General features: G+C 38.1%; 1 protein-coding gene and 1 non-coding gene across 3 annotated transcripts; both read left to right on the top strand.

Annotated features, from left to right (window-relative positions):
- Positions 1-12,895: 12,895 nt before the first annotated feature.
- Positions 12,896-13,031, top strand: LOC121100855. Its single transcript, XR_005832642.1, has one exon. It is a non-coding gene; the product is annotated as a small nucleolar RNA SNORA42/SNORA80 family (small nucleolar RNA).
- A 53,958-nt stretch (positions 13,032-66,989) lies between these two features.
- Positions 66,990-138,824, top strand: GPBP1 (GC-rich promoter binding protein 1). Of its 2 annotated transcripts, XM_008691398.2 has the most exons (13): positions 66,990-67,128; positions 68,374-69,346; positions 97,132-97,251; positions 109,074-109,197; positions 109,329-109,552; positions 113,877-113,943; positions 115,006-115,065; positions 122,782-122,966; positions 123,554-123,694; positions 125,076-125,243; positions 125,686-125,873; positions 132,633-132,735; positions 137,873-138,824. In XM_008691398.2, exons 3-13 carry the CDS (start codon positions 97,189-97,191, stop codon positions 138,029-138,031), a joined length of 1,482 nt encoding a protein of 493 aa, XP_008689620.1. In that variant the 5' UTR covers positions 66,990-67,128; positions 68,374-69,346; positions 97,132-97,188; the 3' UTR covers positions 138,032-138,824. The 2 variants fall into 2 exon arrangements, with proteins under 2 accessions (XP_008689620.1, XP_008689621.1); XM_008691399.2 differs by lacking the exon at positions 115,006-115,065 and having other exon boundaries at positions 66,992-67,128.
- The last annotated feature ends 5,355 nt before the right edge of the window (positions 138,825-144,179 follow it).

Genomic DNA, 144,179 nt, shown 5'->3' with positions numbered 1-144,179 from the left:
GAATGGACTTCTGCAAGCCAATCAATCAGTGCCAGCCCCACACGTCTGAAAGCCAGTCAGTCAGGAGCACTCCCACTCCATGTGACGCTCTAGGAAAAGGATTCCACTGTCAAATAAATGTGGTAAAAGGCTACATACTCGATTTCCTTTTCAGAGGTTCACAGTGGCTCTATCCTGGATCCAGTTCCCTAGGAAACAGATTGAAATGGAGATTTGTGTGCAGGTAGTGTACTTGGGTTGCCTTTGGAAACACCACCTATAAGGGACTGAGGGAAGGAAAACTGGGCAGAAGGAGAAGTTTCACTACCATGGACTGGCCATCGAGCCCATGGCTGCTGCCACAGGGAGCTTTGGAGCTGGGATACCCGGTCAGAGTTGTTAAGCATTGGGGCAAGAGGAGCCAGGCTTCTCTAGTCATTGGATGCAGGCTGTGCCAAGGATGAAGGGCATAACCATGGCCAATTCATCTCTCTTCTGCCAGGACATCTCTCAGGGAGGGACAGAGCTGTGAGCCATCAGCACTCAGCTGTTCTGATCCCTCAGCTGGGAGAATGAGTACTTTGGTTCTAAAGGGGGAACCTGGGCTGGGTGGCATAATGAAGTATCTACTACAGCTCAACTATTCTGACACCAATTGAGTGTCCCACAGTTAGAATCCAATCCAATACTAATGAGCTGGAGTTAGTAAAGACCCCACAATTTAAAGTCCTCCTCAAGACTGTCTCCCCTTCAGACACCAGGGGCAAATCTCAGGGACTACATGCACTTCTGACTGACTATAAACTTAGGAGTTCCCACGATCCCTTCAGTTTCAATAATTTGCTAGAACAACTCACAGAACTCACTAAGCATGCTATGCTTATGATTATAATTTTATTATCAAAGATATAACTCAGGAAGAGCCAAACGGAAGAGACACACAGGGTAAGGTAGAGGGTGGGTGGGTGAGGCACTTCCATGCCCTCTCCTTACAGTACATTAGTGTGTTCATGGACCAGGAGGCTCTACTGACCCTCCCAGTTGTTGCTGGGGTTTCATTACATAGGCGTGATGGCTTAAAGCAGTGGCCATGTGATCGAACTTAATCTCTAGCCCCCTCTCCCCTCCTCGGAGGTCAGATGCCTGAAATTTCCAACTCTCTAATAACATGCTTGGTCTTTCTGATGATCATTCCGCCCCCATCCTGAGGCCAGCTGGGTACCATCCCCCCCTCCCCCATTATGTCATTAGCATAACCAAGATACTCCTACAAGTCAGGAAATTCCAAAGGTTGATGAAGCTCTGCACCAGGACTGGGGACGAAGACCAGATATTCTGTATTATACCATAGTTAGCATATTAATAAGTCTGGGATAGTCTGTACTTTAAAAAAATGATTTTACTTGTTTAACCTGGTATTTCCTCAATTTACTTGGCCATGAAGCCCTATTTTATGGACCCTATGTTTTCCCACACGCACACCTATTAGCACACTTGGGAAACACACTTTGGGGAGCACTACTCAAACATTTATTTCTCTGAGCTCCATTGCTGCATTTCCAAAGGTTTGATGGCTGAACAAATTACATATTTTGTGCGGCCTAGTACAAAACCAAAGTGTGGAGTTCCTCGTTCAAAAATTAGTAGGAGCAGGGGCGCCTGGGTGGCACAGCGGTTAAGCGTCTGCCTTCGGCTCAGGGCGTGACCCAGCGTTGTGGGATCGAGCCCCACATCAGGCTCCTCCGCTATGAGCCTGCTTCTTCCTCTCCCACTCCCCCTGCTTGTGTTCCCTCTCGCTGGCTGTCTCTATCTCTGTCGAATAAATAAATAAAATCTTAAAAAAAAAAATTAGTAGGAGCAGAGGTGCCTGGGTGGCTCAGTCATTTAAGCATCTGCCTTCAGCTCAGGTCATTATCTCCCAGTCCTGGGATCGAGCTCTGAGTCAGGCTTCCTGTTCAGTGGGGAGTTTGCTTCTCTCTCTCTGCTCCTCCCCCTGCTTGTGCTTACACACACACCCCGAAAATAAACAAAAAGTCTTCAAAAAGATAATCAGGAGCAGCATTAGCTGAGCATCAAGGCAATCATGGGGCCCTTCTGAGCACAGGGCTCTGTGTGACAGCACAGGTTACACACCTATGAAGCTGATCCTACCTAATGGACTCTTTCCTACTGTTGTCTGTTTCAGTAAATGGCAACATTGACCCAGTTCCATGGGTTATCATTATTGACTTTTCCTTCCCTCATCTTGAAATCTCCCACTTAAATATCTCTCAGACTTGTCCACACCTCTTTATCCCCACTGCCCACCTCCCTAACTCAGGCTATCATCACTGCTCACCCAAGACTGCTTTGGCCTCCCACCACTCACACTGCCTCTTATCTCACTCCTCCACAATGTCAGCCAGGATAATCATTCTAAAAGTGGGTGCCTGGCTGGCTCAGTAAGTAAAACATGTGATTCTTGATCTTGGGGTTTTGAGTTAGAGACCCACGTTGGGCAGAGAGATTATTTAAAAACAAACAAACAAACATGTGGATCTCATCACAATCCTCCCCCCACCTTCCCTGCTCCACCTTCCCTGCTTACAACAACCTCAATGATACTCCTTGCTTTGGGGAAAAGTTCTAACACTGTAACATGGCTTAAAGCCCCTTTCTGATGAGGTCCAGGCTTACTTGTAAAGTTTCAACTCACTACTCCTCTTCGTCTCCTGGTGGCCATTCTTTCTCCTCTGTCCTTGTCAGGAATAGAGCCAGACTTCATTTAAAAACAAAACAAAATAAAACAAAACAAAGCACCAACAGGGGCGCCTGGTTGGCTCAGTCAGTTAAGCATCTGCCTTCGGCTCAGGTCCTGTGGAATTGAGCCCTGCATTGGGCTCCCTGTTCAGCGGGGAGCCTGCTTCTCCCTCTCCTTCTGTGCTCTCTCTCTCTCAAGCAAATAAATAAAATCTTTAAAAACAAAACAAAACCCGGGACAAGTTGCATAAGAAGATATCAAGGGGAAAAACAGGACCAGCCTTTGAGCTGGGCCTGACCCCTATGCCGCCCAGCACGGACTTGCCTGTGCAGCGCAGGGGCCGTCTCCTGCTGGGCCATGTAGTTGGGCAGCACAGCCTCGTGGCTAAAAGCAGAGCTCCTCGAACCACACCGTCAAGACTCTTACTGCTTTTCTGCCTCAGTTTCCTCATCGGTAAAACTGAGGATAATAAAACCATCTACCTTAAACTGAGGATTAGATGAGTTCGTGTATGTGAAACACAGGACATCGCTGGGTAAGCAGTAAGCATTACATAAGTATTATCAACAGAGCTCAGATTCGTTTCTGCTTCTTCCCTCTCCTGTCAACCAACTACCCGCTATCCTTTCTCGTGCTCATTCTTTCTGCTCACTGATGGCTTTGGCTTACTCATAGCTTCCACTCTCTCATGGCATCTGCATATTGTTTCTTTCTGTGTGTTTGGCTTCTACAATTTTCCAACTGCTCAGCTACCTCTTGAAACTTGCCAAATTCCCCACAATAGAGATTCTGATTGGTCCACAGAAATCACTGCAATCTCTCTGAGACAACTTATTGCAGACCCGAATCAAGAGCACTGCCCCCCCCCCGGGGGGGCTGCTCCCCTCTGTGAAGGTTCAGGGAAGGAACTCCTCAGAGGAACCTGCGGGTAAAGCTAGCATTGTGGGCAATGGTCCATGCCATGTACATGTGCTCACTCAGGCTTAAAGCTTGGTGCTATCTTGGGACGCCTGGGTGGCTCAGTCTGTTAAGCATCTGCCTTTAGCTCACGACATGATCCCAGGGTCTTGGGATCAAGCTCCCCATTGGGCTCTCTGCTCAGCGGGGAGCCTGCTTCTCCCTCTCCCCCCACACCCTACTCATGCTTTCTCTTGCTATCTCTCTCTCTCTCTCAAATAAATAAATAAATAAATAAATAAATAAATAAATAAAATATTTAAAACATTTTTCCAACTTAAATAGAGAAGAAGGATATCCATATAACTGCTGACTATAGTTATTTCTGTATTTTCCATGTTTTTAAAACAATTATCTTATTTGGTGATTGGCACTAAAAGAGTAATTGTGAAAAAGTCAGACAATTCCGTATCCCTCTAAAAATCTCATTGAAAACATCATGTTGGCATAGGATCTATCATAGGTGCAGCTGCAGTAATAGAATGTACATATGCTTCTTTTTTCTTTTACACCATATTGACAAAATAAGATTCATGATTTATTAAAATACATACGTGAAATGTAAAAACACCCATATATGCTATATAAAACATAAAACAGAAATGAAAGTTCATAAATTCATTCCAAATCTAAATACCCAGGGATAATTAAACAGCAAGTTTAGCACTCCACTGTGTTTCTTTCTTTCCTGTACTTTCCTGCCCAAAATCTTATTATGAAAAAAACTCAAAAGTATAGAAAAGTTTAAAGGATTGTCCAGAGACCATCCATACACACACAGTTTATTCATCCATTCGGTCTGTTGATGGACACTTGGGACCTTTCTATTTTGGGCTACTATGAGTAAAACTGCTATAAATATTGTAGTACAACTCTCTTTGTAGATAAATGATTTTATTTTGTTCTCTTAATGGTTCTCTTGATGAACAAACAGAAGTTTTTAATTTTGATGAAGTCTGATTTGTGAACTTTTTAAATGGTTAATACATTTGTGTCCTAGTTATGAATGTTTTTACCTACCTTAATTCCATAATTATATTGTCTTATGTGTTTTTCTGTAAGTACAATAGTTTAATCTTTGACATTTAAATCTATGATTTAATCTCAAATTATTATTTGTGCATGTTATAAGATGAAGCATATTACTACGGTCTTTTTATTTCATGTCAATATTAAATTGTTCCAATACCATTCATTGAAAAAAGTCATCCTTTTCCCAATGAATTGCATTGGTGGCTTTGTTGTACATGAAGTAACCATATAAGCATAGGTCTATTTCTGGACTCATTGATCTATTTGTCTGTCCTTATGCCAATAGCAAAGTGTCTTAATTACTCTTTTAGACTGCTTTAGATTAATTCTTGACATCTGGTAAAAAAGTCCTTCAAATCCATTCTTCCTCAAGATTGACTATCACAGACCTTTTAATTTTTTCCACATAATTTTTTTAAATCAGCTCATGAGTTTCAATTTTTAAAAATCTGCTAAGATTTTTATGAAATTACATTAAATTTATAGATCATTTTGGGGAAACTAAACATCTTAGCAATATCAAGTCTTCCAATTCCTGAAATGATATATATCTCTCCATTTAATTAAGTCTTTCACTTCTTTTGGCAATATTTTGTAGTTCTCATTGTAGAAGTCTTACATATCTTTGAATTCATTCTGGAGAATCTGATGCCATTCTGTGCTCTTATAAATGCAGTTTTAACATTTTTATTTTCTAGTTGATTGTTGCTAATACGTAAAATATATTTCCTATTGATCTTGTATCTACATACCATTGCTAAGTTCAACTTACTATTCTAGAAACTTAACTGTAGACTGAACTGGATTTTCTAACTATAAAATCAAATCACTTATGAATAAAATGAGTTTTATTTCTTCTTTTCCAATTGTATGCCTTTTATTTCCTTTTATTGTATTATTGCACTGGCTAGGTTCCTCAGTACAATGTGAATAGAAGTGATAAGAATAGATACAATTGCCTTGTTCCCAACTTAGTGGAGAAGCATTCAATAGTTCACCATTCAGGTGACATTAACTGTTGTTATTATTGGTGTTTTGGGTGTGCTCCTTACCAAATTGATGAAGTTCCCTTCCTAGTTTTCCTTGAATAACCATAAGCTTCTTTCAATTTCTTTGATTCTTGTATTTGTATCCCTTCTCTTGTGCCAAAAATACTGGTCCCTAATCATGTGAAGATAATTATTTATTTTTTTATGCTATGATGTAGATGAAATAGTTTCAAAATTATGGTCTCAATGCCAAAGTTGCTACTAGGTAAAGGGCAGGATTTGCCTTTTTTTATTTTTAACTCTTATATCGCTCTAAGACTATACAGGCAGAGTCCTATCTTATAAAGACAATTGAAATATTTTTTATCACCAATCTGATACACAGTTAGATTGAACCGTGTCACTTTACTTTCAATTTTGGAGGGTTTTTTTTTTTCAGGTAGACTATCATAACATCTGGAAAGAAGGGCAATTGTGCCTCTTCCTTTTCCCTTTTGAATCTTCTAATTGTTTTCCACCAAGTGCTTATGTAGGTTAAAATCTCATAGAGTTAATTTGTTGTGAAGAGCAAGAGTGTATACAGTGTTTCCCCAGTGATATCTAGCTTTAGATGGGACTATGTGTATCTTATACAAGTTCTCTCTCCTCCATATTTCCCTAAGTATAATCCTAAATCTGACCTTCATTACCTCTTTCTCTGCCTTAATCTTCTTTCCACTCTATCTACCCTTCGTGGCTGATACATTGTTCAAATCACTTCTGTGGTTGTGCCATTTCTGTGTATATTCTGTAAAATGCAAACACCTTTGCTTGGCATGTGAGACCTTCTGCATAAGGTGTAGTTGTTACAAGTATTAACAAGAGTAAATGGATTGGGATTGGGTTTTTGAGAGAGTATAGGTGTGATGCAAAAGCAGAGATAAGGGAGGGGTGCCTGGGTGGCTCAGTCAGTTCAGTGTGTGCCTTCAACTCAGGTTATGATCCTGGGGTCCTAGGATCGAGCCCCATGTCATCGGGCTCCCTGCTCAGTAGGGAGTCTGCTTGTCTCTCTCCTTCTTGCTCTGCTCCCCCCTCCCCCTGCCGCTTGTGCTCTCTCACTTGCTCTCTCTCTCTCTCAAGAAAATAAATAAAATCTTGAAAAAAAAAAGCAGAGATAAGGGAAATCAGAGTGGTACATAGCTCTGTATAGCAGGAGACATCAGATCCCCAGGGGCATGAGTTGGAGAAGAATAATCCAGGGTTAAGACTGTGATGGTCAGAGAACAGAGGCAAAGCTGGGAACTGTAACCCTTGTTTGAGAGAGAAGGACCTCTTTGAAAACCTTAAGTCCTTTCCCACTGATATTAATAAAGCACAATTACCTGGCTCCAATTTACCTTTCCCATCTTCTTTCACAATTTTACTCTTGACAAAATTCATCAGACTTAACTTTCTATACCATTTCTGTACCTGGGATTTCAAATTAGGTTTGTTTTGCATCTGACACTTCAAGTTGGTCTTCTGCAGCCATGAGTCAAATATCTGCTGGCCACAGACACCAAGATCCCTACAAAACTCACACACAAAACAAGAGATTTGACCTTGTTCCAACTATTCCCTCTGCTCAAGGAGCATTTCTTGATCCCTACTCCAAGAATTAATCCCTGGCTCCTCCAAATTTACACATGACTTTACCTGTGCTTCTCTACCTCAATTCCTACCTTCTGCTATGCTTATGAAGTAAAGACTTATCCTCTGAATAAACATCCTCAAGTAACCCAGACTGATCCATCTTTGAATTCCAGTAACTTCTAGATTGATGTCCTGATCCATGGTAATAAATAATCATGAATGATTGTGGTCTGATCATTACAGAAAATACTGGGCTCTTCTTTTGCTGTTCTTTTATTAATAGAACCTAATCTTGCACTTACTTTCTACTATTGGTAAACTATTAAGTAACACAAACTTAAAATCAGCAAAACCCTTTGCTTTGGGGCACCTGGCTGGCTCAGTTGGTGAAGCACGTGACTCTTGATCATGGGGTTGTGAGTTCAAGCCCCATGCTGGGTGTGGAGATTACTTAAAAATAAAATCTTTAAAAAAAAAGAACAAAAACCTTCACTTTTTTTTTTTTAAGATTTTATTTATTTATTTGACAGACAGAGAGACAGCCAGCGAGAGAGAGAACACAAGCAGGGGGAGTGGGAGAGGAAGAGGCAGGCTCCCAGCAAGCAGGGAGCCCAATGCGGGGCTCGATCCCAGAACGCCAAGATCATGCCCTGACCCAAAGGAAAACGCTTAATGACTGAGCCACCCAGGCGCCCCAACCTTCGCTTTTTTAAAGCAGGTTCTAAGTCAAAGGAGACCTAGCATAGAAAAGAACCTGCTGACCTTTACAATTTAAGTAGATTTATTAATCCAGAACAAATTCTATCTTGTAAGACTCTATCATGTAGTCTGTGGAGGTCTTGATTCTACTATTCAACCTGTAATCCATTCCTCCAGCTTTTAGTCATCCGTCTATTTGGTAAGCATCTCTTCTATGTCTTCATGAAGGTGGATAATAGAAATATGACTATTTCATGAATCCTCATAAAACTACCAAAAAAACCCCAAACCTGTTCAAGCCAACAAGGGTTGATTAATCAGAGATATTTGACCACGGTTAATAATTAGCTAAGAATTGAACCCACATAATCCATTGTATTATTTTTCCACATCACATTTCCTAGACTCATCCAGATGAATATCGTGATTGTCTTTGTCACATGTCTCATTAAACCAAGAAATAACTATCAATAGCTTCCCTCTCTTCTACCAATCTCCTGTAAGGAAGAAAATGAGTTTACTTTGGCATGCCAGGCTCCTGATGAACCCAAGCTGGAGCCTACTGCCATATAAAAGGATTCCGTTTTGTTTAACAAAGCCCAGCATTCACACTCACCTGGCTCTTCCCTTGTCTCAGGGAAGGTATTACTCCTACAGGCACAGTACAACTTGGTGACTCACTCTGGGGAGGGAGTTTACTCTTGACAGCTAATCACAATCTGGCAGCATGACAGTAAAGTAAACCAAACTGACATAACTGAACTTCCTAGACTGCCCAACACTGAGAAATTCAGGGAGAAGGGTTGAATCTCACTCCTATTGTTTCCCAGTACCCGTACGTAGTTCCCAGAACTTCATAACACAAGACCAGCCCTTAAATAAGGTTACCTTCTCTGTTCACTATTTAATCACCAGTTCTTACTGAGGAAAAGTTCACTATCACTTGTGTAATATTCATTCCTAAGGTGTTCCTAAAATACAGGTCTTTATGGCATAGCTTTTGATAATATATTTCTCTGCCAGGAATTATTTTAGTAGATGGTAGCCAATAAATACTTGATTTTATTTCTTGCCTGACCTAAGTCCATTAGTTTTTGGGGTTGGGGGGTATTACATTTCAATTTGGAAATAGATTTTATCTATTCTGATTAAAAAGGTAATTTTTGAAAACATAATTATAATAGATCTGAGTATTCCCTAGCTCTCAGCTCTCCTTCCAGGCAGAGTTCATATTTCTATTAATTAATTTTTGCATATCGGAGGAATCTTTTTATTTAGGGCACATCGTACATTCCAATAACTTTCTAGAAACTCTAGGTTAAATTGGATTCTGTCCTTGCCGTCTATACTTTCTATAAGGAAATATAATATAAAATAATCCTATTTAATAACAGTTTTTGGGTGGGGCATGAAAAAGGAACAGAAATAAAGCTTGTAAGTAAAACTGAGTTTCTGTTAGGATCATTTCCAATACAAAATGGCATTTAACTAGCAGATCCTGGCATAACGTTTTCAACTTCCAAATGAAATACTTAAGAAGAAAGAAAATGAATACCAAGATCAAAAGAAAAAACTGATAATTAACCTATGGGCGGAAGCAAGGGGAAAACTCCACCAAGTGTAAGTCAGATGGAAACGGGAAAAGTTTAATCAATTGCTCCCTTCTCCTATGCCACTGCGGAAAATAGCAGCACTCGTGGGCCAGAACTCAGGCAGTAAAACCCTTCCTCTTGTCCTGAGTGAAGAAATAAAAGACCACAGGCAGTCTTCTGCCACGTGGTTTGATGAAGCCTTCTCTCCTGTCCTCCCTTCCTTCTGTTTCTAAAAACATTCAAATTCTGGGCAACCCTCTTGGGCTCCCCCCCCTTTGGGAGCTTTGTACTCTCAATAAACCTTGCTTTTGCCGCCCCCCCCCCAAAATAAATAAAAATAAACATTCGAATTCCATGATAAAAACTAAGCAGGAACTGGGGCAATCCTGGAGGTGTCATCGTCTCATGTGTAAACACAGTAGAGACACCAAGACAGGGAAAGCTATGAAAATAGAAGGTCTGGCAATCATAATTTTTCACAGAGCCCACCAGTCAGAGGGTGATAGAGATTGGGGGAAGGAAAAGACACATTCTCAGGCCAGGGGAGTCTCACTAGATGAAAACTCGCAAGAGGCTGGGAATGGGCTAGGAGCTGCCCGGCAGTTCAGCTATGGACCTGCGAAGGGAACACGCACGCTGAAACCCAAGGGCAGTAGTATGCCGGTGAATAGACTCTGACTACCCCACCACTACCACCACCATCCCTCCCCCATTCTGTAAGTATGTGCAAATTTCCATGGTGTTCACACTGCATCTCAGCCGTCAACATCACTGAACCACAGGCTAGGAAGAGAAGCACACAACCCTGAGTTGGAATAAGGTGGATCCATCACATGCCTTGGCAAGCACTAGATGTGGATGGATTTCTCTTCATTCTCGAATGAGGAAAGAGGAGCCTGTGAGAACAATGCTTCAGGGCAGAGGAAGGAGAAGAATGGTAATCACAGCCAGCCGGAATGGAGCACTGATTATTCTAAGTACTTTATACTTTACGAGAAACGTCTCATTTAATCTTCACAGCAACTCTATGCAGTAGGAGGTATTATCTTAATTTTAAGACAACAATCTCAAGTTTCGTGAGGTAAAGTAATATTCGCCCTGCTCATGCAGCTATGAAGTGGCAGATTTGGTCTTTGGACTGCTGAGTGGCAAAGCCGATACACTTAAACTCCAAGCTAAGCACAAAATAAACCTGCAATAAATGTCCTGATTTCTTGACTCATTATGATAAACTATTCATCTTCCTTATTAATTATTGTCGTTTTCACTTTGTTCTCTTCTGAATTAATGAGAGATTTAGATCCAGGACCTTTCAATTGCTCTTTCCTAATTTAGAATGACAAGAAGCCTCTGGGGGGAGGATTTTTTGTGGGTGGGGTGGGGTATGGGGTTGTAGGTGGGGTGGGAAATACTCAGAGAACAGGCGAACACGTGCCAGAATGCAACAGATAGAGTAGAGGCTGGGACCGATATTCCCAAACAAAACCAGCCAGTCGTCTACCAACATTTCAGTATTCTCCTAAATTCATGCCAGTCTTTTTCTTTGCTATCTTTCATCAGTGTTAACAGCCATATGGATTAGTCACCCACACTCTAGCTTCATGGTGACTTGATGCCTACAATGACCTTTATCCCATAACAGCTACCTCCTCCCATAGCCACACCTGGAGATCTTTGCACATCTACGTGCTCCACCTCTGATATATTGAATTCTAGTAAATTGCTCACTGACCACAACTTTCTAGCTCTCCCATATCTTACTCCTTCACCTGATCCTCAATCTAGTCAAGCCCCCAGGGACTGCCTCCTGAGTTTCCCACTAACTTTCCTACCCTTCCATCTTCTCTCCTTTTTTAACTCAGCCTAGAACCCGTGTTATCTGTTCAATCATTGTCTCATCAATGATCTCAGCACCTTTGCCCCTTTGCCTCCCATTATCCCTGTCTTCATCCATCCCTCCTCTCAGCCCTTGAATGCAAGTTGCTGAGAAAATCATGCAAATTCTCTAACCTCAGCTTATTCTTCCTCATAGCCCCACAGTCCTTTGGTAAATGCTTTATCATATTTTTCTCCTATTCCTCACAGAAGCTATTCCAACTATTACCACTTTCCTTGATTCCCCTGCCCTACAGATGTCTCTTGAACCTCAGAAGACCTTGACCATATTTCACAAATGCATTCTGCTGGAGGAGCTCTGCATACCTTGGAGCATCAGGACACTGCAGAGCCCACAGTCCATAAGCCCTTTTAGCAGGAACTTCAGTACCTCTTTATTGAAGACTCCATATTCCTGAATTGTCTGAAAGCCCTAGGGAATTACACAGTCTGCCTTCCACACCCAAGTAGAGATGGCTCTGGAGTTTGATCAGAACCCACTTCTTCCTGGCACATGTATTATTGACATGAAACTCCACTGCTGCCACCTCTCCTCCTGATGATCCTACAGGGGCTGTGTGGAATATTTAAGAGAGGGAAACTTTCCTCACACAGTATTAATCTCTTCCAAGCCTTCCCACTCTTAGGTACTCCAAGTTACAGACCTAAAGCAGAGAAAGTAGAAAAATGCTCTAGTCAGCCTTGATCAAATTGAATTCCAGATTGTACCAGAGATGCCATATGTTTCAATAACAGGAATCTTGGGCAGATGAGATGTTGATACAGACATTTTAAGGTTTCAAAACTCTGAGCTGGCCATTGCAGCTTGTTACAGAGATAAAGATCAAAGATGGACTCCATTAACCAGTCAGGTGTGTTGAGGACACTAAAAATGTAAACATTAGCCAGGTTGGGGTGAAGGTCCCTTCTTGACGGATTATGTTTCTTATCATGATGAAATTGATTTCTGGCAAATGTGCACTTAAGAAGTTCCACAGGTACATCTTGATTTTTAACTACAATGGTTTATTGCTATATTACCCTTAATTTTGAGACAATGATGCTTATCTTACTTATTTTGAGAAATTTTATTTCTTCATTGTTTGTTACAGGACGTTCAATTCGAATTTCTTCATCAACATTGTAACTGATCTTATTGCAATTAATTCAAACAAGCATAAAGGGATTGTCAGATCCTCTTGGAGTCAGGAAAAATACATCTATGTTCTTCTTTTCGTGGTTGTGGTTGTAAAATAAGCTGTGATTATATCAGAATCTTTTTTCCTGTATTTACTGTGAAAAAACATCAACCTACACAAAAGTAAAGTGAGCAATAAACTGCCATGTGCCCATCATCCTGATTGGACAATCATCAGGAAGTTGTCACAATTGTAGAAATGCTTTTAAAGGCTAGTGCAAGTGCACAGTGATGGATTGATGGCGAGCCTTTCTCTGTGGGCCTCTCATAGTGTACCCATGCCAGAGGAGCGTGCAGCCCTGAGCCACTGCCCAGCCTCCTCACTGGTGGGCTGCGAGCACTGAAGGGGGCTCAGGGTTAAAAAAAAAAAAAAGAAGAAGAAGAAGCCAATACACACATTTAGCTGTATATTTAGCAGTGCAAACTGGTCCTCTGAGCAGCTACCTCTCAGGTCCAAGGGCACTACAGCTCAGGCATCTACCACTGCGCAGTGACAGAGCTATTCTCTCCCCAGGGCACACCTCAGGGTGACTATTAGTACTTCAAATTTGAACTTTTCTTTATTTTTATGCTTCATTGGTTCTGTGGGTTTTTGAGCTTTTTTTAAGATTTATTTATTTCATTTGAGGCCAGGGGGGTGGGGCAGATGGAGAGAGAGAGTCCTAAGCAGACTCCTCTGACTGCAGAGCCGGGGCCAGAGGTGGGGCTCCATCTCATGACCTTGCGATCAGGACCTGAACCCAAACCAAGAGTCAGAAGCTTAACCGACTGCACCACCCAAGCACCTCAGTTCTGTGAGGTTTTAAAAATTACTACATAAATAGTACGCACACATTGTATTCCATCAAACACTACGTGGGAGTTATTACCATTTTTTTCTTTTTTGAAAGAGCTCAGTCTCTTCTTAACTCTGAGGTGACTGCTGTTCACATGAACAGGTTGATTTGAATCATTCAAAGCTTTTCTTCAAATCCACACAATTATGTGCAAACATATGCTGCTAGTTCGTAAGGGCTTGTCTCTTAGCTCCAGACTACTCTCTGTTTTGTGATGGTGGGATTGTAACTGTTAGGACCCTGGTTGTTTCCGGTGTGCGACTGACTGGATGAGGTTCACTTACATTGCCTGGAAAGGATTTTCACTCCTGCAGCTGCATCTGTGGCCCCAGGCAGTGGCTGAGTAAGGCTTGAAGTTTTCTTCAACAATTGCAGAACCAGATTCATCACACCCTCTCACTTACAGATCTTCAAGTTCTCTTTTAGTTATCTAGTTACCCCATTCTAGTTAACGGATTGATACCTAGTTCATTGTTATTTTATATTTAGCTTTCTCCATTTCGAAAATCTGATACAATTTCTCTCCTCCTCCTAGTAATGGGCACAGAAATATTCATATGTTGGAATTTTTTCATTCTTCTTATTTACATATGTACTTTTTACAATAAATGGGATAATGCCCATTACTTTGCAACTTGCACTTTTCACTTACTGTTTCATGGACAGCATTTCCAGGTCAGTATATATAACTCTAATTTTCTCAATAGCTGCATAATATTCCATCATATGGACAGACTGTAATTTATCCTACCATTCTGTTGATGGATGTACAAGTCAAGTCCTAATTTTTTGCTACTACAAAAATTGCTTCAATAAACATTCTTGTTCATATATCCTTTATACTAATACATTTGTTTCTATTAAAAATTACTAATAGTGGGATTGCTATGTCAAAGAATGAGGCATTTATATTTGTGTGACACCATGCATACTGAATTGAACTGGTCATACTCCTCAGTTTATGACTATATCATGGATTCCCCTCTAGAGCCTCCAGAAAGAACACAGGCCGGCCAACGCCTTGATTTAATCCACAAGACCCATTTCAGATTTGTGACTTTCAGAACTATAAGATATTAGATCTGGTTGTTCTCAGCTGCTAAGTTTGTGGTAGTTTTCTTTTCTTTTCTTTTCTTTTCTTTTCTTTTCTTTTCTTTTCTTTTCTTTTCTTTTCTTTTTAAGATTTTATTTATTTATTTGACAGAGAGAGACAGCCAGCGAGAGAGGGAGCACAAGCAGGGGTAGTGGAAGAGGAAGAAGTAGGCTCCTAGCAGAGCAGGGAGCCCAATGCGGGGCTCGATCCTGGGACCCCGGGATCACGCCCTGGGCTGAAGGCAGATGCTTAACGACTGAGCCACCCAGATGCCCCATGTTTGTAGTAGTTTGTTACAGTAGGAATAGGAAACTAATACACTGTTCTTATTAAGTTTAGGTATTAATGTTATATATTACCTCAAAAAGTTCAATAGCTTCCCACTCATCTAATCCCACTACTTATTTTTTCTGAGTCAACTTGATAAGATAGATGTTACTAGATTGTTGTCCAAAGTATGAAATTCATGTTTCTCCAACAATGCATGAAACATTTCCCACTAATTCCCATAAGTAAAGAATACTATTGATTCTTTTAATGTTTAATGTTTCACTCATCACATGAGTGAAAACTGATATCTTATTGTTGTTTAATTTGCATTTCACTATCAGTAAATCAAAACACTTTTTTTGTTGGTTATTTGGATTTATGATGTTTTACGAATGTTCCCAAATTTATTATTTTTTCATTTATTTATGCTATCTTCTTGCTACAAAATATTTTTTATTTATATATGTTTACCTTTTCTGTTGCTGTTTTTAGGTTTCCAGGCTTGGTTAAAGTCCCTCATGCCCTTCAAAGGCTCATGTAAACTCCTACATTTTCTTACGAGATTTTATTTTTACAATTATGCCTTTAATCCAACCAGAATTTATTTTTTTAGATATTATAAAATATAGAATTCATTCTAGTTTCTTCCCAATTACAACAACAGTATTTATTAAATAATTCAGCTTTTCCTCAGTGAACTTAATTATCACCTTTGCCATGTATTAAATTTTAATTTATACTGTAACTATTCCTAATTTTTTAAGTTTTGTTCCTTCACTGGTACAATTTGGATTCAATTTTATATTAGCTTTATAATGTATTCCAATATTGAGTAGGTGAATTTTCCCACACAGTTGTTCTCTCTCTCTCTCTTAATGCTTTTCGTGGTTATTTCCTTATATTTATTCTTTGATACAAATTTTAAGATCCAATTTTTAATTGGATTTTTTTTTCTTTTAGAAAAAAATTGTACTGAATTAAATTTACAAAATAATTTTAGGAAATTTTAGGAAATTTGACATTTAACGATACATTATCTATTGAGGAAATCTTTTCATTTGTTTCATTATGACTTATATTTTTAAAAATTGCTTTGCCAGGGGTGCCTGGGTGACTCAGTTAGTTAAGCATCTACCTTCAGCTCAGGTCATGATCCCAGGGTCCTGGGATCGAGCCCTGCATCAGGCTCCCTGCTCGGTGGAGCACCTGCTTCTCCCTCTTTCTCTCCTCCACAAGCACTCTGCTTGTGCTCTTTCTCTCTCTCTCACTCACTCTTGCTCTATCTCAAATAAATAAATAAATCTTTAAAAAAATTGCCTTGCCAAATTTCATTTACTAGCATTTTATTTAAAATTTCTGAACCTACAAACTGAAATTACTCTATTGTTTTGCTTTTTTGTGTTTGTATGAGTATGCTGGATTTGTAAAACTATTGTGAAGAGTTTCATGTTTTCATGTATTCCAGAATAGTTTGGGAAGCATAGGAATTATCTGTGATTTGAAAGTTAGAGAGAATTTAGCTGTAATATTGTCCAGACTTATTGCTCTTTTCATTATTTAAAAGCAATCTTATTATGAAAAATTTCAAATATATACCCAAGTAGAGAAAATAGTATAATGAATCCTATGTACCTTTCACCCAGCTTTGACAATTATCATAAGAATTTTCCATTCTTGTTTCATTCATCTTTCCACTTTTATTTTGCTGGAATATTTTAAAGCAAATCTCAGGGGAGGAGGTGGCTGTGTGGTTAAGGTGGATGGATTGTTAAAGCAAATCTCAGATTTCTTATTTCATCTGTAAGTAGCTCACTCTGTTTCTCTAACAGATAAGGTCTTTTTTTTTTTTTAACATAACCACCTCATCATACCTAAGAAAAAATTTCCCTGACTGTTTAAAAAGTATCATTTTTGGGCCCCTGGTTGGTTCAGTTGGTTAAGCATCTGCCCTCGGCTCAGGCCCTGGGATTGAGCCCCACATCAGGCTCTCTGCTCAGCGGGGAGTCTGCTTCTCCCTCTCTCTGCCCCTCCATCTGCTTGTTCTCTCTCTCATGTGAGCACACACTCTCAAATAAATAAATAAAACCTTAAAAAGATATCCTTTTACTTCTGTTTGTTTGAATCAGAATCCAACCAACATCCAGCACATTGCTTTTTTGTTGTTCTGTCTCTCGAGTCTCTGTTCATTTATAAAAGTTCTCTCTTATCTCCTCCCACTCTACCCTCCCCATGTCACTTATTTGTTGAAAAATCAGATTGTTTGCCCTACAGTATATTCTAGATCTGGATTTGGTTAGTTGTTTCCCTGTAGTGTCACTTAACTTCTTCCTCTTTCCCTTTTTTCTTCTCTTTTTTTTTTTTTAATAGACTGAAAGTTAAAGTCTTGATTTTCTTTAAGTTGAATTATTTTGGGGGTGCCTGGGTGGCTCAGTCAGTTAAGCGTCTGACTCTTGGTTTCCACTCAGGTCGTGATCTGGTGGTTGTGAGACAGAGCCCCTTGTCGGGCTCCACACTCAGCAGGGAGTCTGCTTGAGATTCTCTCTCCCTCTGCCCCTCCTGCTCAGGCTCACTCTCTCTCTAAAAATAAATAAATAAACCGTGAAAAAAATAAGTTAAATTACTTTTTTGTTGAGGATTCTTCATAGATGGTGTGGTATACGTCATACTGCACTATGTCATGCTTGCCCTTAAGGTCTGATTGTCCCACTTATAATGATACTGAGATTGATGGTTGAATTCAGGTATTACCAGGCTAATCCAGTCATTATAAAGTTCACCATAAGCCTTTCACCTAATAATTTTAGCAGCCATTAATAAACTTTCCTTATAACCATTGTTTCATGAGGATTTATTAAAATGGGTGATTTTTTTCTACCATTCTTTCTGCCTTTGCTAGCTGAAATGCCTCAACAAAGAAGAATCTTCCCTTATCAGCTATTTAGTTACACTGAAATACAGCTGCTTTCCTTTTATAAATAGTAGATTTAACTTCCCCAATATTTTCAATGATATTGACAATTGGGGTTTTAAAAAACTTTTAGTCATTTATATTTCCTTAGAAAACATTTCTTCCCTCTAGATTTTCACTTTACTACCATAGAACGCACTAAGCATTCTTGTATGATTCTTTTGACATCTATAGTATCTTCTTTTCCTTTTTTTTAAAAAATATTTTATTGATTTATTTGGCAGGGATGGGGGCAAGCAAGGGGAGCAAGAGAAGGAGGAGTAAGCTCCCCATTGAGCAGGAAGCTTGATGTGGGGCTCCATCCCAGGACCCTGAGATCATGACCTGAGCAGAAGTCAGATACTTAATGGACTGAGCACCCAGGTGCCCCCATATCTCCTTTTTCAAACCTAAAATATATATGGGGGGGGCACCTATGTCTGTGTATTACCTAAGGTGTTTGTATATTATTTATATTTACAAAAAAACAGTTTTAGGTTTTATTTATCCTTCTGACTTTCCCTTCTATGAATCACTTCCTAAGTGATTCCAAGTACTCATGACTGTTTCACATTTAGAGAGGGTCAGCGGTTGGGGGTAGTTTCTTAAGTAATTTATATTCCAAATTACCTTACTGTTACATTTCTCACCCCTCATTTGCATATGCTCACCTCACACCAGATGCCCACTGCACCCTCAGTGTACCTCGATCACAGCATGCTCCCCACTATTTCATAACTTTAATTGCTATGCCATCCCATCTCTACATCTCTATCCCCATTTCTTCGCCAGCCAAATAATCAATAAGGGACCAGTCATTTCTTGTTTTGTTTTTATTTGCTTTTGTATTCTCAGAACCTAACACAGTGCCTAATAGGCACTCTACAAATGGTTATAGAATGAGTGAATGAATGAATGTCTGTGAAAAGCTGTTCACATATGGTAAGAATTTCCAGGTGTTAAAATTGATATGCAGTAGCATCTGTGGTGGTTTCTTTATTCATGTTTGTCCTTTAAAGAGAATATTAACTTCATCTGAAGAAATTGAGAGAAGTACTCCATGGCTATCGAATATTACATTAGGCAGTATTAAATTACCCTGTTTGGTTTTGGTGCTGCATGTGATGAAAACCCACTTTGATCTGACTGTAGCCCTATTCCTTTTGATTATCCTTAGATCAAATTATATAAGATTCCCAGTTACAGCCATAAACGTGAATGATGGAATTACCATATGAATGGGTTTGAATTCCACATTAATATTAACTTTAAAGAAAATTATGTAGTTTACCTTCTAAACAGAAGAAAAGCTTCTATTGAAGTTGGAAACTGTGTATACTTACAAATGAAAGAACCAGAAAACTAGCCTTAAAGAGAAAGTTAAAGTAGATAGTATTGATTATCTTCAGGTAATTCACCACTCTCGTTATGGATAGAATTTAATTTATACAATCACTTTGAATAAAATGAGGACAGGCAAATATTATTAGGAAGATCACATTCCTTTTAGTCAACCATTTTTGCAATAAAAGGTTTCCAGGATTCTCCAATGTTTTCCTTTGTGGTTGACATAACATCAAGGATTATATAACTATGTAGCAGAACCTCAAACTTGTCAGAAAGGTTAAAATCAACAACACAGGAAACAATAGGTATTGGCTAGGACACAGAGAAAAAGGAACCCTCCCGCACTGTTGGTGGGAATGCAAACTGGTGCAGCCACTCTGGAAAACAGTATGGAGATTCCTCAAAAAGTTAAAAACAGAGCTACCCTAGGATCCAGCAACCCCACTACTGGGAATTTACCCAAAGAATACAAAAACACAAATTCAAAGGGTTAGATGTACTCATATGTTTATAGCAGCATTATTTACAATAGCCAAGATATGGAAGCAGCCCAAGTATTCATTGATAGATGAATGGATGAAGAAGATGTGGTGTATATATACAGTGGAATATTATTCAGCTTGAAAAAAGAATGAAATCTTGCCATTTGCAATGACATGGATGGAACTAGAGAGTATAATGGTAAGCGAAATAAGTTAGAAAGACAAGTACCATACGATTTCACTCATATGTGGAGTTTAAGAAACAAAGCAAGTGAGCAAAAAGAAAAAAGAGAGAGAGACAAATCAAGAAACGACTCTTAATTATAGAGAATGACCTGATGGTTACCAGTGGGGAGGTGGTTGGTGGGGGAGGGTTAAATAGGTGATGGGGATTAAGGAGGGCATTTGTTGTGATGAGCACTGGGTGATATATGGAATTGTTGAATCACTATATTGTGCATCTGAAACTAATATAACACTGTATATCAACTAACTAGAATTAAAATAAATACTTCAAAAAAAAAGTATGTAGCAGGCTAGCTGGATTGCCTGAAAGAAAAGAGCCTACAAGCTAATCGTGGTTGAAGGACATCAACAAGTAGGACATTAACAAGTAGGACATCAGTGGTAGGGACAATTCCTGGAGGCCCTTGGCTCCCGAGGAACAGTGTGGCCCAGTCATGGAGAAGCACTTGTAACTTGTGTTTAAGGGAGTTGTAAGGACCTGCCAAAGGCTACCCGGGGAGACCAGTGGGGTATGGCAAGGTTCTCCAGACTAACACAAACCCAAGTTTCCAAGGGGCATCAAGAACAGAATAACACAAAGATGAAGGGACTGAGTTGTGATGAGACTGAGAAGGGGGAGTTTCTGGTGTCTGCCTGGTCTTCAGATTGTACTCTGGGAACTAACTCAGTGAAATGGAAGAGGTTGACTCGTGGAGAAAAAGACTACCCTTTTTCTTCACTTCTTCCCTCCCTCTTCTCCTTCCTCTCATCTCTCTATCCTCTCTTTCCCTCTTCTCTCTCACACTTGCTGTCTGTTTTTCTCTGGATTATTGGAAAGTAGAAATAAAAGCAAGACAAACCCCTATTATTCAAATAATCTTTTCCTACAGGCTATCTTTCTGTGAACAAAGGCCATAGCTGTAAAGAACCAGACATTCCCTTATAAACCTCATTTCTGAAAATCTATTCATCGTTTTTTAATTCATTCATTTGTTCATCATTCATCATTCAACATTTATTGAGCCTATAATGTTCTGGGTATCCAATTTATCTTCCAGATTGATTATTTTCAGTTCTTTTTTTTTTTTAAGCCATGCAAGCCTTTTTTCGAGTAAAAGATCACTGATGCTCCATATGGAACATATAAAAGCTGCACTGAGTGAATTGGGGAGAGGACACAGAACTTGGCCAACAACTCATACGCTGCCTTGTCCAGCAGCCCCTGAAAGATTCTGTGAAGCACAGCATACATACCACTGTCCTATAATGATCACTTTTGGAGGATGCTAGTGAACTAACACGTTTAGTTGAAAACTGAAAGAGAGCAAAGGATTAATCATTACTCCTGTATTTCCTATACACTGTACCTCAGAATAACCAACTATTTGATGAACAAGTTTCTCTTTATGGAATTACAGATAGAAAGAATGAATAATATTGAATTCAAATATTACCATCTTAGAATGCCTAAAGAATTAACAGATCTAGTCAGCGATCATCAATCGATGTTAATATCACAAAGAACAACAACCAGACTTTCTGTCCCACCTAATAGAAGAATACACAGCACCATTCATGAAGTTGTTTTGGGAAAAAATCCAGTGTAAATCTCGTTAATCATTAGATCTCATTTACAGAAAATTTGAAGGACTTCTGTTCTCTGCTTTTCCTGAAGCTGGCACCCCACATCAATACCTCTGCCCGATTTCAGGTGTTCTAGCCCTAGCTCAGCGATGTGGGCAGAACAATTGATGTATTAAGTGGACAATTTGTTTATCTTTGAATTTCCAGACAGAATCCTCTCTCATCTTCACTTCCTCACTCTCCATTGGATTCTCCTCTTCGGCATTTAAACGTGCAATTAGTTCCCACTGAGTTCAGTATTACTAAACTGGATGGACGTCAGTCTTTATCTTACTTGACTTTCAGTTTTGTGTCTGTTATAGATCCTCTCTTCCACTGCTAGTATGATATTACACTCTCCTGCTGGTTTCCAAGTCTCCCTAGTCAGGGTTTCTCATTCTCTTCTGCCAAATCATCTTTACATGTTAGACATTTTTAAAGGTTCAGTTCTGCTTTCTCTTTCTCCTCATTCTGCTATCTTTCTCTTTCTCTCTTTCTCTTCTTCCCATTTCATCATACCGCTACCTTCAATTATTCACACTTCTTCAATGATTTATATGCTAAAAACTCCCCAATTTATATTTCCAGCCCAGGCCTCTCTGATTGTTTTAAAACATGCCTGTCAATCCTTTGACAATCCTTTCATCAAAGATGGAGTCTAATTCCTTTTTGCATAAATATAGTCTGGCTTTATGACTCTCAACAAATAGAATGTGTGTAACAGAATATGTTTGTTGGCAGTGATGCTGCGCGACCTCTGGGGCAAATTAGAAGAGGTGACCCAGCTTCCTCATGGTTCTCTCTCTCAGGATGCATGCTCTAGAGCCCTGAACCATCACATAAGAACTCTGGTACCTGAAGCTGCCTGGAGAGACAGAGCAGAGATCACACTGAGATAGAGAGAGATGTCCAAGGTGCTTTAGCTATTCCAGACTCAGAGTCTTCCCAACCCAGTGTCAGGCATGTGAGTGAAGTCTTCTAGATGACACCAGTTCTAGCCATCATTGACTGTGACCTCATGACAGACCCAAGCCAGAACACTTCAGTCAATTCATTTCAGATTTCTAAACCAAAGAAACAGTGAAAAGTAATAAATGACTCTTAGTGTACATAGCCATTAAGTTTTGGGGGATTTGATACATAGCAATAGATATTTAGAATATCCTCTGACTTCCACACAGACAGCTTCGAATTCAGGAACATCACCCCCAAATATCCTACTCTGGCAAATTGACTATTTTGAGCTAAAGGAACTGCAGATGCAGGAAGGGCTCTCTGACCTCCCCTTTCCTACCTAAAAACAGTCCATAAAATCTCCCATGAGAAAGGTGCCCTCCCTGTACAGGAAGAAAAGAACATTCTTAATCACCGGAAATTGAGAATTGATGCTGAAACAGATCTATACAAATAAACCTACTAAAATAACCCTTATCTTCCACTAGTGTCCCACCCCCATATCTCTTAGTTGCTTCTCCATAATTTACTGCCCCTAACCCAAGCCCCTTTGCCTCATCATTTCTTCTCAAATGTATTATTTCTTTATTTAAAAGGTATATAAACTTTTTGCTCTGATCACTTTTCTGGGTCTTCATTTCCTTATAAGCTTTCCACGTACATGTAAAATTCTAATGAAACTTACATGCTTTTCTATTTATTCTGCTTTAAGTCAGCTTAATTCTAAGGCCCACCCAGAGATTCTAAGAGAGTAGAGGAAAAATTTTTCTTCCCCTCTGTCTGGCCCTATTGTTTTTCAATTTTTTCCTCTTGTTGAGTAGTTCATTATCTTCATACATAACCCAACTCCTATTCTCATAAACTTAGCTTCATGTTTGATTTTTCCTCAAACAGTACTTCCCTCAATCTTTTCATATTTCTTATCTGCCTTGCTTTTCCTAGAATTCTTATTTGGTAGCATCCCAGGCATTCGTGCAATATTAAAAAAAAAAAAAATTCCTGGGACGCCTGGGTGGCTTAGTCAGTTAAGTGTCTGCCTTCAGCTCGGGTCATGATCCCAGGGTCTTGGGATCCAGCCCCGCATTGGGCTCTCTGCTCAGTGGGCTCCTTGCTCCACCAGAAGCCTCTTCTCCCTCTTCCTCTCCCCCCTGCTTATTCTCTCTCTTCCTCTCTCTCTCAAATAAATAAACAAAACTTTTTTTAAAAATTCCCCAGGTGTAGCCAAGGCAGACAACCTATGAAAGAGATTGACTCTTACTCACATATGCATAAATTGGAATGCAGATCCAAGTGTTCCATGACTGAAGTAGAAGAACAACTAAGACCATTAAACTTTGACATGAGTTGTTAATGAAAGCAAAAATTTCCTTTCCTAGACATTAAAAGAATTAGATTCACAACAAATTAGGCATCTAAGTAGTAAAGATACAGTAACTTCTAAAGCTAGGATAAGGGTCTGAGTGGCCAATGGTCTGTAAAGAATCTAATTTTAAAGGCTGATATAGACTTGGAAATATTAGAAATATTTGTGCTCAAAGCAAATTTCTGTATATACCCTGCCTATTCCAACCAAGGGATAAATGACACATTTTTTCTGGACTTGATTTCTCTTGGCCTTGATCTGCACTGGGAATGGAAAGAGTGGGATGAACCAAGAGAATCTTTATGAAACTAAAGGAAAGGGAGGAGGAGAAGAGGGTCGGTAGGACTAGGAATGTCTGGTCTTCCCCAAGAGGGGAGGAAATGAGACGGATGACAGACAAGTTAAAAGAGGTTGTGCCCTAGATGGGTTCAAATGGAATTTCCTTTGGGGGGCTTCCATCAACACACTTCTATCTCAGAAGGAAGAGCTGTCTGCCTAGTCTTGTGAGAAATGTTGGTCATGAATGGTAATAAATAGAAAAATGCTATTGATGTTTAACATCCAACTATACAGCTCCATATAGCTCCAAACTATGGTTTGATAATTCTCTGATAAGAAAATACAATAACTGATGCTTTTTGAGGGAGAGGGAGAGGGAGAGGAAGAGAGAGATGTTCATGAGAGACAGAGGGAGGAATCCTTCATAAATTCCACAAGACAAAATATTAATGGGGTGCCTGGCTGGCTGTCAGTAGGGCATGTAACTCTTGATCTCAGGTTTGTGAGTTCAAGCCCCACGTTGGTTGTAGAGATTACTTTTTAAAAAAATTAATGAAATGAAAGACCAGGTTCAATGTCATCTACACTGCAACATATTAGAACATAAAATAAATCAGTAATTCAGCCCCCAGATATTTTAACACAATGAATAACTCACCAAAGCAATGCATGTTTAATAGAAAGGGCCCAAAGTGAAGCACTACAGTGATGTAGAATGAACATGAACAGCTTCTGATACTAGGCACATTAAGTGTAAGGTGTTTAGGGGAAAACAGCTCTCTGTTTTTGACAAGTACCACATCTGAGATGACATCTGAATAATATGTTTAGCCTCGATAATACATTTTCAGAAGGAATGTGTTATTCTGGATACAAATTTTCAAATAGCAAACAGCACTTCTTATTGTCACCTCCCATTATCTGTCTTTCATCACCTATTTAGCCAGCTGTGCTGCTATGTAGGCAAAAGCAAACATGTAACAGATGCTCTGAGAACTTAAACCATGAGGTGTTTTCAAACATGGCTAGCTACCTTGGTTAGAGATGAAAGGTGTCGGCACTGGAAAACAGACTACTTTACCTATTAAGAGTAACAGATAACAGAATAAAATTCATTACCTCCTAGCTCTGTGATCTTGGGCTAAGTTATTTAAACTTTCCAAGACTTAGTCTTCTCTTCTTCCTGGGATGGGTATGATGATTAAACAAGATAATCCACTTAACAACAAACATATCGGGAACAGGGTAAACGTTCAATCGATGTTAGCAATTCATTATTTCATTTTTATCAAATTGCATATGTAAGAGCTTTAGAGAGTAAGGAAATGGTTTGAAGGAAGCAAGTTGGTTTGGTGCAGTACTGCAGCTGATGCTGCTGCTTCGTGGCAAAAAACCAGACAAATAAAACAAAACAAAAAACAACTGTATGAGTGGAGCTCCAAAACTCTCACCTAAGCTTGAAGTGGAGAAGTTCAACTTTTATCCTCTATATATTGAAGTTCTATGTAAAGTTTCAATAAAAAAAAATAAATACTACTATTTCTTTTTTGTAATGATTTTAATTATTTATTTGAGAGAGAGAGAGCAGGAGGAGGAGCAGAGGGAGAGGGACAAGCAGACACCACACTGAGGGCAGAGCCAACATGGGGCTCAATCCCAGGACCCTGAGATCATGTCCTGAGCCAAAAATAAATAAATACAGTAGATACAGGTGCCCCAATACTACTACTTCTTAAATAATTTACAATCATTGATAGTGGATAGAGCCTCTGATTTCAAATCCATACATTACATGTCTATGATAAAACTCTTAGAAAACTAGAGATAATAAAGAACTTACATAATATGACAAATACTATTACAAAAAAATCTACAGCAGCAATATACTTAATATAAAATGTTGACAGACTTAACCCTAAGATAAAAATGAGAACGGGATGTCTGCCTTTCATTCAGTATTGTACCACCCAGTGCAATAAAGCAAGAAAAAGAAAAAAAGGTATAAAGATTGGAAATGAAATAATGTATGTCATTAACTTCAAGTAATATGATTTTAAATATAAATATCCAAAATAGTTTACAGATAACTGTATTTAATGAGTTTATTAAAACTGATGGGTGCAAAGACAATATATGAAACTCAATTCTATTTCTTTTTTTTTTTAAAGATTTTATTTATTTATTTAGGGAGAGAAAGTGCAAGCTGGGGGAGGGGCTGACAGGGGAGGGAGAGAATTCCCAGCAGACTCCATGCTGAGCACAGAGCCTGGTGCAGGGCTCAATCCCATGAGCCTGAGATCATGACCTGAGCTGGAACCCACACTCAACCGACTGAGCCACTCAGACACCCCACTCAATTCTATTTCTATATCCCAGCAACAAATAGAATATAAGTTTTTAAAAAGACACAATTTTCAATACTTTCAAAAATATCAAATACATGGTCGTAAATATAGCAAGCAAGATGTTAGTGGGATACATTTTTAAAACCTGAAATGTAGAGATACAACATGTTCTTGGATTAGAAGACTCAATGTTGAAAGAATGTCAGTTCTTTCTAAATTGACTTCCAGTTCAACGTGATTTCATTAAAAATTGCAACAGAAATTTTGTGAGTTGAGAAGATGATAGTAAAATTTAAATGAAAATGCAAACAGCTAAGAATAATAAAAAACCATTGAAGAAGAATATAAAGTAGGAGGACTTGCTGTACTGATATCGAGGATTGTTATGACAACAAAGACTATAAGGTATCAGTGCAAGAACAGAAAATTGCAGAGTCCAAAAAAGACCCATATGCATTTGACACTTGCTTTACATTAAAGGTAGCAATGTAGAGAAGGGGAGGAAAGACAGTTTTTCCAATGTTGGGTATCCTTATAGGAAAAAACAAAACTGACCCCCACCTCACACAATACACAAAAATTATTTCCAGATAGATTTCGGTTCTAAATGTAAAAGGCAAAACAGTGAAGTTTCTAGATAGTAACTTAGGAAATTATCTTTATAATTCTCACATTCTCCCTCCCAGATCCTATATAGGAAACCAACTCCAGGAGACAAATGATCAACTCATTTACATTAACATGTAAATTCTAGGGATTGGATGTACCATTAGAGGCCGTATGTTCCAGTTCCTCATCATGATGCATAAAAAGACTGATAACAGTTTAGCTGTTAGCATTTCCAGGCCCTTAACTGGATTATGGAGTAAATTTCCTACTATGGAAGTTAAGTGCCAGACTGCTAGGCTGAGGAGGACATTTAAGTCCCTTGCAATCATATCTCTGAGTTCGGGTTGTGCCTGAATTATTTCACTTTGAAGGAGGTATTTTGCCTGGAGTTTGGGCCATGTAATAGTGGAGGATCCTAAATCCTCAGAAGTTGTTTTGAGGAGCGAGGGGATATGACTCATCACCTAGGGTAGGGTGACCAACTGTCTTAATTTACCTGGGACTGGGATGGTGGTGTCAGGACAGTCCCTCTTGACTCGGGACTGGAATCACCTAAATGCTCAATGTCTGGTCAGTGATGCTGACTGCTGACTGGGAACTTAGTTGGAATTATCAACTGAAATACCTATACATGAACTGTCCATGTGGCTGCTGGGGAATCCTCACCACGTGGCAGCTGAGTTCCAAGAATAAACATCCCAAGAGAACAAGGCATAAGTGTGTCACCTTTTATGGGCTAACCTTGGATGTCACATAGCATCACCCAGTCACCCAGATTCAAGGAAGAGAACCCTAAATACCACGTCTCCATGAGAAAACTATCAAAGGCACATTGTAAGAAGAGTGGGTAGGATGAGAGATATTGTTGTGACCATTTCTGGAACATACAATCTGTCACAGTTTTATACAGAGCCTACTGAGATACCCCAAGGACTTGAGCATATAGGTGATAGGTGGGGAGTGGTAGGGACAGCAAAAGAAAATCATCCTTTTAGGTGCTTCTCATTATCTCATGCATCTCATGGGTTAAGTTCTATCCTGTGAGTTTTAGGTTTTTATTTTTTTTTTTTTATTTTTTTTTTTTTTTTAAAGATTTTATTTATTTATTTGACAGAGATAGAGACAGGCAGCGAGAGAGGGAACACAAGCAGGGGGAGTGGGAGAGGAAGAAGCAGGCTCATAGCAGAAGAGCCTGATGTGGGGCTCGATCCCAGATCGCCGGGATCACGCCCTGAGCCGAAGGCAGGCGCTTAACCGCTGTGCCACCCAGGCGCCCCCGAGTTTTAGGTTTTTAAATATGGACTGGATTTCTAGAAAATTATGGTAAAGAGTGAGAGCAATGTGGCTGACAAGACCATCTGTTCACAGTTCAGGTGTGCTTTATAACTTTGGTGACACTATATAAATGCGGAGTAGATGCTGGCCACCTAATGTGGTAATAAGATGACTATCAGCTAAGGTTTAGAATTCTGTCTCCTTCCACTGGCATCTCCAGTGTTGCATCTTATGACATTGGTCAAGTCACTTTTGTGTCTCAGGGGCCTCATTTTTGAAATAAGCAATTTATTTTGATAACAATACTTGACCTATTCATTTGACAGCTATGTGAATCAAACAAGATAAGTGTGAGAGGGGTGCCCGGGCAGCTCAGTCGGCTAAGTGTTTGATTTCGGCTCAGGTCATGGTCCCAGGGTCCTGGGATAGAGCACAGCATCGGGCTCCTTGCTCAGCAGAGTCTGCTTCTCTCTCCCCCCTCTCCCCCCGCCCCCGCTGTGCTCTCTCACTCCCGCTCAAATAAATAAAATCTTGGAAAAAAAGGTAAGTACGAGAAACGCTGTGGAAGCATAAAGCTTTATAATATTATATAAATGCATCAAGTTTAATATGTGCTGTCTTTAAGAAGGCTAAGTATAGAAGCAAAGACAGGAACAGCTTTGGATGGGAAGGCAGTGTAGATGACCTCTGAGGCTCTATCAGATCTGTAATAAAGACCTTGAACCAAACAAATTACTTATACCTGACTTACTGAATTAAAACATTTTTGACCAACTGAGGACCAACTAACAATTAGATGACAAAACTATGTTTAATATTAGCATTGATACAGTAAACCTATAGATCAACTGAAGTCCAAGTATACTCATTATTTTTGGAAAATAAAAGAGAAGAAGCATAGTTCTCATCATTTTTATAGATCCAGAGCTTAACAAACTTTTAAACTTATTCTCATTTTATTTAACCAATATTCCACTCCACTGAACTTCATGAGGCAGAAAATGGACCATATTGTAGAAAAGGCTATTGGGAAACTGAAAATTGAAAAGTAATGATCATAAGCCCCTATGGAAAGTGGTTGTAAAAAAACTGAATGAAAAATGAGTAACACTAAAAAGGAAGTTAAATTTCCCAAATTAATAATGAGTTTAGTAAGGAAGTCACAGACTGAAGGGACGATAATAACCACCTTGATGGATAGTGAATTTGACTGCATTTCTGTTTCTAAGACAGCAAGTTTGTGAACAGCTTACAATGGTATGAAAAGTAAATTGAAAGGCACAGTAAGTTAATCAATGCTTCTTTTATGATTGCTGAGCTAGGGAAATTGCTGGACCAGAAAGAGAAATGCTCTGGGTCTCAGCTTCCAGTAGAGGGTCTGAGGCCTTCTCACCTGGCTTTTCTTCTTGGGTTGATTCAATCCCTCCCAAAGTTTCAAATGATCACTCTTACATGGGTGTGAGCCCTTCTATCACAAACTTGATCCACTCTCTGAGCCCAGACTCACATCACTACCGGCCTACTAATTATAGGGCAACCTACTGTCCCATTTTGCTTAGGAATGAGGGGATTTCCGGGATGCAGACTTTCAGTGCTCTAACTGGGCAGGGCCCAAGGACACTGGGACAGGTTACACCTTACTACTGAATAACTCTCCCTGATCATTCCTGAGGTGACTTACACTCAGCATATCCAGAAGTCACTGACCATCTTCCCCCTCAACACAGTTCCTCACAATATTCTCTCCAGCAGTACCCAGTACCCTGTCTGTGCTGACTACTGTGTTAGAAATCTTGGAGTCATCACAGACCTTTCCTCCTCACCTATCTCCCACACAAAATTAATCAAGTCCTCTGTGTGCTTCTTTTGAAAGTGATGTCTCTTCATTTGGTTTAACTTCCTCATCATTTCTTATGTGGACTATTGTAAAGGCCTCCTGTTATAAAATGAAATGATATTTAAATATTCACCCCCTAACATATGTCTCATTACTTATATTATTTGGACTCTGTATTCATGCTTCTTCATTAACAAAAAATATTAGTATACCTTAGTATCAATAAAGGACTGAGGAAATGCTTCAGAGTAATAGGACATGATAGAATCCTAGATGGGGTGGGAGAGTTGTTATAAAGTATGATATTAGGACAATCAGTGAAAACTGAATATGGAGTATATATTAGATAATAGTATTTTATCAATATTAAATTTCTTGAGTTAGGTCATCACTCAGTAGTTAGGTGTCTGTTTTTTTTCTTAAGATTTACATGCTGTAGGGATGACAAGACATGATCTTGGCAACTTTCATATTTTTAGCAAACCATTTTTGAAAAATAAAAAATAAGAAGGGGATAAAATAAAAAGTAAAAAAGATATTTAGGTGTGTGTAAGCACTTGGCAACATTATTGAAACAAAACATTAACTAATCACAGGCTAGCCCACATCAGGCAGTGGTCCCATTTACAGCAGATGTGATGAAGATATCAGGTCCAGTGTGAGGTCAACATAAGTTGTAAAGCCAAAAGCTTCCTGGAAGGCCATTTATAGTCTTAAGAGGAGGTTAGGGGTCCCATGAGCCAAGGTTCTATAGATAAACAATGGGATTTGCCAAGTATGTGCTAACCAAAGTAAAGCTTGGAGGGAGTCTAATAAAGACAGAAGCAACAAATGTTGTCTACTGCAATCCAGCCTTCCACTTTCTGATTTTTTACATCTCTGACATTAAAAAGTGAAGTCTCGAAAGGGTAAATCTATAGTATCGGGTCAACTGGCATATGTCTTAGAGAAACCAGATCAGACATGACCTTGCTGATAATGTCACCTCTGAGTCATTGAACCAGTGACTAGAAATCAGGTAACAGTTGGGCAGTGAGGTTGGTCCCTGAGAAGAGCACCTGTTACATGAATTTGAGGCTCCTAACAGCTTTCTGCACAGTCAGCTCCCAATGTGTGGGTTAGGAATGACAATGTGATGCTCTTACACTGCATCTGAGTTTCAAAGCCAGGGTGGTATTTCTCCGAAACCCAAATTCTTAGCCTAAATGTTCTGCTGCCACACCCATACCTTGAACAACCTGGCACTGTACTTTTGTCCCACATCCAACTTCTATGCCTACTATTCCTGCAAACATGGTCACCTGTCCAACACTTAACCCATAATGCCCTCTTATGCCTCCCTATCTTTGCTCATGTGTTGCTTCTGCTCAGATGACCCTTGTCCCCTAGGCATGCAAGAAACCTCACCTTGCTTCAAGTTTATAACAAATGTCTGCTCTTTAAAATCTTTAGTGAGGGGTGCCAGGATGGCTCAATTGGTTGAACAACCAACTCTTGATTTTTAGTCAGATCATGATTTCAAGGTCATGGGATTGAGCCCCACATTGGGCTTCTCACTCAGCGGGGAGTCTGCTTCTCTCCCTCTCCCTCTGCCCCTGCCCCCACTCATATGCTCGCTCTCTCTAAAATAAATAAATAGATCTTTAATAAACAAATAAAATCTTTAGTGAGATCTTTTCTAATTCCTCCAAGCAGAGGTTGGCTTTCTCACAAAAGACTTTATACAGACTTCTACTATAATTTTTATTTTTGATTTTGTTTTATTGTTACTTTTTGGGGGGGAGTGAGGGAGGAGGGGCAGAGGGAGAAGGAAAGGGATAATCTCAAGCAGGCTCCATGCTCAGCATGGAGCCCCACGTGGGGCTCTCTCTCACACCCCTGAGATCATAACTGGAGCCAAAATCAAGAGTCGGATGCTTAACTGACTGAGTCACCCAGGTGCCCCTTATTGTTACTTTTTATGCCTGTCTCCCTTGATTACTTCTTCAAGGCCCAAACTGGGTTATATCAATTATTTTCCTTCCATATAGTCCACCATTTCAATTCCTCTTCAGTAAGCATCTTTAATCCCTCATAGCTTTGTCCTTATACCATACCAGCCTTCCAGTGTCTTGTCCTGCCCACTCCCAACAGCCACACCAACCATTTTTTTATTGTTGTTGTTCCCTTCTTATCGAAGTCTTGTGCTTAACTAGCTACTGACCCCCATACACTTAGACTGAGAGACGAGTAGTAATACCATGGGTTGAATGCTCACATGTATCAGGGGCATCCTTAGGATGGTACATTTTCCTTTTGCATCACTCAGCCTGATTGTTCTTTCAGCTGACTGGCCATTGTACCAGGTGTCTGCAATGCTTACTATTTAGGTTGGTCTGAAACACATATCCGTCTCCCTGCTTATTATAGCAGATTGAATATTTTGTGTGTGGAATTGGAGTCCCTTGGTCAGATGAGGCTGTAAACGAGGTCAGGGATTCAAATACAAGTGGAGACAGGAGCGGGGCACCGGGGTAGCTCAGTCAGTTAAACATCTGACAATTGATTTCAAATCAGGTAATGGTCTCAGGGTTTTGGGATCGAGCCCCATGGTGGGATCTGCACTCAGCTCTTTCTCTCTCTCAAATAAATAAACTAAATCTTAAAAAAAAAAAAAAGAAGCAATTGTTTTGTTAGTGTGGTAATGGCATTGGAGTTTGTTTTTACAAAATTGACCTTATATATTAGTGATACATATCAAAAAATTTACAAATGAATTTATATGATATCTGAAATTTGCTTTAAAACAATTCAAAGAAAAGAAAAAAAGGAAATTAGAATATCTGGCAAAATGTGAGCAATCGTTCAATTTGGGGTAATGGGAGGTTTTATTATATTCTTTTTATTCTTATGCATTTGAAAATTGTCATAATAAAAAGATTTTTATGATAAATTGTTCAACCAAAAAAATATATTAATGAAATTTGGGATTAAAGCTGACTACATTTTAATAACTGAAAGTCACCATTAGGCTGGGAAATCTACCCAAGATATCCCTGGAGGAGACAAAAGCAAGATTCAACACTACCACCGCCAACAACAAAATTCAGTGACTGGAGAATAAAACAATTTCCTTTTTATGCCCCTCCCTCCGTCCTCTCCTGTCTTCCCCTTCACCTCCCCCAAAAGAGTGGATGCAGTAAAACAAGTTAAAATGCTACTCCTGTCATCCGGTGAAGGGGCAGCCTGGCCTGGGTAAGTGGCTGTAGAGATGGATTAAGAAGGGTTTGAGTTAGGCGCCTGTATGGCTCAATTGGTTAAGCATCTGTCTTCGGCTCAGGTCTTGATCCCGGGGTCCTGGGATTGAGTCCCACAATAGGATGTAGGGAAACCTACAAGGATAGTGCAGTGATCTACTGTGGTGGCAGACTGGATGCTAGCTTCCTCAAGTGTAGAGATTTGAGGAGAAGGAGCATAAATGGGAACCAAGGGGGAGAGTCATGTAGAGTTGGCCTGCTTTAGAGACATGGCCTTCAGTGAGGAACACAGCCAGCGCAAAGACAGCTCACAGAGAGGGAGCAGGGGGAGCCAATATCCTGACCTACACTTATTCCTCTGTCCTCTGCAGAGATAACCAGGGCGGAAGCCCAGTGTGAGACAGGCACACAGCCCTTGCTACTGGGCCTTGAGTGGGGCAAAGCATGAATTGTGAGGGGCAAACACAAAGCGTCCAGCCCAGGCTTCAATTTTTGTGCATGAGGTTCCCCATGATCTGAACACCGCCTACCTGTCTAGCCTCTTCTCTAGCCTCACTCCTATAAAATGGGGGTATCAGGAGATAACAGTGTCCAATTCATAACCACTAATCATATGAGAATCAAATGAGTGAACCTGTGTAAAGCATTCAGTTTGCATAGTGCTTGGCAATAGTAAGCCCTCAAAAATATTATGAGAAAGCCTTTCTGGACATAGTTCTCTCTCTCTCTGAATGTTTTTTTCTTCCCGGGTACTCTAGGAACCATTTTTTTTTTCTATTGTTATGTTTTGCTTTGGTTGCCTGAAAGAGTAGGTTTTCAATAAATACTTGTTCAGTGACTTAACTCTCACTATCTGTGCCAGGTGTTTTAACCTGCATCATCTCAATGATTACAACAACCTTATTAGGTAGATATCATCCCTCTTTTATGAGGCTATTTGAGGCTCAGCAATCTTCCAACTTGCCCAAAGCAGACGAGACTCAGGCCTGTTTTACTCTAAAACCCATGTTCTTTGCACAGTGGCCTCATGCAAGAAGGGTTTTCTGCATCGAATGAACACTGGCTGATGGAGTGTCACCCTGACACTCACTCCACTGTGAATCCCCAAAAATGGGTCTCTGATCACCAGGAACCAGGTGACCATATGACTCTTACCTGCCAACAGGCTTTTTGGTCATAGAGTCTCTGCCTGAATCACCTTTGTGTCCCCACAGGACACCCTATTTCTTGGGTGCTAATCAATGTCTGTTGACTTAATTAATACAATAAACAACAGGCCATCTTTTGCTCTTGCTGACCCTCCTTCCAATGTACTTTTGTTCCCTGTGGGGTTGGGCCACTTAGCTTCCAATTCACAGTCTAGAAGGGCTCTGCCTAAGATTCACTAAGCAATTTCATTGTCAGGCTTTGTTCTAGATGCTTTACATGTAATAAACCATTTACTCGTCATGACAAATCTAAGGGATAGGAATTATCCTTATTCCTATTTTAAGTTTCAGGAATCTGAATCTCAGAAGAGTTGAGTGAACTTGTTCAAGGTCACACAGATAGAGAGAAAGCCAGGATTTTGAATCCAAGCAGTCTGATCCAGAAACCCGTACCCTCAAATATTAATAATGAAGAGCTTATAATTTTCCAATTGACCACCCTGCCCTTTTCTGTTCTTTCCACCTCTTGTAGTTCTGTGACATTCGGCACTTCCCTGCACACCGGGAGCCTAAGGGGCATCTTCACGTTGTCTCTGCTGTTACAAGTGACAGTTAAGAGCAAAACAAAGTGAACCCTTCTTTCCAGAATCTTTGTTGCCTACCTACTTGACATAGATGAGTCTCACTTCCTTATCTCTGTCAGGCACATTTAGAGATGAAGGGGCTGAAAGGGAGTTCAGTTCAGCTTTTTATTTTTTATTTTTTCCGCACAGAACACATTTGGCCTGGATGCTCCTAGTAATAAACCCAAACCCAAAACTTCATGGCAAAGAGCTGTTGATTAAAGAAGACTGAAAAGAGAGATATAAAGCAAGCAGCGCAAAAGCTACAGTGGTCTGCAAATCTCTGCTGGGCACAATGTTAATTTTATTGAAACAATCACTAGTAGAAGCTATTTAATGTGACCAAAATAGTAATAAATTCAATTTTAAATTCATGACACCAATTTATGTTCTTTTAAAATGTAGTAATTACTATTTTTCCACCCTACACATTATTCTTCCCCCCATTATTCTTTCACTGAATTTATTTTTTTTTAAGATTTTTTTTTTTTAAGTAATCTCTACACCCCTCCTGGGACTTGAACTCACAACCCTGAGATCAAGAGTCACATGCTCTATCAACTATACTGGCCAGGCAACACTCACTGAATTTATATTACAAAATAAACACAGTTAATGTGAATTTGATACTTGTGCTATCTGTATGAACAGCAATAAATTTTCAAGAAAACAGTAGTTAATTAATATGAAACACTTTTCCAGATTGTGTTTCTTTTCTTTTTTTTTACTTTAAATTCAATTAATTAACATATAATGTATTATTTGTTTCAGGGGTACAGGTCTGTGATTCATCAGTCTTATTTAATACCCAGTGCTCATTATATCACGTGCCTTCCCCAATGCCCATCACCCAGTTACCCCGACCCTCCCACCCTCCTCCCCTCCAGCAACCCTCAGTTTATTTCCTGTGATTAATAGTCACTTATGGTTTGTCTCCCTCTCTGGTTTCATCTTGTTTCATTTTTTCCAGGTTGTGTTTCTTAGAAATAGACTCTGCAACAGCAGTTAGCCTGTGACTTCATTAGAGAATGAATGCTCTTAAAACCAACACCTGAGGAGAGAGGTGTGAAAGCAGGATTAGGAAGTCGAGCTGAGAGGCAGGCCCAACAAAGGACTCAGCTAGCCTTACAAGGTTGTCCTGAAGACAGAGGACCCTTCAGAACTGTCCTGAGTTGAGGAGAGGGAACCAGGCCTTTACAGCCCCACATTTGTTAGTCATTAGCTGCAGGCCAGCCCTGAAGAGACAGGTGACCTTAGGTAACGAATTTTCTTGAAACACAGACAACCACCAAAGACAGCTGACACCCGAGGTGTGACTTCTCATAGCCTCTCCTCCCAGTTGCAGGGTCAGGTCTTCATTCCTGAAAGGGGATCTAGGTGTTGTGTGACAATGTTCAACATAGAAACTAGTTAAATGTAACTCCCTGCTTGGTTTTCAGAGGCTAAGAAAAGTCACGTCACTGAATCTCCTAAGCAACAACACTTTTCACCAGTCATAAGCAGTCAGTTGTCTTTTTTTCAGCCGTATGCTGAGACCATGGCAGAAGCAACGATTCTAAGAAGAGGTTCCGTAAAGCAGAGAGAAACATACATACAACTAAGTGCAATACAAGAGCACTCTGGCAAGAGCCACAGCACAAGCAAGGCAAAGTGCTTTTGAGAACACAAGGGGGAAGATGGATTCTGACTAGAATTCTGACTACAGTTCCAGGAGAGGGAACCAAGTAAGCAAAGCACAAGGGGAATATGAGGGCACATAAAGGGAATGGATTGTAGTTCGGCATTTCTGGCTCTAGCATTGAAGAGCATGGAGGGATTGAGTTCAGTTAGCATGTAGGGGACTGAAGTGGAGAAGAGGTTGTAAGATAGGACATATGCCTGATTACAGAAGTTGTAGATGCCTATAGCTGTGTAACAGGCATGAATCTCAGTCCACAGACTCACACCTAAAAGATACGTTGCAACCAATTACTTCTTACGAATGAATTTAATTATTTCTACGAGTCCCATCCTGCTGGGCTGATAAAAAATGAACCTCAGTCACTCCTTGAGTTTCCCCTCAGGATATGCCAAAAAGGAGGCTCTAAGACAGTCAAAGAAGCAGGGGTGGTGTAGGGTCCTCTGGTCACGGCCATCTCTACACACAGGCCCTGGTGGAGCTGGCCCTTGTTCCTGTCCATATAACTCATTCCAGTCCAGTGGCTCTGTGTAGTCATTATGTCACACTCAAGACATGGGACTTTGCAGATGTTTTTATTTCGGTCCACATAGTGGCATTCAGACATGTGAATGAATTGCAACACGCAGCATCAGAAGATTTATCCTACAACATCCAGATTTATTCTTTTTTTAAATTGAGAGATATGGTAACTCTAGGTCTACATTCTCCTCTGACATCTCTAGGCCAGAACTAAGTAACCTACCTGGCCCTGAAGGCACTTGAATTTGCAATCCTGCCCTACATACACCATGTAGTTATTCCCCTTGGAAGGCTTGCTGCATTTTCTGAATACTATCCAGGAGCACCATGAGGTTCTCCACTGCTCAAAAATACCAGAGTTCTTCTATGGGATTGGTTGATCTTTGGGACATAAAGACAGGAAGTCTGACAAGCTTATGGTTTTGCACTGTTGCAGGGACAAAGAGCTGGCTACCTGCGTGAATGAGGGAAGAACAGGGGAAAAGAAGGGTAGAAATTTGAAACTAATATCTCAAAATATCATCAGCTGCATATATTAAAGAGTTTGGACATTTTTTTTTTTTTTTGGAGATAATGGTTTCTGCTCATGATGTGCACTCTCCCAACTTTTTTTGGATGATAAAAATGTTTAGAACTGTTTAGATGACCCCAATTTTGCTGGCAGCATCAAATTCCCATAGTCAGAGACCAGTTTAGTGTATGCCTCCTGGGCTTCTTCAGGCCTGACCAGGGTGTTCACTTCAGCCACATCAATGTCATGCAGCTTTTTCAAAGAGTGCTTGATCTGAGGATTGTTGGCCTTGGCATCTACAGTAAAAACCAATGTGCTGGGGCGTCTGGGTGGCACAGCGGTTGGGCGTCTGCCTTCGGCTCAGGGAGTGATCCTGGCGTTCCGGGATCGAGCCCCACATCAGGCTCCTCCGCTATGAGCCTGCTTCTTCCTCTCCCACTCCTCCTGCTTGTGTTCCCTCTCTCGCTGGCTGTCTCTATCTCTGTCGAATAAATAAATAAATAAATAAATAAAATCTTTAAAAAAAAAAACCAATGTGCTGTTGTTCTCCATCTTCTTTATGGTCAGCGAGAACTTGATGATGGGATTGCGGTCTAATTTATTCTTCGGTCCTTAGGTTTTCTTTGGAATTGCAGTGCATAATACCATGGGAAGGCAGGTAACTCTGGGGCCTTTTGGGAGCTGTGGCTGCCTATCACCATGGCCTTCTTAACCTTCAAAGCCTTCGCTCTTGCTTTGATATCATGAGGGGCATGGTTCTCCTTTGCCTACGATGTCATCTCTGTATAAAGGTCATACCTCATTTTCATTTCCATTTATGATGACTGACGATCCTTGCTATGGTTATAAGAAATGCCCAGTGAGGGGCCCCTAGGTGCTGCAGTCAGTTAAGCAACCAACACTTGGTTTTGGCTCAGGTCATGATCTCAGAGTCTTGAGATCAAGCCAGTGTCAGGCTCCGAGCTCAGCGAGGAGTCTGCTAAAGTTTCTCTCTCCCCTTTCCCTCTACCCCTCCCTGCACTCACTCTCTTTCTCTCTCAAATAAATTAATCTTTAAAAAATAAAGAAAGAAAAAAAGAAAGAAAGAAATGCCTAGTGAGACAGAGACAAGTCACATGGAGAAGGGTGACAGAAAATAGCAGAGCTTTGCTGTGTACCACAATCTAGAGTTGAGTCTTCAAGTTAAAAAAACTCCACCTTTTAAAATATACCAACCTAGAGAATCAGCTTCTCATTGTCCAGGAAATCAACAAAAAGCTGAAACCAGTATCCCGAAGATATTAATTTATGATGAAAAACATAACTGCCAAATGGAGAAGCCATTAATATTGCCTGGTCAGAGTATTCTGTATCTTGAAAAAATATATACATGGGTAAAACCAGAAGGTAAGTGGTTAATGTGGAATTAGGGCCTGGGAAATTAGATGGTTTTAATATCTATTGTAATCAAAATGACAGATATACCTATCTATGTAAGAAAGATACCCATATGTATGAAAGACAAACACACCTGTATATAAAAGAGAGGTCCACCTGTCAACACTATGGGGATCTTCTCTGTGGCTAGCTAGTGTGCCCTCATTGCTGCTAGATAGAGAGACATGGTACCAACTTTAGTCTGTGGGAAAGCAGAATAATGGCCCCCCCAATGATGTTATATGTCATATTCTGTTATATTCTGGGGAGAGGGGGAATTAAAGATAACAGATGGAATTCAGTTGCTAATCAACTGACCTTAAAATACAGAGATTATCCTGGATTATCTCAGTGGGCCCCATGTTGTTGTAATATACCACATTTTGTTTATCCATTCACCTGATGATGGACACTTGGCTGTAACCACCTTTTGGCTACTGTGAATAGTGGCTATTGTGAATAATGCTGCCATGAACATGTGTGTACAAATATCTTTCAAGTTCCTGCTTTCAATCCTTTTGGGTATATACCCAGAAGTAGAATCACATGGTCATTCTATTTTTAATTTTTTGATGAACTACCACATTGTTTTCCATAGTGGCTACACTTTACATTCCCACCAACAGTGCACAAAAATTCCAATTTATCCACATCCTCACCAAGACTTGTTTTCTGCTTTTCAGATAGTAGTCATCCTAATGGGTGTGAAGTGATATCACAGTGTGGTTTTGGTTTGCATTTTACTAACAGTTAGTGATGTTAAGCGTCTCTTCATGTCCTTGTCGGCCATTTGTAGATCTTTGGAGAAATGTCTGTTCAAGTCCTTCACCCATTTTTAAATCGTTTTTAGTTGTTTTTTTGTTATTGTTGAGTTGTAGAACTTTTTTTTCTTAATATATTCTGGATATTAGTCCCTTATAGGATCTATGATTTGCAAATATTTTATCCCATCCCATAGGTTCCTGGGGGCTTGGGTTTTTTTTTTGTTTGTTTGTTTGTTTTTGTTTTTAAGTTCAGCTTGAAAGACATATTTATATCATCTGCCTGGTCCCTTTGGGCATTTGAATTTCTGACCCTTAGCTGATACTTTCTTAGACACAGCATTTAACATGCCTCCCTGAGTTAACACAAGCCTCCTTGATTAGATTTTAGATATTTTCCACATTCTTCAGTTAGTATTTGAAGACAATTTCTTTGTATCATTTGTACAAGCGGTTGAACTCATCTGTAAAATTTTGAATCTACCTAATTTCATTGCTCATTAACTTTAATTTGGGGAGTACCTTGCTATGATCCCTCTGCATATGTGATTTTAGCTTCATTGATCTTATTCTATCAGTTATTTTTACAGGTGAGCCTTGAACAACATGGGTTTGAACTGCACCGGTCCACTTACACAAGGATTTTTTTCCATAAATACAGTATAGTACTGTAAATATATTTTTTCTTCTTTGTGATTTTCATAGTAATATTTTTTCTCTAGCTTACTTTTTGAAAATACAGTATGTAATACATATATAACCAACTATGTTATCAGTAAGGCTTCTGGTCAGCGATTGTATTAATTGTTAAGTTTTGGGGAAGTCAAAGTTATACATGGATTTTTAAGTGCACAGCGTGGAGAAAAGGGTATTGGTGCATTTAACCTGTGCGTTGTTCATGGTCAACTGTATTTTGTTCTAATTTTTAAGCACAATACTTTCATCTTAATCTTTGTTTCCTAAAAGAGAGAGACAGAATTTTGAAATCTGCAGTTTCAGTAATACCGGAAAATTGCTTGGTTAAATTTATTACTTTTCCATATTTTAAAATTATAAGCAGTTACTTCTTCTGGAAGCAAAGTTAACTGCACAATGGGAAAGAGAGGCCATGAACTTTGAGATGTTCTTGATGCTATCATTTCTCCTTTGAAGACATGTTTCTATGATATCTGTGGAAGGCACAAATACAACTCATATAGCACCTAGCCAAAAAGATACAGATTTTAAGAACAACGGGGAAGGGGGTGGCAAAAACAATTTAAAAAACCAGTAAACAATGGACATTAAAGAGGGCATGGGATGTAAGGAGCACTGGGTATTACATAAGACTGACAAATCACTGACCTCTCCCTCTGAAACGAATAATACACTCTATGTTAATTAATTGAATTTAAATAAAAAGAGAAAACAGTAAACAAAGCAACAAAATTAAAAGAACATTGTTTCTGGGTCTTGTGAGAGATGAAAGAGGTGATTCTTTTAATTGTCATAAAAAAGCACACAAACCTCTTCAGTTGCCAAAATGGAGTCTACAGAGCTAAATTCTGTATTTAGCATCTCAAGCAGACCTATTTTTTTTCCTTTAGAAAAGACCCTAAGGAACATTCTGGATGCCATCACATCGCCTGTATTCCAGGTTGGATTAAAACAAAGGTCTTGAAGACCCCAAAGATCTTACTCAGGTCTCTAGTAAATGAATGTTTTTTATCATTTATTTATTACCTTTCATATTAGACCTCAGTTGTAGAAAATTTAGTTGATCATACCTCTCAGTTCATTGCTTAATATTGAGACCAGCTATGTAATGTTGATTACTGGTTTATTTTAGTTTCTTTTAAATGCTATCCCTAAAAAAACCCCATAAAAAAAAAAAACAAAAAAACCCACCTCTATCCCTAATCCCATTTTCCTTTCCCCCACTCTAATATGTTTGGTACATGTTATAAAATATGCTTATGTTCTTATAAAGTATGTAGTTTTATATTCCATGTCTATGTGTTTTAATTTACATAAATGATATATGTTATGTATTCTGCTCTAGTCCTTTCTTTCCTCCTCAGCATTAGTTTTTTATGATCTACCCATATTGCTCTGTGTGTGTGTGTGTGTGTGTGTGTGTGTGTGTGTATAAAATTGCTTGTACCTGCATAACATTCTGTATCCACCACATTTTATGTACCCATCCCTAGTGTGCCTCTGGCTCTCAATTACCGAAAACACTGCAATGAATATCATTGTATAACTCTCCTTCAGATCCGTGCAAGAATTTCTCTGGTATATGTAGGCTTTGAGATAAGTGAGTTTGAGGCACACACTACCTCATTTTCACTGAATTCTTTTTTTTTTTTTTTTAGATTTTATTTATTTGTCACAGAGAGAGACAGAATGTGTACAAGCAGGGGGAGCAGCAGGCAGGCAGAGGGAGAAGCAAGCTCCCCGCTCAGCAGGGAGCCTGATGTGGAACTCGATCCCAGGACCCTGGGATCATGACCTAAGCAGAAGGCAGACACTCAACTGACTAAGCCACCCAGGCATCCCCATTTTCACTGAATTCTGCCAGATTGCTTTCTAGAATACCTATATCAGTTTATACTACTTCCCCATATTCTTGCCAAACTAATGTGTGTCATCCTTTCTAAATTTTGCCAATCTGATGAGTGTAAAATTTTGTATCATTTTTGCTTTAATTTTTTATTTATCTACCTACTGGTGAGGTTGAGTACCTCTTCATTATTTGTTAGCCCTCTGGTCTTCCCTTACTTCAAATTTCCTATTCATATCTTTTATTTAGTTTTCTATTCAGTTTCCAATTTTATTCCTAGTGATTTGCAGGAGCCCTTTGTAAATTCTAGTTTAAATGTCCTGTAAATTTGAGTTATTGCTAATATCTTCTCTTAGTCAGTCATCTGTCTCCTAAGTTTGTAATTTATTGACTAGGAATCCTTAAATTTCATGCAGTTGCAATAACCATTTTTCATCTTACGTTTGTATTTTTGGGTCTTGCTTACCAAGCTTTCCGTCTGGTTCATAAAGATAGTCTGTATTTTCTATTACCTTAGTAGGCTATAAAATTCATTTTGAATCCCCTTTGCATACGGTAACAATGCAGTATTCAACTTGATTTTCCCTGTATAGTGAGCCAGTTTTCTCATGCTACCTAAGAAATAATCCTTTCTACATTGTTTTGTGGTGCTGCCTTTATCAAATATCAAGTTTCCACGTATTTCTAAGCTCTCTATTCTGTTCCATTGTTCTGTTTGTCTTCCTACATGAGCTCTATACTATTGTTACTATTATGACTTTGGATAAACATGACTGATCTTACATCTCTGTTGTACTTGGTCAATTTCTTTTTTTTTTATTTTAAAGCTTTTTATCTATTTATTTTGAAAGAAAGAGAGAGAGAGCACAAGTAGGTGAAGTGGAAAAGGGAGAGGGAGAAGCAGGCTCCCTGCTGAGCAGGGAGCCCGATGTGGGGCTCAATCCCAGGACTCTGGGATCACGACAAGAGCCGAAGGGAGACACTTAACTGACTGAGTGAGACACCCAGGCGCCCCTGTACTTGGTCAATTTTTAAATAGATTTTCAGTGAAGTTATAATACCATTACATTTTCTTTTCCCTTGTTGCAATTGGTACAATTTGTCTTATGGGAAGGGGCACATAGTGATTAGTATGACCCCTTAGTAGTGATAAAAAGCACTAACTTGTATTTAATCACAGTTGTTTCCCCCAAGAATGTAAAAATTATTAATTACACCATGAGTGTTGGAGTGTCTTTAAGTCCATATCTGCTGCTTAGCTAGGATGTTTCTTTAAATCCTTTTCACATGGATTTTTCACATTTGGGGTTTCTTCCTTACCCCTTCTTGAGGCCCCATATTCCTTATGAATATGTTTGAGCTTTATCAGGTCCCCTAGTAATTGCACGCAGTTAGTTGATCATCTTACTTACTAGCCCCATTTGGGGAGGGGAGGGGTACTTATTTCTACATTCCCGCTGACTTAATTTATTTTGGATACAATTCTTAGTATGCCCAATTCCCTACAAACTGAATTCCTCTAGGTTTCGGGTTGCCAAACTGAAAAGGCCATGTTACTGCAGATACTTGTCCTCCAAATGTTAATCTCTTCCTCCGGATACGTGACTTCTCTACCATTTTGTCCTATTCCGAGTAGCTTCCTGCTAAATCTCCCTCATTGTTTCTGCCTTGTGCAAAGAAGAGGTAAGAAATGAAATTCACAACCAGCATATCTTTAGGAGAATGGAGCATGGTAAATAAAGGTTTTTTTGTCCTGCTGAATATTTGGATGGGTTTGGATATGCAAAAGTGGGTCTGGACCTTAGCTTGGAAATAGACACCACCAAGAATTGCACTCTGAATAAAGAACAGGAATTTGCATTGGGAGCTATAGTCCGGGAAGGAGAGGGTGCTAATGACCTAAGAGACCCAGGAGAGAACACGAAGAGAAACAAGCTAGCTAGTGTATTGCTGAGCCCCTATATGGGTGGGAACTGAGTAGAACAATTCCTGAGAAAAGGTCTTTTAAGAAGTGCCCAGTTTTCGGGGTGGTGCCTGGCTGGCTCAGTTGGTGGAGCATGGAACTCTTGATCTCATTGTTGTGAGTTCGAACCTCATATTGGGCGTAGAACTTACTTAAAATACTTAATTAGTTAATTAAGTAATTTAAAAAAATTGAGCTTCGTGGAATCATTAGTGTAGCCACTAAAAGAAAAAAAAAAAAACAAATGAAGTGCCCAGTTTTCAAGTAGAATGTGTTTATATTGTTGAGCTGTAAATATTCACAACCCAGCTGTCTCCTGAAATTTTCACTAAATCCTGACAAAAACAAAAGTGTTTCATGTTGACAGATACACTCATCTATGTGTGTCGAGGGGAAGGAGGGGAGTGGTGGTGTTATGAGTATGTATCAACTGAAAAAGGGAATGGAGATGACAAATTGATTCACATGGTGCCAAATGGGACAACCTGGGTAAGAAATAGTGAGACAATCCATTAACTGACCATGTTCGGTGGAAACAGGAACTCAGAGCCAGAAATCATAACAATGACAAGGAGAAGGAGGAGGAAGCAAAAAGAGAAGGAGAAAGAAGAATGAAGACAGAGACATGAGTACCACTTGTAAAGTGTGCCAGGATTTGCTCTAAATGGTTAGCTTTAGATAGGTAATGGTAACCATGAGAACTTAACACCCAACACCTGAACACCTGCCTCTCTCTCCCAGAGATGCACAAATATCTTAGGGAGGGCTTTAGACTTCCCACAGTAACTAGTGAGCGTTCAGGCCAATCCTGGCTAGATCTTATAACATAGGAGACTTCAGGTAGCATCGGAGAGCTTTTAAGCATTAGCCTTGGGACACCTGGATGGCTCAGTCAGTTAAGGGTCTCCCCTCGGCTCAGGTCATGATCCCAGGGTCCTGGGATCAAGCCCCCCACCAGGCTCTCTGCTCAGCAAGAAGCCTGCTTATTCCTCTACCTGCTGTTCCCCCTGCTTGTGCTGGCTCTCTCTCTCTGACAGATAAATAAATAAAATCTTTAAAAAAAAAAAAAAAGGAGTCTAGTTAAAAAAAAAAAAAAAAGGCATTACCCCCTTACTCCCGGAAATACTCAGAAGGAGGCTTAAGACCTGATGCAATGGTATATCACAACTTCCTTCTGGTTTCAAGCCCTGTAAGGGCCCGCAAACTCATTCTAGAACAAGCTTTTGTTGTAATTTCCGGTGTGTCATAATGATCACAAATATTTTAAAAGGAAAAATATTTTTGAAAAAATAGAAAAAGCTTGCCAGCCAACCTGTTCCTTTCATGATGGCAATCTTGCATCATCTTTCTTGCCCCTGATGTTGACTCAGGCCAGCAACTTTCTGCTTTTCCTTAATCTCACTCTAGAGTACCTGAGCTGGTTCCTAGCCTCCTCTATCAACTTCTATTCCTAGTCAAGTCTGAGCTCAGCAGGCCCCAAACTGGTCCTCTGTCTCTCTTGGAATTTCCACAAGGGACAAGAAACACTTTCATAATCACTCTTGAAGGTCTCAGCTATGCTCTCTGCAGTAGTTAAGGCAGCTCTTGCCTGCCCTCTTCTGGATCAGGTCCCTAAGCCACTCACTGCTGTTGACCAGCAACCCTCTAAGTCCCAGTTTCCCCTTTGAGCTGGGATAGGTCGGGTAACCACAGGTGTACATCTGTAACTCTCTTCTGCTTCCATAGAATCTTAACAATGTTATTTTACCTACATATATATTTTTTTCATTTCTTAAAATGTTGTAGCTCTTTTACCAACAAGGAAGATTTTGTGGGGGGGAAAAAGAAATGCTGAGGCTTCTCAGGTAGTAAAACATTAAGTGAATTCAATAAAAATAGGTAACATTATCTGGCCCCATCTGTTAAACCATCTCTTCCAAAAATATCACATATAGGTTGAACATCATAGCCATTTATAAATATCTCAAAATTTAAACAAAAATCATCCCTTACACTATTCCGGGACAGCTAATTTTTAAAGAGTAAATTGAAATATGCAGAGTAAAAGAATACACTTATTGTCCCTAAAGTTCCCACTCCCAATTTGCCCCACGAATTATCTAAGAACACCCCCTTGGCACACACATGCATACACACACACACACACACACACACACACTCACACCTTTTCCTTGAAATATTATTAGGAATTAAATTGCTTAGGACCTTCAGACTTTCAATTCTTTCTATATTCTAGCTTTGAACATAGTTTGTCCCTAAATTAAGAGTCCTCTTCCCAATTATATGGAAATGATTATGAGGCTGGGAAGCAAGGGGGCAAAATAAAAAAGAGAAAAAAAAGAAAAGAAAACAGAAAGAAAGAAAAGAATTATCATACATTGCTGGTGGGACTGTAACTACTTTGGCAAACTGTGGCAATTTCTACTTAAGTAAAATATGACCCACCATTTCCACTCTTAAGTATTTACAAAAGAAATGAAAACAAATGTCCACAGAAACACTTGTACAAGAGTGTTCACAGCAGCTTAATTTATAATAGCTCCAAACTAGAAACAACTCAAATGTCCATTAACACTTGAATGAATAAACAAATTCTGATGTATTCGTATAATGGAAAACCAGCAACAAGAAAAAAAAAAAAAGAACAGCTGCAACAGCCTGTATGACTCTCAGAAATATTATGCAGAACAGACATAGAAGAATACACACAGTTTGAGTCCATTTTTAATGAGGTTCTAGAAAAGACAAATAGGCAAAACTATTGAAGGGTAGCAGAAATCAGAATAGTGACAACCTCTGATGGTCACCAGGAATGGACACAGGAGAACTTTCTGTGGTGAAGGAAATATTCCATATCATGCCTAGGTAGTGGTTACATGGGTATAGACATAGGTAAAAGGCCATTGAGCTATACATTCAAGATTTGAGCATTCTCTTTTTTTTTTTTTTTTAAGATTTTATTTATTTGACACAGAGAGAGAGACAACCAATGAGAGAGGGAACACAAGCAGGGGGAGTGAGAGAGGAAGAAGCAGGCTCCCAGTGGAGAAGCCTGATGTGGGGCTCGATCCCAGGACTCCGGGATCACACCCTGAGCCGAAGGCAGACGCTTAACGACTGAGCCACCCAGGCGCCCCAAGATTTGAGCATTTTTAAATGTCAATTATATCTCAATTTAAACTAAAGAGCATAGATAAAGAAAAGGAAATCAGAACATCAAACAGTGACAGGACTAGGAAAGAGAGCTGCCAGTTAGAGAATGTCTAACTGCAACCCATAATGCTATTAAATATCTCATCCAATTTAAAAATAGAATAATTTTTAAAATTTATTTTAATTGCAAAAGACATCCCAAATACTGCAGCAGTTTTCCCAGCTCTGCCTTTGCTCATGACCTGGTAAATATCCTGAGAGGGCTGAATTTTGGCCCTGGAACCAAAGTGGACTTCAGGGATATACAACTTATGAAGTAACACAGGGCTCCATGTTCAGAAGGGCTCTGCACTTGGTTTAGGGCTCTGCTGTCACTGTCTTAAAACTCTTGAAAATTCTATTTTTGAACTTATGTTTGGCAAGTGAGCTTCAGTGGGACAATGAAGCCAGCTCAGAAGCAGAGGAGCTGCAAGCATTATATGTGTCTGCTGTTCATTGCTGTGCATTTGCGCATACAACTTGTGATGCCCATGGACACAGAATTTCTTCCATACACAAGGTGCGGGAGTTCCCTGTGACTCAAACCAGGTACTAGATAGCACAGTACATCTATGACTGAGTAAGAAGTCCTGACAGTTCCCAGGACCATGTTACCTTCTTACACTGAAACTTGTTTCCAAAACAGAAATAAAAGCAATGGTGTTCCAAGAAGCATGAACCATATCCTTTCTTACCTTTGCCAATCCCTGTATGAGCCATGTGAACATGATGACATAAAAGGAAAGGGAAATATAGGGAAACTTGTTTTATCTTTCCCTTTTAGTCACTCCTTACTTATCAGAAAGCTGAAGGTAAAATGTGTTGGTATAATATATGTAGACATGTCAAGAAGTGAAAAAGTTGTGCAGCCATCACCTCTATCTCATTCCAAGCCATTTCTATCTTCCCAGAAAAAACCCTCTACCCAAGGAAGTAGTCATTTGGATCCCTTATTTACATTTATGCTCTAATTTCTCTTCGGAAAAGAATAAAATAATCTAAGTTTACATTATAGCATTATAAAAAGGAAGTGAAATAAAAACAGATAAGTTTTTAAATGCTAAAATAAGTAAAATGATGCCTCTTTAAAATCCTTGTTTGCCCAGGACATCTGGGTGGCTCAGTTCTGGGATCGAGCCCCACATCAGGCTCTCTGCTCAGTAGGGAGCCTGCTTCTGCCCTCCCTCTGCCTGCAGCTCTGCCTACTTGTGCTCTCTCTATCTCTCCCTCTGGGTCAAATAAATAAATAAAATCTTAAAAAAAAAAAAAAAGACACTGGTAGGCTCCACTTCCTGTCCCTTTTGGATGCTGGCTCTTGAAACCCAACGCCTACGTAGAAAGGAATTGTGTCCCCCTAGTTTCATCCTTGGCTGAGTTCTCAGTATCAATCAGCACCAACTAACCAGCAATGAGGATGAGCTATATGGGCAATGGATCTGCCAGCCTCCAGCTGAGCTAGCTGCTTCACTTGACACCACACGGAGCAGAGATGGGCATCCCTGCCCGAACCCCATTCAAATTGCAGAACTCTGAGCTAAATAAATTGTCATTGCTGTTTAAAACCAAGTTTTGGCATTTTTTTTTTTTTATGAGGCGATAGATAACTGATATACTCCTTGGGTTCTCCTGGGAAAAAGGTGATTTAGGACTTGATTTAGGACTTGGAGTTCCAGCATTTTTACCCGTGGGAGGTCAACAGAGGACAGAGGTTAAGCACATAGACCCTGGAATTAGATTGTCTTGGTTACTATTCCCAGTTTCACCATCTACCAGCTGTTTAACTGTAGGCAAGACACTTATACTTGTTATTCCTCAGTTTCCTTGTCCATAAAATAGAACACTAACATAATGACATCCCTACGACATTGTCGTCAAGGTTAAATGAGTACTTAGAAGAGTATCTGACACATAGTAGGCTCTATACCATTATTTCCAGAGCAAGAGCATCTTCCTCTTTTTAAATTATCCCTCACCTGTGAAATTTTGCTCTCTCTAGAGAAGCTGGGCTTGAGAAAATCCTATCTTACTTTTTACACGTCTAGTAATGACCTCTCTTTTAGGATTCCACTATCAGTCTGCTTCTTTACCTTCTACAGGATAATGCTTTACTTTATTGATAATCAGAAAAAGTAAAAAAGAAAAATCAGCAGCACAAAGAAATGAAGCTCATGCTGAAAGGCCACTGACTGGATCTGAAGCTGTCTGGTCGGCATATCATCTCCTGCATCCCATTCTGTAATATAGGCTAATTTTGTATTACTCTGTTAATTATAAACATTATAGATGAGCTCTAGGTTATGGGGAATGCAAGTATTATGTTTTTGTGAGCACTTGTCTGTACTTTTAACATCTCTCAAAGTTAAAAAAAGAAAAAAACAGATGTTTATTGTTCAAAGTGTGGAAAATACAAAATAGCAAAACGATCACCCATAATTTAACAGCCTGGAAGTCATTACTCTGAAAATGTCAGTACCCATTTCTTAGCAAAGGGAAAATGAAACAATCTTCCAGAGATCTTATAAAGGTTAAGGAGTTGGCATCTGAAAGCAGAGGAAGCATTGCTCTTGAGAACAAGTGTTATCAGGTCCTTCAAAATAAGCTGGGGGCGGGGGCATAAGAGAGTACTTGACACAGAGGCAGAAAGGTGACATTTTAAGACAATCAACATTACAACACAATGGGAATAATTTATGCCACCCTTTTAATTTCATATGAACATGTTTCAGAACTTTGCTATTCTAATTAGCAGAACCATTCACTTATAAAATATCCACTCTTGTAAAACAATTTTACTTTTCCTTTGGGTCTGAAGGTAGCAGAATGCTTTTTGTAAATTTATGTCTTCACCCAACTTGTAAGTCATAAAGTTATCTCTACAGGAATTTCTGCGAGTTTATGTCCACTGACACAAGTGGACCTCTTGGGTGATTAAAATTATACTCCTGGCTCTTTCTACATGGAACCAACGGCATGGAGATTTCACCTGAAGGAAGGGGATCTCAAACGGTGGTTTGTGGCTGCTGGAAGTTATGCCCCTGAGGTAGGAACCCCACAGAGGCAGAGGATCCCTTCCAGCCCCGCCTGGTGTTTGCTCACAGCAACTGTCCTAACACAGGATAGAGTCAGTTTGTGGTTTTCTGGCTTTAAAATATGACACCATGTTCCCTTTCCCCAAACTGCATCTCCTAGAGACTAGACTCAGCTGGACTGGGGTTCCCCTGCTCAGCAGTAAAAACTCTTCCATCTTGGGTCTCTTGTTATTTTTCCACCTTAATAAGGTGCCAGGATGCAGGCTGATACAGAAAGTTGTTCTGGCAAGTGAGAGAAGCAACTGAGTTTTTCAGGAGAATGATGCATTGGTTAGAAAGGAGGAAGGAAGCAGTGCTTAGGGAAGTGGGAGAAGCTGGTCCCAGGAAAAAACACAGATCCATGAGAACTGAAATTGGACACTTGCAAACTTGCAATAGGGCCAATCAGCATGGTTCTACAAGAGAGTCCTCAAGTATAGAGAGACAATCCTCTGAAAACAAAATCCATATAAAGGAATGGCAGAGTACACTCTTTTATAGCGATGAGTATATAAGTGACTTGGGGAGTATTAGAGCATCCAAGATCCAATCAAGATTTCTCTTTAGTTTGTGCCCACCCAGGGACACACACACACACACACACACACACACACACATACAGATTTCCCTTTATCAAGTTTATCAAGTAATCAGATCTAGTGATTTCCTCAATTCCTTAGCATTTCTAAAAGAAAAATACTGTAAAGAGATTTCTGTCTAGTCCACGAATTCCCCTTCAGTGAGGAAAGAGAGGAGGGTGGGATAGGGAAGAACCGAAAAGGCCTGAGGGAGAAGTGGGGGTGATGACCTTCATGGACCTGCTCAGTTTCTGAACACTGAACGGCAGGCTCATCCCCCGAGGGTGACCTGGGAATCTGGGAGGGTGTTTTTGTTTGTTACAAAGATAGCACTTAGTAAACCCAAATTTTGTCAATCTAACGTCTTTTTTTTTTTTAAGAATTTATTTATTTATTTGAGAGAGAGAGTGTGCATGCGCGTGAGGGGGGAGGGGCAGAGGGAGAGGGACAAGCAGACTCCCCACTGAGCTGGGAGCCTGATGCGGGGCTCAATCCCGACACCCTGAGACCCTAACCTGAGCCAAAGGCAGATGCGTAACAACTGAGCCACCCAGGGGCCCCAATCTAACTTCTTTTAAAAGATTGACACTAACCATTTCCTACACTGCTATTAACGTACACTGAATACAACTACTGAGTAAACTGAAAGAAAATTGTACTTACTTTCATGGAACCTTTTTACCAAGAAACATTCAGAACTTTAAGAGATAATACCACCAACAACACATCAGCTGAAATCATTTAAGTCAATATAATGCACTTGGTTTAGACTGCATCTGTAGCTTTTGCGGTCAATGCTTCCGCATGTGGGACTATTAATAGATAAACTTGAGGCATAGTAAAAATTTTAAGAGTTATTTGACCTAAAATTGATTCGAATTGGGCAGCATCCAATCTAACAGAGAGAAGGCACTCCAAGGAGCTGTAGAAAATGAAGACTTTTACAGGCAGAAGGGAGCAGGAACAAGGAAATTATACTAAACAATAAAGGGGGTTGGTTATTGCAAGGTTACTTGCCCTTAGGGGCAGGGGTGTATCAGGCAGATGACCTAACTAGTGCTGCTCAGAGACTGCTGGTTGACTGGTTTAAGATTCCATTTCTGGGAGGGTCAAATGTAATCAAGTTAAGTCTGTGTTCGGTGAGGTGGGACTTAGGATACCATCTGGGCCTGTTTCTTGGTTTTTGTTGTTGTTGTTGCTCTTGTTTTTGTTTCTTGTACAAACATATGAGTATCTCATTATGCATTTCAGTGAAACTAAGCATTTACACATTGAACTGTGTTTTATTTTAACTTACTTCCAGTTGATTACAGTAAAGGGGGCAAGCAAAATATTTGTGATTAACAAAAGAAGGATGTAGGTATGTGGAGCTGAGACCCAGTGGCCTAGAATAAGAGCTTTTCATTTTGGAATCAACAGACCCCTTTCAGAATATGATGGACACCAGGAAACCTCCCATCCATGCATAAGCATAAGCATTTGCATAAGCACCGTGTGCTTTAGGGTGCTTTAGCACTCTTGCACCCTGTGCAAATAAAGTCACTCTTAGGGGAATATTTGGAAGGTGAAGTAATAGAGGAGGGTGTGTAAATAGCTTAATAAATAAACTAGACTTGGTAGGGTGCAAACAGAAAGCAGGAATAAAGATTTATTCCTGCTCAGGTTTCTGCATTTAAACCCTCTTTCTAGAATGGTTCTTGTAGGGTGCAAACAGAAAACAACTTTATTCCTGCTCTGTGTTCTGCATTTAAACCTTCTCTCTAGAATGGTTCTTGTCTTTCTCAGGACAAAATCTCGGGCACATTCCATACTATTTTCACCATCACTTTCTGATCATCTATTTTCCAGGCTCTCACCAATTCATGTTTTTCCTTCCCTCAAACTTTAATCCTTTTAGGTTTTAAACCTTTGGTGGGGGGAGGGCTGTGATCAGTGTCTTCCCTACTATTTCCCTGCCCTGAATTTCATGGCCTCCTCTGGTTTCACTGAGACAGGGGATGGGGAGAGGAAACAAGGATGAGGAGCAGACAGCTTTCACACAGTTGTAATCTGGTACTGGTGCCCTCTAGATTGGACATATTCCAAGTGCTGATTCTCTCCCACAGAGTGCTTTTCCAGACACTTAGTAAACCCTTCTCACTTTGAGAATTTCTAACCTTAAAAACTGTATTTGTGGACTCCTACTGGCTCCTCCAGCTGGTTATGTGTGAGCCTTTCTTAGCTTCTGGTTTTGACAAAGAGTCTCTCCTTGACCAAACTCTGGCCAGGCTCCTCTGAGCCTCTGAGCCTGGAGAAAGCAGGCTTCAACCTTGGTCTACAAAAATGTGAACAAACACTGACAGTTACCAACATTCCAAACCTACATCCTTAGGATGATGATAGCCCTGCCCCCTCCCACCACCCCCGTGCTTAAAACACCCGCCTGAGGAAACTCAATGCTGCCAGAAGAATTTACTATTTGTTCTAGTCAACACTTGAAGATAGAGCCCCTGTCTCCCACTGTCTGTGGAAAGGTAGAACTCTAACTTTGATTAGGGCCAGTTAAGGAACTCAGGTGTGTTTCACACAGACAAGCTTTTTGTGAGTTTTCATTTCCCTGATTCTATGGAGCCCCTGCTCTCCCCTCTCCCTATTCCTTTATCCTCCCTTGAAAATGCCCAGTTGCTTCTGTACAAACTGAGGTTGAGTTCAGTTCACACTGGACTCTTTTCCCTATTGTGGTAATATATTATTGATTAAAATTTGTCCTTACCACTTTAATCAGGGTCTGGCTTTGTCTATCTTTGATAGTTTCCAATAACCCATCTCTCTGCTGGAGTCACCACATCTTTCAAGTGGTCTCATTGGGTAAGACCAGCCTCCTTCACTGAGTCCATATCTGGCTCCTGGATGACTCATGTATCCTCCACCCCACCAAACTTTGCATGCAGCTCTTTCCCAACAGAGTGTCCTTGCTGAGCTCTGTTGTCAGAAAAGCAGGTCATCAGAGTCTTGAGACTTTCAGGCCTGAGTCAGGTGTCCCATGTCTTCCAATCTTCCCTCTTCATTGGCTTAAGGATAGACTAAGCACCCTCCTCCCTTTGCCCATTGCTCAGGGCGTTTGGGGAGCCTGGAGAACAGCACTACAATAATAAAGTGGCGTTTGATATTCATTCCCTTTCCTTGTTAGAATCAAATTTCGACTCTTATCAATATAGATGGACTCATAGGTATCTTACTCTTTGTTGCATCCTCAGCATTCACCCGGCGCCTAGCTCAGAGCAGACTTCATATCTATTTGTTTAATGGATGAATGATTATGCCATTGGAAAGTATACTTTATGTATGTTAAAGGAAAGAACAACAACAAAAAATACTGAGTAAAGTTATTTTCCTGTTTTAGTTTTCTTTCTTAACCGATTTTACTTTCTCATTGCAATTCTACTTTTCTCTCACTCTTGGAGTCACCAGCTTTTTTCCCAGCAAAGTGATTGCCTTCCTTCACTGCCTATCCATTTTGCACTTCTAGAAGTTTGGGTGAATTCATCCTTTGCAGTAGAAAAAAAAAAGGTTCACTGTAAGGAGACTTCCCAATCTTTCTCAGATTCCCTTTTCATTCTACTAAAGTGAAAAGAGCATCTGCCCTGGATGATAGAGGAAAATTGGATAGGATAACTTGTTTCCTTTTCAATTTATTTTCCACAAAAGGGATCCTGCTTTAAAGGAAAACTTATTTATAGATAGAATAAGTGGATTTGATTCTTCTTTGGGCTAGTTATAGAGTTGGTACAAAAGGAGAGAAAAACACCAGAATTGTTACGCTTACCCCATTGGTTGTTTCAGATGTCCGGTTTCTTTACCAGAAACAGAAAGTCTTTCACAAATGACTTTGAATATCATGGCTGAAAGAAAAACATTGCATAGTATCAGTCACCTTACAAGACAAAGACCCTGAATTCATAGGTACTCCAACACAAACTAGTAAAGCAATAAAGGGAATTTATTTGCTTATATTACTGTGAAGTCCAGAGACAATCACTGCTTCCCGGAGGACTGGATCCAAGGATTAAAAGGATATTGTTAGGGCTCTGATTATGTTTGTTTCTGAGAACCAGTTGGCAGGCAGGATGGACATTCCATATTTTTCCTACTGGAAATTTCAGATTTATACCCTCTCAGTTTTAGTAACCCCAACAGAAAGAGAATGGCTTCCTGACAGCATCTGTAGAAAACTCTCAGAGGTTTTGTTGTAATTAGTTTGAGTCAGGTGCCCCAAATCAACACTATGGCCATGGAGATAGTATTCTAATTAGACAGGTCTAGGACACATGTCCACACCTGGAACTGAGTTCAAGGGTGAGGGGGTGTCAATCCCACTCATACTACACAAAACGGGTTCCCTCCATAAACTGGCATTCTGTTACCAGAAGAAGAAGGAGAAAAGAACTCCTGGCCAGACATTTCCCTTGCTGATATATGTGGGTGTATATAAGTATATATAAATATATATATATATGTAAATATATTTACACATATATATATTTGTTTTGTTTGTTTTACAAAGAGGTCTCCTCTTTAAATTCCCTCTAAGTGTGAGGATTTAAAAGATGGCAATTTCTTACACTTCTCTGTTATCCATTCCAATATTTAATAAATTTCTTCTTTTCAGAAATCAGCTCCTTATTTCTAATGAAAAACACTCATGTTTTAATTTATAAGCACATTTACTTTTGTCATAATCTTGATAGAGAAGTCAAACAGCACTGACAAACTTTCTTTAAAACTCTATAGCTTGGAAAAAGAGAAAATTAGAAAGAAAAAGGAAAAATCAAGGAGGAAAAGCACAAGTAAAATAGATGCAAAGTAACTCCAAGAGTAAAGAAACATGGTTCTAAAATAATCAGTAGCCTTAGTTATCACTGGAGTGAGTGCTGGAGATGACTGAGGTTAACACCGGGATATAGAGCTTATTATGGAAATTTTGCCAAGTTTTATTTCTTGCCTGAGTTTGTGGTTTGAGATTTGAGATTCATATCCCAAACTGAACTCATGATTTCCATCTTCCACCTAACCTATTTCTCTGCCTCCATCTCCTAACTCAGAATGCCACCAGCATCAACCCAAGTGATTAAACTGGAAACTACGAAACTACATTTTTAAAAAAAGATTTTATTTATTTACTTAACTTACTTTACTTATTATTTATTTATCAGAGAGAGAGAGAGAGAGAGAGTGTGTGCACAAGCAGGGGGAGCAGCAGGCAGAGGGAGAAGCAGCCTCCCTGCTGAGCAAGGAGCCTGATTGAGGACTCAATTCCAGGACTCTGGGATCCAGACCTGAGCCGAAGGCAGACACTTAACCGACTGAGCCACCCAGCTGTCCCAGAAACTACATTTAATCATTGACTTTCTTTCTTGCCTTATCTTCACAAACATTTTTTTTTTAAGATTTTATTTATTTATTTGACAGAGATAGAGACAGCCAGCGAGATAGGGAACACAAGTAGGGGGAGTGGGAGAGGAAGAAGCAGGCTCCCAGCCGAGGAGCCTGACGTGGGGCTCGATCCCAGAACGCCGGGATCACGCCCTAAGCCAAAGGCAGATGCCCAACGACTGAGCCACCCAGGCGCCCCACTGAGCTACCCAGGTGCCCCCACAAACATTTAAACATAACAATCTCTGTATCCACTCTTGAATCTGTTCACATCTCTCCCTGCCCATTCACTTACTCACGCATTCCTCATGAAATTTAGAGTCCAGGGGATGAGGCATATATCCAACAAATAACCATCTGAATAACTGTTTAATTTATAACTATGTTCAGTGCTATAAGGGAGAGTACAGGGGGAGCAGGGTGTCAGAGAAGGATGCCTAAGGAAGTGACGTTTAGGCTGACACTTTAAAGCTTGTGAGAACTGGTGGCAGAAGGTGGGAGACCACATGTGTTCCAGGCAGAAAGACCAGCTTGTATGATGACCCTTAACTCAAATGCGTGTGTTAGAAGAAAAATGGACGGGGATTACGATGTGTAGGAGAAACTGAAACCTTTCATTTGGATTTATGAAATAGCCTCTTAGCTTCTTTCTCTTCCTGGAGTTTCGTTTTCCTAATGTCGTTTTCACAGGATCACAAGCAGGCTCTTCATAAAGTGTGAATCCAGTCATGACTCTCTTCCTTAAAATACACTAGTCTCTCCTTACCCAGAGGACATATGTTCCAACAATCCCAGAGGATGCTTGAAATCATGGATAGTACCAAACCCTATATATAGTCACAGTAGGAGATTAACAACAATAAATCATAATAAAATGGACCAATTACAACAATATAGTTAGACCTTGAACAATGTGGGGATTTGGGTTGCTGACTGTGCAGTCAAAAATCTGCATGTAACTTTTGACTCCTCCCCAATTTAACTAATACTGTTGACCAGAACCTTACCTACCGAGAACATAAACAGCCAATTAACATATATTTTGTGTACGTGTTACATACCATATTCCTACAATAAAGTAAGCTAGAGAAAAGAAAATGTTAAGAAAATCATAAGGAAGAGAAAATACATTTACAGTGCTGTACTTACCACAAAAAAAAAAAAAAAAAAAAGCCCGCGTACGAGTGGACCTGCACAGTTCAAATCCACGTTGTTCAAGGGTCAACTGTATACTATAATAAAAGTTATGTGAAACTGGTCTCTCTCTCTAAATATGCTATTGTATTGGGCTCACCCTTCTTGTGGTGATGTGAGATGAGAAAACGCCTCTACGACGAGATGCAGCGAGGTGAGCGACGCAGGCATTGTGACGTCAGGCTACTCCTGACCTTCTGACTATACAGAGGATCATCTACTTCCGGATCCTGGTTTACTGTGGGTAACTGAAACCTTGGAGAGGTACCTGGGCAGCTCAGTCAGTTAAGCGACCGACTCTTGATTTTGCTTCAGGTGACGATCTCGTGGGTCTTGAGATCAAGCTCCGAGTTGGGATTAGCTGGGAGTCACCTTGGGATTCTATCTTCTCCTTCCCCTGCTCGCTCATTCTCTCTCTCTCCAAATGAATAAATAAATCATAAAAAAAAAAAAGATAGAAACCTTGGAAAGCGGAACTGCAGGTAAGGGGACAAACTGTAAAAGACTCTCCAAAACCTTCAGGATAAACGTGATCTCTCCAGCACAAGGTTAAAGCCCTTTTGATGTGGTCTCTGTGTTGTTCTCCAGCCCTCTCTCACAGTTTCCAGTAGCCTGTATAGTGACAGTCACTTCTCTTTGCATCTCTGTGAACGTCTCATTCTGGCTAATTTTCATCCTGGCACTTTCAGTTGTACAACCGCTTCTAACTGGAAAGTCCTTTACTCCTGGAATTCTGTTCAACTGTTCAGATTCAGGGTTTTTTTGTTTGCTTTTGTTTTCTTTTTAAAGTAATCTCCACACCCAACATGGGGCTTAAACTCACGACCCCAAGACCCTGAGCTCAAGGGCCGCATGCTCTACTGACTAAGCCCAACCAGGCACCCCCATCAGACTCAGTTTTTAAGGCTTCTTGGAAAGCCATGTTATAGCACTCTGTGCATGCCTCTTACATAGTACTTGACACAGTCTTGAAGTTCATTCACTCGGCAAAGAATAATATTGAGTAGCTGCTATTACCAGGCCCTGCTCTAGACACTGGAGGAACAGCACTCAACGTAATAAATATTACGTCAGCTTCATCCCTCAGGCTGTAAGAATCTGGAGCACAGATTGTGTCTTAATCATTCGTGTATACTCAACAGATAGCATAGCAGCAGTGCCTAATATAATAAATCTGAACTGAACTGAGCTAGGTTTCAAGCCCAGGCCAAACTCCAAAGCTCATGCTATTTTCAGTACTATGTGGAATCCAGATTAAACTGAGTCTATTAATATAAAAATAGTAGCACTATTAAGAAAAAGGGCAGCATGGATCACAACTAACTGGGACCTGGTTCATCATAATGCTAAGTAAATAATGTTATTTTGCCAAATCTTCCTTAAAACTATCATCCTTGGCTTACTGATTTACCCACTGGCATATTACCACTTCCTTCTCCTTCCTTTCCAATCACACTCTAAATTCAGAAACATTTATTACTTTATGGTTTACAGGAGGAAAAATTAGATGCAACCTAAATATCTTTCCAGAAGGCACAGGTTAGATCCCGATAAGGTAAATTCTTTCAAAGAGTTATTACATAATTCCTTTTTTATTATTACATAATTCTTGAAAATAATAAGTTAGTATCAAGTGTACTGACATGGAAAGATGTCCATATATCATCAAGTGGAAGAAACAAATTACAGAATAGTATGTATATATCAATTTTATTAAAATATATGTGTGTATTACATGTATAGGAAAAAACCTAGAAGGATTACAAAAACTTCACTGAAGTTGCACTCTAGAGGTGTAGTAGGACTTTACTTCTAATTTATATATTTTTGTATTGTTTGAATTTTTTATAACAAGCTTGTATTATTTTCATAATTAAAAAGGAAGAAAAAGGTGAAAATATAATCAAAGATGCTCTCATAATATAAATGATTACTACTCAAATTCCTATAAATTTTAATAAAATCAGTTAGTGGGAACACAGTTTATAGTCTTAGTAAAGTTGGAGTGATCTATGATTACTCTGATCCTGAAACTTAAAGGCTTAATAGTAGGTAACAGAAGGAGAAATTTTCAGATTTTACTTCCAGCTCTTATTTCCTTTGATTGGCTTTTGATCATGCCATTTAGCTTCTGTCTATATCTCCAGATGCTAATTAGATAATTAGGCTCCGCGTTATGGGAAGCATTAATGCATTTAAGTAGGATGGTTTGGGAGGGTTGCCACAGTTGCACTTGGGAAGCTACTGACTGATTCAGTAAAATTTCTAATGTGCATGATGGATTTCTTTTTATTAAATGGGTGTTCAGAGTCAAAAGTGAAGGATAGTATCTAACAATGAACTGGAAAACCTAAGAGGATAAATACCAGGGAAATCTCACCACGGAGAATATTCCTAAGCAGTATCCTGCATGAATCAAGAGAGAGCAAAGTAACCCAGTCTGAATTCAATTTCTCCACATATTACACAGTCTGTGACAAGGTGCAGGGGATGGGGTCAATTACACCTCCAGGGTTCATTGTTTCCTATTTCTAGAGATGATGAAGGATACAGCATATTGAAATAGACCACAAATCTTTTAAAAATCTTGTAAAATGTGTTTTTCACCTTATCTACAACAATTTACAAGCTTATAGTCCTGCTGTAGGTTTAAAATTATAAAAGCTGTGTAAAAAGAGGCTATATTTTAAAAGTCACATATGGGCAGAGAATATTTAAACATTTTTGCTGATAATTTGTGTTCATGCTAATGGTGTTCCTAAGCAAGCATGTGAGCATGAGCAGGGGAGGAGCAGAGGGAGAAAAGAGAGAAAATCTCAAACAGACCCCCTGCTTAGTGGGGAGCCGGACATGAGGCTGGATCCCGTGAGATCATGACTTGAGATGAAACTAAGAGTCAGACATCCAACTAACTGAGCCACCCAGGTGCCCCAATCCTACATGAAATTAAAAAAACTGATCAGAGGAAGAAAATCTTGATAAACTTAAATTTATAATCATGGGTTAAACTGAGGAAACCTTAATATAATCAGGAACATTTTCTAACGGAAAGGAGGTTAGAAAAGAAGCTCAAAAATAGTAATCATCCTTATTATGTTCAAATAAAGAGATAATAGGATTAGTATAAAATGTTTTAAATTAAGAAATCAAATCTTCTGTTAATCTTTAAAATGTAGATAAAATGAAGACTTTTTAAAATATGGGGAATTTTAGAACACACAAAATAATAAATGGATATAAAACTATACACTATGACACAAATGATATAACATGCAAAGAACAAATGCTTAATAGAAATACATTAATATTTAAGGCTCATTATTTCTGGAGCGTGGATTATAGGTAATTTTCATTTGTTTATACTCTTCTGTGTCTGTCAAGCTTTCTACAATTTATACTATTTTTATACTTAAAAAATTGAAATGAATGAACACCAAATTTATCGATCCAATTTGTCATTACATGTCATCACAATTAAGGATGAGATCATTTCAAAGTTAAAATTATACTCTATTATTTTTTCATTTGTTACATAATTTTTTAATTAAAAAAACCCTATTTCTTGTAGAGCACGGATGTTTCTGAAATACTCCTCTTAAGAATGTTTTTATTTTCATTAACCAATCCTTCTTTCATCCTGGTAGTATTTATGGAGTACTTACTTTGTGCTCAGCCTTGTGCCAGGTGCTGGGGACACAGCAGGGAACAAAATGGGCATGGGCTCTTGCCTTATGAAACCCACTGAGGAGAGAGACCCATTAAATGGATCAGCACAAAATTGTGAAACCTGCTAGGAAGAAAGAGGAGCACGAAAGTATTATTATGATTATTTTTCATTATACGAAAGAGAACGCCTTTGTGAGTTTCTGATTTTTTCCAAGTTAGGTAGTTGAGCCTCCACTCAGACTGTCTGTGAACCACGAGAGTGCAATAGCAGGACCACAACTAGTAGTCAACAGAGAATGAGAGGACCTCTGCAGTGACCTGAAACAGGTAAGGCTGTCCTGGTGCATGGGAAAAGGAGCTGAGTGGGTTACGGATGCTTTAGTCATCTGTCCTGCCAGTTATGTTTACTGAGGACCTTCTATGGGTTGAGCATTGTTTCAGGGAAACAGGATGAATGAAACAATATGAATGAAATAGTGTCCCTGACAAGGGTCACACCATCTTGAAAGGGGGACATACAGGAGAAGGAATGCTGATACAAGTGAGTGTAAATCTATGTGAGAGTCCAGAGAAGGAAGTTCTGAGCTTTACCTGATTGTGTTTTACCTGAGTGTTATTTGAATAACTCCTTCTCCAAGGACAAGAAATAAGAATTTGCAAAGCAGAGAGTGGAGAGGAGAAAGGCAATCTAGTTAAAGGGAATAATATTTGCATAGAATGTTTAAGAACAAGGGAAATTCTGAGATCTGCAGTTAGTATGGGGCTAAAACAAAGACTAAATATGGGGAAGCGATGCATTTAACAAAAATTGGAGAATTTACCTGGTGGCTGAAACTTCGCTAGTTGCTATGAATAAATAAGAAAAAGGCATACTTGCTGCTTTCAAGGATATTTGAATTCAGTGGTAGAAATAGGAAATAAAATCAGCAATTACAATCTAGTGTAGTAAGTGTAGGAGAAATGATAAGGAAGGTCCTGGACATCTTTTCAGGCTCAAGGTAGAAGTAGGGATGGGTAGATGATTAATCGAAGTGGTAAGCGTAGGATTTTACAATGGGAACACAAAGGGACACTGGATATGGTTTTGCAGGATTCAAGGTTTCCAACACAAATATTTTATGTTCCTCAACTGTTGCAGATATTTGGGTAATTAAGTTTTAAACATTAACTTACTATAAAATAGTATATTCAGATAGTATAGCAGTGAATAAAACAAAAAATCCTGATTTAAAGAACATTAAAGAGTTATTCTTTAAGCAACATAATGCTGACGAACCCATATACATATATATATGAGTTCATCATATATGTGTATATATGTATATATGTGCATATGCATATGCACATATATACATTTACGTGTATGTATACATATATACATGTACACATGTATACATATACATATATATATACTGTTGTGCTACACTTTTCTCTCTCAATATTTTTTTTTAAAGTAGGCTTCATGTCCAGCGTGGAGCCCAGTGCGGAGCTTGAACTCATGACCCTGAGATCAAGACCTGAGCTGAGATCAAGAGTTGGACGCTTAAGCAACCAAGCCACCCAGGCGTCCACTATGCTTTTATCTCTTAACAAAATATTTTGAACATTTTTCCACATCAGTATATGTCAGTCTACCGTATTCTTTTTTAAGAGCTGTATGGTATTCTGTTGTATGGATATATCTTAGTTTTTATTTTATTTTATTTTATTTTTTTTAATTATTATTTTTTTATTTTATTTTATTTTTTAATGATTATATATTATGTTAGTCACCATACAGTACATCCCCGGTTTCCGATGTAAGGCTCGATGATTCATTAGTTGTGTATAACACCCAGTGCACCATGCAATATGTGCCCTCCTTACTACCCATCACCGGTCTATCCCATTCCCCCACCCCCCTCCCCTCTGAAGTCCTCAGTTTGTTTCTCATAGTCCATAGTCTCTCATGTTTCATTCCCCCTTCTATATCTTAGTTTTTAAACCAGTACTCCATTGATATTTAGGTTTCATAGTTTTCTCTATTACAGTTACATTGGAAATGAATACCTTTGCTTATACATCATCGTATACTGAGGCTAACATTACTTTGGAGCAAATTACTTAATCTCTTTGTGGCTGTTATCTACACAATCATTGAGAGAATTATCAAACTTATTTATTTAAAATTTCTTGAATAGAGCTTGGCTAAAGAAATGTTCTCTTAAACTACTATAATGTTATATTCATTAATAAATTAAAATAATTATGTGATAAATCCTTTCTTTAGTTTTCACTATATGAATAGAATAAAAGAATAGAAAACATGCTGGTTGGAGATAGGTTCTTATATTTAATTGTTCAGTTTGCTTTTTACTTTTTATTTTTTAATTATTTTTTAAAAGATTTTACTTATTTATTTGTCAGAGAGAGAAAGAGCAAGCAAGCACAAGCAGGGGGAGCAGCAGGTAGAGGGAGAAGCAGGCTCCCCGCAGAACAAGAAACCTGAATGGGGGATGCAGGTCTCTATCCCAGGACCCTGGGACCATGACCAGAGCTGAAGGCAGACACTCAATGGACTGAGCCACCCAGGCTTCCCAGCCATTTTCTTTTTAGGAAGAAGTACATCATGGTGTTTACTTATTTATAAGTAATCTACATCTAACATGGGGCTTGAACTCACTACCCTGAGATTGAGTCACATGCTCTACCAACCGAGGGGTTCAGGTTGGCCCTACATCATCATTTTTAATTGCTTTGTATTTTATATATGGATGTGCTGTACCATAATTTATTTACTCAGTCTCTTCATTTATAGGAATTTAGGTTGTTGTCAGTTTTTTTGTAGTTATAAGCAATATATCAATGAATATCTTTAAAATTGTTGGACACCTTTTCCGTTATTTTATTAGAATTAATTCTAAGTTTAGAATAGCTGGGCAAAGGGTATCTTAAAGAACTTTTTTTTTTTTTAAGATTTTATTTATTCGACAGGATAGAGACAGCCAGCGAGAGAGGGAACACAAGCAGGGGGAGTGGGACAGGAAGAAGCAGGCTCATAGCAGAGGAGCCTGATGTGGGGCTCGATTCCATAACGCCAGGATCACACCCTGAGCCGAAGGCAGACGCTTAACCGCTGTGCCACCCAGGCGCCCCTAAGAACTTTTTTTTTTTTTAAATGAAAGCCAAACTATCTTCCAGAAACGCTGTACAGATTTTGATTCTTCATATGATTAATGCAAATACCTATTCCTTCTACCCTCATCTAGGTCCTTTTAAAATCTTTGCCAGTCTAATGGGTGAAAAGTAGTAACTCATTATTAGTTTTATTTTCATTTTTTAAAATTTCTATTGAGGTACAACGTCTTTTCAGATAATTTCTGACATACACATGACTAGCTTTTGTCCTTTGACTTTCTAAGAGATCATATGATTATCTTTTCTTTCATGATTTGTAAGAGCTCTTGATATATTTATTTTGTAAATCAAACATTATTCGATATTACGGGTAGTAACTGAGTATAATTAAATATTAAGCAGTTTGTCGAAAATGTTAAAATTGTTTCTCCATTTTGTTATTTTGTTATTTTATGTCTTGTGCCATTGGAAAGGCACAATTTGTGTATGTGCTCAAATTACCGATTTTTTTGTTTCTTGAATGCACATCATGCTTAGAAATACAGGAGAAGTAGGTCCTGTTCCAGTACATAAATTATTTATACTAAGGCACTGTGGTGTGGTGGAAAGAATGTGGATTCAGACCCTAGCACATTTAAGATGGACAGCCAAGTTGGTGGTGCTCAGCTTCCATGTCGTGCAACCTTAAGCACATTACTTAACCCGAACCAGTGTTCTCATCTGCAAAACGCGACAAATAACACCCACTTCATAAGTTGGTATAAAGACAAAATGCCTAGCACAGACAAGGCATTTTGCTTGTGTTAATGCTCTTTTCTTTTCTCTGCTCTCGGCGAGATATTAACTGCCAGAAGTGTGTATCTCTCCAATGCAGACTAAGCTAAAGGTTGGGAGGTGTAATTTTGTTGAGTTTACAGTCAAAGATTCTATCAGGGAGCTTTTAGAAGCAGTCCATTAAACTACAAACCCCATAATGCATATAAAAGGACCATAAAGTTTCTGGGTATGAAGCCTTTGTGGCTTGGGGAAGTGCGGAGAGCCACGGACTTTTTATTTACGGAATTTTCTCTCATTGAGACACCTCCCCCCACATTTTCCCCTGAGCACATGTGATTACTTTTCTTCCTCTTAGAAAGCTAAGTTCACAGATTTCAAAGTGAGACTTCAGTTACAAAGCGAAAAAGTATCGCAATTAGAGAACTGTGAATACCATGAAATTCATTAAAAAAAACCACAAAATTTTGTGGGGTGTGTGGGCTAGAGACACTGTTAAAATAATTCTCACCTCCTGTAGACCTGGCAGAAAGAAAAATGATAGGCACAATTACATCCAGTAGTCATTTTTACCCTTTGAGAATCTGAGCTTAGTTTCCACCCAGTTAGTCTCTGGTCAGCTACCGGCCTCCTGTACGTATTATTTACGTCCGACACACTCGTATTTGCATACGATGGTGGATCCATTGCTTCAGGGCGCCCAACTGCCCTGCGGCTGCACCGCCAGCGCTCCGCCTGCGCAGGGATGTGTACTGACGAGCATGTGATCTCCCTTCCGCCCAAGCCCGAGCGCGGTACCCGGCGAGTAGAGCGCGCACCGGCTGCTCGGAGCGTCCAGCCAGGGAAGACGCTGAGGCGCGCGCCACTCAAGCTCGCACGGCTGCCTCCAGGATCAGCCTTCCCCTCTCACCCTCCCGGAGGCCCCACCATCCCCGGCTCCCGGGCGGGGGAGGGGCGGGAGGAGGGGCTCCTCGGGGAGCGGCGGGGAATTCCCCCTTCCACCGAACGTTCCCGATTGTTCACCGTCCTCACGTCAGCAGCAGGGGGTAATCCCCGACTCCAGCTGCTCCTGACGTCACTGCGCGGAGCCACCGCCCCCCACGCGCCCCTACCTCCCGGGCTTCCTCGACGCTCCGCCCCCAGACGTAGCCACGCCCTAATCCTTCCCCCTAGCCGCCCGACGTAGGGGGCGGAGCTTTTTCGGCCGGGGCGTGAGCGGTTGCTTGGGCCAGAAGGTTCTCTGGTGGAGGCGCTCCTCCTGCTGCCCCGCCCAGTAGGTTCGTCCGCACCGCTTCTTCCACACCCTTTCTCCCTCCTCCTTCTCCTCGCCCCGCCTTTCCCCTCCCTTCTCCTCAACCCCTCTAGTTCCTTCCCCGCCTCGCCACCTTCCACGATCTCGCGAGACTTGACCCAGAACATTGCGGATCGGGTCGGCGCCATTTTGGGACTGAGACTGGTTGTGGGGGAGGGAAAAGCGGCAAAAGGGGATTATTCAAAGTACCGAAAACCTCCTCCGGGGATCGAGCGCAGCGGCACCCCCAGGCCAGGGGCATCTCTGGTGTGGCAGAAGGTAACACCGTCTTCTGTGTTCCGCGCTGGAGTCTGGGGGAGGGTGGGGGGTGCCCCTGTCGGCTTTGGGGTTTCAGGGGGTCGGGAGCGGCGTTGGAGGCGCGAGGTGTGAGGCTGCCCGCGGACGCGGTGTGTGGGGGGGGGTGGCGGAGAGCAAGGAGAGAGACGGAAGGACGGTGCCGAGAGGCCCCTCTAAATATTTACTCGGCCCCGGTGGAGTGGGGGTGGCGGTTGTGGGGAGGGGGTGGATGGCTTAGGCTTGGTGGTTGGGGGATGTTTGGCGGAGGCTGAGAACGGGTCCGACGCCCTCCGTGCACGATCTTCCTTCCTCCGGCCTCTCGCACACGCCTGCCTCTTTTGGCACTACTGGTCCTCTCAGAGGGCTGAGGGAGTCGAGGCCGAGTTGTGGCCTTCAGTTTCTTCAGTAGCGCGCCCGCTCTTTCCTCCTCGCCCGGGTCGGTGGCCGTAGCTGTGTATTGAGTCGAATGCTACCATGCCCCCGGAGTCCTGTGGAGGCCTGAAGGGACCTATTCTGGTTTTGGAGAGAACCACTCTTAATGGGATTTACGAGAACGGTTTGGTACCTTCCACCCCCTCAGTGTTGGGAGAAACCTGTTTTCTTAATTCAAGGAAATGGGAACCGACACCTTTATTCCACAGCTGCCCTCAGAAGCCAGGGAAGTCTCACCCTCAGGCGAATTTAAGGAATGTTCTTGCCCCATTTCTCACCTGCCTACTTTCTACCTTAGTGGGGAAAATGTGTCTCTTCTTTAAACATTCTAATTTGGAGAGAGCGTCTTTCTCTTTATATCCCTTTTTTTCCTGAGTTGTATTTACTAATGCTCCATGGCACCACACCTGCCTGTTCTTTGGGCCCAGTGAATTGAAAATAGAGAAAATCTTTTATAAGGTTGTGGGCCAGTTTCATAGTTCTAATTTTTACTCGAAAAGTATGGGAAGTTTATATAATCCCCATGTATTATATCCGCACCCCCTTCCCATTTGAAATCACTCCTTGTCCTCCGTAACATCATCTCCCCACCTTTCCCTCTTTTATTTTAAAGTCTTTTTCATCTAGTAGACTGTTTTGGGGAGCTTGCTTGGCTGAGCCTTTTTTCCGACCCCAGTTGAATTACGTAGAAGTGAATTTCTCTCCAGAAGTTGACTCTTCAAGATGGGGGTTAATTTTTAGCTCAAAATTAAAATTCAGTGTGTAATTCAAGTTTTTTTTTTTATAACTTTACAGGTGATTGAATTACTCATATATGAAGATCATCTTCTAGGTTTTGTGTAAAAGGCCCCGGATATTTGAAGTGGCCATATTGGGATTACAATGTTTTTGGATAATTTTGCCCCAGAAGTTTATTAAAAGTGGCAAGAATCATCTCTGAAGTGAATTTATAGTAGTGAACAGTTCTACAAGCTACTTAAAGAGACCCAGGCATTTCTTCATATTTTGGTTCAAACGGATTATATAACTGGTTAAATTATTTCAGCTGGTGGTATTTTTTTTTTTTTTTTTTTTGCCTCTTCCCCCCCACCCCCCTCCTGTAGTAGTCCTTCAGCCAAAACTGTAAGATATGTTTGATTTGTGTACTGAGTAGTTTAGGCAGTTTCAAATTACTGTTTAAATATTGCTGAAGTTTCTTGGCAGTTTATTTTTTCCTTTATTAAAAGTTTTAGGAATTTTTGACCTCAGCCCTTTTCATGTCACAATGGGACAGCTTTTCTAAATGAAGACATTGAAAGAATACAGAGTTTTTTCCCTTTTATCTTTTATTTACCTGGAAATTTAAGATGTTGCAGTTTTCAAGCAGCATGGTAGTATTGAGATAGCTATGTGTCCCTCTGTATGCTGATGTTCTGGAATGCTCTTCAGATGTGAAATTTTCTTTTTGTTTTTGCTTTTTGGCTCATAAATTGGATATTTCATCTGGAGTGGATAAGTACAACAGTGACAAGTACATGGAATAATAAAGAAGACTTTAAAATCTAAAATCCAAGGAACTTGGCTAATTCTGGAGATAGCCATATGAAAACTTTAAAACAGAAGTATGGGTAGCTGACTTGAAGTAACTCTATGTCAAATAGTCATAGGTTAAGTATCTTCAAAGAACTTGGATATTATTTCAGAGGATACAAAATAAAAAAACAAACTGGAAAACATAAAGATTACAGAGAAAAACCCAACACCTTCCTGTGCAGTCCTGTTGGAATTTGTAAGTATTATATGGTGAGCAAATGTTCATTTGTAAATTGTAATGAGAGTCAAGTTTATTCTGTGTTGGAAGCCTTTCAGTTTCTTGGAATAATACTGCTTGGCTTCAATTTCCTGGACAGTCTGAAGACTACCATTAAGTAAATTGAAATATAGGAAGAGTTAATTTAAGAATATTTCAGATCACATGGTCCATACATATTTTTACGTTTTTGTGCTTATGAAGTAAAGAAAATCCCTGTGGTGAGTATTCACCTTTAGTTTTATGGATTCATAGATTGGTAAAAAGATAGGAAAAAACAAATATTTCATGTGTCTTGCTAGCCAGTTTACTTTCTAAATGTGACTTTAGGCTGCTTCTGAAGGGAGTTTAGTGTTGCTGTTTAGTAAGGTAGTTTAGAGTAAATTATAACGTGTGACTTGGTTTTTAAACCTGATTTTCATAATAATTTACAATTCTTTTAAGTCACTTGATATATTTTCTCTGGAAGGTTATGCTGACTTAAGTTTATAAACAAAGCTTTTTTAAGAAGTTGGAAGTATTGCCGTAATAATAGATCCTTTGACAAATGAGAATTATGTTTTAATAATACTTAAATTTTTCAGTATTGAATAGTAGTGTTTTTAGTTACCATTAGCTATCATATAGAGTTTTTCAGTGATTCTTAGGCATGGGAATGTTTGTTATTAAAAAACTTACTAAAATTTATTTTTTAGACACTAGTAGTGAATATATCAGTGTAGCTAAAATTAGAGTTTATTTCATTTAATTATTTTTCTTAGATAAAAGATTGTAATTTTGAATATTTTGCCACGGTGGCTTTAAAACTTGTCAGTTGCTCCCTTTATTCCAAAACAGAACTTTTTTTCCTGTGCTATTGAATCCTTTTATCTTACTTAGAGTAGAAGAGGTAGTAGAGTCCAGAAGAATGTAGGTATCCAAATAAAGCGTTTATTTTCTGATATAAAATTGAGATTAGAATTAAGTAATTCTGTTAAAATAGACAGGGTTATTTGTGTATTGTCTGTCAGAGCTGTGTGTAGTGTTTCCAGTTGAGCTTCCACCTTGATTTATATTAAAAAAACAAATGGCGAGACCACTCTACACCTTTTTGCTTCAGAGAGACTGCTATTTGTATGCATTTCTCCATTTAGTGGCTTTTCAAGTTACTTGTCTAGGAATATGCCTCTTAAATGTGATTAAAAAGTTGAAGTGAAAATGATCTTTTTTCATAGAAAAGAACATTATGATTATTTTCCTCTAAATTATTCCTACTGATGTTACCCAGAGCCATGTTACAGTATAAAGATAATTTCAGAGACAGGGTTTTTAAGAATTAACTTTAATCTTTGAATAGTCTAACATTGGTGGACTTTGCTTACAGCAGTTGTTCATGGACAGATTTGAACATTTTGATAAATATTATTTTCTTGGCATCAAAATAAATAGCAATAGTAATGGGCACAATTACTGGGCTGCTTCTCCCCTTCCCCTCCCCCACCTTTTTTTCTCCTGTGTACCCTTCTCCATTTTTTTTTTTTTTGTCTTCTGTGCCTAGACTGTAGGTCTAAAAATAATAATCATAGTAATTAACATAATTTATAGATGATTGTGTCACGTATTTTGCTGTGAACTTTATGTAGTATACTTTAGCTCTTAGAATAATTCTGTGAAGAAAGTGCTATTATAGTTACAGTTGTACAGTTGAGAAAAGATTTTGGGAGATTGTGTCTGGGAGAAAGTAACTTGGTTAGGCCCAAGGTTAGGTAGAAGTCTTGACCAAATCTCCAACTCTGACTGGAGGGCTCCATACTCTTAATCACTATGCTATACTGCTTTCTTGTGAATTGTACTTCATTAACTCTTTCTTTTTGAGCATTATTCCTGATATTTTTGTTTTTTCTTCGATATACTGCTTCTCTTTGGTTAGTATTATTACTAGTGGAACTTGGAGTTAAGCTAGAAGGAGGAAGAGAAGGTATTTTTAACGTTGGTATTTGTTAGTAACTATCAGGTAAAACTTCAGTAGTTAAAAATTAAAATGTAGTTTCAGGTTATATTCCTATCTTATACACCCGCATCCTCTTTGCACATGTATGAAGTTCAGTGCATGTTAGCTTTGTTTTACTTTTTCTCTGGTTTTGAACTGAGATTACTCCATAGATTTTTGTGCTTGAAGTTCCTGACATTTGAGAATGGAGGAAGGGATGAATAGTAAGGAAATAATAGGAGTGAGCAGAAGAAAGGAAAAAAAATGAAATTTAGAGAGTTACAGAGGAAATAAGGATGGGAGCCTCTAGTCTGAGAGTAAAGTTAGCAAGTGAGGATAGAACCTAAACCCAAGCCAGATTATTTGTCTTTGACATAACCACCTTTTTTCTGTTTAATTTTTGATAAAAAATTTTTAGATAACAATTTAGATCCGGGCAAGGGTAGTAATATAGAAAAAGGGAAATAGCTGGGAGTTAAAAAGGAGATTTTTGGTTTAGTGTTTGGAAAGTCTAGAAAAGGGCCTATGTGACCTTCTGTATTTTACCTAACCTCTTTGGTCTTAGCTTTTCCAGAAAGCTGTTGGAAATAATTTATATGAAGGCTTTTTGTTAATTGTGAAGTGTAATATATGTGTAACATATTATTCTAATTTCCAGTATTTTGAGATTCTGATACATACATGTTAATGGCATTTCTGGAAACCCATCCGTGCCCTGCCCCTCCCCATTTCCAGTTTCATTTATTATCCTAACTTGGTCCTTGACCAAGACAGTGACCAACTAACTCATCTCTTTGCCTTTTAGCTCCATTCTCTTTTTCTCCACAGTCTCTCATGTGGCCAGAGAAATCTACCTAAAGTATAGCTCTTGGTTTTGTTACTTAAGCAACCCTTAGTTAGGGTGGTGGATTTGGCATATTTAGGGAGAGCAGGTTGGAAAGAGATGTATTCACTGTCCCGTCTTCCCCCTTTTTAAATGTTTTATATGTCAGGGTTTCCTAACGTCAATTTTTTAATTAATTTATTTATTTTTTTTTGCTAGAAAGAATTAGAGACAGTGGTTTGGAAATTCTCTAAAATGATCGTTTTGGGGTTGCTTGTATACTTTTTTGGGGAGCAGGTCCATTACTTTGAACGGGAGCCTCTTGAGAAACAGAATGCTGGAATTACTGATAAACCTTTTGTGGTTGGTTGTTTTTCAGTTTTGCCTGCTTGCTTTTCCCCTTTTTTGTTGGCTGCCACACCCAGCAGAAGAGTTACAGGCATTTGCTCTATATCCTTTCAAGTAATTGCTAGTTTCTGCTTCTTTTTATACAAGGTATCCCACTCATTTTCTTGTTCTTGAGTCATCTTTCTGTTCACAGCTTGGTGAGTGTGATGTTTTGGTGTTTCATTTTCTGTCCTTTAATTCAGTTTACAGATTATATTTTTTGAAACCTTTTAAAAAAGTTTTTTTTCATACTTATTTTTAGCAAGAAAAAGTTTTAAAGTTGTTAAATATGTTCTGTTTCTTTTGAAACTCTAAACTTGCAAATATACTTTAAGAATTTCTTAAACTGAGGGCACCTGGATGGCTCAGTCACTATAAGTGTCAGACTCCCGATCCCACCTCAGGTTTTTGTTTTTGTTTTTTAGAGAGAGAGAGAGAGAGAGAAGAGGGGAGGGGGAGGGGCAGAGGGAGAGAGAGACTTTAAAGCCGGCTCCATCTCACAACCCTCCTAAGATCATAATCTGAGCCAAAATGAAGAGTCCGGTGCTTAACTGAATGAGCCACTCAGGCACCCCTCAGCTCAGGTCTTGATCTCACGGTGGTGAGTTCAAGCCCTGTGTTGGGCTCCAGGCTAGGCATGGAGCCTACTTTTAAAAAAAAAAAAATTATTAAACTGAGAAAAAAAAAAAGTTTTTTAAACTGAAAAATTGTCTTTGTCTTTACATATGCATACTAGTTAAATTAGTTTGCTTTTCAGTGAGTATTAAATACTCTCTTAATGAGTGAGTTTATAAAAAATAGTTATTGGGGCGCCTGGGTGGCACAGCAGTTAAGCGTCTGCCTTCGGCTCAGGGCGTGATCCTGGCGCTATGGGATCGAGCCCCACATCAGGCTCTTCTGCTCTGAGCCTGCTTCTTCCTCTCCCACTCCCCCTGCTTGTGTTCCCTCTCTCTCTCTGGCTGTCTATATCTCTGTCGAATAAATAAATAAAATCTTTAAAAAAATAATTATTATCTCACGTGATATCTGTGGGTCAGAAGTTTGGCAGCAGTTTACCTGAGTGGTTCTGGCTCCATATACGTCTTTCATAAAGTCTTTGATATGGTTACTAGGGCTACAGATGCTCAACGGCTTGACCGGGGCTGGTGGATCTTTTTCCAGGATGGTGTACTCATTGGCCTGGCAGCAGTTGATGCTGGCTGTTGTCTGGAAGACTCAGTTCCTTACCACATGTGGCTCTTTTTTCAACTCCTTGGGTTTTTTGTTTTTTTTGGATTTTGTTTTGTTTCTTTTGTTTTTGTTTGTTTTGTTTTGTTTTTTTAGTAATCTGTACTCTCAACTTAGGGCTTAAAATCACAACCCCAAGATCAAGAGTCACATCCACCGAGCCAGCCAGGCGTTTCTCCTTGAGTTTCTTTAAAATGTGGCAGCTGCAGCTCCTAGAGCAAGTGATCTTAGAGATAGGTAGAAGCCGAGATATCTTTTATGACCTATTCCAGAAGTCATTTCTACCACATTCTTTTTGTTCCAAGCAAGTAATTAAGTCTAGCCCGAAACCAAGGGAGTGTAGTTAGATTTCATCTTTTCTCAAAAGAATTTGTGGACATACTCACAAAAACCACAGTAGGAGGTAATCTTTCCCACCCAGTAAAGTTGTCAGCATAATTAGATTTAGGCAGTCTTCACTCCACAATTAGTAGGTTGGGCTGTTACAACTTTAGAGAAGAAAGTATATTCTAAATATAAATTACGAGATTTAAATCTTTCTGCATTTATAGCCACAGTCTGAGCTTTGGAGGTAAGGTATTTTCCCCCTTACATACTAATTTTACAGTCACCTTAATGAGGGAAATTTTTTTTTATCGTGGCAAAAATAAATAAAATTTACCATTTAAGCCATTTTTGAGCGTATATGTAAGTGGCATTGAGTACATTCACATTGCTGTGCATTCATCACCACGTTCCATCTCTAGAACTTTTTTCATCTTCCCAAACTGAAACTCTGTGTACCCGTTAAACATTAACTTTGCATTTTCCCCCTCCCTAGCCCCTGGCAGTCTCCATTCTACTTGTATTTCTATGAATTAGACTATTGTAGGTACTTAGTATAAGTAGAATTGTGCAGTTATTTGTTTTGTAAGTGGTTTATTTCACCTTACATAATATCCTCGAGGTTCATCCATGTTGTAGCGTGTGGTAGAATCAATTTCCTTCCTTTTTAAGACAATCCATTGTGTGTGTGTATCACATTTTGTTTATCCATTTGTCTGTAAATCGATATTTTGGTTATTTCTACCTTTCTGAGATCATGAATAATGTTGCTGTGAATATGGGTGTGCAAATACTTGTTTGACTCCCTGCCTTTTTTTTTTTTTTTTTAATTCCTGCCTTTAATTCTTTTGGGTATAAACCAGAAGTGGAATTGCTGGTTCATATGGTAATTCTATTTTTAATTCCTTCAGGAACCACCATACTGTTTCTAGGCTGCACTATTTTTTGTTCCTACCAGCAATGTACATGGGTTCCACTTTCTCCGTATTCTTTCTAACATTTGTTGTTTTCAGTAATAGCCATCCTGGTGGTTGTGAAGTGGTATCTCATTGTGGTTTTGATTTGCATTTCTCTAATGATGACTGATGCCTTCTCATTTGCTTATTGGCCGTATTACCTTTCTGAAGAAAGGTGTATTCAGGTTCTTCGCACATTTTTAAATTTGAGTTGTAGGAGTTCTTGATATATTCTGGAAATCAACCCCTCTCATGATGACTAGATTTTGATAACTACTATTTATCAACGCTTACCATATTGCAGGCTGTGTTTTAAGCCTTTTAAGTGAATTAACTACTTAATCCTCCTGGATCGTGTGGGTGGGAATGTCTTCTTGTTCTTATTTTACAAATGAGAAGATGAAAGCACAGAGATTTAAGTCACCAAGGTCACACAATCAGGAAGTGATATTTTTGAACCTACACGTTCTGTATATCCAGAGCCTAGACTTCCAACTATGATGGCTCATAGTTAAAGTTTTTAAGGTGATAATATGGGGAAAGTATAAGTACTACTGTTTCAGGAGTGAGAAGATAACTTATTTTATTCTTAGCCAGCTACTAAGTTTTCTTTTCCTTAGTGAGATACAGTTATGTCTTTTTTATAATATACTGTTAACATGGGTTTATTCTCATTCAGGAATATTTTCCTTTTGGATCACTTCATAACCAGTGTTTACAGTATTTTAGATTAAAAATTGCTTTTCCTAGTTGCCATGTGAAATAAGTGCTATTTCCATTTAATGATTTAAGAAACTTTGAGATTGATTAATTTACCTAAGGTCATCAGTAAGTGACAGAGTTGGGATTTGAAGTTTGCTTATCTGTATTCCTATGTTACAGTTAATTTTCTTAGTGTTCTAAGTAGATCTTATTGTGGAGCAGCGCTGTCCAATAGAACTTTGTGAGATGAGGTAAGCATTCTGTGTCTGAGCTGTTCAGTATGGTAATTGCTAGACGTATGTCCTTATTTGAAGTGTAGCTAGTGCAGATGAGGAACTGAATTTTAAGTTAAATTTTAATGTAAATCTAAACAACAGCGTGTGGCTGCTAGCTGCAGTGTTGGACAGCACAGTTCTAGAGACAGTAGTACAGAATCCAATCAGATCCATAGAACTTTTATAACAAGTACTTTTTAAAGTCCCCTTTATTAACCTGAAATAAAATTTTATGTACATAAGATCATATTAATACGCTCCTAAAGTGAAAAAGATAAGATGGTCATAATAATGAATTATAATATGTCGTAGCACAGATGTGACAGTTCTAGAAGGCTATTGTTTCCAAAACATTTTCGCAAATTTCCAAAACACTATTTGGCCTCCTTAAAAGAAACAAGCGACTAGTGTTCTTAAATACTTCTGTCCTTCTAGGAAGAAAAGTACCTCAGGTGGATTAATAATATATTAATTAGAATATGTTTCATTTACCTTTCTAATATTTACTGCCATTTCAGTTGAATGGGCAGTCAGCCAACATTAAAGCTATCATATAGTGTAGTGACAGTATTTGGTATTTCTTGAAATGGTATTTGTAGAAGTGTCCAAAAGAAAAGTAATTATCAGTTTTCCTTTGCTACAAATAGAAGGTAAAAATTAGTATGCAGTTTGGATTGGTGGACTTGGTCCTGAAGATAGAGGGAAAATTGTGGGATTACTTAATAATTCCTCAGAGTAGAGAACATAAATTTAGGCTCAAAGTAATACAGGGAAATACTAATAACTAATTTTTTTTAAATAAAAATTAACATTTTAGTAGTTGGTCTTTACAAAAGTTGTGCCTGTTCATTTTTTTTTAATGGAATGTGAGCCCATTTTTAAACTAGGTGTATTGAGATATGATTTACATAGAATAAATTCACTCTTTAAGTGTACAGTTTGAAGATTTATTTATTTATTTATTTACAAATGAGTTGTGTAATCACAGCACCTGAGAATGTAGAATATTTACATCACCCAGAAAGTTACCTTATTGTCCTTTACAGAGTGTCCTCTACCCTTACCCCTATTCTCTGGAGACCACCAGTCCTTTTTTCTTCTCTTCTTATTGTGTATTGTTTTCCAGAATTTCTTATAGAGGGAACCAAACACTGTGTATACTTTTGTTTGTGACTTCTTTCATGCATGTTATTGCAAGTATTTTTAATCCATATTTTTTATGGCTGAGTGGTATTCTCTTGTGTGGATACACAACAAATGTTTATCCATTCTCTGGTTACTAGACATTTGGGTTGTTTCCAGTGTTTGGCTATTGTGAGTAAAGTTTGTATGAACATTTGCATACTGGATTTGGTGACTAGAAGGGTTTTCATTTCTCTTGGGGAAATTACCCAGCAATGTGATTTCAGGGTCATAGGAATTTTGTGTATTTGACTCTGCTAAAAACTTGGCAGTGTCTTACAGAGTGCTGAACCATTTGCATTTGCACCAGCAATATATATTACATAGTTCTGCATTCTTGCCAGTATTTGACGTCAGTCTTTCAATTTCATCTGTGGAATGGGTGTATAGTTTGAATTTGCATTGTGGTTTTAATTTGTATTTACCTAATAATGATTTTTTTTGGTGGTGTCCAGATCTTTTGCCCATTTAAAAAAGATGAGATTGTCTTGTTGAGTTGTAAGAATTATTTATGTATTTTGGATACATGTATTTGAGATACATGTTTTGCACATAATTTCTCAGTCTGTGTTTTGCCATCATTTTTTTTTTTTTCAAGATTTTATTTATTAGAGAGAGAGTGCATGAACTAGTATGGGGAAAGGGCAGAGGGAGAGGGAGCAGCAGACTCCCCACTGAGCAGGGAGTCTGATGCAGGACCATGCGGGACTCGATTCCAGGACCCTGGGATCATGCCAGAGCAGAAGGCAGCAGCTTTTTTTTTTTTTAAAGATTTTATTTATTTATTTATTTATTTATTTATTTATTTATTTGACAGAGACAGCCAGTGAGAGAGACAGCCAGTGAGAGAGAGACAAGCAGGGGGAGTGGGAGAGGAAGAAGCAGGCTCCTAGCAGAGGAGCCTGATGTGGGGCTCGATCCCAAAACGCCAGGATCACGCCCTGAGCCGAAGGCAGATGTTTAACGACTGAGCCACCCAGGCACCCCAGAAGGCAGCCGCTTAACCGAGTGAGTCATCCGGGCGCCCCACCATCATTTTCTTAATAGTGTGTTTTGAAGAATAAGTATTTTAAATTTTGAAGTAAAATTGGTTTGTGCTTTTTTGTGTCCTAAGAAATCTTTCCCTCTAACACAATAGAAATTTTGTAGTTTAGCTTATACTTTTGGGTCTGTGATACATTTTGAATGATTCTTTTTGGCCTGTGGTGTAAGCAAAGGGTTGAGGTTCTATTTTTCTTTCTTTCCTTTTTTTTTTTTTTTTTAATATTGTAAATGACGTCCAGTTGTCCCAGTATCATTTGTTGAGAAGGCTGTGTTTCCCCTTGAATCACTTCGAAATACCTCTGTTGAAACTCAGTTGCCTGTATGTGTGGAACTACTGGTGTACTTACTATCATTCCTGTATATGTTAAGTCAGTAGTTGTAAATACAGATGCTAGCATTTGACTTTTTCTGCTTTATTTTAAAATCCTGATGACATCTTTTGTTTTTTAAAATCTTCTGTAGGAAATATGGACTAAAAGAAATTGTTTTTATGGGCCTGTGAAGTAAGACCTATTGCAGAATAATGCCATCTTGAATTGATAGAGCAATCTTTTGTGTGGCTTGAAGTGTTAGGAATTATCTAGTTGATATTTGAACATACTTTGAAATAAATGACAATATTTCTGTGTTGGAAGTGAGAAAGGAGGATGCAGGCTCTCAGCTGACTTCAGAACGTTGATTCAGCAGAGGTTCTGGGATTTCTTGAGTGTTCGTCGGCTAGAGAAGATGTCCATTGCCTCAGTATGTTTTAGTGCCTACTCTATGCCTGCTGTTTCATTTGTGCTGAGCATTTAGTAGCAAACAAGACAAAAATGTAAGATTCCTGCACTTTACTTGGTCTGCTCTGTTCTGTGAATGTAGAGTAAATAGAGTTCTTAAATTTGAGTTATGATTTCATCTCTTCTAGTAAATAATAGCTATTTGATGATGGCCAGGGCAGCCTTTATAAGACTTATTTCCTGCCCTAATAAAACTGGTTCTTTCCCTGCTTCACAAGGTTATCATTAGACTCAAGTGAAATAATGAGTGCTGAATGCTTTGAATTTGTAAAATGATACAGAATTTATTTAGCAGTATTGTCATGGCTGCATCACATAGATAGTAGTGGTTGAGGCCCATTATGATCAACCAGGAGGGAGAAGACTAGATCGGGAGCATAGGTAAATGTAAATTGAAAGGACAGAACTAAATAGAAACCAGGTATATTTATTTATTATTTTTAAAAATATTTTGTTTGAGAGAGTGAGAGAGAGAATGAAGGGGGGTGGGAAGGTCAGAGGGAGAAGCAGACTCCCCTGCTAAGCAGGGAGCCTGGCATGGGGCTCAGTCCCAGGACCCTGGCTGGGATCATGACCTGAGGCAAAGGCAGATGCTTAACCAGCTGAGCCACCCAGGCACCCCAAACCAGGTATATTTAGGTTGCATTTTATAAAATGTTCAAAATTGATGAAAACACAATGCATTACATTCTTTTGAGGTAATATTTGTGTAACCTGGGAAATGGTACCATAGTTTATGGTATGCAAATGATCTCAAATTTCAATCTGCAGTCCAGATCTCTTCCCCGTATTCTACTCTTATAATTTAACGGCCTTCTTAGCCTTTCCACTTAGTTGACAAATACATCCCAAACTGCACTCTTTTGAGTCTTTCTTAGCTCCATAATTTCTCCATTCTTTTCTGGTTCAGTAAATGGGTACAGAGTCCATCTGTTCAAGCTAAAAAACTTGGAAATCACCTTTGATTTCTACTTTTCCTCCCATCTAGTCATTTAGCAAATCTATTTGAAATAAGTCCTTTTTTAGTCCACGGCCATTGGACTTGTTCGGGCCACCATCTTCTCTAACCTGAACTATTGCTGTAGTCTTAAAACTTTGTTCCTCTGCCCTTCTTGCACCTCTGTAGTTTATTATTCACAGAGCAGAGTGTTCCCATCGGACCTAAGAATAACATGTAGACTCTAGCCTGTAAGAATTGTTTTTTCCCTCCATTTCTCTGCAACCTTCCTTAATGTCTTCCTAGATCATTTGCCTTTTAAGGCCCTCTTTCTCTTCCTAGCCATTTTCCTTCCTGTCTTAGGGCCTTTATGCTTGCTCATTCTTGTTTTCCCTTTGTTAGCTCAGTTTTAGTTTCTTTGTTAGATTCTAGGTGACTCTCTAAACATTCTGTGCAAAGTAGACAACCCCCCCCTTCCTGTAGCCTTTGGTTTCTCTTATTTCTTTATCCTATTTATTTCTTTCAAAACATAGTCTAATTATCTGGCTTCACTCATATTTATCACATACTCTTTTGAGGGCAGGGGACCTTGTTTATTTGTTATATTCTTAGTACACTTAACTTGCAGAGTAAAAGAATTAACATCTTAGATGATTTGGGTTAACTTATTTTTTCCCTAGACTTCAGTATGTGCAGTTGGTATTTTTATTATAGAACAGTTTAACTGTTTGGGGACTAGGAGAAATTTGTTAGATTATTTGTAGCCTAGTTGATTTGTTGTCAGATTATATAGAAGCTGTTTTATCTGCCTAGACTTAAATAATTTGTTATATGAGCTTCTTGCCGGCTTGCTAGATTAAGGGCTGGCTTTGGATTTGCTGTTAGTGCCCTTAAGGGACTGACTGATAAGGACTTATTCATTATGACCTTGCCTTTAAAAATGTTCCCTAGGGGTGCCTGACTGGCTCAGTCGGTAGGGACTGTTGACTGTTGATCTTAGAGTTGTGAGATCGAGCCCCATGTTGGATGTGGAGATTACTTAAAATCTTAAAAAAAAAAATAAAAATGCTTCCTAGTTTGAACTACTGAGTTGGAGAGATTAAAACCTAGTGAAATTGCCCTCTCAGGTTTAGAAAGATAAAACACACTTTAGGTTTCAAGGAGTAACTTTGAAATAAATGAGCGAACAGAATTTTTGGCTCACTATCAGAAACGAGAAAGGCCATGAGAATTCATTTATATTAATTAATTTTTTTTTTGAAGAGGAGACATAATCTTTACTCCTCAGAGATACGAAAGGAGATTTGTGCCCACAGAGTTTAAATTATTTTTGATGTTACAAATTTTCTCAGTGTGATCTTGATTTGGTTCTTTTTAAGAAGAGGATGTTATAGGTTTCTTACAAGGGGCCTTAGTTAGTAAAGCTCTACAAGGATGCTAAACTTGAGGCTGTTACAGTGATGAAATAATTGTTTCATGGAATACTGGCTAGGTTGAAAACTACTTGACAAGTGCATTCACCTGATAGTCAAGATGTCTTAAGGACTTTCCATATGTAACTTAGCTGCCTTTGTTTTTCCCTCTAAGTCAGCTAGTAGTTTTCAGATTTTTCCCATGAATTACTCTTTGGTCTCTTCCATAAAAATGAGTCCTTATAGGGACATTGTGTAAATGGGAAAATGTGAGTGAAAATGTTTTCAACTTAGTCCTTTACATTAGGACCTTCAAGGACAGCCTGATGAGAGGATAGAGTCTGTTGGGGACAAAGTTGGCTTAGGTTAGTAGAAAGTTAATGACTGCAGTGGTAGCTCAAACTGCCCCTCGTCTATGTGTTTGGGAGATTAATATCTGTAATTTGTATAAGGTTTGTTATAGCTATAGGTCAAGGCAGTGCCTGACATGTGAAACCAAAATGTAGAATTTAGAGAATTACCTAAACAGCTGTTATTAAGGCTAAAATTTTGTATAAGGTAACATCTCTACCTAACGTATTCTCGGTTATTTACAGTATGTATGTATGTGTTTAGTGGTTAAGAATTTGACCTACCACTGATGAGTACTCTTACATTGGGAACTTTAAAATGTGTTTGGTGGGCACGTGGGTGGCTCAGTCACTAAGGGTCGGCCTTTAGCTCAGGTCCTGATCCCAGGGTCCTGGGATCCAGCCCCACATCAGGCTCCCTGCTCAGCGGGAATCCTGCTTCTCCCTCTCCCACCCTGTCACTTGTGTCCCCCTCCATGTCAAATAAATAAATAAAATCTTTTAAACAAATAAAATGTGTTTCACATATATATATAAACCTGTGGGGTTTTTTTTTTAATATTTTAAAAAATTTGTTAGCTTGCATGTACAAACGGGGAGGGGGAAAGGGAGAGGAAGAAACAGAACCACCCCCCCCCCCACTGAGCTGGGAGCCTGATGCACAGCTCAGTCCCAGAACCCTGAGATCATGACCTGAGCTGAAGGCAAACACTTAACCAACTGAACTACCCAGGTGCCTCTGTATAAAAAAACCTGTTGTTTTGTTTTGTTTTTTGAAGAAAAGATTATGTCAGTCCCAGAGGGAAATGCTGAGCACTAAATGAGATAATACTTGTAAAGCCCTAATTAAATTGCCTAGTTAATTGTGTGTGTGTTTGTATATGCATGTTTATGTGTTCAGTATATATTTTAGGCTATTGTCTTCATAATCAAAAAGTTAAGGTACTGGGGCGCCTGGGTGGCACAGCAGTTAAGCGTCTGCCTTCAGCTCAGGGCGTGATCCCGGCGTTATGGGATCGAGCCCCACATCAGGCTCCTCCACTATGAGCCTGCTTCTTCCTCTCCCACTCTCCCTGCTTGTGTTCCCTCTCTCGCTGGCTGTCTCTATTTCTGTCGAATAAATAAATAAAATCTTTAAAAAAAAAAAAGTTAAGGTACTTGAATTTCCAAATCTTTCATTTCATATCAAGGATCCTGTCTGTTGGAACTGTTTGTGAAATGACTAGTTCATAGTGTTAGGCTCATTTTCTAAATTCATTTGTTGAAGCTCGTTTGCTGCTCTTGGGATGCTGTCTTTTAGGCTTACTTGACTTCGGAAAAAGGTAGGTAATGTTAAAGTTAGAGGATTCAAGAAATGGTAAAGTTGAGTCAGAGTAAAGAGAATTTAAAATTACTTTGAATACATATACCCGGTGGAAATTACGAAAAGTACAAAGGTTTTTAGAAAATAGTCACCCCCTCATGCCTATTTTCCAGCTGTAATTCTTGTCTGAAGAAACCACTCTTAGTTTTTGTATTTTTCTGGAGAGAACTTATGTTTATATAAGCACATTGTATTCTTTATAATGTAAGTAGTAACATGAGGTCCACCTTGCTCTACAGCTTTTTTACTTAAGGAAGTATCTTGGAGGGTTATTCCATTTTAATATATGTAAAGCTACCCTATTATTTTTATATTGATGGCTTAATGTCAACTTAACCAGATCTCTTTTGCTGTGCATTGTTTCTTTTCTTTCTTTCTTTCTTTTCTTTCTTTCTTTCTTTCTTTTTTTTTTACTGCTAGGAACAATGCTAGGATGAAAACATTTCATATTATAAGACCCTTTCCTGTCAGCTCTTTATATTTTTTCTTCATCTTTTAACTTCTTTTTTCCCTTGATTTGTGGGAACATTTGACATATGAAGGGAAGTCAACCCTTTGTATGTGCTATTTGTGACAAGTATTTCCCCCATGTTGTTTTCTTTGACCTTGGTTGTGAATTTTGTCATGTAGAATGCTTTTTGTGTTTATATTTATAATTGAATATATAAATATATTTTTATCATTTCTGTTTTGTGTGTTGTACTTAGAAAGGCCTTCCTTCCACCTTCTGAGATTATAAAAATTTTTCCCACATTTTCTCACAATTAACTTTTGTCAGTCATTTTCTATCGCTTTCAGTCCTCAAATTCAGGATTTCTACTGTTCTTTGTAGATAAGTCTGATGTGGAGTTTCAGCACAATGTAACCAATTATGGAATTAATTTGATACTATCATAACTTAGTCTGCTGCATTTCACATGTTGGTAGTTTGAGGATAATCCTTACCATTAATTGCCCCTTTTGTTTTTTTTACCTGTAATTGCCACTTCTGGTACCAGGAAAAATGAGCTAATCTCGCTGCCTTCTTTACTTTCTTCCTCCCTTTGTTCCTTCCTAATAGTATGCATTCTTGCGGAGGAGAATATTGGTCAAAGTCCTGGTTTAGAGTAGCTGCTCCATAAATGTTTGTTGATGAATTAAGTCATTCAGCAAACAAATGTATCAGAAATGTTTCTTTATGGGAAGGAGAATTTTCATAAGTTTATAAAGTAAAATGAAACTTGAAGATAAGTTACTTTGGTTATTTTCTGAAATATATTTGGGGGATGGGGGAGGATGGTGATGGGGTTTGGGGGTGGGAGCAAGGGCAGAGCAGGAGAATGAGTTAACTTTTAGTACTTTCTGTGGGAGCACTCTAGCGGTACTGATTGTGAACGAAGAAGCATGGCTTTTGAGGCAGATCTAGAGTTCTTACTGTCCAGGTCTTCCCCTTACTGGCTGTGTAGCTTAGGGGTGAATTATCTCTTGTGAATCTGCCCCTTTTTCAGAGAACAAGTTGAAGCTGATTCCATTTTATGTTTTGTTGTTCTTTTTAAGTTACCTCATTTGAATCCTTGTAACTTTGGTATTTTTCTCATGGTAAATACTTCAGATAAATAATTTGCTTATACCTCAACTTTTCTGATTGTGGGTTTAAGGGTGCATTTTTTATTTTTATTTTTTGCAGTTATTTGTTAACTGTTCGAATGTTCTCGGGGGACTGCCATCTTGAGCCTTTTAAGTATCTTCACTGTTTAGCACTTAGCTTTGACCACACTGGCTATTGAGTAAATGAGTTTATTTGAATTCAGTTTTATTCCAATTGAGCCCAATTTGTTTGCAGTATAATTCTTAATTAAAATGTACGGTTGCCAACCCTTATAAGAAAAAGGGTCTCATAAGCTGAATTAGAAAAAATTTCAGGGTTGACTTAACTTCAGTTTTATGAGGAAAGAGAAGCGCAGTGTGTAAAAATTTGTTTATAGAGTAGGGTTTATATTTTTTGGTAGTGAATTTTATATGAAATTTAAGTCTGTTAATTTTAAGTTTCACAGCTCTTGAGTTACCTTGTGTGCTTTACCTTTAGTAGTCTAGAAACTTGAGAATTAGAAGCATCCTGTTTGCAGTAATTCTTTTTTTCTCCTTAAAGTTCTTTTTGAGGGTGAACATAGGAATTTTTAGATGTAACAATTTAACAATCACAGTTCTCTAAGATTTTTTTTTTCTGGTAAGCAAAGCATGGACAGGTTTTGAACAGTTTTAAGAGGTAAACTGAGGGGGTACCTGGGTGACTCAGTCGGTTAAACATCCCACTCTTGGTTTTGGCTCAGGTCATGATCTTAGGGTCCTGGCATCGACACCCTGTCAGGCTCCATGCTCAGCGGGGAGTCCCCTTGTGATTCTCTCTCTCTGCCCCTTCCCCTTTGCGGTTGCACTTGCACACATGGTTTCTCTCTCAAATAAATAATTTTTTTTTTTAAAGGGTAACCTGAGGAGGAAAATGGTCTAAGAAAATTCCAGGTTAAAGGAAACATTAAGATGAAAACTTCTTAAAGGATGGAAATTTGTAATATTCCAGATTTCTTGTGAAATTTATTAATGTTCTGTTACATCTGAATGTCTAATCTAATTTTATTTTAACTATATTGATAACAGAAGATACTGAACATTGTTTCATGGTCCAAACTGTAAAAAATAAGCAATAGAATATTTTCCTTCAGAGTCCATGTTCCTTAGGCAAGGATTTTTTTCTTGATGTTTATTGCAGTATTTACAATCCTTTCCTGATGATCATCACTTTAAATGCTGGTTTAAAAATAGAATTGTAGGGGGCGCCTGGGTGGCGCAGTCGTTAAGCGTCTGCCTTCGGCTCAGGGCGTGATCCCGGTGATCTGGGATCGAGCCCCACATCAGGCTCCTCCACTATGAGCCTGCTTCTTCCTCTCCCACTCCCCCTGCTTGTGTTCCCTCTCTCGCTGTCTCTCTCTGTCGAATAAATAAATAAAATCTTAAAAAAAAAAAAAGAATTGTAGGTCTTGCTTAAGACCTGTGGAGTCAGAATCTACAGGGAAGGGGCCTCTTTTACTTTTTATTAGCAAGGTCTGTAAATCACTTAGTAGTTACTATGTGTCCACTAAATATTTAATAGAGTTTCATTATGGTATTACAGCAATGAAAACAAAATTCAATGGAACAAAATGTCATAGTATAGTTTTTAAAAGTTAAAATGCAACTCACAAAAGATATAGGATGAGCATGTGTCACAGACTGATCATTTTTTAAAAATGATTTTCCTTTTATAATCTGATGTTTGAAGATTATGGGCCAGTTATTGTGATATAACATCTCTCTAGTTGGCATTTCTTGTGTTCTGACAGGCTGTGCTTCTTTGGGTTATGCATCTTTGGCTAGAATATTACAGAAGTAAAACAGTGCTCTCTGCTCATTGCATTCTGTCATTTGGCACACGATTTCAGTTTGTTCTATAACTCATGATGTTCACTTTGATCTGTTCATTAAGGATTTCCCAGGCTATTTGCCTGGTTATTTCACCACAGAATTGTAATAAGTGGTTTGTTTTTGTTTTGGGGGGTAAGAGGTACTTAGAAATTGTATGAATGATTTTCTCTTCCTTTAATTTTTCAGTGTATGCATTTATATCTGTATTGATGGTGTTTTATTCAAGGGGTTAGAATACAGCAGCACTCTTATTTATTTTTATTGGAATGAAAGTCACATTACATGAAGTTATTAATCATTTTAAAACATACAATTCAGTGTCATTTAGTATATTCACACTGGTGTAAAACCAACTTTATTAAATTCCAGAACATTTTTGTCACCCAAAAAGGAAAATCTATCCATTTAGCAGTTACTCCCCGTTCCTCCCTCCCCTCGATCCTTGGCAACCACCAGTCTGCTTTTCATCTCTGTGGATTTACTCAGGGTTATTTCGTATAACTGGAATTGTGCAATATGTGATCTTTGGTCGGGCTTCTTTCACTTAGCATGTTTTTGAGGTTAACCCTTTACCATGTGTCAGTACTTCATTCCTTTATAATGAATATATATATATGTACACACCCACACACCACATTTTGTTTATTCATTGATGTATTGATGGATATTTGGGATGCTTCCTTTTCTTGGCTATTGTGAATAGATCTGGTATTGAACATTGGTGTACAAATACTTGAATACCCATTTTCACTTCTTTTGGGTATATGTATATATATATTTATAGAATTGCTGGGTCATATGGTATATATTTAACTTTTTAAGGAGTTTCTGAACTTTTCCCAGTGTTTGTACCAATTTACCTTCCCACTAACAATGTACAAGGGTACCAGTTTCTCCCATATTTTCATCAATACTTGCTATATGCTGTTTTTTTCTTTGTTCTTTTTTAGTGGTGGGTGGAGAGATGTCTTTCAAATCCTTTGCCCATTTTAAAGTTGGGATATTTGTCTTTGTCGTTGAGTTGTAAGAGTTCTTTATATATTCTTGATAGACCCTAATCAGATAAGATTTGCAAATACTTTATCCCATTCTTTTCATTCGTTCATTCATTCATTCATCTGTCTTTTCACTTTCTAGATAATACCCATTGCCACAGAAATTTCACATTTTTTGAAGGCCATTTTTTTCTCTTGTTTGTCTTTTTGGTGTTATACATAAAAACCTACTGCCAAATCCAAGATCATGAAGCTTTACCTCCATGTTTTCTTTTTATAGCTTTGTAGTTCTAGTTTTTATGGTTAGGTCTTTGATCCATTTTGAGTTTATTTTTGTATATGGTGTGAATAGAGTCCATTATCCATATGTCTCGGTACCATTTGTTGAAAACACTATTCTTTCCCCCATTAAATGGTCTTAGTGCTTTGGTAAAAAATTAACTGGCCATACATGTATGACCTTTTCTGGACTCTCAGTTCCATCCCATTGGTTTATGTATCTATCCTTATGCCATTGCGATTTTTATTTTTGTAGCTTTGTAATAAGTTTAGAAACACAGAAATGTGGGGCGCCTGGGTGGCACAGCGGTTGAGCGTCTGCCTTCGGCTCAGGGCGTGATCCTGGCGTTATGGGATCGAGCCCCACATCAGGCTCCTCCGCTATGAGCCTGCTTCTTCCTCTCCCACTCCCCCTGCTTGTGTTCCCTCTCTTGCTGGCTGTCTCTATCTCTGTCAAATAAATAAATAAAATCTTAAAAAAAAAAAAAAAGAAACACAGAAATGTGAGTCTTCTAACTGTATTCTCCTTCTCAGTACTGTTTTGGATGTTTGAGATCCCTTGCAGTTGCAAATGAATTTGAGAATGGCTTCTCTGTGCAAAAAAGAATGTTGGAATTTTAATAGGTAGTATGTTTATGTTATATACTTTCACTATGTGTATGTTGGTATGCTTAATGGTTTCCCACAGGTCTTTCTGTAGCTGGGGTGCAGAGGTGCAAGAGCATCTATCTCTGGGGGTCGCAAAGACTAAGCTCACCCACTCCCTGCTGACAGAATCAAAAGGCAGAGATATAAGTAGTGGTGAAACAAGAAAGGAATTTATTTCAGTGAGTCCAACACCAGGAAGACAGTGGACTAGCATCTCAAAAACTGTCTCCAAAATGCTGAAAATACTTCCAGGTTTTTATAAGGAAAATGTGAGGAAAGATGAGTGGGTATGTGCAGGTAGGCAGTGAAGGTCAAATCGATCACTGGGAGTCATTCACTGATGGAGGTGTCTTGCTGGCTTAGGATAGTTCTTAGTGCATGAGAGGGTAGTTTCTGTTCCCTTCTGGGTATGCTTTGGCCTCCCGGTCTTTTGACTGAGCCAAGAGACAAGCTGGAAAGAAGAATCCAACTAGAAAGTTTGAAGTCAAAATTGAGGTTTGACTTCTGTAGTTTTCTTTTTTTTTCCTTCTTGCTTCAGACTGATAATTTTAATTGACCTATCTTCCATTTAATCTGATTCTTCCTTCTGTTTTATTTCAGTTATTGTACTTTTTGGCCCAAGAATTTCTTTGGTTCCTTTCTATAATTCTTTTTTTTTTTTTTTTTAAAGATTTTATTTATTTATTTGACAGAGATAGAGACAGCCAGCGAGAGAGGGAACCCAAGCAGGGGGAGTGGGAGAGGAAGAAGCAGGCTCATAGAGGAAGAGCCTGATGTGGGGCTCGATCCCACAACGCCGGGATCACGCCCTGAGCCGAAGGCAGACGCTTAACCGCTGTGCCACCCAGGCGCCCCCCTTTCTATAATTCTTAACCTCTTTACTGATAGTCTATTTATTGAGACATTGCTCTCCGTTTCCTTTATTAGCTCTTTGTATTTAGGACGATTGATGTCTGTGTTTCATCAGAGACTGTTTTGTAATTTTCATTTTCCCCCCTGTTAGTGTACCATACTTTCATATTTCTTTGAGTGCTTTGTAATTTTTTGTAGAAAATTGAGTATTTTTAATATTGTAATTTGGAGACTGTGGGAACCGAATGTTTCCCTCCCTGTCCTCAGGGTTGCTTACTGTGGATTTGTAGTTGGGTGTTTGTTTAGTGACTTTTTGAAACTATTTTTGTAAAGTCTGTGTTCTTTATCTTGGCTAGTCTCTGAAGTCACTGTCCCTTAGCTTGTGGTCACTTAGTGTTTCTTGTTTTTGGTTTTTCAGATAATATTTTGGTAAAATTTAAAAAATTAATGCAAAAAGCCATGATGAACAAAATATAAAAGTTTATCATCAAGATCAGTATGTTATCTTGTCTAAAGATGACAAATCTTTTCACATGTGGGTCAAACAAGGAATCAACTCTTAGTGCTCACAGCACAGCACAGGTTGCAGCCTTTTATAAGACTTGACTTAAAGGTTCATGAATGTTGTTACAGAAAGTAATTTCAGTACAATAGCAGTTTTATTTCTCTTGTCCATGGGTACTGCTGCTCTGAGAGCTCTTCAAATAAGAGCCACTTTCACCTTCACCATGTTCAGCTAGTGTTTTGTTGCCCGTTAGGTCTGTGTTAGGGCATTTCTTCAATGATTAACGACAGCATAATTTATAACTATCTTAGTCTTCATTTCCTGTTTTCTTTGACTCTTAAGATCAGGCCAAGGTGGAAGTAGAGGGTCTTCTCAGGTTTTGTTTTTGTTTTGTTTGTTTTTTTGAGCATATGTCTTGCCCTGGAGATATGTGTGGTTTTTAAGCCTGCTCTTATAAGGGAGTTCTTTGCAATGTCATAATTTCCCAAATGGTGTCTTAGCCTTTCTTTCCATGCTTTGGGTGTGCTGTTGTTCACTCAGTTATAAACCTTTGTCCCATGGAGGAGGAGGTTCTTGCACCTTAGACTGTTTTGGAGGAATGCCCTTAGCATAGCAGCTTTTCCTTCCATGTTAGGTAAAACAAAGGCAAGTACCTCTTGTCAATCCTTAGGTAGCCCCCAGACAGGTTTATACAGACCAAACATAATCCTGTGAGACTAAGTTCTACAGGGCTCACTCCAGAATCAGAGACCTGGGTCCCACACTGGCTTTTTGGGACCTCCACTGTGCCTGGGAGAGATGGGGGTCAAGGGCAAGGAAAACGCTACAAAGCTTTCCTACCATTTTAAAGTTTCTGTTTTCTGGATTTAGTGTGCTTGATTGCGGTAGGCCTTTGACTATTAACAGAGCTCTGACAAAGCTGATTCTGACAGATTTTGCTTGATTTTTGCTGTTACTGTGAAGGGGTAGGCTCTTGGAGTTCCCTCTTTCACCATTTTGTGTTCATGGCCTAAACATGTGTTTTCTTCATTTTTAATTCTCAAAGTGTCCCTGATTTGGCCAGTGGGAACTGATTCAAGCTGGTTTCTGTGCCCTTTTGATATTTCATAATCATTATTTGGATATTTCCTGCTTTTTGCTAAGATAAAATATTCTAGGCTTATTTTGTCATCTTTCCCCAGCCCTGGGAATCAGCTATTTCTCAAAGCCCTGGTTTTGTTTAGTGGAAATCTGTTTTTAGAAGCCAAGATCCTAGGGGCACCTTGTTAAGTGGTTAAGCGGCTGCCTTTGGCTTGGGTCATAATCCCAGGGTCCTGGGATCGAGCCCCTCATAGGGCTTCCTGCTCAGCGGGAGCTTGCTTCTCTCTCTCCCTCTGCCTGACGCTCCACCTTCTTGTGTGTGCGCATGCACACGCGCTGTCAAATACATAAAATCTTTTTTTAAAAAGCCAAGATTCTGTGTTAAGTATGCTCATTTACTGGAGTCACTATGCTCAGACCCTCTCAGTGCAGAGTTGGGAGAGGTATATATACATAAATATTACCTTTGTGTGGTATATGTGAATGTAAGTATTTTATTAGTATATGATTGTGAATTAATCATTAATCATACTGATAGAGTATAACACCACAAAATTCACTCTAGTTTTCACCCTTTCTGTTACTAGTTACTGTATTCTTTGACAGTGTGAAACTTAACTTTAATTATTCTAAATACTTATTTGATTATTTCCCCTGTATATAATCAATCTTCTGTTGTAGCCACTGCCACCATCCACGTGTGGACACCCACCTCCCCCTGCTTAGCATCTTGACTCTTCTCACTGATCCTCCCTCCACCCATGGATACCTTCCTCACTCTTGGGCTCAGTGCCCCATTTCTGGCTGTCCCCCTGCACGGATACCCTTCCTCACCCTGCTTTGACACTGATATCCTGTGCTGGGCCGCTCCCAGGTGTTGATACCCTTTTGTCCCTACTCTGACTCTTAACAGTCTGGAACCCTCTTGTGTTTCCTCATATAAATGGCTTTAGTCCTGAATCAGGAAGAGAAACCCACTTTTTAAATGAAATCTGTTAATACATTAAGCTTATATGAAAGCAGTATTTCACAGGCTTATTTTCAAGAGAGCTAAGGTTGAATTTGAATAGTCCGTCTTCTGGTTCTTATTAATGAAGGATTGTGAACAGTTTGGCTAAATGAAAAACAACCTTTTTAAAGGATTGTATGTAGATAGTAGTTGTCTTTTTAGAACTTCAATAGTTTTCAAGTTAAAAGGTAAGTAGTAGTTACCTAAATTTTAGTGAAGAGAAGAAACAGTCTGATGTTAACTTGCCAAAGTCGTCCAGCCTCGTAACTGGTTGAGTTGATTTGAATCCAGGACCATTGGACTCTGAAGCCTGTTCTTTCATAAAAATCTGCCTTAATTAGTTAAAATGCCTTACCTGTTGGTTGATGTTGCATGTTTTTGACAGGCTTTGTGATTTTTAAAGTTTTTGGTATCTGAAATGTAAACCATTATAAAGCTGGTGTTCGATGTACATTCTGATGAAATCAGTTTGACTTTTTCATTGAAAACATTTGCCACAAACTTGGTGGGTTCAGAAGTAAAAACATTATAGGACATAGGAAGTATCTTACTGTTTGTGTACTTTTTGCCAAAGTGCATTTTTCAGTCTAAAGAATTCTGTTTTGGATTTTTAGTTAATCAGTGATTTTTAAGTCAGGCGCATGCACTTAAAAACATACAGTATTTCAATAAGGGTTTTTTCAGAACCAGTTTTCCCCTTAGGGATTTTCTTATAGTTGATGTTTTAGACTTCAGGCATTTATTCATCAACAGGTTGTAAAATAGGTTGAGATTAAAAATTAGGATTTTCATGCCGTCAGCATTTACGAATCTTTTTTGTTTATGCCTGTATTATATGGGATCATCAGACCTTATAATGGAATCTGGTGGAAGATTACTAATAACCTGGGATTACTGTTTATAAGACTGCTAATTTGCACCCCCGCAGTCTCCTGTAAGTACTAGTCGATAGAAACATTTTTGATTAGTATATTTCTAACATTCTTGTTTGTATTAGTCTGTTAAAAAACATTTCATCAGAGGAAATTTAAAGATGAAATTGATTTCATTCAATGTTTCATGAATGGGGCAGCATCCTATCTGTCAAGTAGAAAGGAGCTCCAAGGAGCTGTACAAAATGGAGGCTTTTACAGGCAGAGGGGGCCAGGGACAAGGAAAAAGTGGATTACTTCATCTTTCATTAGAAAATGGTGGGAGGGGGTCTACAGGTGATTGATTACCTCACTACTGCTGACCAGGAAATTCCAGAATGACCAGTTAAGATTTTGTTTCTGGCAGGGGTTTGTTTTTTTTTTTTCTTTTAACATTTTATTTATTTATTTGAGAGAGACAGAGCATGGGGGTGAGGGGAGAGGGAGAGGGAGAAGCTGCAAACTCCCTGGTGAGCAGGGAGCCTGACAATGCAGAGCTGGATCCCAGAACTCTGGGATCATGACCTGAGCTGAAGGCAGATGCTTAACCATCTGAGCCACCCAGGTGCTCCTTTTTCTGAGAGGGTCTTAAAGTGTAATCAGGTTAGGTATTAAGTCTTGGTTTGTTTATGTGGGGCTTAGGAGAGTTCACTCAATTTTGGGCCTTTTATTTTATTTTTTTTTTAACATTTGCTAGGGAAGCCATAACAAAATACTGCAAACTGAGTGGGTTAAATAAATTGATTTTGTCATAGTTTTGGAAGCTCATATTCCAAGATCAAGATGTCAGCATGGTTCGTTTCCTCTGAGACCTTTCTCCTTGGCTTGCAGATGGCCGCCCTCTTGCTGCCTCTTCACATGGTCTCTTTGCTGTGCAGCCTTGGTGTCTCAATGTGTCCCAATTTCCTCCTCTTTTTTTTTTTTTAAGATTTTATTTATTTATTTGACAGAGACAGCCAGAGAGGGAACACCACAAGCAAGGGGAGTGTGAGAGGGAGAAGCAGGCTTCCCGCTGAGCACAGAGCCCAGTGCGAGCACAGAGCCCAATGCGGGGGCTCGATCCCAGGACACTGGGATCATGACCTGAGCCAAAGGCAGACGCTTAATGGCTGAGCCACCCAGGCGCCCCCCCCCATTTCCTCTTCTTAACAAGGACACAGGATTGGAATGGGGCCCACCCTAACAACCTCATTTAAGTCAATCATCTCTAAAGCCTTTATCTCCAAATACGGTTGTATTTAGAGGTGGGAGAGGTGCAACTTAGAGCTATGAATTTGTGTGTGGGGGGCACAGTTCCACTCCTAATATTACCAGGGAAAGAAAGATAGAATGAATTTGGATGGCACTAAGTGTAGTTAAAAGAAAATGATAGGGTGGCGCTTTTGAAAGTTTAATTTGGCTTTATAGAGGTAAGGGGTTAAAATTTCTTTCTTCTATCCTTCTAGGTTCCCTGGCTTGGGGCCCTGTAAATTAGACTGACAAATGAAAGATTAACAAGAGAAAACATATAGAAGTTTATTAGAGTGTGCTTCTACCTCAGAGTAACTCAGGGGTGGTTAGAATTTGCCAAATTCTAAGGACACTTAGAATTTTCCATTTAAGGACACTTAATGGAAAAACAGATGACTTTTTGGAAAGATAGGTAAATGGGCCCTTAGGAGAATTGATGGGAGAAACAATAATTTGTAGCAGTGTCTGGGTGTGGTGCTGTGTGTGGTGCTGTGTGTGTGTGTGTGTGTGTGTGTAGGGAAGAGTTGCTCCAGGGGAGGGGGACTGATAAGTTCTTTTTGGAGGCTCTGCTTTTAGATAGGTAAGGAATTGTAGGAATTAAAATATTTTCAGCTCAAAACTATTCTTATGTTAAAGTAGCATATTTTGGGGTGCCCTGTCATGATTCCTTCACACACTTGTGTAAATGTCTTAGTATTAGGTAATAGTTAAAGCTATTCATATTTTATCTTTTGAAAACTAAATTTAAATGAGAATTCTAAAGACATTGTAGAAAATGAATAGGTAATATTAGTGGTTTGCCTCCTAGGGATTGTTTTTAGTATATAGGTTATTACTTGACTATTGTTTAAAATGATAAGGTTTATTTATTTTAGATTCTTTGCAATTTCTTGTGATTTTTTTTTTTTTTCTTGGTACAGACTATAAAAGCGGTTTTTCATTCCCACTTAGTTATTGAAACTGTAATTTTAAGAGTTTCCAACAAAAACTTGTTGGGAAAGTAACATCCTATTACATACATCACAAAGCAGCTTAGTATGTAGCTTCATGTCAAAATAGATAATGAAAATCCTTTATTCATCCAGAAACACTTTAGTTTTCATTTTAATTTCTGAAGACTTCAAAATGTAGAATAAGATGGTAGAAGAATTAGAACTTAGAGTGCCTGAATTTTTATGTAGTTTATTTTGATTAGGTACACTCGTATACTTGTTTCATAAGTGTATTACTGGAATTGGTGGTGTCAGGTTACTCAGATTGGATCAAGGTTTTTCCACCTTCCACTCATGGCGCATATGAACTTATACCATTTAAACGTTTTCATTACCATGGTGAGTTAATCATTTGTATCCATTTCCTGTATCTGGCCAGTCTTAACTTTTCATTGAATAGATCTCTACAGTTTGGGATAGTAAAAAATAGAATATTTCTATGATATTTGAGAATTTTTCTTAAAAAGTATTTTAGCAAGTTGATACGACCATAAAGGATTTTTCATAGAAACAGTATTTGAAAGAATTTGGAAAAGGGAAGATTAACAGTGGTATTGATTATTTTGTTTTTTAAAATTTCACTTTTGGGGTTATGCAGTTGTAAATATAAAACATTTGCTATTAGTGAACTCAGGCATTGTGATGCACAGAAAATTAGATTCCTTCATTGGCTGATAGCCTTTAAGCTTTGTATTGAAATGAGTACAGTTGCCCAGTTGGCTTCTGCCTTATTTAAAAAAAAAAACAAAACTATGAATTTGCTGTTTAGATTGGGCTGGCAACCTGAAACTTTATTGATGCCGTTGATAGAGGCTCCCAAAAAGTTAAATTTAGAGTGAAGAAAAGCATTAGTGCCTAAAATATTTGATACCCATTGTGATGATTGTAATTAAAAAACAACAAGCCTTTTCATTATGGAAATTTTCAAACATACATATAACTAGAGAAAAGAGTATTTGCATACCTCCTTGTACTATCATTTCTAAATGCATATGCAGCCTTTTTCCAGTTATCCCCATTTAGCATTATCTGTTTTTTATTTGTTTATTTTTTTTTAAAGATTTTATTTATTTATTTGACAGAGACAGAGACAGCCAGCGAGAGAGGGAACACAAGCAGGGGGAGTGGGAGAGGAAGAAGCAGGCTCATAGCAGAGGAGCCTGATGTGGGGCTCGATCCCATAACGCCAGGATCACGCCCTGAGCCGAAGGCAGACGCTTAACCGCTGCGCCACCCAGGCGCCCCACCATTATCTGTTTTTTAAAACAGATTCCAGATATGTCAGTGTAACTGTAAAGACTTCAGTCTTTTATTTACCACCATCACACTACCATTGTCACATCTAAAATGAGTAATAATTTCTTAATGTCATTTAATGTTCCGTTCATGTTTAAATTTTTGATTGTTTCATAATTTTCATTTTTTTAAGGTTGGTTGGTTTGAGTAAGGATCTGCGTAAGGCCCACATGTGTTTGATCTGCATATTGAAAACTGTTTATTTGTTGGGGGAAAAAAACCACGATTATTTTCACCTGTCGAGTATCCTGTGATCTGGATTTGCTGGATAATTTCCCTCAGATTTTCTTTAATTTGTTTGTCCGTGTTGAACTTTGTGAAAGTTAGTAGTTAGATCAGATTTCAGATTCCATCTGGGGTGGGGGCGAGAATACATTATAGATGGTGTAATGTGCATCCTAGTTTGTCACATCTAGAGACACTTGATGTCTATTTGTGATTAGACCATGGTGATTTAAAAAAATAACATTTATTGAGATACAGTTTATTTGTAGTGAAATAGGCAAATATTAAGTGTACAATTTGATTTTTGACAGATGTGTACATTTGTATAACTGCAATCAAGATAAAATTCCGTTACCTCAAGAATGACCTTCCCTTTGCAGTCATATCCCTACCCCACTGGACCCCGCCCATCCACTCCAGTGATCTAGTTTCTGTTATATTTTTGCCTATTTTAGAATTTCATTATAATTGGAATCTTAGAGTAGTAAAATCATTGTCGCTCAGAAGAGATAGAGCTTAAGAAAATTTTGGCAAGGAACTCCAGGTCTAATTTCCTTCCATTTTTATATGACAGGGACTTGCCATGAGGTGTTGAAGCCTTGTTTCACTGAGTTGGAGAGACTGGACCTAAATGGCGCAGCATGACTTTGCTCCAGCCTGGCTTAATTTTCCTACTCCACCATCATCAACAAAGGTACTTTCTTGCATTTCTTTCTTTGTGTCTGCTTCTCATTTGTTCTTGTACACAAATGTAGTTGAAACGTGAAGCCTTAATATTTTTGTGGAGAAAATTTTCTTGTATTACCATCTAAGTTATTTCATATGGAATCTGTTAGTTTTTATATTTAAAAAGTCAGTTTTTCATCACCATACTGTACACCATTTACTTCAGTTGTCTTTTGTACTAACCAGAGTTCCATACATTTTATCCATACATTTTAATGCAAACCCGTTAGATACATTGCGTCTTACCTTTATCTGTACTATTCTTTAGATAGTAACTTGATTTATTTCCTGTTCTATAGGTAATACATTAAAAGAAAAATCTGAGGTTTTTTTTAAATTTATTTTTATTTTTTTAAAAGATTTTATTTATTTATTTGACAGAAAGACAGCCAGCAAGAGAGGGAACACAAGCAGGGGGAGTGGGAGAGGAAGGAGCAGGGAGCCCGATGCGGGGCTCCATCCCAGGACCCTGGGATCACGCCCTGGGCCGAAGGCAGATGCCTAACGACCGAGCCACCTAGCCGCCCCAAAATCTGAGGTTTTTGAGGTCTCTGCTTGTACCCAGACGATTTCTTTTTCAGACAAATAACACTTTGAATGGCACATCACTAAAATTTCAGGAGTGATGAAAGCTTTGCAACATTGCTACATATCAGGCCTCAGTAATCTAAGAAATGTTCATTTTAGTCAAAAATCAAAACAGTAGTTTGTATTAGACTTGCTGGCATTGCAGTTGTCTTCCACTTAAAGACTTGCTGAAAGAGACCGACCTTGAAATTGTTTAGAATCAATCTAACTGGCTTAATAGCTGTCTTTGACTTTTTTCCCATAGTGCAAAGGAATCGGGAGAGTCTTGATCATCTGTTTGCCTGTTCATCATGCTCTGCCATGCTAAGGCGTTCATCTAGGACCTTTGGGGGTACAGGCAGTTCTTACAAAACTGGTTTATTAAAAGCAGCTCTTATGGGAACAACTTTTATAATTTGGAAAGTCGGTCCCCAGTAAGGACTTGTCAGATCATAATAAATTGGCCCAAATTTTGGCCCATAATTTTCTACAGATGGATTCTCTGAAAGGTTAATTGACTTGCCTGTTTTTCATAGAATTACTGTGAGCCTAGACTAGAATCTAGGATGCATTTCGTATTCTATACTCTTTACATAGGACTTGTTTTGGAATGCTGTCAAATGATTAAATATCTCATTTCATAGCCTGTGCAGTGGGATTTGAACTTGTTAGAAAATGGAGACTTGTATTGGTTAAGCACTGAGATCACTTCTTAGAGATTCTCTGATTGCCCCTTTTCCTCTTAGGTGTAGGTCTCTGCAATTTACTTCCACCTCCCCCTTCCTTGTAACCCAGCAGCTCTAATCTAGCCCTCTAGCAGGTTTGTTTATTTTTTTTCAGGCCTACTTCTGAACCCGACTACATGAGTTTCCTGCTACCCACCTTTATTTCTTTTTTCTATTTTGTTTACTCTCTCTGAAATAGGTATAAGACTTGTTTTCATTTTCAAGCGAATTGATAAAAAATTAGCAGCACCTGGAAAGTTAGCTACAAAACATTAAAAAGATAGAGAATAATTTTTGTCTTCATTCAGATGTTAATCTGAGATTCATTAAGATTAACTGTTGCTTTATGTGGTTAAATCCTTACTGCTTTCCAGAACCTGACCCTTGATCTGGATAGAGGTCTTCATGAATGAAGATTTCGAGAATTAGGATTTTCCCCTCTTAATCTCAATTATTCAAATCTATTTTAAATTACCTACAGAAAATGGTATTTATATTTGAACTCTTAACTAGCAGTCCTTGAACTTATTTCTTTAGACCTTACCCAGTGTGGTTTTGACAAATACAGACCTTTTAGTAATGACTTCTTACACCTTCCATTTTACCCTTTCATGTCTACAAATCACTATTCATGGGTTCTCATTTATAATTAACCTCTTGTTTTCTGCCAGAGCCCTTTTAATCTTACCCTGAATAAATGGAACAGACGTTAATTTACTGTGGAGTTCTCTATTTCAGTGTAATGGAAGTCTTTATTTATTGTTTAAAGGGATGAGGATTTGAAATAAAAAGTAATATTCTTGGAAGTGCACTTTAGTAGTTTTCTGAGGTGTGTAGAATTTTAGCCCCATCATGTGGTGAAATTTTAAACTGCATGTGGTTGATTATATGCGGCATAGGGCATTGACATTTGAGCTGTTGATTGGGACCCAATAAAAAGCAAATTTTACATAATGTTTTTGTGTACACATAGGTTTAACTATAATAATAGTCATACATCTGTGGTACACTAATATTTTCTCTTTTGGTCTTCTATTTTCTTTAATACTATTAGAAAATGTAAATTGCCACTGATACTATCATTCTTTAATAGATCCTGAGTTGCATTTTGGGTAGTATTTTTATTATTGAAGCAATACTGAACTGAAATGGTTGTAGATACTGGAAAAGTTTAGATACTTCTTTGTATTAGATGTTCTCCTTCTGGCCATCTTACCTTAGGAAGGATGATAAATTGATCCCTGTAATCAGGTTGAGGTATCCTTTTATAGTATTGTTAGAAGAAGGAAGATTCCTGGGGCACCTGGCTGGCTTATTTGGAATAGCGTGTAACTCTTGGTCTCAGGTGGTGAACTCAAGCCCCACATTGGTGTGGAGCCTACTTAAGAGAAGGAGGGAGGAGGTGGTTGATTCCAAGGGTGTGATACTAAAAGAGCAAATACAGGGTACGATATAGAAAATATAGGAATTTTTATTCTTTTTAAGTACAAAATAATACAGACCTGTTATGATGACATTCCACTACAGTAAATTCATATTCGTTAATCTGTAGTTCTATGGCTAGAGTGTAGCATTAGTGCATTATGGATTCTTTCATGGCAACATCTAAACAATAGTGATTAATATTTTACCAAAACTTCTTTTAATGTTGCATTAACAGTGTTGGCTTGCATTGAAAATGTGTATTTAAAGTCCAGGCTAAGAGAAGATCAGAAAATTCAGTCAGACTGATAGTAGAGTTCATTGAAACTTCTTGTTTACTCGGTAGAGTTTTTGTTAACTAGTGACTCATACTGTGGGTATCCAAGAAAAAATTGCTAAATTATTTTTTAAAGGAATCTAGGAAAAGATTTTAAGTATGTAAAGGGATAAAGATGGTAAAGGGATGGAGAGGGTCTCTTTCTTATTCATGGTAATACCTTTTTTAAAAAATTTTTAGTCATTATTACATACCAGTGATTGTATAAAACGGTTCATGTGAATGCTAACAGAAGACATAAGAGGTAAATTCTGTTTTCTTTCTCCCATATACAAAGGAGGGAGCTAAGGTTAAGAGAGGTAAGTAATGTGCCCCAAAGTGCTGGAGCTAGGATAGGAATCCATGTGTGCCTGACTTTAATGTTTATCAACTTAATAAATTTATTTTCTAAACTTTTAGGTAGTAGACTAATTTTCAGAAGTGAATATTAGGGTGCTTTTATACATACACCAGGATGTATTTTTATCCTGGTTTGGATAAACGAAATTTTTTTTCTTTAGGGATGGCATCTCTGGTATCTGTCTCTTCTGCGTATGGATCTAACTTTTCAGTGTCTACGTAATCTTTTATTGAGTGGATCTACATGGATTATTTAATTAGTTTACCAGTTAATGGACTAAGCTGCAGGATTGTCTAGGCATCTCTTGAATATATTTGTAGGGTAAATTCTTAGTAGAATCAGCAAATCAAGGGGTTTGTACATTTTGGTAGGTAATGGCCTAATAGCTCTCAGAAAGGTTGTATTGGGGTGCCTGGGTGGTTTAGTCGGTAAGTGTCCCACTCTTGATTTCAGTTCAGGTCTTGATCTCAGGGTCCTGAGTTCAAGGTTTATGTTGGGCTCCATGTTGGGCTTGGAGCCTACTTTAAAAAAAAGAAAGGTTATACTTACTTATAATCCCATCAGAATTTTATGAGGGGGCTAGTGTTCTCAGTTTCAGCAACACTGGGTGTTTTCACATTTTTTAATCTGTGCAATTAGATGAAAAATGGTAATTCATTACTTTGCATTTTTAAATTATGGTTGAGTATATTTTGGTGTTATGAATGATTACTTTTTTTTTTTTTAAAGATTTTTATTTTATTTTTATTTATTCGACGGAGATAGAGACCACCAGTGAGAGAGGGAACACAAGCAGGGGGAGTGGGAGAGGAAGAAGCAGGCTCATAGTGGAGGAGCCTGATGTGGGGCTTGATCCCATAATGCCGGGATCACGCCCTGAGCAGAAGGCAGACGCTTAACTGCTGTGCCACCCAGGCACGCCTATGAATGGTTTCTTAACTGCTTGTTCATGTAATCTGTTTCTTAGTGATTTTGTAATAGCTCTTTTCACATTGGGGAATTTGGCATATATATTAGAAATATATTTGCTTTGGTAATTTGTAATTTGCTTATTTGTTTTGGTAAGGTTTTTTTTTTTGTAAGTTTAAAATTTTCTAGTGTAGTTAACATATAGTGTTATATTAGCTTCAGGTGTACAATGTGTAGTGATTTAGCAGTTCTGTACATGTTTTGATAATTCTTTAAAAAACCTTGTTGAAGGTTTTAATGAAACATACAAAGAAGGATAGATAATAAATACTTATTAAACATCAAGATAGTGATATCTTAACATTTTTCTATATTAGCTTTTATTTCTTTTGGAAGTAAAGCATTATGTGTACATTGAAATCCACTGTCTTAACTTCTTCACAGTTCTTTCTCTTCATTTTTCCCCAGAAGTATTCTCAGTGCATGTTCTTAAAACTACTTACTTGAATGTCAAATAGTATTGTTAGGTATGTTTAAACATTTTTATCAGTGATTTTCATATATATATATCTGCATCTTTTACATTGTATCTTTGAGATTTTCTCCCCCCCATGTTGATATTCACAAATGTCGTGTAACCGTCTTAAAACTCTATGTGGTATCCTATTTTTGTTTATCTATACTACATTTTATTTGTCCATTGAAGTTTAGATTGTTTACAACATAACTTTTGGCTACTCTAGAGAAACACTGCATTGAATATTCTTATGATATCTTCTTGTACACATCGATTAGAATTCTTTAGGCCACTGCTCCTCACACTTCGATGGATAAGAAAATAACCTGGGGATTTTGTTAAAATGCAGATTCACATTTCAGTAGTTCTTGGACAGGGCCCCGAGTTATAACAGTCTTCAAAGTGATGTTGATTCTTATTTATGGACTACAGTTTCAATAGAAGGCTCCAACATAGATCTAGAAAAAAAATAGTTGGGACTTGGTTAGATAGTGCCAAGTTCCTCTTCTGCATAGCGTACTGATTTATACTCCTATATGCTATTTAACTATTCTCTTTACTTTAAATTCTTGCCAAATATCACAGTTTTTTTGCCAATCTTCGTCGTAAAGTGCATTTTCACTTTTTTTGCACATGGAGTTATATTTCTGTGAAATGCCTCTTTGCATCCTTTGTTACTTCTTTTGCGTTCCTTTTCTTTTCACATTAGTTTAGGATAATATACATCTGTATATGTGTATATATGTATTGGTGTGTGTGTGCATATATGTCATTTTTAACATCTTTAAAGTTACAATGTTTTTCAGTCTTGCATATATATTTCATTGGGTGAATTCAAGTACTTTGTACTACTTGTTGGCTATTTTAAATATTTAATTAATTTATTTTTTATTAAGTAAACTCTGTCCAACATGGGGCTTAAGCTCCACCGATTGAGCCAACCCGGTGCCCCTAAATGTTATTTTTAAAAGCTTTATTATTGTTTGTGGCTGGCTCAGTTGGTAGAGCATGGGACTCTTAATCTTGGAATTGTGAGTTCAAGCCCATATTGGGCATAGAGTTTACTTTAAAAAATAATGAAAAGCTTTATTATTAAGTCTTTGCTGCAGATATATTACATCTTGTGTCAGTGTTGTTTCTGGCAACTTTAGTTCTTACTCTGTATTATATTTTGGATTTTTAAATATGGGCAGTCATACATTCACTAATAGTTTCCTGTCTGCCTTTTTAGCCTTATTACTTGTATTTCTTGTGTTGTTGTGTATATGTCAATCTGTGAAGGGTCTGGATTTTATCCTACTAGCAAGCTAACATAGATGCTGGCAGGAGACATGAGACTCCTGGATCAAGGGCCAAGAACTTTATTTATTACTTAATAGCACGACAAGCAGAATGAGCATGATGTCAGCACTGGTTCTTTATGCCTCCTAAAACCTTTGATAGTTGGGGCGCCTGGGTGGCACAGCGGTTGAGCGTCTGCCTTCGGCTCAGGGCGTGGTCCTGGCGCTATGGGATCGAGCCCCACATCAGGCTCCTCCGCTATGAGCCTGCTTCTTCCTCTCCCACTCCCCCTGCTTGTGTTCCCTCTCTCGCTGGCTGTCTCTTTCTCTGTCAAATAAATAAATAAAATCTTAAAAAAAAACAAAAAACCTTTGATAGTTGACATGGGAGGGTCCAGGTGGATGCTACCTGTGGTGCTGATTGGGGATCTACCACATTTATAATAAGCCTGCTTTTTGTCCCAGAGAAGGATGTTACCTGTCATCCCTCAAATGTTGCTCACTGCAGCCATACCTTGAGAAATGGGCCATTACAAAGAGCAGTGAAGGCCTTCTTGGCACACAAGAAGAATGGAAGGAAATGCTCAGGGCCCCTGATGGGTTGCTGTCCCAACAATCAACCCATCAGCCCTACATATTCTTGGCCAAACTTGAATTTTCATGTGATTATACCACTCTGTCAGCCACTTTGATTATTCTGACCAAAGCTAAAACCAAATCCATTTAATTGTTTTATACAGCATTTAATTAAGGCTTCTGTTAACATGCCAAATAATAGGCTAAGGCCAGGATCTAGCTGGTTGTGAGCAAATCCTAGAGGGACAGACAGGTAGTGATTTTTTTTTTTTTCCTTCAGCCAGCCAGTATGTGGTCTAAGGCTCCTCTGTTACCCATTGAAATCCACTTAAGAGGGTTTAAACTGACCTGATTTTTGGTGTCATTAACCTACAATTATAAGGACAATAAATGGGCCAAAAAACAACTCTGATCCTCCCTAGAAGCTAGCTTGTGGCTTATTTTCCCTCACAAAAAACATTCCACCTGAAGGGGCACAGATCACTTTAGTTAGGAATTTGTTGTTAAACATGATTTGGATTACTATTACATTAGTTTGGTTAGGAATCATGGACATTGTCACCATTATTGCAGAATCATTTGCCATATATGGCAGAACTTAAGACCATTCAGGTGTTGGGAGAATCATGAATTTTTATCGGAATGCAACCAGGTCGTGCTGGGGGTTTTTTGGGTTTTTTGTTTGTTTTTGCTTTTTAAAGATTTTCTTTATATGACAGAGTGTAAGCAGGGGGAGTGGCAGGGAAAGGGAGAAGCAGGCTCCCCACTGAGCAGGGAGCCCAGTGTGGGCTTGATCCCAGGACCCTGGGATCATGACTGAGCTGAAGGTAGACACTTAACCAACTGAGCCACCCAGGCGCCCCCAGGTTGTGCTGGTTTAAGTGTTTTTACACATTCACATTCAGGAGCTGCACTTGACATCAAGCACAGGAGAATAGTTAGGGACTCTTTATGGTCACATGAGTTTTTCTGATTTCAAAGTGTATGAGGATGGCACATCTAGCAGTGGCTCAGTGTTTTCTCCAGCTTCTGTATGATTCAGGCAGTGGTGCTGGTTCTAGGGGATAGAGCATTAATTGTTCTTCTTCCTTCCAGCACCTTTTGGGGTCAAAGCTGTTCCTTCCACAGATGCTAGGGTCTTTTTTTTCTATACCCATGAAATTGGTGTGTCTTATTTGGATAGCTGACTTCACTTAAAAATTCCCTACTCACACCCGGATTTTTTATCTGGAAGAGTTGGATGTAAGTGGGATAAGGACATTTTTATATAATTGCAGAGACCCATTATAATGCTCACCCTGGGCCACATTGGACACTGTAGTGGGTACTTGGTGAGACGTATACTGAATTAAATGGTCACAATTTTCAGATACAGGACCACGTCCCACCAAAAAGAGAATCCAGGTGGCCAAACCAGATTGTTTGAATTCATTAGGTTTCTTTTTGACCAGACCATCACCTTGAGAGGTAGCTTGGCCTGTAGTTTCTCTTAGAGGAAAGAAACATCATGTCATGAGATAATCAGGGCAAAATCCTGGTATTTTAAAAATAGGTCTGTATAATTTCATAACTTTTTTTTTTTAATCCTAATCATTACCTAGGAAGTGGCTAAGAAGAGATGATTTCTTTTTGGGTGTGCTGCATTCATTGACCAAAGTGTCTCAAAGTGTGTGAAGAGTTGGGGAATGTAGAATTGCAGATTGTTCTGAGTTGAATGTTGAGGAGACCATTCCTGTTGTTCAGTAGTACTGGATGCCTGTGGATAGTAGAGGGTGTAGAATGTCTTGATTAGTAGTACTTGAATATTGACCTATTGCAGGTTGACCTTTATGACAAAAGATGCAGTACTACTGGAGTATTGATGGTCCAAAAAAATGACATGGATTAATTTCAAGGGTCATAATCATGTGACCAGATTGCAACAGCAAAACTGTAACCTGAAAAAATTTCAACGGTGATGAAACACTGTTGATAGCTCCAAGAAGTGATCAAAGGTTTGATGTGTAATATGGCCTCTTTCACAGTGGGACAAATGGCCCATTGTGCCGAATGACGCTTACCCACTTGGTCTTCCAGAGTTGTGGGACCAGATGGCTGCTGCCACCCAGAGGACACTGTCCTCTTTTAATGTAGTTGAATCAGCAGTGAACCAGACCCAGGCGTTTAGGGGACCGTGATTTGAGAGCTTTATTGAACCAGAAGCTTGTTATGGTGTCAATAAGGTTTACTCCAGAGGGTAGTTGACACTTCTTTGTGCAAAACAGATGTCCCAGTGGCCAGGTTAGCTGCATGCTCAAATTACATTTGATCAAGAGCCCTAATGGACCGCCTTTTCTGTTCTTAGTTTGAGTTCACTTTCATTTAAGAGCTCAGTAGGGCAAGAACCATATACCCTTTAAAAAAGGGGTGTACATGGCAGGCACATGGCACTGCTGTACTGGTAAATAGCTTCATCTGAATATTCCACTACCTATCAAATTTTCCAACTATATCTCTGATTTTTTTTTTTCTTTCTTTCCTTCTGGGAGCCTATAGTGTTTTTGCTAGACTACCTGAAAGGGGACAGGAATCACCTGTCATCCTGTGGTATTCCCTGAATGGAAGAATCTTGAGCATTTTCAGTACAACCATGTAACAATTAGTACCAGGTTGAAACACAAAAAACAGTAGTATATTGCCCTAAAAGCCTCACCTGCAAGATAACTTTAATTTCTCTTTCCTCCTGCTGAATTTTCTTCAGACTCCAGAATCAGTCAAATTGGGTCATTGGGGCACCTTTTCTCACTATAGTGGCACAGACTAAGAAATTATGCACTTCAGGTTTAGAATCCAAGCTTTCAGGAGATTACATGATTTCTTCATCTGTGGATGTGGGAAAGTACAGGGTGGAGGAGAAGATAACTCCTTTGGGGATTATTACGTGGTTTGTAGGCTTATTATTTCTCTTCTGAATCCGCAACCCAGGGTTGATGTTGCTGCTTCTGTGTACCTTCTGGCTTCAGCAGACTCCCAAGATGGGGCCTTTCCTGCCCGCATGCACTGTACTGACATGTCTTTTCCCACATTCCTCAATATTTTCAGCCACCCCATGCTTAGTACTGTCTCACTCCTCATGGGAGTGGGTAGATGGTGACTTGAGCATGTGTGTCTACCAGAGCTATAGAAGTTTGTCCCTTTCCTTAAATACCAGCAAACTTGACATTCTCATTAAAAATGCTGAAGTTGATACAGTGGGGAAGGGAGGGATCAGGGAGTACAGAAGGGCACAGAACACTTCCATTGCAGGGAAGCTAGAGTCTGCATTTATTTTGTTTCCAAGTAGACCGTAGCCTTAACAGATTTTCTTCTAATGACTTTTTAATCTTTTAAAACTCTGTATCCTCATTGCCGGCCTCTGTTTCATCTTTGGAGTGTCTTGGCTTAGCAGCCACAGCAGTGTTGCCTTTCAGGTGGGACCCCCGTTGTCATAATAAAAAAGTCCTATTTTTCTACTTGGGAGGGTTACCAAACCTAAATCACTGTTTGGACACCTTGTTTCAATTATACTCTTTGCCAGTTGGCCGCTAAACATTGAGGGACCCTTACTTCCACCCATCACTTGGATGACAGCAGTTGCTGCCAGAATCTTGAGAGTCTTCCCATATGCTCCTAATGTGGCCTGGAGACCCTTGTATTTATTTTTTCCAGAAAATTTAAGCTCTGTTATCATTACAACCTCACCACCCAAACTGTTAGGGGTCTGTGAATGGTTTGGGTTTTTACCCTGCTTGGAGGCCTACCATGGTAAGCTCTTAGTGTTTCATGGATGCTGGCTGAAGATACGAGACAATCAAGGGACTTTATCTTTCATGGCACCATAAGCAGCATGAGGATGAGGCTGGGGGCAATAGGAGAGCAGCACCAATAAGTCCCAAGTGACAATGTGGAGGGGCCCAGTGGATGACATGGGTATGTGCAGTGGGCTTACATTGCAGCTGAGAGACTCTGCTCATTGTCCTGGAGGTGGTTGTAACATAAGTCCAGCCCAGAGAAATGGTCAGGGCATTTTAAGAAAAGGTTCGAAGTTTTGATTATGATCTTATCGGATTAATGGGATAATACAGGGAAAGAACAGCAACCTTTAGAAATATTTGTGACTTTTATGGTTTTTATAGATTCCTAATTTTTAAAAACAGGTTTTTTTTGTTTTTGTTTTTGTTTTAAGATTTTATTTAGGGGCGCTGTTGGTTAAGCGTCTGCCTTTGGCTCGGTTCATGATTCCGGGGTCCTGGGATCCAGCCCTACATGGTAGGGCTCCCTGTTCATCAAGGAGCTTACTTCTCCCTCTCCCTCTGCCTGCTGCTCCCCCAGCTGGTGTGTGCGTGCATGCTCTCTCTCTCTCTCTGACAAATAAATACATAAAATCGGGGGCAGGGGGAGAGGCAGAGGGAGAAGCAGATACCCTGCGGAGCAGGGAGCCTGACCGTGACGTGAGGCTTGATCTCAGGACCCTGAGATCGTGACCTGAGCCGAAGGCAGATGCTTAACTGACCACCCAGGTGCCCCTAAAAATCGTTTTTATACATTACTGTTTAAGATTTTATTCATAAGTAATCCCTCCACCCAACGTGGGGCTTGAACTCAAAATGCAGAGATCAAGAGTTGCATGCTCCACTGACTGAGCCAGCTAGGCACCTCTATATATTATCTCGATAAATTTTTAGAAATATTTGTTCTGGGGAAAAGGAGTTTGGAAATAAATCTTGAAGAACTTAGAATTTTAGCTTCATTTGCCATAACTTTCTGATACTGAAGAAAACCTTGAGCTATTTAAATCAAGTAATGTATGATACGGAGTTTTACGTTTTGTTATATAAGAGAAGTACACTATGTTTTACCTTGTTTCCCTTCCAGTGGCATTTTACTTTTAAAGTTTTTGGGTAAGTAGATGTCTTTAAGCTTTTTCGGAATGATTTCCATTAGACAAAATAGACTTACAGTGGAATCTTTCTTGATAAGTTACCAGTTATCAAATACATTGAAAGTAACTACAGAATGTTCTTAACCATTTAGAATCTTCGAAATAAATTAAGCCAGGTTTTATATTTATGTTTACCTATGTGCTTATTTTGTTTCAGTCGTCAATAAATTTTGAGAAGCATTCTGAAAACTTTTCATGGACAGAAAATCGTTATGATGTGAATCGTCGACGACACAACTCTTCAGATGGCTTTGATTCTGGTATTGGACGTCCTAATGGAGGTAAAATTTGCTAAGAAATAGAAGTTTAAGGATAATTTTCTTCAGTTCTTTTAAGAATGTTGATAGTGATTCAGTATTTAAGCATAACCATCTTTGAATTTATAATACTTTATTACAATTATTAAATAAAGGTAATTTTGGAAGGAAAGAAAAAAATGGATGGCGGATGCATGGAAGAAATGGTACTGAAAACATAAATCATCGAGGGGGATACCATGGTGGAAGTTCCCGTTCTCGTAGCAGTATTTTCCATTCTGGAAAAAGCCAAGGACTACATGAAAACAGCATACCTGACAATGAAACGGGGAGGAAAGAAGACAAGAGAGAACGCAAACAGTTTGAGGCTGAGGATTTTGTAAGTTTCTTGTAGTTTTTATACAAACAAGGTTTCCGCAGGCGCCATTTTAGTATCAAGGCTTTCTCATGAGATTTTATCACTATGGTTCATTTTCTATAGAAATCACACCAGATGGGTTCAATTTTTTAAAAATTTTTATTTATTTTTCAAAGATTTATTTATTTTAGAGAGAGAGTGGGCAGGTGCATGCATCAGTGGGAGCAAGGGGAAAGGGCAGAGGGAGAGAATCTCAGGCAGATTCCTTGGTGACTGGAGCCTGAGTCCGGGCTCAATCTCATGACCCTGGAATAATTACCTGAGCTGAAATCAAGAGTCAGATACTCACCTGACTGAGCACCACCCAGCACCCCCCCCCCCAAAACCAGGTTCACTTATTTTTAATCCTTACTTTTGTGAGGCTCTTTGTTTATATCTCCCCTCCCAATTCCCTTCCCTCCTTCTACTTACTCCTGTGTCTTACGATATGATCTTTTAAAAACTTTAATCTCTAAAAAGCTTTTAAGCTTTTGGAAAGAATATTTTACCAGTACGTTTTGTTTAGACAGTCTCTTTTAAATAACACTTGATTATTCATTTATTACTTTTAAGCTAATTCCAGGATAACTCCCCTTGTCTTTCAGTATTATTCAAAAGTTTCTTAGTAGTCAGGGAAGGCAAACTAAGCCTATGTTAGATACAATTAGAAATGTTTACTCTTGGGGCACCTGGGTGTCTTAGTTGGTTGAGCGTCTGCCTTTGGCTCGGGTCAGGGTCCCAGGGTCCTGGGATTGAGCCCCACTTTGGGCTCCCTGCTCAGCAGGGATTCTGCTTCTTCCTCTCACTGTCCCTCTGCCCCTCCCTCTGGTCGTGCTTGCTTGCTTGCTCTCAAATAAAAAAAATAAAATCTTAAAAAAAAAAAAAAGATAAAAAAGAAATGTTACCTCCACTCTTAGAGACAAGTATGATCTGGGTGCCTAGGTGGCTTAGTCGGTTAAGTGGCTGCCTTCAGCTCAGGTCCATGATCCCAGGGTACTGGGGTCGAGTCCTGAGTGTTGGGTTCCCTGCTCGGTGGGGAGCCTGTTCTCTGCCCCTTCCATGGCTCATGCTCTTTATCTCTTGCTCACTCACTCTCAAATAAATAAAATCTTTAAAAAAATAAGTATGAACTAATCAAAAATAGAATTTTCTTAACTTTTCTTTATTCTTTAACTATGTGGCTATCTAAACACTGTGCTTCTCCAGTTGCATAAAAAATTGATCTCTAGTGTACAATTTTATTTATCTAATATTTTTTGTGATTTATCCCTGGTAATTTATTTTTCTGTATATGCTCATTTTTCATTCCATATGCTCATTTTTCATTTCGTGTCTGTTTGAGTGGCTCTATGAGTCTAGCTGTTGATACATGGAACAAAAATAGCAAGGTGCTTACCCTCACTGAGTTTCTTTTTTTTAAAGATGTTTCTTCATTTGGCAGAGCACAAGCAAGGGTAGTGGCAGGTAGAGGGAGAGAGAGAAGCAGGCTCCCCATTTAGCAGGTCGCCTGACACGGGGACCAGTCCCAGGACCCTGGGATCATGACCTGAGCCAAAGGCTGTCGCTTAACTAACTGAGCCACCAGGGCACCCCCTCGCGTTTCTATTCTATTATATGCATTCACCACATAAAAAGAAAAAGTAATCAGTATTTTGCTGAGAATTTAGACAAGAAGTGACTGGGTGGCTACTTTGGGAAGTCAGGAGAGGTTTCTCTAGGGAAGTGACATTTAACCTGGGATCTACTTGGTAAGGAGTGAGCTTTGTTGAAACTGGAAGGAAGAGGCGAAGAATTAGTGCGAAGGCCTAACTGAGGTTGGGAGTGAGTTTGTAATGTTTAAGGGATAAAAGTTGGGTCAGTATTGGTAGTGACTATTTAACCAGATTAGAGAGGTAGCAGGGGGTTTTGCTTGATTAGGACTTTGGCAGATAAAGGTAAAGACTTTCAGTTTAATTACAGATGGCAGGAGGAGAAAGCCTCTTTGGAGGAAAGTTATGTGATCTCATTTAAATTTTTTAGAAGACTGTTTCAGTTATTGACTCTTCAGTGGATTATAGTGAGAGCAGGGAGACCAGTTAGGAAGCAGTTGCAGTAGTATCGGAGAAGACGATGGCTTGAGCTCGGTAGCTGTGATTAGTGAAGATAGTGTTTAGGTTGTGGTTTGATGATAGATTGGGTGGAGGGTGGAAGTGAGTCAAAGAATTTGATAAACTGGATTTAGGGCAGGGGAGTGTTGAGAAAAAGAGAAGAACAGAATAATATTCGTAAGTCCTGTAATGAAGTAACTTTGGAATTGCCATGCCTTCTCATTTTGGTGGTTCATTTTTTCCACCTTCTCGTTGCCATAAAATGGAATTTTTATAATATAAATAAACCAGGAATGATCATAGAATGCTCTCAGTGTTATGAGGGTTAAATGAGTAATGCAGTAAATCACTTAAAAACAGGGTCTTGACACACAGCAAGCACTGAATAAAACCTTGTTGCTGCTATTATTGTCTCACCCCCACTTCCGAGATGGTCATCCTAGCCGTGAAGATAGATAGGCTTACAGTGTAATTTCTAATACTGTATTTTTTAGAAATCACCTATAGCCTCCACCAGAGTCTTCTGGTATCTTAGTTTGTATCAAGAAATCATGCTGGTATGCATGCATACTCTCTTGGGACTTCACAGTAATGTCAATACAGTGTTAATAGTTCACTTTTGTGAGTAAAATAAGGATTCCTTTTATTCAACGTGTTAAATACCTTTAAGGCAGGCTGTGTTACTAGGTAATATGGTATATATCTGACTGGAAGTTTAGGATTCTAAAATTAGCTTTAGCGTACACATTCAATGCTGAACTCAGTTTTCTTTTTAATACCCTGTGAATCACTTGTTGAAATAAAAATTTGTATTGTGCTTTGAGAATGAGTGTGTTAACTGATGCATTCAGTAGTGAAAACCTAACAAGCGTTGGTTAGTAGCCTGATTTTTTTTCTTCCTTAGGCTGAGAGGATTTTTTTTTTTTTAAGATTTTATTTATTTATTTGACAGAAATAGAGACAGCCAGTGAGAGAGGGAACACAAGCAGGGGGAGTGGGAGAGGAAGAAGCAGGCTCATAGCAGAGGAGCCTGATGTGGGGCTCGATCCCATAACGCTGGGATCACGCCCTGAGCCGAAGGCAGACACTTAACTGCTGTGCCACCCAGGCGCGCTGAGAGGATAATATTTCTAGTTGGTGCAAACACCATGTTGTCTTGTGTTTCCTGTTTTTTTTTTTTTTTTAATCACACATTCTTAGGTAGTTGAGGATAAGAATATTTGTGTATTTATTTTAAAAAATATTTATTTATTTGAGAGAGAGGGAGAGAGAGAACAAGCAGGGGGAGCACCAGGGGGAAGAGGGAGCAGGAGGAAGGCCGATGCGGGGCTTGATCCCAGGATCCTGGGATCATGACCCAAGCCGAAGGCAGACGCTTAACCCACTGAGCCACCCAGGTGCCCCGAGAATAAGAATATTTAAAGATTATTTCTTTGTTTTCCCTCTAGAAGTGAGAATAGATAGTAACCATTTTGATGGTTAGCAGAATAAGCTGAAAGTAAGATTTATTAATAATTAGTCTTTAATAGTTAAGAGTTGATTGTATTGTACCAGGTTTTTTTTTTTTTTTTCAGTATTTTTTTAAAAATTAATTTATGTGCGAGACAGTGCATGTGCCGAGTGTGTGCCGGAAAGGGAGGGTGGCGGGGGTGGGTAGCAAGCAGACTCTACACTGAATGCCAAGGCCCTCATGGGGCTACATCCCAGGACCTAGGAGATCATGACCTAAGCTGAGACCGAGTCGGATGCTCAACCAGCTAAGCCGCCCAGGTGCCCCTTCAGTATGGCTTTGAGATTACTTTTAAAAGGTTTATTTATGGGGTGCCCGGGTGGCTCAGTCGGTTAAGCATCCGCCTTCTCAGGTTGTGATACCACGGTCCTGGGATTGAGCCCCACGTTGGGCTCCCTGCTTAGCGGGGAGTCTGCTTCTCCTTCTGCTTCTCCCCCTGCTTGTGTTCTCCTTCCCTGTCAAATAAATAAAATCTTAAAAAAAATAAAAAGGTTTATTTTTTTAAAGATTTTATTTATTTATTTGACAGAGCTTGCACACAAGCTGGGGGAGTGGCAGGCCCCCCGCTGAGCAGGGACCCTGTCATGACCTGAGCCCAAGGCAGATGTTTAACCAGCTGAGCCACCCAGGTGCCCCTAAAAGGTTTATTTTTAAAATATGTGGGCAGTGTGAACATTTGTTTTATTCTTTTTATTCCGATTTCTTTCAGCCGTCTTTAAATCCTGAATATGAGAGAGAACCAAATCAGAATAAATCTTTAGCTGCAGGTGTATGGGGTAAGTAATTTTTAATCTATCTTTGAGGGGTATAAAATGTTATTTGTAGGTTTCACTTTTTTGTGTTTTTAGAAATAAATAGGCTAGAATTAAACTTACTCTTTTAAATATGTTTTTGAGTGCTCAGCTACATAAAAAAGTAGCACTTATCTTTTAAAAACGAGATATTGGGGATAGAGTTTGATTTGAAATACTTGATTTGCACATATTAGTACCATTAAGTATACTCACGAGTTTAGTTTTTTTTTTTTTAAGGGTTGTAAGTTAATGTAATGAATCAATGTCATTTCAAGAGCAGCCTGATAATCTAAGGAAACAAAAAACTTAGTTTAAATTAATTTTTAGTTTTTCACAGTTGAAAACTTACTTAACTGGAAAGATAAGTACTTCTAATCATCGTGTGACATAAAATTAATCTTTTTACTTACGAAAATGGTTGTACATAGAGAGTATTAAATAATTGTATAAATTTGCCTATGGAACTAATCTGTGTTTGAAATTATTTGCCTTTTTGATTGTCAAAGCTTAATGACATTTTTTGGGTAATAACTCCCTTTTCATTAAAACTGCTGAGTTTAATTTGATAGCATCTTACAGAAGATTAAACTGCACTCATAGTACAAATCAGACAGCTTTTTAAAGATTCAAGTGAAGTTTAAAATAATGGAAAAATTTTAAATATGAAGATTTGATACCTGAAAAATTAATTATTTGATGCCAAATTCAAAGGTGTTGAATCCTCTTTGGAACTTCTACACATGTTCATTTGTATTTTCCTATTGAAAATTATCAACTTACCAAAACAAAAGGATTGTGGCTTGTGACAGCATACTAGTCCTAATGACAAAGGCATTATTTTAAACTTTGCCACTTCCTCTGCTGTTCTTTATTGTATTTATGGGGTGATACTCTGGGGAATTACTTTGTTTTCTTTTAATCTCCCGATTTATTTAAGGGCTTTTTGAGGGTGGGGGTGGGGGTGGTCAGACACTTTTGTTAGAACCATGTGAATGGCATTGTTTTTTCTGTATTGCAAATTAGTATTTCTACCACTCTCCCCAGGCCTACACGCCCAGACACACACATACCCAACCAAAAAAATCTCCCAAGCTCCTCTCTTAGGTATGTTTCCTTATTATTCAGTTTTTCTGGGAACAACTGATTGCTTAAGAATATAGAACCACCTGGAAGGTGTTAAATAGAATCTCTAAGAAATTAGGAATAATTTGGATTTGATCAGAATGAAAGTAAATAAAAAAATCAATGTCAGTGAGCATTTGTCATATAAAACTACCTATAGATACTATTGGTACTGATCCTTGGTTAATTTAATAATTTTAGAAATGATTTAAAGGCAAATACATCTTTGAAAATATTGAGAATAAAATGTATTAATATAAAGATTTTGGTTCTACTGTTTCAGGGTTGGTCTAAGGATTTTGAGCACTAGTTGAAAGATGTTTAAAAGGAAGATGTACTCTTTACTGTGCCTTAGGTAAACTAAGAAGTGTGTCTGCATTAGAAAAAAGAAAATGGTTAATTGTGGCTTGAATAACTGTTAAATTCCCAGTACTTCCCATAGGAATACAATGAAGAAGTTTTCATTGTATTACACTTCACTATTCCTTTCTCACTTCCCCCCCTGGGTTCCCAAATACTGTTTTGCCCATTGCAACATTTAAAATAGCAATGTTCCTGAGGAAGACATGAGAGAATTTTAGGAAAGACTTCAATAGAACTTTTCTAGTGCTACTTCCATCCAGGTAAGTAAAAATTTGTAATGGAAATGTAGTATGTATTACAAAACAAACCAATTTGTCCCTGAAACTGTCCTTTTATAGATCAGAAATTGCAGTAGTTTAAATATAATATCCCAGCTTAAAAAAAAAATGCCTTGAGGGAAAGTAATTAACCTGCTTAAAATACAGTTAACATAAGTTTAATTCTGCTTAGAACTTAATTAGCTTTTTTGGAAACACCTTCATGTAGCTTTTATCTGTGACTTTATTTTGATCTTAATTAGGATCACTGTTGTTGGGTGCCTAAGATTAATGCTTTCTAAATTAATCTATCTCTAGGTCCTTAATAATTTAAAAGAAAAAGGTACTTGAGTGTGCCTGTAACAATTTTAAAGTACTAAGTTGTGTGACTGATTTATTTGGGAGGTGAGAAAGAGAAAAAAATGATGTGTATGTGTTTGTATGCTATTTGAGACATAATTAGTGACTGTTGATTTGTGTGTTTTCAGGAGTCCTACTGGCTATTGTGTTGATGAATTATGTCAACAATGTATTACTTGCAGAGGCTAACATTTAGTACTTAAGATACTAAATAATGAAAAATTTCATTCACTAGTAATTAAGCATAATTTTGTTTTAGCTCAGCATTTATTTTCGTGTCTATTCCTTGATAACTCGAGCTTTCCTGATTTTTTTCTCATATTTGATAATGCTACTTAAGAGTGTGGAGGTTCATTTTTAAGCATTTATTTGTTTAGCTTTCTAAAAGCAAATTAGTGACTATTTCTTAAAGATGGGTTATTTTCTAGAGAATTCCAATGATATTAGCCGAAAGCATACAGATTGAGTGACATGATTATATTGAGTTAGATCATGATGAAAACCGGTAAATTTTTTTTTTTAATGACCTTGTAAAATAGAATTAAGAGAAAGGAATAATCCTTGAATTTCCTTGTAAAAGCATTCTGTTGGTAGTTTATACGTGGAAATGGCTCCACTTTCCTCTAGTATCTTATATGAAAACAGTTGTTAAAATTACAACAACAGGAAGAAAAAGGTATTGCAACATATGTCAAGGTTGAGAAGGGAAAATTAATAAGATTTTATTAGACAGTTTGACAGAAGTAAATTTCAGTGGGTCAGAGTTATAAGTATTATTTATTCGTCATGTAAGTTGTTACTCTTTGAGAAGTGTGAATAATGTAGGGGACCTTGTTAAAAACACCATACCCCTGCTGTTGGCATAAATTACAAGTTATTAAATTCTCATTTGTTTGAAACTCAAATTACTATAAATCAAAACAGATTTGTACATTAAATTTTAAAAAATTGAAAGCCAAAAAGTTTAAAACAGCATCAATTCATATAAATCAGAAACAGATTTAATTTTCTGCATTAAAATTAATGTTCACAATAGGAATTTGTCTTAATTGTTGTGGTACAGATTGAGTTTGATATTTGTGTATTATTACTAAATTTCCTCTTCAAATTAGTGTGAAATTTTAATTCACATTCACCCTTCATTTGGCTGTATGCTTTTGTTCACACCTTCAAATTGCCTCATTTCTTAGATCAAGATAATAAGGAACCTAAATTAGTAACTTGGCATCAGAAAGTAGTGGACTTTGATCTCACTTGGTAGTATGCACTACAGGCTTCTCATTCTGAACATTTAGTTAAGGCCTATTAGTAGTATTTTTAGTTGGGGATGGTAAACATTTTGAAGTATTTGGTCTAGTCATACTTTAATTTCCCTTTTCTCCGTTCGTATAATATAGTGGATAAGGGTATTTGCTTTGGGATGGGATAGACCTGGGTCAAAACATTAGGTCTTTTACCTAATGGTTATTTAGACTTGGGCAGGTGAGTTAATCTCAGTGAATTTTCTGTGAGATGAGGATGATCACAATAATTTTAATGAGAAAAGCATTGTTAATATTAAATTGTATAAAATATTTAAACTGTGTAAAATCACTGTATTATATTAAATCTTTTTTTTTTTTAAGATTTTATTTATTTATTTGAGAGAGAGACAGCCAGCGAGAGAGGGAACACAAGCAGGGGGAGTGGGAGAGGAAGAAGCAGGCTCCTAGCGGAGGAGCCTGATGTGGGGCTCGATCCCAGAATGCCAGGATCACGCCCTGAGCCGAAGGCAGACGCTTAACGACTGCGCTACCCAGGAGCCCCTATATTAAATCTTTGATCACATTACAGATGTATAATGAATGTTAACTAAGTTATGTTCAGATCTAGTAAGCATTGCATATTCTAGTAGATTTATTAAAAAGCAAGAGGAATTTCTAAGTGAGAGATCGCCCAAGAATAATAAGGGACTGAATCAGAAAATACATACAAGATACCTACATGGAGAGTGTAGTGAAACACAGAGGATGAAAAATTGACATGTCCTGGGGCGCCTGGGTAGCTCGGTTGTTAAGCGTTAAGCCTCTGCCCTCTGCTCAGGGTGTGATCGAGCCCGGCATCGGGCTCCCTGCTCCACTGGGAGCCTGCTTCTTCCTCTCCCATTCCCCCTGCTTGTGTTCCCTCTCTTGTAGGCTGTCTCTCTCTCTCTGTCAAATAAATAAATAAAATCTTTAAAAAAAAAAAAAAAGAAAGAAAAAAATTGACATGTCCGCTCTTAACTATACATGTATATGTTATCAAATTACTTTGTATTACAGATAGCACTATTTTAATTATAACTGTCTCCAAAGAATTGATCTAGTCTTCCTCCCACCATTGACTCTGTATTTAAGGAAAAAATATTTATAGGTCTTGGGAGAGCATAAATAACAAGATAATAAAGGGATATTTAAAGTCAGTTTTTGTCAGATTACAGTTTGTGAAGATAGTGGAAAATGATGGTATGAAAATCTTAAACCAATATTTGTCTTCAGGGTGTTTTGTTTTTGTTTTTGTTTTTAAAGATTTTATTTATTTGAGAGGGAGAGCGAGAGAGCTTGAGCAGGGTGGGGGACAGAGGGAGAAGCAGATTCCCTGCTGAGCAGGGAGCCATTGGGGCCCAGGCGGCCTGCCTCCAGGCGTTTTAAACTTAGATCATAAAGAGTCTTAAGGTCATGTAATTTACAGAAGGAGGTCCCTGAGATCACTTACTTTCTAGTTTTTTTATTTAAAAGTGTTAAAGTCTTTTCGCCAGTATGTAAATTTTGTCTTTTAAATAATAAGCAGTTTGGGTTTTTTCATACAGTTTACCAGTTGACAAAGTAAATGGAGAAAGTATAGAAGGAGACATTGGATACTGTTTGAATCCAGCAGCTTCAGTACTTGGAAGATTTGTGTCAGGAGAATTTGTAGAGAGGGGCGCCTGGGTGGCACAGTGGTTAAGCGTCTGCCTTCGGCTCAGGGCGTGATCCCGGCGTTATGGGATCGAGCCCCACATCGGGCTCCTCCGCTGGGAGCCTGCTTCTTCCTCCCCCACTCCCCCTGCTTGTGTTCCCTCTCTCGCTGGCTGTCTCTATCTCTGTCAAATAAATAAATAAAATCTTTAAAAAAAAAAAAATTTGTAGAGAGAATTTGAATCGCTGAACACGTTTACAAGTACAGTTGACCTTTGAACAACGCAGGAGTTAGGGGCCTTGACGCCCCTCCCCCCAGTAAAAAATCCATGTATAACTTTTGACCCCCCCCCCAAAAAAAAAACTTCTAATAGTTACTGTTGCTTGGAAGCCTTACTGCCAGCATGGTTGATTAACATATATTTTGTATATTACATGTATTATGTATTCTTAAAGTAAGCTAGAGAAAAGAAAACACTAAGAAGAAAACCATAAGGAAGAGAAGATATACTTACAATATTGTACTGTTATTTATCAGGGAAAATCCTGCATGTAGGTGGACTGGTGCAGTTCAAGCCTTATTATTCAAGGATCAACTGTAATATAAAGTGAATATAAGACTCAAATTAAATTTGGCAGTTAGTGCTGCCATCACCCTTTACATTACTTTTATGTAATGATTGCTATTAAGAACACGTTCTTGTTTTTATTTTTATTTATTTATTTTGAGAGAGGTCATGCAAGTGGGGAGAGGGAGGAGAGGGAGAGGGAGAGGGAGAGAATCTCAAGGAGACTCCATGCTGAGCTCGGAGCCTGGCAAGGGGCTTGATACCAGGACCCAGAGATCATGACCTGAACTGAAACCAAGAATTGGATGCTTAACTGACTGAGCCACCCAGGCACCCCCACTTTCTTGTTTTTAAATGGTCAGGCTCTTTATTCAGGGCAGTTGCACAGGACATAAGTTAGTCTGCATTCTGTCACAATTTTTCTCATTTTCCATAATGTTAAATCAACCTAAAATTTGATACAATATTGAAATACAATTGGAAGTGTATTGTAGTGGAGGATAGTATTTGACTTTTTTGGACGTTTTTCCTAGTATTTTTTAAAATTTTCACAGTAACTCTGTGACAGGACCTATTGTTTTTCATTTTATACATGAGAGAGTTCATAAGATTGGAGCAAGATTCTATAAATTGATACAAAGTACATGTTCTTAACCTGTATGTTAATGTTTGAATATGAATGCCTAATCAGTGCATTAGCACTATGGCTGCTGCTTTTCCTTCCCAAACCCTATCATCTTCCTTTAGGTACCTTTATCATAAATCTGTGATTTATTTCTTAGACTTCACCTTTCTTCTCCTTCTTCTTCTTCTCCTTCTTCTTCTCCTTCTCCTTCTTCTGGCTTCACACCTAATGTGGGCCTTAACTCACGACTCTGAGATCAAGAGTTGCACGCTCTACTGACTGAGCCAGCCAGTCATCCCTTCACATTCCTTCTTTACAGAGTATTTTGTCTTTGCACTGAAGGCCTTTTTGAGGAAGAAGCCAGAATATTTCTTGCTCTAGATGTCTAAGAATCCAAATTTAGGAAAGTGAATTTTGTAGTCACGAACTATGTTGAGGCTTAATGGTAATATACCTGTTTGCTCATCTATTCTCTTTCTCTTCTACCTTTTAATTTTGATTGATTATGTACAAAAAATTTTATTATTTTTTTTCCTTGAACCATCAGCCTTCCATGTGGGATCATTTTCCTTCTGCCTGTGGTACATTGTTTAGGATTTTTTTTAGTAGGGATCTTTTCTTAGTGATTGATCTTTGAACAAAAGTTTCACTTCTGCTGTCTGCCATGTATGGTTTTTTCAAGTCCCATTTAAAATGCAAGATTATGTAAGGTAGATTAGTCCCATCCTCAGCTGTTAGGTTGCTTTGTGGATACTCTAAAGTTTTTTTTACTTCTTTCTCTAGAAATGTGGGTTGACGTCACCCCTTGCAGATGACCCTTTTTCTCTTGTATTGTTTTCTTCTTTCATTTATAGTAATTTTAACATAAGGACCTACGGTAAGGTAAAGAAGATAAATGTGTGCTTAATGGGCCATATTGAACTGGAAGTGCTTATCAGTCATGTTTGAATTTCTTTAATTGTGGTGTACTGATAGAAATGTCCTCTGCTTCAACACTTGAATTTCTCTGAGACCTTACAAACTCTTAATACCTTTTGCATTTCCCAGCACCATTCATTCCTGATTCCTGAGTTTCATTTAATTTAGAGTTTGACTACCAGGCTGTTAAGATTTTCTCTTACATTTTTAAGAATTGCTAATTTAAGTAATCTTTTTTTTTAACCGTTTTATTCAAGTCATCCTCTGTTCACCATAAGTAATAATTGCAAAACTTAAATTGTTTAGTGCTGTTTCTAGCGTTCTGCATTCATCTGTGTTTGAGATCTTTATTCTTAGTTTTTGTTTTGTTGACTTGTGTACGTTCTTTAGAAAAGCTGTGTATTGCTGATTTAATTTCTGTGTTGTGTGCCCGAAGATTTCTTTCTTAGCTCTTATTTCTTGGGCCTTTTAAGGCCTCCAGGAAGTTGGAATGTTTGCCTTAGTAGGTGAGCCATGTGTTTAACTTGTAGGAAGATTGCTGTTTTTTTGCTCTAGGTCCTTGTTCTTTCGTACTTCACCATTATAATAAATGAAGCATCATACCGGCTGTGTATTTTGAGGAGTTTGAAGCCTCAGATGAACTTTGAGAGTACCTTCATGTCCCTACAAATCCTTGTGTAGTTGACTTTTGAGATGATTCAGTAGGAAGTTTGGTTTAGTTTGAGGTTGGGCATTCTCACAAACATGTAAGCAAGTCAGCATCTCACAGGATGTAACTTTATTTAATACATTATGCTAATTTTGATTTAGATTTTCTAACCGTTCTCCCCTTAAGTTCATTCTTTTACTCTGAGCTCTCCCACTGTGAAACTGATACTTTGAGAATTTTTCTAAGGGAGGAAAGACATACTTCACCACAATAATTGTGAACATGCTCACGTGTAACACCTACACTAACTAAACTCTAGGGGTATATATAAACTAAACTCTGTGGGCAGTTTTTCATATTTTAACTAAACTGCAGTTGTCTTGAGAAAAAAGATTTGAGTTAGCAGCTGTTACTCCTAGTACTATCTTCAGAAGGATTGATTTCATTGTCCTGTAACTTTTGCATAATGCCATCATTGTAGTTAGATGGCCAAGAAATACTGGAATGACTTGGTATTATGAGAATAGAATTCTGTTTTCTGTTAGTCATAACTTTAGTAGAAATTTAGAAATAGAGGGACGGTAGTTCCTTGTTTATTGGTAATAACTATGTAAGTGAGATAAGAATGAGAAGGAATTAGGAAAAATGTCTTTTTAAAATGGAGAAGGCAAAAATATAATGTACTTTATCTTCCAAGTCTTAGGTGCAACTAGGGTGAAATGTGCATTTAAAAAAAATTAAAAATAAGTTAGAAAGTAATTAATCTTGGTTTGGTCATAGTTAACATTCTAGGCCACTGTTGAGCTGAAATCATCTGTATTACTTGACATTGCTCAATTCTTGCTGTATTCTGTTTGATTATGTTGTAGCTTTATTTCTGAAGAAATACAGCTCATACTTATTTAGCTTAATTATTTTACCCAAGAAGCAGCTATTATTTTTAAATACAATCAAGGTTTGGAATATGCTGGTTTTTTGGTGGTTTAATTTTATGCTAAAATTTAAGCTGTGTGTAACTCTTGCTCGTGCTTTATTTATGCAGAATATCCTCCGAATCCTAAATCTAGAGCTCCAAGGATGCTGGTCATTAAGAAAGGTAATACAAAAGACTTACAGCTATCTGGATTCCCAGTGGTAGGAAATCTTCAGTCACAACCAGTTAAGAACGGGACTGGTCCAAGTGTTTATAAAGGCTTAGTCCCCAAACCGGCTGCTCCACCTACAAAAGTAAGTTCTAAATTGTTAAAAATGCAAGTTTTAAGTTGGTACCAGTTGAGTTACTTTAGGAAAAGAATGTTAAAAATTTTATACGAAAGTGAGGGGGTTGTTGTGGGGTACTGACTTTTAAGGGGAAAGAGTTCGTTGTCATTAATTTTAGTTACCTTTTAAATGGTATGTGTGTTTATCTGTGTATATGTTTTCTTGTTTCACTAGTAGTAAATGAAATCTAAAATTCTGTTTTGCCAGATGAATCTGTGATACATGTGCTTAATAATATATAGTGTTTCCTTGGTGTTCAGTTTTAGGTTTTTGGAGTTCCCACTTGTGTTTTCTTGATAATAGACAAAGCACACCCAACTTTAGGTTAATAAAACTTGGAAAAAAATAGTGTTGCAGCCAGGTATTTTTATTTGAGTGCCAGGCTTTGATTTTATTTGTAGAAAAAGGTAGAAATATGTAGAAATGATTAAGATGTAATACAAAAATAATTGTTTTGTTAGTTGCATGTAGTCATTTTTATTTTATAGTGTTCACTTTGTTATACTCTGTATAATCTTTTTGATACACATTAATGTTTGTATGTTTTTCTTCAGCCTACACAATGGAAAAGCCAAACTAAAGAAAATAAAGTTGGGACTTCTTTCCCTCATGAGTCTACATATGGTGTTGGCAATTTCAATGCTTTTAAATCAACTGCCAAGAATTTTAGTCCATCAGCAACTTCAGTGAAAGAGGTATGTCATCTGAAATTATTCCTGAGGAAGGCAGCATATCTTAATCATGATGATTTAATTAACAGTGGGCAGAAGGCATAGATTCATTAAATGAATACATTAAAATGAGATATTTCTATTCTTTCAGAGGACTTGATTCAGATAGTTGTTCTTTACTAATCATTTTTGCACTTCAAATATTTTTAAACAAAATTCCCAAGTATCCTAAAATGTAGAGAAAAAAGTCAATGAAATACCCACTTATCAATCAGTCACAAGTACAAATTTTTAAGAAAAGAATTATGACAGTTGCAATTTTGACATTTGTGATAGTTATGCTATGCTGTAAGATTGAAACATGACTAAAAATGAGGATTTGTATCATATAATCTTTTGGGGATGATGGACATTTTATTAGTGTTAACACTCAAGGGGCCAAAGAGGAGAAGAGGAAGGGGAAGATGCATATTGTTATTTTATGGACTTTGAATGTCTGGTAGCTTAAGTATCTCTTTGTCATTTGACCAAGTTTCTGAACTTCTAGACCAGGGAGTTTCCTGATTAGTGCAGGGTGAAAAGGCATTTGTTTTTATGTTGCTACATTTGAAATTGCTCTGTGTACTGTATTGGAACATCCTAGCTGTTCTGTTGTATTCCACTGTCAAAACAAAACACCAAAAACAAAAGGACTCTAGTACATGTCCCTCTCCATCTCACTCCTGCCCTACCACAGACATTTTCCTTGGTGAAATCCTACCTCATAAACTCTCCATGTATCTGTTTGTAAATAATCATAAAATAGATTTTATTGGAGTTATTATTAGAACCTTAGAACTCTGTGGAACACAGTTTTAAAAACCACTCCTGGGGTGCCTGGGTGGCACAGCGGTTAAGCGTCTGCCTTCGGCTCAGGGCGTGATCCCGGCGTTGTGGGATCGAGTCCCACATCAGGCTCCTCCGCTATGAGCCTGCTTCTTCCTCTCCCACTCCCCCTGCTTGTGTTCCCTCTCTCGCTGGCTGTCTCTATCTCTGTCGAATGAGTAAATAAATAAAATCTTTAAAAAATATATAAAATAAAATAAAAACCACTCCTATATGTATTATAGGCACATTTAAATAGGTTTGGGATCTGTTTTAGAAAATAGTATTTAAGCTCTCAATTTAGAACAATAGTTGTTGGTAGTGTTAGACCTTAATTGTTTTATAGGGTAAGAAAAAGATTTTTTTTTTTAAAGAAAATTCTGTTGCTTACTCATTCATTGGGATAAATAAAACAGGGATGGGGAAAACAGACTTTAAAATCAATTTTGTATTGTGAATAGGGTGAAATAGGAAGTTGTGGTAGTTGTTAACTTTATATTGAGATTGTCTACGTATTAATATTTCTGAATTTTTTTCTTAGTGTAATCGCTCAAATTCCGCTTCACCTGTTGACAAACTTAATCAGCAGCCTCGTCTAACCAAACTGACACGTATGCGCACTGATAAGAAGAGTGAATTTTTGAAAGCATTGAAAAGGGACAGAGTAGAAGAGGAACATGAAGATGAAAGTCATGCTGGCTCAGAGAAGGTAATTGAACTAGCAATAACTCTTGGTTTGACATTCACATGTCATTGAAATATTTGGGCAGGTATCATTTAAGACCTTTGAATAAACTTTGATCAAAATAGTCATCTTCCTGAAAGGAAGGCTAGTTTACTATTTGTATAAAGAATGACTTCTTTTCTGAAGTAGATTTTTATCATTCTCTTGTTCTATGCAAAAATAATGTTTTCTTTTCTATTGTCCATCTTGCCTACCTCATCCTGTTGATTTGCCTTTCTTGAATAAATGTGAAGACAGAAAGCTGTGGGTATCTTTCACAGCTTAATTTTATATCTTCTGAGGTCTCCTAAATTTATTGATGATAATATTTATGTATTACATGGAAATCTAACCAGAATCTATTAAAGATTTCAACAGCTACGTATTCTCTAACTCATTCTTTTTTTTTTAACTCCCTAAAAATCAGGATGACGATTCATTTAATTTGCATAACAGCAACAGTACTCACCAAGAAAGGGATATAAACCGAAACTTTGATGAAAATGAAATTCCACAGGAGAATGGCAATGCCTCAGTAATTTCCCAGCAGATCATTCGGTCTTCAACCTTCCCACAAACTGATGTTCTTTCCAGTTCACTTGAGGCAGAACACAGGTTAGTATTCATTTTTATTTTTTTTCTCTGCATGTTTTACATCCAGGATTTTGATATTAGTATAGAAATGTGATTTATTTAACAGTTTTATTGAGCTATTTACCACAAGTATCCCCCATTTTAAGTGTACAGTTACTTGATTTTTGGTGTATTCAAAGCTGTGCAACTGTCATCACATTTATTTTACATTTCTATCTCCCCTAAAAGAAACCCTGTTCTCATTTGCATTTATTTCTCCTTTTTCCTTCATGTCCTAGGCAACTACTAATCTATTTTCTTGCCTTTGCTGGATATTTTGTATAAATAGAATCATACGTTAGTGTTTTATGTTTTGGCTTCTTTCACTTAGCATTATGCTTTCAAGATTCATGTTGTAGCGTGTATCACTACCTTGTGTATCTTTATAACAGTACACTGTATGGCTCTATTACACTTTGTTCATCAGTTTAGATGAGTATTGAGTTGTTTGTACTTGGTGAGTATTCTGGATAATGCTCCTGTAGGAACATTCCATGTACAAGTTTTTGTATGGACATGTTTTTAGTTCTTTTGGTGGGTAGATACCAGGAGTGGAATTGCTAGGACATAAACTTACCATTTTGAGACTGCCAAACTATTTTCCAAAATGACTGTACCATTTTACCTTCTTATCAACCATATATGAAGGTTCCAGTTTCTGCATATTTTCACTGACACCTGTTACCATCTCTCTTTGATTTAGCCATTCTAATGGATATGAAGTGGTATCTTTTTGTAGTTCTTGATAATGCATTTCCCTTAAAAATCAGTGTTGACTGTGTTGAGTATCTTTTCAACTACTTCCTGCCATTTATATGTCTTCTGTGAAGAAATAATCTGTTGAAAATCTTTGCCTGTTATTAAATTGTATTTGTCTTGTGTAAGAGTTCTGTATGTATTCTGTATGTATTCTGTACATATTTTGAATATAAGTCTTTAATCCTATATAATTTGCCGATATTTTTTCCCATTCTGAGTTTGTTCACTTTTTCAGTGGTCCCTTTTGAAATGAAAAACTTTAAATTTTAATGAAGTCATTTTTATCAGTTTTTTCGCGTTTATTCCTTATTGTACGTTTTGTGCATGTTGTGAGGCATAAGGGTCCAAATTCATCCTTTTCCTTGTGGATATCCAGTTGTTTCAACATGTGATTTATTTTTTGTTGCAAACTTTCAAGAGTAGTTGTGCTTTCATTATTACGGTCTTTAAACTGTTTTTAAATAGGGAACTCTTAAGTGAGTTAGTCTAAGAATTGAAGAATAATGAAGTCCAGAGTGAACTTTTATGTTTTTTTTCTCCTGTGATTCTAGAGGTAAGAGCAGGTATTTTGTAGAAATGACTTACCCTTTATGTGGTCTTGAAATAAACCACATGGTTCAGCATTAGTAAGTGAAGGATTTGTGGACTTCTACTTAATTCCTTTTGATTTTTTTGTTGTTTTAATTAAGCAGATTTATTGAAGCTTTAATTGTAGTAAGAAAAACAGTTCAACTGGTTTCACTCAAGCACCATGAAGGGAGAAATTATGACCCTCTTTACCATATATACTCGTATTAATTTAGATTACTATTCAGTCTACAGTTTTCATTTTTTTCTGTTAAAGATCTTATTTATTTGAGAGGGGGGTAGAGAGCATGAGCTGGAGGAGGGGCAAAGGGAGAGAGAAAAGCAGACTTCCCTTTAAGCAGGGAGCCTGATATGGGGGCTGATCTTATCCCAGTATCCTAAGATCCTGACCTGAGATGAAGGCAGATGCTTAACCAACTGAGCCACCCAAGCACCCTTACAGATTCCATGTTTATAGGCTTTTTTCCATACATATTTTTGGAGTTTTTCAGTGTAACTACTAAAGCAATACAATGCTAATATGTACACTTAATATTGTGATATATTACCCTGTAATTGCTTTGTGTAAACAATTGTTTTTCCATTAAAAATTTTTACATCCTGAGATGCCTGGGTTGCTTAGTCCATTAAGCGTCTGTCTTTGGCTTGGATCATTATCCCAAGGTCCTGGGATTGAGTCCCACATCGGGCTCCTTGCTCAGGGGGAGTCTGCTTCTCCCTCTGCCTGCCGTTCCCCCTGTTTGTGTTCTCTCTCTCTGACAAATAAATAAAATGACTTTACTTTCTGTTTAGTTTAATGCCATTTCTCTTAGAACTTTATTTAATTCTAAGACAGTGGGGATGTAGGCTATACCTCTGTGGAATAACTTTTAAAAAATTTATATTAAACACCCCTTTAAGTCTTTGTCTTTCTGGTCCAATTCATACATTATTCTTTATCTCCATGATGGTTTTCCCTTTACCAAATCATGTCTTGCTCTTTTTAGATGTGGCTGTAACTGTTGTATATGAGAACACAGGCATTTGTTTTAATTTTGTAATCCTCCTATACTAACTGGGGCTTCCTTTTACCTGAAATAATTTATTGCGTGGATGATAAATGTGAATGCCCATTTGATGACAGTTAATTTAACTAGATTAATTTTAAGCTAACTTAACTAGGTAGTATCTTTAAATTTACTTGTTTGGGCAAACTATCTTGTTACTATGCATTTAGTATAAATGGTTCAGTAACCACATGGGGTTTTTATACCCACCCCTAAAGGGTAGAATTCCCTTTACCTCATGATATAGTTTGACTTGTGACTCTGATCCTAGAGAGTAATGGCTGCAATGTCATATGTGCAGAAACTAGTAAACAATAATTCCTTTTTAAAAAGATAGGTGTAAGTAGACATTTCAGTATTTTTTCCCATTCTAGTAGAAATACTGTATACCTCCTTTGAAGCTACTATTCTGTAGTATGGATATAATTCATGAAACTATTTACCTATTGATCAGGGATCCTTCCCTGTGTTTGTTTTTTTACAAATAGTGCTTGTGTGAGGCACCTGGATGCCTCAGTTAGGTCAGCATCCGGCTCTTGATTTTGGCTCAGGGTCATGAGATCAAGCCCCTTGTCACATTCTGCGCTTCAGCCTGGAGTTTGCTTTGAGATTCTTTCTTTCTCTCTGTCCCTCCCCCGTCCTTGTGCTCTTATCTTTTCTCTCTCAAAATAAGTAAAATCTTAAAAAAAAAAAATAGTGCCCTTGCGAACATCCTTGTATTTATATCCTTAAATATTTGTGTGTGTATAAAACAAACTACTAGGAATGCAGTTCATAGGTCAGATGGCACACATAATTAAAATGATCAGATTCTGCCATGTTAGTGCTCGAAGATGTTTTTCCAGTTTCCATTCTCACCAGTAGTCATTAAATATTTCTAGTCAGACAGTAGAAGAGAACAAGTCTTGTGTAGAGAAAAGAAAGTATACAAGCCAGATGTTCTAATGATAGTAAAAGATGAGTTTTTTAGGGAGATACAGTGTAGGCAATAAAAGAATGAAGTTAAATAATTTACTTGTAGAAACTGTTAAGGCTGTAGTAAAAATTGAAACTTAATAGTAAAGTCGAAGCTTAGTATCTTTTTGTTTTTGTGTTTGCCTTCAGTATTTTTTAGCAAAAGAAGGTTGAGTGAGCCACAGTTACTTAGAAAATATTTTTATAACCCCAGTACCTACAATGAATGATTTAATGTTATTATTTCTTCATCTGCAGACGTAGTGTAGAAAGCAAAGAAAGTTTTTTCTTTGGTCCATGAAGATGCAGGGAAGAGAGACTTGACGTTCCATACCTCAACAAAGTTTGGTCCTCTGCCGACTACTAACAGGAGAAAATGGGAGATATAGGATTTAGAAACTAAGCCAAATAGAGCAAGAAGAGGAGATCCAAAATTGGAATAAACTCTTGGTGGGGAGCGTTTGGTGGGGAACCCATGGTGCATAAAGCGATTATCAGTGATGACTACCTGAATATTACATTATATATGTCTCTTTTTTTTTTTTTTTTTACGACTTTATATTATTTTGTGGAGATGTTGCACATGCTAAAAAGGATCCCAAGTCAATAAAAAGAGGAAGTAAACCTGTCACTACTTTGGAACCCTTTTAATTTGAATTTCTTACCTTGAGTTTTCTTTGTACTTTGTATAGTATATGTTTGTAAGTGTTCTACAGATGCACATTAATACATTATTTTTGAGGTAACAAAGTTGATGCCTTCTGTTAGATTTTGGGTTTTATTTCTCTGAAAATGGAGTGATAACTATTTTTCCGTGGCTTCAGATTTCCTGTAAACTTTGTGATTCTTAAGTTATGTGCATATTAAGTACTTATATTGGTTGAATTTTAACAAATCAGGTGTCAGTGGTACAGTTCTCAAGGAGGACAATTCTTAGTTCACATGTGTAAACTAAAATATAAAATGAAAAATACATGAAGCGTATAAAATATTAAAAACATATATATTGTTAGTTTTGCTGTCAAGTTTCAATATGTCATCACTATAGTGAGGATAGCTTGAATGTGAATGATTTCACATTTCACTCATTTGATGCCAGAGAAATTCAAGGGAGTTTAGGATGATTTCATGACTTGAGTACCAGTCAGAAGGAGTAATTCAGAGCTAAATTAAATCTTTAAAAGTGAAACATTAATAGGACAAGAAGTGGGTGTGAAAGGGATATTTAGTGTTGAATACATACCTAGTTTGTTTTAGGGGGCAGTGAGTGAGCTTTCTTGAGGGAGTGCGTAGTCCTTAATGGAATTAGAGATGACATTGAAGAGGCAGGCCTTAGATCTATTAAAGCATCTTCATTGCTTGAGAAGAAGAAATAGCTCAGGGAAGTGAAGGAATTTGCCTTTGGCTTATATACCTGTTTGTGATAGAGTAGAAGTTATGACCCAAGTCCTCTGCTTCTAAACCTATGGTTTTTCTAATGTAAGAAATTTGAATTTGTGGTCATGGTGTTAAAGTTAAGGAGTTTGTTCTTTAGGAAGTGGGAAGCAATTGGAGACACTTAGCAGAGGGTAGTTATTATAAAAGTCTAAGGTATATGGGTGACATGGTAATAGTTTGAGAGAATGAGGAGAGATGCTAATGAAAAAGCAAAGGTACAGATCACTGTCACAGTATATTACTAACTGTGGGGCAAAGTATTTGTTTTGAAAGCTATTCCAGAAACAGTTTACAGTTAACACCCACTGGAAGGAAGGGGAAAGGTGTGAGATTGGGCATTTAGGAATGCTTGTCTTTTATACAGTTTGAAATAACCTGTTTCATTTGCATTATTGTTTAGCTAACATTCATTTTTTTTTTTTTTAAGATTTTATTTATTTATTTGACAGAGATAGAGACAGCCAGCGAGAGAGGGAACACAAGCAGGGGGAGTGGGAGAGGAAGAAGCAGGCTCATAGCGGAGGAGCCTGATGTGGGGCTCGATCCCATAACGCCGGGATCACGCCCTGAGCTGAAGGCAGACGCTTAACCACTGTGCCACCCAGGCGCCCCCTAACATTCATTTTTTAATAGTGAAACAAAGGATCTAGCAAAAGTAGTTAGATTGTTTTACCAATCTAGGTCTGCAGACTCTGAACTAGGTGGCATTGGGAATGGAAATGCTGTTCCATAAGAAGCCGTCTAGGTTAAAGAGCGAAGACAGTGTGTTGGAAAAGAAGTGTTGAACTATTGAAAGGAATGAGAGGAATAGTACTTGACAACAATTTGTGACATTTTGGTCTAGAGGGTTTGGTGCAATATAAACTAACTTGGAAGGAGAAAACCAGAATTCTCTGCTTCTTTGCCATCAAGTAGGCAAGTTATTTTACTTATGTCATCTTGATTCTTTATATGTAAAATAAGGATGTTGTGTTAAATTTTATTCAGATTCTCTGAGCACTGGTATTCTGTGAGATTATTTGAAAAGGTACAAGACCTTTGTGGCAGGCTCAAGTTGAAAGATGAGTAGGTATAACTAGAATAACAAATACGTAAGAGAGATAATTAACAAAAAACCAGTACAGACAGATCAGTACAATATATGTGGCTGTGTAAGAAACAGACTTTGAAATAGTTGAGTCAAATGCATCAGCTATGACTATGATTTTCATATTTGCCTGACTGAAAAAAAGTCATTGGTTCCCTGCTAATGATTTTTTTTAAGCTCTCTTTGCCTAAGATGGAGGTATTCTCTTTAAAAATTGGAAGGAAAAGAGTATAACCGTATTATTTATTTTACTTACTTTGATCCTAATTAAGAGCTAAATATGAGAAATGTTACTGTAGAGCACAATGCCCCTTTCTTATTGAAATATGTGTTGAGGTTGATGACTGGCATGCATGTAAGAGGTGATATCAACAGATAAATACACTATAAAATGCGAAGTAGGAGGTAAGATAGCTCAACCATTTCAAAGTAAAAAACCTAATGAGTAGCTAAGAATATGATAGATTGTGATGATATTAAAGAAAACCAAGAGGAATATTGCTTTTACTTTTAATTTAAGTTTTTAGCAGTTTTTTTTTTTTCGGTTTCTGAGCTAGAGACCCTTTTGCAAATTTCCAGCCTAGAGAACCTCTGACAACAAAGTTAAAGCAATTGCACAGTTGATTCTTAATCTTTTCTAAGTTTATTGGGCTTTAATCTTACGTGTTCATTTTCAGAAAGATTGAAAGCATAAAGTTCTTTTTTATGTGTTTTGTGTTATGTGCTCTATGTTGGAGAGCAGTGGCATGTAATATACATTATGTGTATAATGGATCTGGATGGCGTTTTCTTGGACACAATAGAAATGGTATTATCCTACTTGGGTGGAGCTCTAAATTAAATTTACCTATTTCCCTACCTTCTTTTCAGATTGTTAAAGGAGATGGGCTGGCAAGAAGACAGTGAGAATGATGAAACATGTGCTCCCTTAACTGAGGATGAAATGAGAGAATTCCAAGTTATTAGTGAACAGGTGAGGGGACTTGGATCATACAAGTTCACTTTGAATTGCCTTTCCTTAATCAGAACAACATATTATACTAAGCATTTTTAAAGGGAAGGGAGGTTTTACACCTTTCTGTGTAGGAATTTATTAGACATCACAGTATATGTCAGAATTGCCTTTGTTTTAAACCAGTCTGCAGTGCTTAGGGATTAGTATAAATAATATGTCTATGACTTGTCATGTTCCAGACATTTTTTTTTTCTTAATAATATGGGGATAAGAAGTAAAAAGCATGAGTAGCTTCCCAGATAGCTTCACCTTTTATCCTTTTCCTTGCATAAAAATATTTCAAGTTCTGAAACATTTGTTTTTTGTCTCCATCGTTTCCTTTTTGAAAGAATATTAGGAAATGTTTGATAGAATTGGAATTGCTGGATCATATGGTTGTGTTTAACTTTTGAGGACCCACCATACCATTTTTCCACAGTAGCTGTACCATTTTACATTCCCACCAATGGTGCTCAAGAATTTATTTAAATTACCACTATCCTAATGGTTGCCAAGTGGGTATCTCACTGTGGTTTTAATTTTTTCTTCAGTATTGGTTAGTGATGTTGAGCATCTTTTCTTGTACTTATTGGCCATTTGTGTATCCTCTTTGGAGAAACATTTATTCAAGTACTTTTGCCCATTTTTAAATCAGGTTGTTGTTGAGTTGTGGTACTTCTTTATATATTGTGGATTTTAACTCCTACGTGATACACAAATATTTTCTCACATTCCGTAGATAGCCTTTTTACTCTTTTTGATTATATTCTTTGATGCATAAAAGTTCTGAATTTTTGATGGGGTCCAGTTTACCAGTTTTTTTCCTTAGTTCCCCCTACTATTACTATCATATTCCAGAAATCATTGTCAAACCGGATGTCATGAAGCTTTTCTCCTGTGTTTTTTTCTTAGTGTTCGATAGTTTTGGTTCTTAGGTTTAAGTCTTTGATCCATTTGAGTTAGTTTTTGTTTGTGTTATAAGGACCTGCCTTCATTCTTTTGGATATATCTGTCAGAACTTTGTAAAAAAATCATTTGAGTATGCAGTCGCTCCTTGAAGAACACAGATTTCAACTGCATGAGTCTACTTAGATGGCAAATTTAATTTACAGTACTGTACATGTATTTTTGTTATTGTCTTAACATTTTCATATTTTTACCTTTATTGTAAGAATACTGTATATAAAATGTATAACATACAAAAAGTGTACAAAACAGTCTTTCTGTTATTTGTAAGGCTTACTGGTCAACAGTAGACTGTTAGTTAAGTCAAAAGTAATGCATGGATTTTTGACTCCATGGGGTTGGAGGGGGCAGGTTGGTGCCCCTAACCTTTGTATTGTTCAGGGATCAACCATATATGCAAGGGTTTATTTCTGGGCTTTCTATTCCACTGGCATTTTCTCTTTGATAATCTGCCAGTACCACATTGTCTTGATGACTTCAACTCTGAAATAAGTTTAGAAACCAGGAAGCATGAAACTTCCAACTTTGTTGTTGTTTTTAAAACATTATTTTGGCTATTTGGAATCCCTTGAGAGTCCATATTAATTTTAGAATGGGTTTTTCTACTTCTGCAGAAAATACTTTGGGATTTTTATAGGGATTGCATTTAATCTGTAGATTGCTTTAGATAATATTCACGTCCTAGTAATAAGTCTTTTAATCCAGGAGTATGGACTGTTTATACATTTATTGGTGTTTTTAAAATTTTTTCAGCAGTAATTTATAGTCAGTAGTGTACAAATTTTTGGCCTCTTGGTTAAGTTTATTCCGTATGTTTATTTCTAAGTGTTTATTCTTTTTAGTACTGTGGTGAATAGAATTGTTTTATTTCCTTTTCGGATTATTCATTGTGACAGAAGCACAGCTGACTTTGTGTGTTGATCTTCAGTGTACAGTTTTGCTATAGTCTCAGTTCTTGTGTGGAATCTTTAGGGTGTTCTGCATATAAAGTCATGTTGTCTGTGAACAGATCATTTTACTTCTTTTCCAATTTCATACTTCTTCCTTCCCAGTTTAAATTTTTTATTCAGAAATTCTTAGTGAACCATGGTATTTTCCATAACATGGTTATGAAGCTAATGCAGGGTAATAGTTTTAAGGGATTTTTTGTCTTGTTTATTATACTGTATATTTTACATAAAAACATTGACTTTAAGCATACAGTGGGACAAGTCTTGACAGAGGTATAACCATCATCCCCCTTGGCATTCAGTTCTACTCCCAGCTGCAATCCCTGGCAGACATCAATTTGTTTTCTTTCGCCATAATTTGCCTCTGGCATGTTTTAGTAATTGAACCAAGTACAGTATAGTCTTAGATTTGGCTGCTTTTTTCCTTTTGAAAGTAGTCCATTGTATGGATTTACCAGTTTGTGAATCTGTTTAAACAGTTCTGAATCTGGTGAAAGCCACCAGGTACCATTACCATAAGTTAGTAGTTCCAAAGAACACAAATACTGTCTGACCAAGATAGTTGGCTTTCAACTTTGTGACTTTGTAACTGAGGCAGGCAGATAAAATCTGACAGAGTAATATAAAAATATTTTGCATTCTCTATGTTGGAGAGTAGTGGCATGTACGTATAGTGTCTAAATTTTTGTGAACTAATAAGGACATGGATATGTTTATATTAATGATGACATATCATTTGACACAGGTACCCGAAAAACCATTAGGGCTTGATGCTGTTTATTAAAGGTTTTATATTTTATCTGATAACAGAGGAGACTCTGATTTCAAACTCAACGTTTTTTAAATTATACCCAAGAGACTATGGATTTTTACATAGATGAGCTCCTTCATAGAGTGACATTTTAATGCAGGTAGAGGGATTTCCATATAGAGCAGAATGTGATTGATTTCAAAATATTGAAGGTGAGAGCAGAAGAGAACGAGCCAGTGTGCTGGAGGTTTGTGTGTGTGTGTGTGTGTGATGTGAAACAATTGTTTGTACATAATGAAGTACAGGTGTAGTATTAAGTATACATTGGAAGGGTAGTTTGGAAGACCAGAATCAGGATGATTTGTTGGGAATATATTGTAATAATTAGAGGAGGGATAAGTGAGGGCCTAAAATAGAGAAATGATAGTAAAAAATGGTCTTGATGAGACTAAGATCTGAAATAGAATCAGCAGGATTTTGAAATTTTTAACCTATGAGCTGATAATTGTATGATTATAAACAGTACAGGAGGAGCTGGTTTTTAGAAAGCTTTTAAAAAGAAAATGCTAAGTTAGATGTTTGTGGGCACAGTACAGACATCTAGGAAAAACAGAGAAAAAGATTTAGGTTTTTTTCTTTTTTTAAAAGATTTATTTAATAGTTCACACAATGGGGGGAGTGGCAGAGGGTGAGGCACAAGCAGACTCCTGGCTGACCGTGGAGCCCTATATGGGGCTCCATCCCAGGACCCTGAGATATCATGACCTAAGCTGAAGTCAGACTCAACTGACTGAGCCACCCAGGTGCCCCTTTCCCCTTTTTTAAAATCAAAGTTCTCCAGCTGATTTCAGGCTGTGGAAAGATGAGGTAGCATTGATGTTATACATATGTGAAAAGCAAGGATAGAACTTTGGGGAATGGTAAAGATGTAGCTTTAAGAAAGGGTCAAGGTGTATTCGTAATCATCACAGTGGCTGAGAACACCAGGGGATACGTACGTGGGCTTTGGTTTTTCTCAGTAAAGGTAGTATGAGGTTATTTGTTCAGAGTGAAAGGGAGGTAGCGTAAGCTGTATAATTTAGGTAGAAAAGAGAATCTGCTATGGAAAATAGAGAAATAGGGAGGGCAAAAGGAAAATTGAGGGCTGAGACTCGAGACTTGTTATTTCTTGTTTGTCAGAGTCTATAACAAAATAAGCTGTGATATAAGTGGCTCTTTTCGTTTGGATCCTAACCTAATATTCAAGATTTAATGACTGAAAAAAAAAAAAAAAGACCCTCTATAATATGAAACTTCTAGACAGGTCCAAATAATGATATATAAGTGGATTTGGTCTTAAGAAGGTTTATTCAGAGATTTTTATGGTGTAAATTACCAGAGACTCGTTTTTCATGAAAGAAATTCAGAAGACCAGAGTTACTAGAGAGTATAATGTTACTATTATTAATGTAACTTAATTTCGTGTCTTTAAATTTTGTTTCTAATTTGGATCAACCACCCCCACCCAATTTGTGATCTTTGGGCCCAGTTCTTATTTATTGCCATCTAACCCCTTTAGTTCTGATTTCTCATTTTCAGAAATGGAAGACTATTTTCCCCCAGTATTAGAATCTCTGTGGTTAAGCAAAGGGCTGTATTTGAATTTGTTATTTTGTGCACCTTATTAGAATACTTACCTGCTGGGGCGCCTGGGTAGCGCAGTCGTTAGGCGACTGCCTTCGGCTCAGGGCGTGATCCTGGCGTTCCAGGATTGAGTCCCACATCAGGCTCCTCCGCTGGGAGCCTGCTTCTTCCTCTCCCACTCCCCCTGCTTGTGTTCCCTCTCTCGCTGGCTGTCTCTCTCTGTCAAATAAATAAATAAAATCTTTAAAAAAAAAAAAAAAAAAGAATACTTACCTGCTGGAATAGTTTGTATTCTACTTATTCTGCAAAGTGTGAATAAAGCAGTTTGTAGGGAATAGTCCAGTTTGGTCAGAATAATAAAAATAACAGCTAAAGGTTAATGGCTGCTGCTTTTATTCTGGTTAGCATCTGAAGGTATTCAGTACAACTTTCACCTCAGGAAGTGAAAATTTGGAAAGGATTTTTTAGTACCTTAACAAGTGATAGGGTTTTATCCATGCCAACCCTGTCTGGATTGACAATCTGTGCTCTTTCCACTATGCTAATAAACACTAATTTTATTTATTTACTTTTTGGTTTGGTAGATGTTAATTGTGGTTCTCTAAAAGGTAAGGATTTATTCCTAGGAAATACTTCCTTAGGACAGTTGGATCAATAAACTGTATTTAACTTGTTTTCCAGAAATGATACCTGGAATTTTCAGGGTAGAATACAATTTTATTAATGTGTTCATGGTTACATTGAATTATTAACAGTATTCTTAATTTATAAAGTAACCCCTGGAGGATAGATTATGTATTTTAATATATTGTTTTTGGTCTTTTAGTTACAGAAGAATGGTCTGAGGAAAAATGGTATTTTGAAAAATGGCCTGATCTGTGACTTCAAGTTTGGACCCTGGAAAAACAGCACTTTCAAACCCACTATTGAGAATGATGACACAGAGACAAGTAGCAGTGACACATCAGATGATGACGATGTGTGAAGGATTTCCTGACAGCTTTAGAAATTTTAGTGTGATACATCTCTCATACAGTTTGGGGTGAATTGTAAAAATGAAGAACTATAATTTATGTAGTAAAATACCCCATTAGAAGATGATTTTTTTGAGGGACTTCACTATGAAGAAAACCAAGAATGTTGTGTTGGGCTGTGTTGAACATTATTTCTTTGTAAATGAATGTTGTAGAAATGAGGACTTTGGTTGATCCAACATTGACTTTCTTCATCACTGCAGCATTTCTCTGACTAGCAATGTGACGATGTAACAAATGAGATTTTCTCATTTAATAATAAAAAATTGTGTAATGTTTTGCAAAGCTTCTGTCTTAAAATGTCCAGGTCTTAAGAAAAAAAGGCAGCTTACACTGTTTTGCTTGCAGAGTCATACCTTTTTCGTACAATGGAAATCCTGAAGTCCACTTTGTGCCCCCCACCCCCAAAAGGACAATGTAGCATGTTGGCTAAAACTGGAGCAAAGTGCACTAAAACATTAATTTCCTGAACTCAAGTGTTGTACTAGTCACCTTTTAAAACATAAATTGCTCTTTAGCCATTTGTAGTTTGGTAAACGTTACAGGAAAGACTTGACACACTTTCTTCCAAATTTTAAGAGGTGATTTTCAAGAACTTTATTTGGGTATGTTGTCAGACCAGGACTTTCAGAGTTGATGGAAGAGTCTTGTGGGAAAACTTATTTTGATAAATTATTACACATGCAGAAAAACTGATCACACTGACTGGATCTGTCCACACATGGAAAATAAACTGGATTTTCAGAATATTGTTGTTCTCTCTAGTGTTCGAGGTTTTGGTTTCTAAACACATAATATGCTTTATTTACTTATTAAAACAAAGTTATACTTTCTTTATCAAAGATAATGATTACTTTCTTAGTTTACAAAAAGAAAGTTAATGGAAAATATCCTTTTTATTATCAAATGCTTAACAAGTTTATTAAAATGAATGTTAAATAGTCACTTTATTTTTCACTTGCATATTTTAGAATCATTACTGTTTCATTGCTGACTGGAATAGTAATTTGGCTCTGTATATTTGTATTTTGATTTTTCTGGTTTTGTTTACCTGGCATTTGCTTATAGCTTTCCTTATCCCATTTCCATCCCGGTTTAAATATATGCTGTTTGTAAAGGGTGTAATCTCAGAGTAAGAATGTAGGTTTTCTGTTACCATAAGCTAATCGTCAGAGTTTTTTCTTGTTTTAAATTATATTTTCTCAGAAGGCTGCAGTGTTTTTGCTGTTTCTACCTCAAGATCCTGCCCAAACTCCCCAGCTTTCAAGAGAAGCCAGACTTTTTGTTCACACCGAGACTGGTGGTGATGGGGAAATTAAGGAAAAAAAAAAAAAACCAAAAAAAAACACAAAAAACAAAAGCACAGTTTTATCCCCACAAAACTCAGAGTATGAGTAAGAGTGGTAACAAAGTATTAAATAGATCTTAAAGTTATCTTTTAAATAGATTCTTATATACCACAGTTCAATCCAGTCACCTAGCATTAAATGTAATATTACATCCACAGGAGGACATAAAGTATGTTTTGACAAAGCTCTGTCACTATCACATAATGAATGTTTGGGAGACTCTTAGATTGGTTAACAGATTAATGAACTCTATCAGATAGAAAATGTATTTGCTAACATAAGCTAGAAGGGACCTGAGAAATGTGGTTTACATTAAAAATCTGCCTTCACTGTTTCCACTGAATAGCTTTCAGAAAAGATTTTTTAAGAAAAGTTTTCTGGCATCTTCTGCTTTATATTCAGATAAATTTTTTTTTGCCTTAATTCTCATCAGCAGTTAAGTAATGTTTATTGTGTATTCATGGCGTTGATATGGAATGTGTTTAGTAGTTTACCTTTTATGAGCATGGTAAGATACAGTGGTGTGGTTATTCTACTTATTAAATGATAGGACTAAGTTTGATTACTGAGTGGGTGGATCCATACAAAGTATTTCAATAGAACCATTAAAGCTTAGCATAATTTTAACTTGCTCTCTGAATAATGGGTAGCTGGTAAAGAATTTGGACCATATTGTTTGAAAAGGAGCTTGTAAGTACAGAAACTAATTAAATTGCACACCCAGTGTGGAATTGTTGAACTCAGAAATACGCCTTGGAGGTCTGGGAAAAAAAAAAAAAAAACGTACTTTGGGCTGCTTACGCAGTTTCTCTGTGGCAGGTTATTTTTTTACAATCCACTTAAAGTATAAATTGACATAAACTACACATTTAAGGCATATACTTTGATAAGCTTTGACATTTGCGAAACCATCACTGCAATCAAGGTAGTGAACAATACCTGTCACCCCCCCCAGAAGTTTTTTTTGGTGTCCCCTCCTTTGTAATTCTTCCCTCTTATTACCACCACCCTCTCGGCACTTCCTCCCCCTTTTTTGGTATGAAATGTAATTAATGAGCAAAAATCTTATGGTAATGGGTTTAAAATAGTATTCAAAAATTGTATCTTGCTTTATATTAAGATAAGAATTAGAATTATTTATATTTCCAAAAATCTATTTCTATTAAAGTTGAAATAAATGTAGTAGTGTTAACCTAAAAATCAGATTGATTTGAAAACATCAGATTTATATTAACTATTAAAAATTCAATGTCTTGAAGGGCCTGGTTCCTATAAACAAATGCTTTTAAGTTCCTTTTGCTAGTGTTTATTATGTACTGTTGTGAGAATGTGGTCATATGAACATATTTTAAACTTAGGAATATGTCATAAATGACTTGTTTTTGACTCAAAAACCATCATTAACCTGACATCGCATTCTACTTGGATTCTCCATAATCTCATAACTTTATAAAAGGTGTTTTATTAAGAGGTGCTTTTATTCGAATCTAAGTACCTGGATTTAGAAAAGGCACACCCTTCTGAAATGTTTCTTTCAAGTGAGATTTTAATTGTTATTTAGAGTTACATGATAAACTTAGGGATACATTGCTAGGGCTTTTAAGTAATAGGATATCACTGATTGAGAGCTGGATATTATGACTGTCTTTTGAACAGTTATGTTTCTGGAGGTTATAATGGCCACCTGGCCATGGTGGAGGGGGTGGGCTGGGCATTTCAAACAATAGAAAAATCCCCCAGAGCCTTCCCAAGTACTGCAGAGAAGCTTCAGTTATTCTGTTTTGCTACTTAATGTTATTTCCTTGCCTAGGGACTGCATGCTAGAATTTAAAACGTTTGGTGCTCCAACAAAAGAGATGTGGTGATTGGTCATTTTGGGACACATGCACCTGAAAAGTTTGTAGTTAAAGAGTTTGGAAATGTGTAATTCAGTAATTACCTACTTTCAATTTTTTGTAATTGAGTTTTTCTTGTTTACTTAGACATAAATTGTGCAGTTAATCATTGATTAATTTATCCTGTTAAGTTCCCTCCACCTACCCTTATGTAGTATTTGTTTTGTAGAAAACCTGGCACAGTGATTTAAGTTTATAGTGTGTTAAATCACAAGACCTTTTGGAAGAACACTTTTGCTTCATATTCAATGCAGCAGTCCTAATTCTTGGGATGCATAAGAACCCACAGAGTAGTTGTTGCCCAACTTGTCTGCCCATTGTTGTCACTGGAAAGCTTCAAAACACGGTGAGAACTGGCTTTGCCCCTTATGAGCTGTGACCTTAATTCAGATACTTAATGCTTTAGATGTTCATATCCCAAGGAGTTACTCTGAGGATGAAAATGATGAAGAGTGCCTGGTGTAAACCTTGGGTACACAGTAGCTGCTGCATAATTTTTAGCTGTTTTATCACTGCTTAACACCATGTTATTCAATAGAAAGCTTCAAGGAGCATGTAGTGTTATGTTTTCAAAATTACATGTTAGATTAAACAGGTGGATCCTGTTCCAAATGGTTGCATATGACGAGAAGCATCTGGTTGAGTTCTCGAACTAAGACTGAGCTGTTTGAATCTCTGCTTCATTTTTGTTTTTGGTATTGTGTTCAGCTATGAACTAAGCTTGATAATCTGATTTGATCTTTAAAGTGAGGTTTACCAGTTTTCTGAGATGTAATCATTGCACTTTAATGGTAAATCACATCCTTGTGAATTAATTACACAGATGGCCCTCAGTGCTTTCAAATCCTTAAAAATAGGGTTGCCTCCAATAGTTCCATCATTTCATGCTATTTGTGGAAATGACAATTCTAAGCTGGAGTTCAACTCCATTTCTTTCAATGTTTTTTTTTTTTTTCCTTTTTCTGGGATGCTAAAGATGGAACAGATAACGGGCTGGTGAATTGTGATGAAAGGGAGATAACCTTTGGCTTCTTATGGGCACTATCATGAGAACAAGCCCAGTGAGTCTAGGTGACATTGATGATTTGAAGATTAAATTATAGGTGTCAGCTTTAGCATAAGTTTATGATCCTGTAATAGCATTCTTCTTTAGCTATGAGTGCTTTTTTCAGTGGGGAATATGCTTTTATTGTCATAGTCTTAATTGCATTTTAACGTGGTTTTCTTTAATGCCTGAGAAGAGGGCAAACTAGCAATTGATTAACTCAACGGAATCTCCCTTCAGGTAGTCTGAGTACTGTTAATAAGTAGATGTAGTTGCTTTATAGGAAGTTAATTTGGTGAGGTGAAAAAATATTTTTTCCCATTTAAAAAATTTTTAATTAAACTAGAATATACCATACAGTGTATATTAGTTTAAGGTGTATAATATAGTGATTCAACAATTCTGTACATTACTCAGTGCTCCTCACACAAATGCACTCCTTAAGCCCCAGAGGTGAAAAAATACTTTATTTGGAGTTTTTCCCCCCTTATATCTGGATGTAATGTCCCAACAGTGTTAAGCAATTTTTACTATTTTGGTGAAATGAGTTGTAGAGTTACTCATTTTGCAGAACAGATAAAACCTATGTGTTGAGAAGTAAGGAAAATAGAGACCATCTCTCATGCCCAAATAGAGGTGTAGAGGTTTCATACCACCTATTAAGATGTGTGGAGTTCCATTTTGGGAGATTTTTTCTGAGTTTTACAGAAAGCAAACTTTCTGTAAATTGTAGATACTAAATATTTTAGACCATATAATTTCATGCAGCCACTCTGTCATTGTAGCATGAAACCTGCCATAGACAATACGTAAATGAATGTATATGTCTTCTGCAATAAAACTGGCCAACTGGGGGCCAAACTAAGCAGCAGTTAGTTTGCTGCTAACTGTTCTAAATATTAAGGACCAAGTCTTTCTTTGTAAACTTTAAAGTGAAAGAGATGTGGTGTCTGATCTTTACACCATTACCAGGATGGTCTTTCAGTCTTAGAAATTGCCTAACTTTTAAAAAATTAATTTTGCCCCTTTTAGTAAACATGGTTGTAGTACTGTGTCCACACAGGATCAAATACATGGAATCCTGAATCACACTGAAAGAAGTGCACATTTATCGGTGCAATACAAATAGTATTTTAGTGAGAAAATGGGAAAACCGTAGTAAATCATGGGGACAGTTTTGAAAGGGCAGTCCTACTTTCCATTTCTCCTCTAAAAGTAATTTCTTTCCTGAATTGGTACTCTGCTAGTGTTCTCTACTTTGCATTTTTGTAAAAAAAGTTTTGACTTCGTCTCATTTGGGTTATGCCAACAATAATATTGGCAATTTATTCGAAAAGAGACTACTTGTGGTTGAAACTAGAGCTTTTCTCTGACGTGATGGAGAAGTATTTGGTAAAGAGTATATTATCTCTTTGTTCTGAACATGAGTGAGAACCAAAAGCATCTCTTTACCAGCAATAGGACATAAAATGGAACAAGAGCTCTGAAAAAAGGGTCCGAGGTTTGGTATTGCAACTTGCTATTCCAAGGCATTAGGTTCCCATCAGAATTTTGGTCCCTGCTTTTGAAGTCTGGTGGGTGCCAGTGAGACAAGGCCCATATAATTGCTCAGGTAACAAAAAGTGACAAGTGGTGAAGTTAAGTCTCAGTAGTGCATGCTTCAGGCTAACAATTGGGCACAGAGAAGAGGGCAGTACTGAAATTCTTTCTGGAGTGGAGGTGAGGGAAAGATCGTATGTCTGATAGGGGAAAGAGGTAAAATCAGTGTATCGAATCTGAACCCAGGAACTAGATACCAGAAACACCTTCC

This window comes from Ursus maritimus, unplaced genomic scaffold, assembly GCF_017311325.1.
Source record: "Ursus maritimus isolate PB19 unplaced genomic scaffold, ASM1731132v1 scaffold_5, whole genome shotgun sequence".
In the NCBI taxonomy this organism is placed as follows: domain Eukaryota; kingdom Metazoa; phylum Chordata; class Mammalia; order Carnivora; family Ursidae; genus Ursus; species Ursus maritimus.
This window is presented reverse-complemented; position numbering and strand designations above follow the sequence as displayed.

Excerpts from the sequence above, each read along its gene's own strand:
- GPBP1 (XM_008691398.2), top strand. The coding sequence starts at position 97,189 with ATGGCGCAGCATGACTTTGCTCCAGCCTGGCTTAATTTTCCTACTCCA. Across the intron at positions 97,252-109,073 it reads CTCCACCATCATCAACAAAG|TCGTCAATAAATTTTGAGAA; the intron begins GTACTTTCTTGC and ends ATTTTGTTTCAG. Across the intron at positions 115,066-122,781 it reads CTCCCAAGCTCCTCTCTTAG|AATATCCTCCGAATCCTAAA; the intron begins GTATGTTTCCTT and ends TTATTTATGCAG.